The sequence below is a fragment of the Trichosurus vulpecula genome, chromosome 1, assembly GCF_011100635.1.
Source record: "Trichosurus vulpecula isolate mTriVul1 chromosome 1, mTriVul1.pri, whole genome shotgun sequence".
Classification (NCBI taxonomy): Eukaryota; Metazoa; Chordata; class Mammalia; order Diprotodontia; family Phalangeridae; genus Trichosurus; species Trichosurus vulpecula.
This window is the reverse complement of record NC_050573.1, coordinates 4,642,926-4,750,173: the sequence shown is the minus strand read 5'-3', so window position 1 is coordinate 4,750,173 and position 107,248 is coordinate 4,642,926. Positions and strand designations below refer to the sequence as shown.

At 39.0% G+C, this 107,248-nt stretch overlaps 2 protein-coding genes across 2 annotated transcripts; both read left to right on the top strand.

The window, feature by feature from the left end:
- Positions 1-21,039: 21,039 nt before the first annotated feature.
- On the top strand, positions 21,040-45,146 carry LOC118828571 (vomeronasal type-2 receptor 26-like). Its single transcript, XM_036735280.1, has 6 exons — positions 21,040-21,119; positions 24,716-25,007; positions 31,047-31,850; positions 38,975-39,202; positions 40,635-40,758; positions 44,305-45,146. Exons 1-6 carry the CDS (start codon positions 21,040-21,042, stop codon positions 45,144-45,146), a joined length of 2,370 nt encoding a protein of 789 aa, XP_036591175.1.
- Positions 45,147-52,972: 7,826 nt separating this feature from the next.
- LOC118844262 (vomeronasal type-2 receptor 26-like) lies at positions 52,973-90,425 on the top strand. Its single transcript, XM_036752148.1, has 7 exons — positions 52,973-53,141; positions 61,430-61,727; positions 64,587-64,878; positions 70,710-71,513; positions 79,419-79,646; positions 80,630-80,753; positions 89,461-90,425. Exons 1-7 carry the CDS (start codon positions 52,973-52,975, stop codon positions 90,423-90,425), a joined length of 2,880 nt encoding a protein of 959 aa, XP_036608043.1.
- The last annotated feature ends 16,823 nt before the right edge of the window (positions 90,426-107,248 follow it).

Genomic DNA, 107,248 nt, shown 5'->3' with positions numbered 1-107,248 from the left:
TATACTTTCTGCCATACCTCCCACCCCCATTACTTAATTCATTTGTTGGAGTGAGAGTTTCAGAATATATTTTGCTCCACCTTGCTGTTCCTTGGCTTTCTTTCAACATTCATCATTCAGCATCCCCGCTTTCTTTGATGTTCATATTATCCAAAATCAGTCGCCAATGTCTATTTCCCTGGCTATTATATGACATCATCCCCCCCCTTGAACATTTTTCCTTCTTCATTACTGAATCTAGTGCTGGACTCCCAGTTTTTTTCTGCCCCTCAATTCCTGATATTATTCCATTTGATTTCAAAAGGCCTGTTGATGTTTCCTCTAATGCTGCAACTTACCAGTTCCTCAGTTTACATAATTGATTCCTCAACTCCACCTCAACTATAAAAAGAGACAGTAATTACTTTGGTCTTGCTGACACCCATGAGATTTACACTCATATTCATGAACTGCAATTCCTTTATCTGAATGTAATTTTTTTCTGTATCAGCAAGTTTAATTTTTGTATCTTTAATCTTATTTTATTTTCAGTTCAAAATTCACTTCTTTCCTCCATCTTTCTCCCACAGAAGGCAAACAATATCATACCAATTATATCTATGAAGTCATGAAAATATATTTTCACTTAGATTTGTTTCAAAAAAAATGATAAAAAATAAATAAAAACCATGCTTCAATCTATATTATTTTCTCCATCTTTTCTCTGTCTGGAGGTAGATAACCTTTTTATTTTTAAGTCCTTTGGAACTGTGGTGAATTATTGCATCAATCAGAACTTTTATGTTTTTTTTAGTTTATTGTCTTTACCATTGTTCTCCTGGTTCTTTTCACTTCATTTCACATCAGTGCAAATAAATCTTTCCAGGTTTTTCTGAAAGTATCCCCTTTATGATTTCTTACAGCACAAAGTATTCCTTCAGAGACTTCTGATGCCAAGATGGAGGAGTGAGAAAGGAACCCAATGAAGCCTCCCCAACTTCCCCTTCAAACAACTAGAAAACCTCCTCAGAACTGATGTAGAGTAAGGAAACAGCTGACCAGCCCAGCAGGAAAGACCCGTCTCACTGAGGTGTGAGGGGAATGAGGTTAAAGAGCAGCATCAGCAGCCAGCCTCACAGCAGAGGTCCTGAAGCAGGGCTCCAAGCATAAGGCAATCCACCAATAAGGCCTCACTCTCCTGCAAACCAACAGCCCCAAAGCAAGGGAGCAGTCTGTGCAGGAGAGCAAATCTCCACCCCAGCAGAAGCCACCAGGGAGGCCTTGCCTCCATGGCTGACCAGTAGTGAAACCGTACCCTGGGGCTGGCAATTATCAAGACCTCATCCCTGGGGTTTCTCAGCAGAGAGACCTGGTTTACATAGTAACCAGAAGCACTGCTCCACCCCTGGATCAGACCAGCAACAAGATCTCTCCTCCAGGATCGGAAACCAGAAAGACTGTAATAGTAGCAACCCATCTGCAAAGTTCCACGCCTGGAGCAGACCCGCAGCTAAATTCTGCACCCCGGGGAGGCCAAAGGGGAGGCCTCATGCTCATATACAAACAAAAAGAGAAGTCTCTGTAGAGAAAGCAAGGATCCAAGCCCTGAGGCCCAAGAAAACCAGCAGTAAGACCCAGAGCTCCAGCAAAAACAAAGCTTGGGACAGTGCAGGACCAGAGCCCAACTCCCCCATAAAAACAAGGCACAAAAAGGAAGAAAAAATGAGCAAGCCCCCCTTCCCCCAAAAAAGGAGCTTGATTATAGAAAGTTACTCTGGTGATAGGGAGGATCAAGGCATAAACTTAAAAGAGGACAATAGTGTCAAAATCACTACAAAGAAAATGAAAAAAAAATGTAATTTGGTCTCAGGCCCAAAAATAATTCCTGGAAGAGTTGTAAAAGGAGTTTTTTTTATTATTTACTTATTTAATATTTTTCAGTATTGATTTCCACAAGAGTTTGATATACAAATTTTCTCCTCATTTCTACCCTCCACCCACTCCAAGATGGCATTTATTCTGAATGCCCCATCCCCCAGTCAGCCCTCCCTTCAGTCACCCCACTCCCCTCCATCTCTTTTTCCCTTACTTTCTTGTAGGGCAACTTAGATTTCCATGCCCCATTGCCTGTATATCTTATTTCCTAGTTGCATGTAAATAGTTTGTTTGAACATCAGCTTTTAATACTTTGAGTTCCAAATTCTCTTCCCTCTTCCCTCCCCACTTACCCTCCCTAAGAAGTCAAGAAATTCAACATAGGCCACATGTGTATCATTATGCAAAACCCCTCCACAATATTCATATTGTGAAAGACTAACTATATTTTGCTCCTTCCTATCCTATCCCCCTTTATTCAGTTTTCTCCCTTGACCATGTCCCTTTTCGAAAGTGTTTCCTTTGATTACGTCCTCCCCCATCTGTCCTCCCTTCTATCGTGCCCCCTTTTCTATCTCCTTCCTCCTTCTTTCCTGTGGGGTAAGATACCCAATTGAGTGTGTATGTTATTCCCTCCTCAGGTCAAATCCAATGAGAGCAAGATTCACTCATTCCCCCTCACCTGCCCCCTCTTCCCTTCCAACAAACTGCTTTTTTTGCCACTTTTATGTGAGATAATATATCCCATTCTATCTCTCCCTTTCTCCCTCTCTCAATATATTCCTCTCTCATCTCTTAACTTGATTTTATTTTTTAGATTTCATCCCTTCATATTCAACTCACCCTGTGCCATATATATATATATATATATATATATATATATATATATATATATATATATATATATACACACACACACATAATATGTATGTGTGTATGTATGTATGTATATTCCCTTCAGCTACCCTAATACTGAAGTTTCATGAATTATACACATCATCTTTCCATGTAGGAATGTAAACAAAACAGTTCAACTTTAGTAAGTCCCTTATGATTTCTCTTTCTTGTTTACCTTTTCATGCTTCTCTTGATTCTTGTGTTTGAAAGTCAAATTTTCTATTCAGCTCTAGTATTTTCACTGAGAAAGCTTGAAAGTCCTCTATTTTATTGAAAATCCATATTTTGCCTTAGAGCGTTATATTCAGTTTTGCTGGGTAGGTGATTCTTGGTTTTAATCCTAGCTCCACTGACCCCCAGAATATCATATTCCAAGCCCTTCAGTCCCTTCATGTAGAAGGTGCTAGATCTTGTGTTATGCTGATTGTGTTTCCACAATATTCAAATGGTTTCTTTCTGGCTGCTTGCAGTATTTCCTCCTTCATCTGGGAGCTCTGGAATTTGGCAACAATGTTCCTAGGAGTTTTCTTTTTGGGATCTTTTTCAGGAGGTGATCAGTGGATTCTTTCAATTTCTATTTTACCTTCTCTCTCTATAAAATCAGGGCAGTTTCCTCGATAATTTCTTGAAAGATTATATCTAGGTCCTTTTTTGATCATGGCTTTCAGGTAGTCCAATAATTTTTAAATTATCTCTCCTGGATCTATTTTCCAGCTCAGTGGTTTTTTCAATGAGATATTTCACATTGTCTTCCTTTTTTTCATTCCTTTGGTTCTGTTTTATAATATCTTGATTTCTCGTAAAGTCACTAGCTTCCACTTGCTCCAGTCTAATTTTCGGTAGTCTTTTGGACCTCCTCTTCTGTTTGGCTGAATCTGACTTTCAAGGCAGTCTTCTCCTCATTGGCTTTTTGGAGCTCTTTTGAGCTTGTTTGAGTTAATCTATTTTTTAAGGTGTTATTTTCTTCAGTATTTTTGGGTCTCCTTTAGCAAGTCATTGTCTTGTTTTTCATGGTTTTCTCATATCACTCTCATTTCTCTTCCCAATTTTTCCTCACTTCTCTAACTTGCTTTTCAAAATCCTTTCTGAGCTCTTCATGGCCTGAGACCAGTTTATGTTTTTCTTGGAGGATTTTGATGTAGGCTCTTTGACTTTGTTGACTTCTTCTGACTGTATGTTTTGGTCTTCTTTGTCACCAAAGAAAGATTCCAAAGTTTGAATCTGAATCTGAGTCCATTTTCGCTGCCTGTTCATGTTCCCAGCCAACTGCTTGACCCTTGAGCTCTTTGTCGGGGTATGACTGCTTATAGAGTAGAGAGTACTTTGTTCCAAGCTTGAGGGGATGCGCTGTTGTTTTCAGAGCTATTTCTACACAGCAAGATCTATCACACCAGTGTTCCTCCTCCCAGAAGAACCACTGTTTCAACAATCCGGCTAGCAGCTTCTGTGGGAGTGCAAGATCCACCAACAACCAGCACCCAGAAAGCTGCCAACACACTGCAAAAGCACAGGTTCTTTTGATCTGCTTTAGTGAGGAAAGCAAAGTTAAGGGGTTGACAAGCTTACTTTAATTCAGCACACAAATATCATTCACTTAGTTCAGGGGAAAAAAGTCAGCACCCTGAATTTCAGTACAAAATACAAACAAAGTACAAACATCAACAGGCAGACCTTGTCTGATTCATTCCCAATGCATAGTTACCAGAGTTTAACAAAGTCCCAACAGCCGGGTTTACAAGCTGGAGGGCTTATTAGCTACAGGTGCCTGGGAGTCTCCAAACACCACCAAGAGTGAGAGCTCTTCTCTTCTCATAAGGTTTCAGACATCATCAAATGTCATCTGAATGACCAGAACTTAGGCTGCTATGATTGACTCTTGAGTTAGCACCACCCCTTGATACCCTGGGAGCTTCACGCCCACATAGGCTTAGCACCTAATAGGGGTTTGGGCCTGGGGCTTAGCACCTAGTAAGACTCAATAAAATACACTGAATTCCTCAAAGGAAACAAAAGCCAAACTCTTCAAGGGCACTTGGTCGAACTAAGTGTTAAGAGGCTGTTTTGCTTACCAACACAACCAGCAACCCAGACCATGACTCAGATCTAAGAAAGCTCTGCACTCCTGCTCTGATCCACCACTTAATTCCTCCCATCAGGTGGGCCTGGGCCTGGAAGCAACTGCAGTGGTAGCTTTTTAAGCAGCCTCAGAATTGCCCCATCTCTGCTGTCCCTGGGGTGGTGGCCGACATCGAACCGCTTTCACTCAGTCCCTGCGTTTTTTCCCCACTAATGTTCTCTGTTGCCTTTGGTGTTTGTGGGTTGAGAAGTTTGATGACTGCCCCAGCTCACTGATTCAGGGCCCTAAGGCCTTCTCTGCCCGGCTCCAGTGTGGTTGGCCCAGGCACAGCCCACACTGGGCTCTGCTTTGCTTCGCGCCCAGCACAGTGCAATAGATCTTATCCAACGACCATCCAGGCTGTCCTGGGATGGAGCCCTGCTTCCCTCTGCTATTTCGTGGGTTCTTCAGTTCTAGAATTTGTTCAGAGCCATTTTTTATAGGTATTTGGAGGGTCCTGGGGGAGAGCTTTAGGCAAGTCCCTGCTTTCCAGCTGCCATCTTGGCTGGCCCCCTCTGAAAGGATTTTTAAAAAGCAAATTAGTAAAGTAGAAGAAAAATTTGGAAAAGAAATGATAATAATGGAATAGAATCAAGTACAAAGAGTCAATAGCATCAGAAAAGATTTATTAAAAGTCACTTAGGACAATAACTCCCTAAAAAATAGAATTAGCTAAATGGAGGAAGTATAAAGCTCACTGAAGAAAACAATTCCTTAAAAATTAGAACCAAACAAGTGGAAACTCATGGGACATCAAGATAAAACAAAATCAGAAAAGTAAAAAAATAGAAGACAATATGAATTTTCTCATTGGAAAACAACTGACTTAGAAAATAGATCCATTGGAGATAATATAAGAAAGATAATATAAGAAAGCCTGAAAGCCATGGGGAAAAAAAGTGGACAACATATTTGAAGAAATTATCAAAGAAAAAAACTCTGATATTTTAGAACCAGAGGGAAAAATAGAAATTTAAAGAATCCACCAATGACTGACTGAAAAAGATCCTAAAATCAAAACTCCCACCGAAATTCCAGAGGTCACAGATCAAGGAAAAAGTATTGCAAGCTGCCAAAAAGAAAGAATTCAAATATCATGGAGCTACAGTCAGGGTTTGGCAGCTTACACATTAAAGAATTGGAGCAGTTGGAATATCATACACCGAAAGGCAAAGGAGTTGGGATTACAATCAAGAAACACTCACACAGCAAAATTGAATATAATCTGTGAGAGATGGGTAAAATTTAGGGAAAGTTAGGTTTCCACAGAAGAGTTGAGTTCCACAGAATAATTAATTAAGTATCAGTTGAAACAAAAAGAGTAAAGATTAACCAGGATGAGAGTCCTCAGCCAATGGGAATAGATTTTGTGGTTTTGCAGAAACCACAGTTTCAGAATCTAGGCAAAACTGGTCTAAACTGGCAAGATAATGGTAAGGGTTGAAGAGAAAACTGGGTCAAATGGCTACCATGCATGCTTAATTGGCTAATTAAATATTACCTCACACACCAACAGAGAGGAGTTTTCCACCATTTTTGAACATGGGATGTATGTTGAGGAGTGGGGAACATGCCAAGGAGTTGCATTTTGGGGGCATATAGGGAAGATTGTGACCTAGAAGGGAGCAGACAAATTCACTCTCTGAGGGGAGGTACTGAGCTGATGGTGAATCAATCTATGTCAGTCTAACAGCATAAAGTTGGTCTCACTCCTGTGCTCTCCACTCCTTCTTCCTAAAGAAGGGTGGAGTCCTCCCCTGGCCGGGAAGGTTTACCAATTCCTTTGAATTCCTCAATAATAATAAATTGCCCTTGATACCTGAATTTCAGTGTCAAGCATATTTCTAACATAATCTTTCAGGGGAAATATTGGGATTTTTTAAAAAAATTTTTTATTTAATTTATTTAATATATTTAGTTTTCAGCATTGATTTTCACAAGAGTTGGAATTATGAATTGTCTCCCCATTTCTACCCTCCCCCCACTCCAAGATGGCGTATATTCTGGTTGCCCCATTCCCCAGTCAGCCCTCCCTTGTGTCACCCCACTCCTCTCCCAACCCCATTTCCCTTCTTCTCTTGTAGGGCAAGATAAATTTCTATGCCCCATTGCCTGTATATCTTATTTCCTAGTTGCATGCAAAGACCCTTTTTTGGTTTGTTTTTGAACGTCTGTTTTTAAAACTTTGAGTTCCAAATTCTCTCCCCTCTTCCCTCCCCACCCACCCTCCCTAAGAAGGAAAGCAATTCAACATAGGCCACATGCATATCATTATGTAAAACCCTTCCACAATACTAATGTTGTGAAAGACTAACTATGTTTTGCTCCTTCCTAACCTATCCTCCTTTATTGAATTTTCTCCCTTGACCCTGTCCCTTTTCGAAATGTTTGTTTTTGATTACCTCCTCCCCCATCTGCCCTCCCTTCTATTGTCCCCCCCTTTTATCGCCTTCCTCCTTCTTTCCTGTGGAGTAAGATACCCAATTGAGTGTGTATGTTATTCCCTCCTCAGGTCAAATCCGATGAGAGCAAGATTTACTCATTCCTCCTCACCTGCCCCCTCTTCCATTCCTACAGAACCGCTTTTTCTTTCCACTTTTATGTGAGATAATTTACCCCATTCTATCTCTCCCTTTCTCCCTCTCTCAATATATTCCTCTCTTATCCCTTAATTTGATTTTTTTAGATATCCCTTCATATTCAACTCACCCCGTGCCCTGTGTCTATATATATAGATATATGTATATATATGTATATATGCATATATACACACACATATACCTATATATACACACCTACATATATACATACATACACACATATGTATACATACATACATACATACATACATACATACATACATACATATATGTATGCATATTCCTTTCAGCTACTCTACTACTGAGGTCTCATGAATCATACATATCATCTTTCTATGTAAGAATGTAAACAAAACAGTTCAACTTTAGTAAGTCCCTTATGATTTCTCTTTCTTGTTTACCTTTTCATGCTTCTCTTTATTCTTGTGTTTGAAAGTCAAATTTTCTATTCAGCTCTGGTCTTTTCACTGAGAAAGCTTGAAAGTCCTCTATTTTATTGAAAATCCATATTTTGTCTTGGAGCATGATACTCAGTTTTGCTGGGTAGGTGATTCATCTTTAAAGAAATTATCAAGGAGAACTGCCCTGATTATAGAGCCAGAGGGTAAAATAGAAATTGAAAGAATCCACAGATTGCCTCCTCAAAAAGATCCCAAAAGGAAAACTCCTAGGAATATTGTCACCAAATTCCACAGCTCCCAGGTCAAGGAGAAAATACTGCAAGCAGCCAGAAAGAAACAATTTGAGTGTTGTGGAAAAACAATCAGGATAACACAGGATCTAGCACCTTCTACATTAAGGGATCGGAGGGCTTGGAATACATTATTCTAGAGGTCAATGGAAATATTGACATTTAACAAAATAGAGGAGTTTCAAACATTTCTAATTAAAAGACCAGAGCTGAATAAAAATTCGACCTCCAAATACAAGACTCAAGGGTAACATAAAAAGATTAAATAAAGAAACAAGATAGGGAAACATAAGAGATTCAATAAGGTTAAATTATTTGTATTTCTATATGGCAAGGTAATATTTGTAACTCTTAACAACTTTATTATGCAGAGCAATTAGAATAAATATATGTAGACAGAAGGTATGGGAATAAAGTAACTTTGATGGGATGATATTCCAAAAATGAAATAAAAGGATGAGAAATAAAATCGCTGTTAGAAAGAGGAGAGGGCCAAGTGAATAAGGTAAATTATCCCATATAAAAGAGGTGTGAAGGAACTATTATAATTGAGAGGAAGATGGGGGTGTGGTAGCATATAAACCTTAAACCTTACGCTGATCAAAATTATTTCAATGATGGAATAACACACACTCAGTTGGATATAGAAATCTATCTTACCCTATAAGGAAGTAAAAAAGATGGGATAATAGAGGGGAGAGGGGGAACTGATAAAAGGAAGGGTATATTGGGGAAGGTGGTGATCAGAAGTTAAGCACTTGTGAAGAGGGAAGGGTGGAGAGTAAAAGAGAGGGGTGGGGATAAACAAGGGAATAATAGCTTAGAGGGAAATAGTTATAACCATAAATGTGAATGGGATGAACTCACCTGTAAAATGGAAGTTGATAATAGAATGGATTAAACACCAGAATCCTACAATATTTTATTTACAAGAAAGACAGTTGAAGCAGAGAGCGACATAACTGTAAAGGTTGGGGGCTGGAGCAGAATCTATTATGTTTTAGCTGAAGACAAGAAAGCACTGGTAGTAATCATGATCTCAGAGAAAGCAAAAGCAAAAAAAAAAAATAGAAACTACATCTTGCTGAAAGGTAGTATAGACAATAAAGTCATATCAATACTAAACATGTATGCATCAAATGGTATAGCATCTAAATTTTTGAAGGAGAAGTTGAATGAGTTAAAGTAAGAAACAGACAATATGACTATCCTAGTGGGGGACCTCAACTTTCCTCCTCTCAGAACTAGATTGATCTAACCAAAAAATAAAGAAGAAAAAAGTTAAGGTGAATAAAATTCTGGAAAAGTTAGATATGATCTCTGGAGAAAATTAAATGGGAATAGAAAAGAATATACCTTTTTCTCAGCAGTGGCAGTTACACAAAAATTGACACATAAAAACCTTACAACCAAATGTAGAAAAGCAGAACTAGTAAATACATACTGTTCAGATCATAACACAATAAAAATTACATTCAATAATGGACAATGGAAAGAGGGATTAAAAATTAACTGGAAATTGAATATTCTAATCCTAAAAATAGTTGGGTCAAAGGGCAAATCACAGAACAACTTCATCAAAGAAAATGACAACAATGAGACAACATACAAAAATGTATGGCTTGTAGCCAAAATAGTACTTAGGGGAAAATTTATATCTCTAATTGCTTACATTCATAAAATGGAAAAAAAGCAGATAAATGAATTGGGTATGCAACTGAAAAAGAAACTAGAGAAAGAAGAAAATTAAAATCCTCAATTAGACACCAAATTGGAAATCCTGAAAATCAAAGGAGAGATTAATAAAGTTGAAAGTAAGAAAACCATCGAACTAATAAATAAGAAGTTGGTTTTATAAATAAAAACGCTATAAAACAGGTAAATCATTGGTTAATTTGATTACAAAAAGGAAGGAAAAAACCAAATTACTAGCATCAAAAATGAAAGGGGTGAATTCACCACCAATGAAGAGGAAATTAAGACAGTTCTTAGGAGCTATTTTGCCCAATTATCTGCCAATAAATTTGACAATCTAAATGAAATTGATGACTATCTACAAAAATATAAATTATCCAGATTAAGAGAAGAAATAAAATACTTCAATAACCCAATAATAGAAAAAGGAAATTAAGAAGTCAGTAATAAACTTCCTAAGAAAAATCCCCAGGACTTGATGCATTCACAAGTGAATTCTATTAAGCACTTAATGAACAACTAATCCCAATACTATTTAACTATTTGGAAAAACAGGAAAAGAAGGGATCTTATCAAATTCCTTTTGTGACAGAAGTATGATGTTTATACACAAATTATGAAGAGTCAAAACATAGAAAAAATAAGCAAATTTCCCTAATAAATATTGATGCAAAAATTTTAAATAAAGTACTAGCAATGAGATTGCAGCAATATATCACAGGGATCACACACTATGACCAGATGGGATTTATATCAGGAATGCAAAGTTGGTTCAATATTAGGAAAACTATCAGCATAATTGACCATATCAGTAACAAAACCAACAGAAATCATATGATTAACTCAATAGATGCAAAAAAGCCTTTGACAAAATACAGCCCCATTCCTATTAAAAACACTAGAGAACATAGGAATAAATGGAGCCTACCTTAAACCATAAACCCTTAAACCATCAGTAAGCATTATTTGTAATGGAGATAATCAGGGGAGAAGGAAGTATGCCTATTATCAACCTTATAGTTCAATATAATGCTAGAAATCTTAGCTATAGCAATAAGAGAAGAAAAAGAAATTAAATTAATTAGAAAATGCAATGAGGAAACATAACTCTCACTTTTTGCAGATGATATGATGTTATACTTAGAAAATCCTAGAGAATCAACTAAAAAACCACTTGAAATTATTAACAACTTTAGCAAAGTTGCAGGATATACAATAAACCCATGTAAATCATCAGCACTTTCATATATTACCTACAATATCCCAGCAGAAAGAGATAGAGAAATTCCATTTAAAATAACTTTGAACAATATAATATACTTAGGCATTTGCCTGCCAAGACAAACAAAAGGGACTAGAAAAACACAATTACAAAACACTTTTTACCCAAATAAAATCAGATCTAAACAATTGGAAAAATATTAATTGCTCATGTGGAGTCTGAGCCAATATAAGAAAAATAACAATTCTAGATAAATTAATTTACTTATTCAGTGTCATATCAATCAAGCTACCAAAAATATTTTGTCAAGCTTGAAAAAAATAACAAATTTCATCTGGAAGTACAAAAGGTCAAGAATATCAAGAGACTCATAAAACAGAATTGGATAGCAGAGTGGATCAAAAACCAAAATCCTCCAATCTCAAATATATAGAGAACTGAGTGATATTTATAAGAATACAAGCCATCCTCAATTGATAAATGGGCAAAGGATATGAATAGGCAGTTTTCAGATGAAGAGATCAAAGCTATTCATATAGGCATATAAAGAAGGGCTATAAATAATTTTCGATTAGAGAATACAAATTAAAACAAACCCCTCATACCTTTCAGATTGCCTAATATGACAAAAACAGAAAATGATAAATGCTGGAGAGGATGTGGGAAAATTGGGATACTGATGCATTGCTAATAGAGTTGTGAACTGATCCAGTCATTCTGGAAAGCAATTTGGAAGTATGCCCAGAAGACAATAAAACTGTGCTTACCCTTTGATCCATAATACCATTATTAGTTTGTATCTAAAAGAGATCACAAAATAGGAAAAGGACTTACATGTGCAAAAATATTTATAGCAACCCTTTTATGGGTGGCAAAATATTGTAACTTGAGAGGATGCCCATCAACTGGGGAATGGCTGAACAATCTGTGGTATATGAATATAATGTAATACTGTTGTGCAATCAGAAAGGATGAACAGGCAGATTTCAGAAAATCCTGGAAAGACTTGTACAAACTGATGCAAAGAGAAATAAGCAGAACCAGGAAAACAATGTACACAGTATCAGCCACATTGTGTGATCAACTATGAACGACTGCTTTTCTCAGCAACATGATGATCCAAGACAAGTACAAAGGACTCACAAAGGAAAATGCTATCTATATCTAAAGAACTGATAAACTTTGAATGCAGATTGAAGCATAGTTTTTCACTTACTTTATTCTTTCTCATTTTTTCCTTTTGATTTGTTATTTCTTTCACAACTGTGACTAATTTGGAATTTTTTTTCCACAATTGCACATGTATAAACTATTTCAAATTGCCTCCCATTTCCAGAAGAGGGAAGGGTATGGAGAAAAGGAGAAAATTTGGAACTCAAAATCTTGTAAAATGAATGCTAAAAATTTTTATGACATGTAATTGTGGGGGGATATTATTAAACATAAAAAAGAAAAATAATATCAAGGTATATGGGAATAAAACTTGTGGGGGATTATATGGGAATAAAACTTGTGAAGGCCCTCAGTGGCCTTGGGAAAATGGGCCCTGGGCTTTTTGGACAAAAAAGCTAGCTGACCTGGAGAAAACATGCTTTGCAGCTGCACCAGACCCTACTAAATCTCTGTTGACTCTTTGACCCTCCATGTAGCTGGGTGGCTTGGGATCCTTCTAAACATCTTCTCCCACTTTCATAATTTTCTCTCATATTGCTACCAGATCCAAGAGACAGCATCCAATCTCACTACAAATAATGTGACCAACCAGCAAGTGCCATTTTAAAACCTAATCCTCAGCCTGATGACATTTATGGAGTCCTTATGAGCACTGTTATGTGATGTTATGTTATATTGTAACAACAAAGTTTCTAGCAGCTGTTGTGGGGGTGAAAGACCAACAAAAAGAGCACACAGAAGGGCTGCTAACACATATTCTTTGATCTGCTTTTCTAAGGAAAGAAACTTTAAGGCGTTAACAATTTAACTTTAATTGAACATACACACATCATTCACTTAGTTCAGGGTAAAAAGTAAGCACCCTGAACTTCAGAGCAAGTACAAACAGAAGTTACAAAGAGAAAATATAAACAGATCAACAAACAGGCTTTTGTCTAATCATAGAAATACATGTATAGTTACCAGAGGGAAAAGCACCACCATCTGGATTTTCAAAGCTGGGGGGGTGGGGGACTCTTTCAATGGCTGCCCCAAGTCTCATCACACTCTTTCAATGGGTTTGCCCTCAAAGGCAAAACACTAACCTCTGAGTTTATGTACACTTCTTCAGGGTCTAAGGGGGTCACAACCATGCCACTCAAACCCACGTGAACTAGGCATTCCCTTGAAGTAAGCAGGTCATCAAAGACTCCTGATTCAATCAAAAATTCCTTAGTGCTGAGAAGCAATCAAACAAAAAAACAGCAAAAAGTCCTACTTTTCTTGCCATTACATTTGAAAGGCAAGATTCATCAAAGGTAGTTGATTACTTCATCATTCCAAAAGTGAAAACGGTAAAAAAGTCCCACTCTAATTACCATAACATATGTTCATGATAGACTTCCTGGAACTATAATTTCAATCGACCCCATGACATATACATACACACATACCCACATACCCACATATATGTATGTTATTATATATACATATACTATACATATATATTATACATTATATATAAGCTATGTATTTATCTATATATAAAATATATATCTTATTGACACATGTGGATGTTTCAACAATTCGGCTAGCAGCTATTGTGGGGGGGGGTGGTGAAAGGCGAACACAAGCCCAACAACAAGCATGCTGCCAAAGCCCAGGTTCTTTTGATCTGTTTCACTAAGGAAAGCAACGTTAAGGGGTTGACAAGCTTACTTTAATCCAGCATACAAATACCATTCACTTAGTTCAGGGGAAAAAGCCAGCACGCTGAACTTCAGAGCAAAATACAAACAAAGTACAATCATCAACAGACAGACCATGTCTGATTCAAATCCCAATACATAGGGTTTACAAGCTGCAGGGCTCTTAGCTACAGCTGCCCAGTCTCTGCATCAGCGCACCACCAAGAGTGAGAGCCCTGAGCAAATAGCTCTGGCTTCTCTTCTTGTACCATTTCAGACGTCATCAACCGTCATCTGAATGACCAGAACTTAGGCTGCTCTGATTGGCTCTGGAGTTAGCACCTCCCCTTAGGACCCTGGAAGTTTCACACCCACATAGGTTTAGCACCTAGACTCAATGAAATACACTGAATTAATCAAAGGAAACAAAAGCTAAACTCTTCAAGGGCACTTGGTTTAACTGAGAGCTAAGAGCCCACCTTGTTTACCAACAGGGTGGAGACTGTGATTTTATCTGAAACAGGCACCCTGAGTCAGGAAGAGAGGGAGGTTGCTCTGAGGGGATAAAAGTCTCCATCATCTTGCTTTTCTTTGAGCTAAGAATTATTTTTTGACTCCAATGCATGCATGATGTTTTCTGCTAGCTCAAAGAGAATTATATATGTGTGTATACACATACACACACACACACACATATATATATACATATATAATGTGTATATATATATATATGTACATATACATATACATATTGGCACCCAATTTGCCTTCTTTTAATCAAATTCTGAAGGTTGACATTGTATAATTTTTATTTTATTTAATTTTTTTAAAATTTTTTAAATTTAATATATTTAGTTTTCGGCATTGATTTTCAGAAGAGTTTGAATTACAAATTTTCTCCCCATTTCTACCCTCCCCCCTACTCCAAGATGGCATATATTCTGGTTGCCCTGTTCCCCAGGCAGCCCTCCCTTCTGTCACCCCATTCCCCTCCCATCCCCTTTACCCTTCCTTTCTTGTAGGGCAAGATAAATTTCTATGCCCCATTGCCTGTGTATCTTATTTTCTAGTTGCATGCAGAATTTTTTTGTTGTTTTTGAACATCTGTTTTTAAAACTTTGAGTTCCAAATTCTCTCCCCTCTTCCCTTCCCACCCACCCTCCCTAAGAAGTCAATCAATTCAACATAGGCCACATGTGTATCATTATGTATAACCCTTCCACAATACTCATGTTGTGAAAGACTCACTATATTTTGCTCCTTCCTAACCTATCCCCCTTTATTGAATTTTCTCCCTTGACCCTGTCCCCTTTTGAAAGTGTTTGTTTCTGATTACCTCCACCCCCATCTGCCCTCCCTTCTATCATCCCCCTCTTTTTTATCTTCTTCCTCCTTTTTTCCTGTGGGGTAAGATACCCAGTTGAGTATGTATGGTATTCCCTCCTCAGGTCAAATCTGATGAGAGCAAGATTCACTCATTCCCCCTCACCTGACTTCTCTTCTCTTTCTACAGAACTGCTTTTTCTTGCCACTTTTATTTGAGATAATTTGCCCCATTCTATCTTTCCCTATCTTCCTCTCTCAATATATTCCTCTCTCATCCCTTAATTTTATTTTATTTCTTTATATATCTTCCCTTCATCTTCAACTCACCCCGTACCCGCTCTCTCTCTCTCTCTTTCTCTCTCTCTCTCTCTCTCTATATATATATATATATATATATATACACATACATATATACACACATACACACTCACATATACATGTATATACATAAACATATATATATATGTATATTCCCTTCAGCTACTCTAATACTGAGGTCTCATGAATCATACATATCATCTTTCTATGTAGGAATGTAAACAAAACAGTTCAACTTTAGTAAGTCCCTTGCAATTTCTTTTTCTTGTTCTTTTTCTTGATTACCTTTTCATGCTTCTCTTGATTCTTGTGTTTGAAAGTCAAATTTTCTATTCAGTTCTGGTCTTTTCACTGAGAAAGCTTGAAAGTCCTCTATTTTATTGAAAGTCCATATTTTGCCTTGGAGCATGATACTCAGTTTTTCTGGGTAGGTGATTCTTGGTTTTAATCCTAGCTCCTTTGACCTCCGGACTATTGTATTCCAAGCCCTTCGATCTCTTAATATAGAAGCTGTTAGATCTAGGGTTATTCTGATTGTGTTTCCACAATACTCAAATTGTTTCTTTCTGGCTGCTTGCAGTATTTTCTCCTTGATTTGGGAACTCTGGAATTTGGTGACAATCTTCCTAGGAGATTTCTTTTTGGGATCTATTTGAGGAGGCAATCAGTGGATTCTTTCAATTTCTATTTTGTCCTGTGGCTCTAGAATATCAGGGCAGTTCTCCTTGATAATTTCTTGAAAGATGGCATCTAGGCTCTTTTTTTGATCATGGCTTTCAGGTAGTCCAATAATTTTTAAATTATCTCTCCTGGATCTATTTTCCAGGTCAGTGGTTTTTCCAATGAGATATTTGACATTGTCTTCCATTTTTTCATTCCTTTGGTTCTGTTTTATAATATCTCGATTTCTCATCAAGTCACTAGCTTCCACTTGCTCCAGTCTAATTTTTAAGGTAGTATTTTCTTCATTGGTCTTTTGGACCTCCTTTTCCATTTGGCTAATTCTGCCTTTCAAGGCATTCTTCTCCTCATTGGCTTTTTGGAGCTCTTTTGCCATTTGTGTTAGTCTAGTTTTTAAGGTGTTGTTTTCTTCAGTGTATTTTTCAGTATTTTTTGGGTCTCCTTTAGCAAGTCATTGATTTGTTTTTCATGGTTTTTTCGCATCCTTCTCATTTCTTTTCCCAATTTTTCCTCTACTTCTCTAACTTGCTTTTCCAACTCCTTTTTGAGATCTTCCATGGCCTGAGACCAGTTCATTTTTTTCTTGGAGGCTTTTGTTGTAGGCTCTTTGACTTTGTTGACTTCTTCTGGCTGTATATTTTGGTCTTCTTTGTCACCAAATAAAGATTCCAGAGTCCGAGACTGAATCTCGGTGCATTTTCGCTGCCTGGCCATGTTCCCAGCCAACTAACTTGACCCTTGAGTTTTTCAGTGTGATATGACTGCTTGTAGAGTTAAGAGAACTATGTTCCAAGCTTGGGGGGATGCGCCAGGTCTACCACACCGGAACTCCTCCTTCCCCAAGAACCCCCAACCCGGACTGGACTTAGATCTTCAGCAGGCTCTTCACTCCTGCTCTGATCTGCCACTTAATTCTTCCCACCAGGTGGGCCTGGGGCCAGAAGCAACTGTAGCTGTATTTCTGTTGCTGCCCCACCTCCGCTGCCCCTGGGTGGTAGCCAAACTGAGAACTCCTTCCACTTCCAGGGCTTTTCCCACTAACCTTCTCTGTTGTCTTTGGTGTTTGTGGGTTAAGAAGTCTGGTAACTGCTGCAGCTCATTGATTCAGGGCGCTAGGGCCCGCTCCACCCGGCTCCTGCTCTGGTTGGTCCTCACCACCCACTCTGGGCTCTGCTCCCCTCCGCTCCAAGCTCCGTGTGGGATAGACCTCACCCAGAGACCATCCAGGCTGTCCTGGGCTGCAGCCCTGCTTCCCTCTGCTGTTTTGTGGGTTCTGCCATTCTAGAATTGGTTCAGAGCCATTTTTATAGGTTTTTGGAGGGACTTGGTCGGGGGCTCATGCTAGTCCCTGCTTTCCAGCTGCCATCTTGGCTCCGCCCCCCTCGACATTCTATAATTTTGCCACATTCACAATTATTGTTTTGTGTTGTTTCTTGACATTTTCTTAATTTGTTTATAGTCTTCGATGCAGAAGTTCCCAAAGTGGGCAATACCTCCCCTGGGGGTACTGGAATGATCCAAAGGGTTGGTAGTAGTCTTGTGTGTAGTTGGGGGACATTTAATAAAAATAAGAAGGTGTTGGTAGCATAAGGAAAGAAGATAAAAAAATTTGAAAAACTATTCATATGTTTCATCTATTGCATAACAGAGTTAAAGTCATAGTGATTACATTATTTTCTGAATAAATGCACAAAATGCAAGTTATAACTGACCAGGGGTCAAGTCCACCAACAGGTATTAACAAGCAAGTCTTGGCAGGTGAATGTGTCATGTTATTGTTGGGAAGTCAAGCATGCATCAGCAGGACTATGTGCATGTAATGACTTGTTTACAATATGATACCATATGGTTACATGATACAATATTGTGTCACCAAAATTTCAATGCAGGAAAAAAACCCACAAATTTGCAATGAATTATTAAATTTGAGATGTCATTTAAAATATTTTATATCTTTTTGAAATGATTCATATTTCACAAAATACCATTAAAGGGTTCAAGGTTTTCAGGGGGCTGCTGAAAAGGGGGCAGTATGCCAAATAAGTTTAGGAACTTATGTCTTAAGCCTTCCAGTATTTTAAGGGGTAGGAACCAAATTTGTCTTGGTTGGTCCTAAACAGCAGACTTTGGAGCAATGGCTTCAAGGTGCAGAGGTATATGCCTGCATGACACAAAGATAAAATTCCTAATACTTGGTGCTGTACAAAGAGTAAAATGGACTACTGTGAGATTCAGTTTGATTAGTGGAAAACTTTCAGTGATGTTTTAATGGATATTTGTTCAAGATGCCCTATTCAATTTGACTTCCTATATGCTTTATATGTGTTTTGTAGAGAACTATAGACATGTCTTTCCTTTTAGGATGTATGTTCCATAAGAAGAAAAAAAATGTTCCACATTTTATTTCTGTATGCTAAACACAGTGCTTGGCAGATAGTAGTCATGAAGCACTTATTGACATACATTTATGTTAAAGGGGAAGGGGGCAGTTAACATATATTAAATGCTTATCATATGCCAGGAATTTTGCTAAGGGCTTTACAAATATAATACTATTTGATCCTTAAACAACTCTGAGAGAAAAGTGCTAACTCTAAATTTTTCAGTTGAGGAAACTGAGGTAGACAGAAGTTAAGTGACTTGCCTATGGTCACACAACTGATGTCTGTGAGGAAGGATTTAAACTGATGTCTTCCTGACTCTGAGGAGCTAGTTCACACAGTGGATAGAGGGTCAAGCCTGGAATCAGAAAGACTCATTTACATCAGTTCAAATCTGGCCTTAGGTACTTACAAGTTGTGTGACCCAGTGCAAGGCACTTATGCTTATCTACTTCAATTTCCTCATGTCTAAAATGAGTTGTATAATGGGGAACTCCTCCAACACTGTTGCCAAGAAAACCCCAAATGGGGTCACAGAGAGCTGGACACGACTGTAAATGCCTGAACAATAACAATAACTTTCTGATTCCTGGTCCAATGATCTATCCATTGTACCACCTAGCTATTAAAGGGGTGTGTGTGTGTGTGTGTGTGTGTGTGTGTGTGTGTGTGTGTATACATGTGTCTCATTGAATTTTTCACAGGTCTTAATGATGGTATGGTGTCCTGAACCTTCTAGGGCTCCAACAACTAGGGAGGGCATGCTTCTTTTTGTTGGTTTTTTTGGCCTCCAGGTTCAGTTTTCACTTCCTGATCCTGGCCAACAAGCTTTCAAGGTCACCTTAGTCATTACACCCTGTCCAAGGCCCTCTCATTCTTGATTTCTCTTGCCTGAAAGCCAAGAACAGCTTTTCATTGACTTTTCTATAAGTTTTAAACCCTGAATTTTCCTGCTTCTGTACTTACTGATAGGGATATAGGTTTGAAGAAGAACCATTGTGAGTGGTGAAATATACTTACGGTTTTCTCCAGATGCATCAAAAATGTATTGGATAATGTCGAATTTAAAATAAGTCAGAACTGCATTTGAATCTTTTTTTCGGATACATATAGACTATGAGATCCTAGCCAAAGCCTTGGACTTTTCTCTAACCTATTTCCTCATTGGCAAAATGTTGATAAAAATAATACCTATCTCACAGGGCAGTTGTGAAAATCAAATTTGATAATATATGTAAAATGCTTTATAAACCGTAAGGCATTATATAAATGCAAGCTAATGATACTAGAGGATTAAGCTACTTATTAATAACATGGTCTTAGGCAAGCTATTTGACTTTAGATTTCTTATCTTCAAAAAGCACATTGTATTAACTTGATTTTTAGGCTTCTTTTCGGTTGCTGTTCTAAATATCATGAACCTAGGACTCTGGAGAAAACTACGCATTCCCAGAGCATGTCAGTATGGCAAGATATCAGGTTATGGGGGTCAGCAAAGCTGGGAATTGTAGATAGTGTTTGTTTTCAGGCACTATTTGGACTCCGATATGCCATTGTTCTTTCCTGAATCTCTGTGATTCTATGATACTGAACATCAAGGGAACCTGGACTTGTGAGTTCATCTGAGGACAAGATGGATCCTGGCTCAGATCAGTGGACATAGATATGAGTCCTATAGACTCTCAGACCAGCTACCCTCTCTTTGTTCTCATAAAAGTCTCCTTGATGTAACATCAGCTAGTTCCAGGATTCTGCAGCCCCCTGAGTGACACAGGGACACACAAACTCCTCCATGAGGGCTCCTTTCTAGTATGTCTGCTGGTAACAGGGACAGAGATTCGAAAACATGTTTTCACATTGGATGCAAGGACACAGCTGGGGTGCCTGAGGCAGGAATGTTCCCAAGAAGTCCTCGTGGAAATACATGTCTCAGTGGAGACTATTGTCAGTGGCTAACCACAAGATCACTGAGGGACAGAATATAGTTGAGGGGCCAGGAAAGCATTATAATTACCTCTTTAGTCTTACATCACTGTGCTTGTCCTTGAAATGGGCACAGGTAATGTCCCTTTGTGTTTCCTCGGATGCGGAGGAAGGACTTAACCTGGCTATCTGCCCCAGAACAAAACATTACAACTCCAGAGGTTTTCTCAGCTGGCCAAGCCTAGAATGTTTGACTTTGCCCTTATTCTTGCAACTCTTTGGCTCCTGCCAGGCTTGGGGCTTTATCTAATGTCTGAGGATATGTGGCCTCTTGTTCAGAGAAAGATTTCTCTGTTTCTTTCTCTCCTGCTCTTGTCACTGCTTCTGAAAGTTCCAGCCTGTGAGAACAAGACAGAGGAGGAGCCGCCCTGCTTCCCCCAAATAAACCCCAGCCTTGTCAGAAATGGGGATCTTGTGATTGGGACATTTCTCCCCATGTATTCAGTTGAAGTGAGCAGTGTCACAGGAGCAGGACTCTTTGGAAGTAAACCTGACAAGGATTGTCGAGATTATAGGTAAGTGCTTGCCTGCCTGAGGTTCTTGAGCAGGCTGATGATTACAGAGGTCTTTATGGAAGGGGCAGGCAGGAACGTGGGCTCTTGTCTGCTGATTCTGCAGTCTCTTCTATCCTCTCTGACTTTTGTTGGCTATGCGTGGCCATTTTCCATTTATATCATTTTCTTTCAGAGCTAAAGAGTGAAGGGATTCTCCCTGTCTGTCTTCTGTCTCCTTTCAGTGATGTTGAGGCAGCAGAGATAGTTGGAGCTTTGTCTTGGCTCCGCTCATGTGAAAAACTCCAGTAAGCATAAGAGCTCAGTATGTAGCAATGAAACCTAAAATATAAATATAAACAATGAATATCTTTACTATAGAAATTGGATTTAAACCTAAACACACACACATATTCCTTTCAGTGACGTCTCTGCCCAATTTCACTGTGAGGCCCCTGCAAGTCATAGATCTGTCAAGAGATTTGCGGCAATGGTTTTGGGAAATGAAGAATGACAATTGTGACCTCTTCTTTGTGTCTCTGTCTGTGCATTTCTTTTGCTTTTGAGTTCTTTCTGCATTTTATATTGCCTTTGTGCCTTTCTATTCCCTCCTCCTTATTTTTATCTCCATTGGTCTAAAATAAGGAAATAATTTAATGTTCACTTCTATTTCTTGAACATTTTGAGATATTCCCAATTCTTTTCTATTCTGCGATTGTTCACTGTCTAGGCTGAGTGGATGACAGTTTTCAAGAGGCAGGTAAACATGCTCTCACTCTAAGTGTAGCACTGAACAAAAAGGCCATTGGGACCCAAATTTCTTTATTGGTTTCTGTGCAGCATTTGCCAAACTTTACCCGGAGAACTGTGTTTGTTCATGTGGTTGGGAGAATTGGGTTCTTTTCTCCCTTCTTCTAATTGTAACAAGTGTGAATGAAGAGAGAATAGAAAAAAGGGTTTCAAATTCTCAGGAAATGGGCAGTTAATAGAGGAAAAGTCCATTTGGCTGTTAATGGTAGAGTAAATGAGAAGGCCTGAAGATTCCCATGTATTTGCCTGCCACCTTCTGGAATCCAGGTCTGAATTACCTTCAAAATGTGAGTTGCTGGAAAATATTTTTGGATTGCAAACATTTTGGAGCATATTGACTGTGTCGGTAAGCAAAAATGGCCTTTGTTTTCTTTGAGTAACTCAGTTTATTTCATTAAGCCTTACTAGGTGCTGGGCCCTTGGGGCCCAAGGTAGGGCTAACTCCAGGGAGGGCCTAGTTTACATGTCTGGGACAGCAGAGGCTTTTAGACCACATGGGTTTAAGTCTGCCTCTTTGTGATGATTTGTGGGGCTGGCTAAAGGGAGGTGTTAACTCCAGAACCATGCCCTATTGGGTGTTAACCTAATCTACATGGATGTGAACCTCCCAGGGTCCTAAGGGGAGGGACCAACTCAAGAACCAATCGGCTCTGGTCATTCAGATGACACTTGATGATGTCAAAAACCCTATAAGAGGAGAGAAGACAGCTTGAAGATCCCTTTTCCATTGGAGCAGCAGGGGTGGCGAGTGTGACTCTGGGCCAGCCCTTGTTCCGAGCTCTCGGGCTGAACCTGGATGTTGGTAACTATGAATTATATTGGGTCTGTCTGTTGATGTTTGTAATTTGTTTGTATTTGTTCTGAAGTTCAGGGTGCTGGCTTTTTCCCCTGAACTAAATGAATGTTCTGAAGTTCAGGGTGCTGGTCTCTTCCCCTGAAGTAAGTGAATGAATCTGTATTTGGTCTGTCTGTTGATGCTTGTAATTTGTTTGTATTTGTTCTGAAGTTCAGGATGCTGGCTTTTTCCCCTGAACTAACTGAATGCTGTCTGTATGCTGGATTAAAGTAAGCTTGTCAACCCCTTCACCTTGCTTTCCTTGGTTAAGCAGATCAAAAGAACCTGTACTTTCCCAGTGTGCCAGCAGCTTTCTGGGTGCTGGCTGTGGGTGGATCTTACACCCCCACAGAAGCTGCTAGCTGGATTGTTAAAACATTGACATGAATATGAGATTTGTTTAGCTATGAGTTTGGGACTGGTTGATTAAATTCTTGATAGTAATTTAGTCTTTTTTAAAAGTTTTGGCCTTTTTCAGTGCCTATCAGAAAAGGAAAAGATGAGGAGAGAAGATGATTGGGCAGAGTGAATCCTCCAGATCTTGACCCTGTGTTATTTAGACAGCAGTTGCTAGCAGATTCTGTGGGCACAAATTTGGAATGCTTCCTATCCCTCAAATATGTTTCTGTGTCCTTGTTCACTGAATTCTATGTCCTGCAGCCCATCCTTTGAGGGCTATGATGTACTTCATGAAGTCTTCCTGTATTGGGAAAGGGCTGCCCCATGCTCAGCTTTACTGACTTTCTCTGTACTAGTCACTGGTCAAATATTCCCCACTGAATTGTCTTATAGGTTGGTGGGGTTATCATGCTCTCCTTGACAGTACCCTAGGCATTCTGGGGACAGGAGATGTTTGAATAAGCTATTGGAACATACCATTGTAAGGTATTATCCTAACACAGAGTCAGGTACATTCAGAATATCACCCAGGAAAGACAACAATTTTCCTTATCTCTCACTTTTATTGGTATAGAAAATATATGCTATTCTGGATAAAGCCCCCAGGCATGCACATGGTTCCAAGGAAAACAAGGGGGTCAGTGGTACTGAGGCACGAGGTCCAAATTAATCCTTGTTCCTTATATTCCATGAGTGAGAAAACTTGTGGAAAAGGTGCACATATTGAGTTATTAATCACATATGTTTCTAAGGAAAGAACTCTACAAGAACTGGCATGTCTGGAAGGTACGGCAGCATTTGACAGAACTAAAAGGAAGCAGAAATAGAGAAACTGTAGGAAGGAAAATTTCATGGGGGATCAGTGAGATGCTTACAAAGGTACAGAGTAGAAAGAGAGGGCACCCTTCAGTCTTTTGGTGTCATGGATAGAATTAATTTTATGAGGAGGCTAAGAAGGTATAGAGTTATATAGGGTTATTATATGGGACAAGCAGAATCAATATTTGGGAGCAGAGACCGGAGAAGTTGATACCTGGGTGTAGGCCAATGTTCAGGACTGGTGTGGGTTAAAACTTAGTGAGGGCAGGAGGAAATTGTGAGAAATTGATATTCGAACACAGATTCCAGAAGAGAACATGCCTTTGGACAGTTACTTCTGGTCTTACTTTAGAAGGATGATTAAGGATTTTGTTTATTTTTTTGAACTTCCCAGGTCCTCTTCATTTATTTCTTATGAGAACATGTTAGATTAGATGACTTCTGGGTTGTTTTCAAAATCTCAGACTCTGTGATTCTGAAATGGTAGGTGTTCATTATATCTTTGCTACATGAGTGAATGAATTAGTGAGTGAGTGAATGGCTCACAACCAGAGCTGTACTAGGAACTCAATGAAAATAGTACTCAATATTCCAATCACAAGAAGGAAGCAGTATAGGAACAAAGGAGGCTGTTTTTAATACACCCCAAATGAGCTACAGCCTTTAAGTCTAACCCTCATGTGGGTAGAATATTCTCCTTCCTTAAGCTAATTTTTTTACACGTTTTAAAAATTGTTTCTGATTATCTCCTCCTTAGATGGCTATATAAAAATTACCAACAAGTCCTGATGCTAATGTTTGCTGTAGAGGAGATTAACAAGGACCCTAACCTATTGCCCAATCTCACCCTGGGATTCCGCCTCTACAACACCTACCACAGTGATGAGAGGACCTTGGAGAGCTCCCTGCGGTGGCTGTCTGGGCAGGACCAGCTCATCCCTAACTACAGCTGCTGGGAGCAGGACAAGTCTGTAGCTGTTATTGGAGGAGCCACATCATCTTTGTCTGTCCAGATGGGGACCGTGCTGGACCTCTACAAGTATCCTCAGGTGGGTAATATTGACCCTGTCTCCTTCTGAGGTTTCGTCAGACCCCTGAGGGAAGCAGAGTCAGGAGGGCCAAGTTAAGAAAGCTGCCTCTGCTGTATAGTGACTCCATGACACTGGTCAAGTTCCTTAACCTCTAAGTACTTCAAGCCACTCTCAGAGACTTTACATTTCAGAGAAGATGAGAACCTGAATTGGTAGGTGTATCTTGCCTGGAAATTCCTACACCAATGACATCATCAGCACAATTTTGAAAGCTTACTCAATTTTGAACACTGCCCTTGGGCACTGCACTCCCTTTATTATCGAAGACATAGTCAGTGTCACCTAATTTCTATCAATGAAGGAATTTGAGAGATTTTGCAGGCCTAATTTCTAATTATCCAGAGAAAATTCCTAAGTGTCAGGGAGATGAAACAACTTACCAAAAGTCTCAAATGCAATAAATGGGTGAGCTGGAACTATAATCCATATGTTTTTATAGTAGTTCATTGCTCTATGTGTGACTACATCACATTATCTCTGTTTCATCCTCATGTGATGTATTGCCTATGAATATTACTATCGGTTTTCCTTTCCCAAAGAACACTTCTTTCAATAAAGGGAATAATGAACATTGGTGTGGAAAGTGCAGGTTCTGGGCAGCAATGATGAGGGTGTCTTTGAATTGTTGGAAAGATGAAAGGAAGAGCACCTTAATGAGGTGATCTACTCACTAAAAAAGTAGAGCTTACTGATACAAATTTCTATTCTTCCTCACACTATTAAATGCGTGGCAATAGAAATGCATGAAGTCATAGAGGCGATTATTCTTCTTAAATTCTACTTTGGCTTTCTCTTCAAAGGTCAATCACTGCAACATTTCCTCTGGGCTACAGAGAAAGAATATGATTTGACCTTAACTCTCACAGCAAAATCAAAGTTTTCCAATGTATATTCTCAAATGTTGCCTGGACTGAGAGTCAGAGATTTAGTCAGAGATAGGGAGAGAGATGAAAGCTTTTTATTTCTACTTTGAAAGTCTGATGGGTATTAAAGACTGAAGAACTGTTAGTGTTAAATTTGAAAATTAACTTAAAAAGCATAATATAGGGAATTTTCAAAAGTACACAAATATCCCAGTGGAGTTATTGAAGTTCATGTTGCCATGACAGTCATGGATTACTTTCCAAAATGTTATCATCATTCTCTGCAACCATAGTTGGCCATTGTTAACTATTAGAGGTCCTATGGCTTTCAAAGTTGTTTTTTTTTATTTACAGTGTTTGTTTTGTACGGATTTTTCTCTGTGCTCTGTTCACTTCATTTGCTGTTAGTGCATACAAATTTTTCCGGGTGTCTCCAAATCTGACTTTTATTTGTTACTAAGCAATGATATTCCAATGCATTTCTATACAACAGTATACTCACAGCAATTTGCTAATTGATTATAATTCTCCTATATTCAGTAACTAGCATATGACTAAAAAGCTTCTCTAAGTACTTAAAAACACATGGGACTTTGTCACTCTTTCCTTCTTTTTTTAGCTGAAGTGGAGCTGTTTGAATTTTCTTTTTTTCCCCACTGCCACTTCCGGACTCTCCCTCTTGTTCCATTTCTCAGCAAATTTCCTTCCTTTGGAGAGTTCGAAAGTTCCTTTGGAAGTTCATTTAATCAATATTTACCTCCAGTCCAGATTCTAATATATGTTATCTACTGACCTCCAGGACACATTCCTTCCTCAATGAGTTCAGTGCCCGATTCAGTCTTTCTTTCCTACACAGCTCCTATTATAGGTGACATCAGCAAACATATTGATATTCCATCAAAAATCCAACTTTGTAATTTCCAGTCATCTATTCCTTCATCTCACCTCAGCTACACACAGAGAGGGTCATAACACTCACCTTTCCATCCCTCCAAACTGTTCCATTTCCATGTTCATAAACTTAGAAATTCCATTATTGGGTAACAAGCTATTGTGATTCTACAACTCCTTCTACAAAACTTCTTCATTTTATCACGATCTAAAATCCCTTCAGCCTCAGTTCATTCCAAGGTCATTACCCCTACATGATGTACAATTCTACCCTTCCCCATGTGGACCTCATCATGAACCAGTTCAACTCTATTCTAGCCTCTTTGAGTTTCTTGCTCCCTATCAATAATTTTTCCTGGTATGCACCAGCCCTATATTTCTCTCACCATCGCCTGCCTTCACACTTAACCCCACACTGCTGAAAGAAGCTGGAGCAAATCATGAAAACATGTTGACTGCATCCACTACAATTTTCATTACATAATTTCAACAGGACCCTCACTGCAGCAAGGCAATTTTGATTTTATTTTCTGTCCTTTTTACATGGGTTGTTGTGTTTGTTGTTGTTGCATGTTATTGTTTTTGTCCTTCATTCTGGAAGAGGACCATGACATCAGGGAGATGATGACATGACTTGCAGTTGACTTTGAGTGAAGGACACTATGGAAGGTCACTAGCCTCACTTTCTTCTCCAAAGCCATCTAGATTCAGTGTTCAGATATGCACCAGGATGACTGGAGTTGGCCCAGGATACAATTGGAGACCCTAGCTCTTTTAAGCTAAAGTCTTTTCAGATTCTCACTTTGAGTGAGTAAATGCTCAGTCAGTGAATAGATCTCTTTAAGAAGTGAGTCAAGGGTTGGCCCTTTAATAAAAAAAAATCAAACTGGGAGGGGAAGACCCTCAGGGTTGCTGGCCAAAAGAGAAGAAATCACTGTTTTTATTTATTCTGAACTAGGAAGGCAGAAACCTATTGTCCAATCTCTGAGCTCCAGAGTGAATTGGGTTTAAGGCTTGGTCTTTGAGAAAGAAATGTAGCCACTTATCCCCAAGTTAATGAGTCAGCTTTCTGCTATCATAACATACCTAGCAGCCTGTAAATTTTCAGTTCCTCCAAGGTGATATTATCAAAGGAGAGGTGTTTATTATTCTCCTGGCCTGTGCTCTGATTTGTGAGTGACCACAAGCGGTCTCTTCTGTCTTGCAACTGTAAGGAGGATTCCCTCTCCACTTCTGCCATAAGCTCTGCCACAGGCTCCTCCTTGCCCAAGGATGCACCCAGGATTGCCATCCAAATTGAAGCATGGCAAAGCAAGAGAATTCTGTCTCAGCACCAGCAAAGAGATCCTTGCCATTCCCCTCTGATCACGCTCTTGATCCCACCACTGTCTGTGGTGGTCAAGACCTCTGGAAGCAGCCTCTGCTGCTGCCTCTGCCTCCACCTCTGCCACCCTTTGGCTGGGGTCTAAACAGAACTCCTCTCTCACCCAGGTCTGACTGATCTTTCCTTCTGGCATTCTAAGTTGTCTCTGGCATTTGTGGGTTGGGAAGTCTGGCAACTGCCACAGCTGCCAGTGATTCAGGCCTCTGAGGCCTGCTGCAGCCCTGTCTGTGCCAGCATGGCCCATGCTGGACTTCACTCTTCTCTCAGACTGTAGCAACGGACCTGTGCTGTCAAACTTCCAGGTTGCATTGGGTTGGAAATTAGTTTCACTCTGTTATTTTTTGTGGATTCTACTGCTCTAGAATTTGTTTACAATCATTTTTACATGTATTTGGAATGTATTTGGAGGTGTTTGAGGGAGAGGTCAAGTGAGTCTCTCCTTTTACTGTGCCATCTTGGCTCCAATTCCCCTCAAAGACACATCATGATCTTAGCCTCATGAAAACGTACACACATCATAGTTTGTTTTAATGTTTACATATAAACATAATTACCCTTAGCAATAAAATATAAACATGCTAGTCTGACAATCAACACTTCCCTAGGAACTAATAGAAGTAGCAGCATATCCATGTGTCTTTGGGAAGTAGGATGGAAATACCTTCATAGAAGCCAAAATAATAGAAGAATTAAAAACTTTTTCTCTAAAATAAGTTTCCTGATCTGTCTCAGAAAATGAGATAAATTTGGAATTTTGGAGAAATTAAACTTTTTCTTGTAAAAGAGAATATGTCATGAAATCTACAGTCTTTCTTGTAACCAAAAGAGGATGATGGTGGGAGTTTGTTGTTTTCTAAAATTCATTTATAAAATTTTTTTTCCCGCTAATTGGCATCTTTAAGCCTCCAAGGCAATATCAGGTACAGTACAATCCACATGATTCCTTCTTATTAAGCTTTAAAGAGTTTATTTAGATAAAACATTATGACTTCCAACAAAATTGCATCATGCCCAAAGTTAGGAAAATTCCAGGAGAAAGTGCGTAAATTTACATTTGTATCTATCTCTAGTTAACTTGAGTTCTCTTTGCTTGATGCCAAAAATCTAGTATTTCAAATTCAATGAGCATGAAACACTTTGTGAATCAATTGTGGGGATTGAGGAACTTTTGAAATGAATGTGAAATTTGACCCTTGCCCAGTTAGTCATGGCTTTCTAAATAAGCTGGCTTAATATTTTGGTTTTCGCCATACCAGCTCTGAACGTGAACGCATAAGCTAACATTTTCAGCATCACAGTGATGGTATTTGCATGCATCTCAGATCTTAAGGTGTAGACTTTTTTCTAAATGTCTTAATAAGGAAAAATCCATGTTCTGTTTTCAAGGAGAAAACCATTAGATCAGCCAATTCTGAGCACAACACTTTGTTTTCAATTCATTTCATTCGTGACTGACTCTTCATGACATTATTTAGGGTTTTCTTCTTAAATATACTGGAATGGTTTGCCATTTTCTTCTCCAGCTCATTTTATAGATGTAGAACTGTGGCAAAAAAGGTTAGATGACTTGCCCAGGGTCATACAGCTAGTAGGTGTCTGAGGCCAGATTTGGATGGAGGTCTTCCTGACTCCTGGCCTGGCACTCTATGCACAGTGCCACCTAGCTGGCCCAGCAAATTCACTTTGATGTTAATTACACTCTTTGTCTCATCAACACACACATATGCAAACACAAACACGTGTGCACTTGGTATTCAATTTTGTTTTACTTTTTTGCATACATGTGTCATACTCACTATAAATGCAGTATGGCAATTTTAGCCTGGGAATCTACCATAACAATAGGACCAACAGAAGTAGGACTACATTCTCAGTGCCATTTGGGATGGAGATGTAAGACATACCTTATAAAGCAGATAAAATAGAAAAATCAGATTCTTTCTTTATCAAACAGTTGTTTTAGACAGCTCAGAGAAATGAAAAGATGCAAAGATTTGGGGAAAACGAAACGAATATGGTAACACAGCGTGTTCTGAATCCACAGTTTTTCTCCTAACAAGGATAGATGACATGGGGAGAATGGGTACTTTTACACAGTTGATTTGTACACCATTAAACTAATTGCCCTGTTTAAATGTCCCTGTGGTTCCTTCCTTTTTATTTTTTGGCAACTTTTGTTGACAACTATGATAAGTCTAGTTTCAATAATGAGGAGTCCCCAGTTCCAAAAATATCTTAATATTTAAAAGTAAGTTGCTTAACATTACATTTATATTTACCTCTAGTTAACTTCTGGCCTCTTTATTGTCAAAGAAAAATTGAGCTTACCGGAAATGTTTGGGTAATGAAATAAGAGATCACATTACAAGTCTCTAGATAGACAGGCACCTAAAGGGGAAGCAGGTGGAAGTCAGTGTTGTCTTGGCATTTCCCCCAGCCTGATTCTTCTACTCTGAGATTTCTGTAGAGCCTATGACTCTCCTTGATTTCCATCCTTTTTCCTATGGCACATTCTTCTTGGCTTTGCGTTTCAGAGGTGTGTTGAAAAGTCATCCATTTCAGTTGGTGGAATTATTGTATGCTTTCAGATCCATTACTAACTTACAGATGATCTCTAAAGGCATGAACATTTCCCAGGCTTTTGAAAGAGATTTCCTGTTTGTGTCATTTCATTTCTTTGAATAACTGCAACGATGCCTTAAACTTAGTCTAAGGTTTTGATCCAGAAATAGTATCACCTAATTAAAATATCAAATCTGAAATTGAGTTGATTGCTTTCAAAACCACATTTACACTTACATCATGATCATATTCATAGATCTTATTTTTCTATTTTCCTATTTTTTCTTTCACATCTAGATCACCTTTGGGCCATTTGATCCCATCCTCAGTGACAAGGTGCAGTTTCCTTCACTTTACCAAATGGCTCCCAGGGACTCTTCCCTACATAAAGGTTTGGTCAGATTGATGAGTCACTTTAAATGGACATGGGTAGGTCTAGTGACAATTGATGATCTGAGAGATGAGGAATTCCTTAGGGAACTAACATTGGAGATGGCAAATAATGGTGTCTGTGTGTCCTTCACAGAGAAGATCCCTGTCAGTGAGAGAAGACACACAGAATCACACATGACATTCATGCCCAGGATCATGGCATCATCAAGCAGAGTGATTTTCATTCATGGTGACACAGATTCATTAATGATCTTGAGATATTCACAATTTCCTTTTCTTGCAAATTACAAGGTGTGGGTCACCAATTCTCACTGGGACATTACCATGAGACCCAAATACATTGATGGTTATAATTTCCATGGGGCACTTACATTTTCACACCTAACAAGTGAAGTTCCTGGTTTTAAGGCTTTTATCAGAACAGTGAACACTGGTAAATACTTAGAGGACATTGTATTGAAAGAATTCTGGCACTCAGCATTTGGATGTACAGAAGAACCTGAAAAACCGAAACAAGAAGAATGTTCACCAAATGCCTCCTTGGAGACTTTGCCTTTACTTTACTTTGACATGACAATGTCTGAATTGAGTTATACCATTTATAATGGTGTTTATGCTGTGGCTTGGACCCTCCATGAAATGTTACTGAAGAAATTAGAAAAAGAGTCGATGGTAGAGGGAGAAAGTTGTGTGCCTCATCCATGGCAGGTAATATTCCTTTAAAATTGTGTGTTTCCCATTAAGCAACATGAGTTATTCAGGATAATTATGAAAATAAAATTATCAGCTTAGTGAAAGAGGCAGAAAAATACTGAAGAAATAACACCTTAAAAACAGAATTGAGGGGAAGTTAGGTGTACAGGGGTTAGAGCAGCAGCCCTGAGGCCAGGAGGACCTGAGTTCAAATCTGGCCTCAGACACTTGAAACTTACTAGCTGTGTCACGTTGGTCAAGTCACTTAATCCTGGCTGCCTCACCAAAAACAAACAAAAAAAGCAATTGGCTCAATGGTAAAAGAGATACAAAAATTCACTGTGGAAAACAATTCCTGAAAAATTAGAATTGGGGAAGTAAAAACAAACAATTCTTTGAGACGTCAAGGAACAACACAACATAGTTAAATGAATGAAATAAATAGAAGAAAATGTCAAATATCTCATTGGGAAAACAACTGGCCTAGAAAATGGATTATTAAGAGATAATTTTAGAATTATTGGACTGCCTGAAAGCCATGATAAACCAAAGTACCTTGAAATTATATTTGAAGAAATTGCTAGGGATTGGTCTCTGATTATTTTTTATTCAGAGGGTAAAAATGAAATTGGAAAAAAAATCCACTGGTCTCTTTCTAAAGAGATTCCAAAATGAAATCTCCCAGGAATAATATAATAAAATAACAGAGCTCCTATTTCAAGGAGAAAATATTGCAAGCAGCTAGAAAGAGATAGTTTAAATATCATGGAGCTGCAGTCAAGATCACAAGAGCTTCCACAGTAAAGAAGCAGAAAACTTAGAATATGACACTCTGGAAGGTGAGCTAGGATCACAACCAAGAACTACCTGTCCAGAAAACCTCAGTATAATCTCTCAGCAGAAAATGGTTATTTAATGAAATGGAGGCCTTTCAAATATTCTTGATAAAAGGCTAGAACTAAATAGAAAATTTGAAATTTAAACAAAAGATTCAAGAGAAACATAAAAATGTAAAAATGAAAGAACAATCATGGGACACTCAATAAAGTTAAATTCTTTACATTTCTAAATGTGAAAAATACACGTAACTCCCAAGGATTTTATCATTACTAGAGCAGTTAGAAGGAGTTTATGTAGATAGAAAACATGAGTGTGAGTTGATTATGTTGGGATCATGTCAAAAAGTGAAGGGGTGAGTAAGGATACACTGGTAGAAGGAGAAAAGGAGGGGTAGAATGGGGGGAATTAACTCATATAAAAGAGGGATGCAAAGAAGAGCTTTTATAGTGGAGAGGGAAAATGTGCGGTAGTTTGTGGATAATTCTTGAACTTCACTCTCATCAGAATTCAGTCAAAGAGGGAAGAATATATATATATATATATATATATATATATATATATATATATATACATATATATATATACATATGTGTGTTTGTGTGTTTATCTCTCTTACCCAAAAGGGCAATAGGAGGAGAAAGGGATATGAAAAATTGAGGTAGGGGGAAAGATACAATGGAAGAAGGTTTAGAGGAGGCAGTGGTCAGCAAGAAAACAGAATTTTGAGAAGGGATAGTTTAAAGTGAAGGATCCATAAATAGAAGAATATAGAATGGAGGAAAATACACGGTGATCATAATGGCATATGTATGTGAATGGGATGACCTCACCCATAAATCAGAAATGGACAGTAGAATGGATTAGAAACCAGAATCCAAAAATACATTTTTTTTACTAGAGACACAATTGAAACTGAAAGATATATACAGTTTTAATATAAGAGACCATTACACAATCTATTATACTGCATCTGAAGCAAAAATAAAGGCATGATGTCAAACAAAGCAAATATAAGAACAGACCTAATTAAAAAGAGATAATCAGGAAAACACCTTTTTTTTCCTAAAATTACCATAGATAATGAAGTAATGTGAAAAAGTTTTACAGCAAGTTTCTCTGATAAAGGCCTCATTTCTCAAATATATATGGATATGAGTCAAATCTACAAAAGGTAGAGCCATTCATTAATATATAAATGAAAAAAGGTCAAATAAAGAATTTTCAGTAGAGAAAGTAAAGCTATCTGTAGTCACATAAAATGCTTTAAGTCACCATGGATTAGAAAAATTCAAATTAAAAGCAGTCCAAGGAAATATCTCTCACTTATCAGAAGTGACAAATGCTGAAGGGTCTGAAGGAAAATAGATACATTAATAAACTATTGATAGGGTTGTGAAATGGTGCAACTATTCAGGAGAGCAATTTGGTACTATGCCCCCAAAGCTACAAATCTTTGCACACTCTTTTACACAGCATATATATCATAGCATCTCTTTTTCTTTGGTAGTAAAGAATTCGAAATTGAGGGGATGCTCATCAATTAGAAGATGGCTGAAAAAGTTGTTAATATGATTATTGTGGAGCAATATTGTGATATAAGAAATGATAAGGGGATGGTTTCAGAAGAAAATGTGGACAGACCTATATGAACTACAGCAAAGTGAAGTGAGAAAAACTGGGCCATCATTATGAACAGTGACAGTAATTTTGTCATGTTGACCAACTGCAAACGACGTAACTACTCTAAAAAAGTCAACAATCAAAGGGAATTCCCACGGACGCATGAAAAAGTAATATCCATCTCTAGAGAGAGAATTGAAGAAGTATTAGTGGAAATCAAAGTATAATTTTACACTATTTCCCTCTTGTTTTTGTATGGAAATATGTTTTGAATGATTTCATAGGTATGATTGATATTCTTTTGCTTGTCTTCCCCCTGGGTAGAGGGAGGGATTGGAGGGAGGAAGAGAATTTGGAACTCAAAATTTAAAAAGAAAAGTATATTAAAAATAAACAAATTTTAAAATAAATAAAATTAAATAAGTTATTTTATTTTATTGTTTTTCCATAAAATCAGTTCTTAGTTTTATTTATTAGTTCATTTTTTAAAATTTGAATTTTATTAATTTCTCCTACATTTTCAGGATTTCTAACATGCTGTTAAATTGGGGAATTTATAATTTGCCCTTTTTCTAGTTTTTTTTAAGTTGGATGTCCAGTACATGGATCTGTTTTTTCCTCTACTTACATAACCATTTAGAGATGTAATATTTCTCCTAAATATTATTTTGGCTGCATTCTGGAAATTTTCACATGTTGTTGCATTATTCTCATTATCTTTAAGGAAAGTTTTTATTTTTACTGTGATTTGTTCCTTAACCCTCTCATTTTTAAAGTTTCTATTATTTTATTGTTTAGATTTTTGTAATGAAAGATTGCAACTTTTCTTATTTATCCAAATCGGAATTTAATTTGAGTCATTTCTTTTCTTTTTAAAACTAAATTTATTAAATTATTTTTAGTTTTCAACGTTCACTTCCGTAAGATTTTGAGTTCCAAATTTTCTCCCTATCTCTCCACTCCCTGACCCCAAGATGGCACATAAATTGATATAGTCTTGACACATACATTCATATTAAACCTATTTTCACATTACTCATGTTTTAAAAAGAATTAAAACCAATGGGAGAAACCACACGAAAGAAGAAATAAACAAAAAGAGAGAGAGCAAATAATATGCTTTGATCTGCATTCAGACTCCACAATTCCTTTTCTGAATGTGGAATACATTTTCCATCATGAATCCTTTGGAGTTGCCTTAGACAATTTCAATGCTAAGAAGAGATATCTATCAAACTTAGAACCATATAATGTGACTGTTTCTGTGTACCATGTTCTCCTGGTTCTGCTCACTTCGTTCAATATCAGTTCATATACGTCTTTCCAGATTTTCTGAAGTCCACCTGCTTATCATTTCTAATAACACGATAGTATTCCATTACATTCATATGCCACAACTTTTTCAGCCATTTCCCAACTGGTGGGCATCCCCTCAATTTCCAGTTCTTTGCCACCACAAAAAGAGATGCTATATATATTTTTATACATGTAGGTCTTTCTCCCATTTGTATGATCTCTTTGGGATACAGACCTAGAAGTGGTATTTCTGGGTCAATAGGTATGCACAGTATTATAGCCCTTTGGGTATAGTTCCAAATTTCTCTCCAGAATGGTTGGATCAGTTCACAACTCCATCAACAATGCATTAGTGTTCCAATTTTCCCACATCTTCTCCAGAATTTATCAGTTTCCTTTTTTGTCATGTTAGCTAATCTGATAGGTATGATGTGGTAACTCAGAGTTGTTTTGATTTGCATTTCTCTAATCAATAGTAATTTAGAGTATTTTTCGTATGACTATAGATAACTTTAATTTCTTCATCTGAAAACCACCTGTTCATACATATCCTTTGACCATTTCTAAATAGTTTTATCAATGTCAATTTTATTAATCTTTCTTTTGGTTTTCAGAATTTCTTATTTGGTATTTAATTGGGGATTTTTAATTTGTTCTTTTTCTAGTTTCTTTTTAGTTCCATGCCCAATTCATTCATCTTGTCTTTCTCTATTGTATTCATGTAATCATTGAGAGATATAAAATTTCCCCTAAGAGCTGCTTTGGCTGCATCCCATCCCATAAAGTTTGGTATATTGTCTCATTATTTTCATTCTCTTGGATGAAGTTATTGGTTGTTTCTATAATTGGTTGTCTGACCCACTCATTCTTTAAGATTAGATTATTTAATTTCCAATTAATTTTTAGTGTATCTTTCCATGGCCTTTTATTACATGTAATTTTTATTGCATCATGATCTGAAAAGGATGCATTGACTATTTCTGTCTTTCTGCACTGGATTGTAAGGTTTCTATGCCCTAGTACATGGTCACTTTTTGAGTATGTGCCAAGAACCACTGAGAAAAAGGTATATAGCTCTCTGTCCCCATTCAGTTTTATCCAGAGGTTTACCATATCTAACTTTTCTGAAATTCTATTCACCTCCTTAACTTCATTGGCCTACTTTGCTCTTTTCTCAGACTGGTGCAACAGACCTTTTCTGTTGACCTTCCAGGGATGGTAATTTGTTCACTGTCATTTTGTGGGTTTTGATGCTCTAGAATTTGTTTAGAGTCATTGTTACAGGCATTTGAGGGGTTTGGAGGAGAGCTTAAGCAAGTCCTTGCTTTTACTCTGTCATCTTGGCTCTACTCCTCCTTCATGATTTCTTGAAAGACGCTATCCAGGCTTTTAATTTTTGATCATGATGTCCAAATAGACAAAATAAGTCTTAAATTTTCTCTCCTGTATCTATTTTCCAGGTCAATTGTTTTTCCAGTGAGGTATTTTATGTTTCCTTCTGTTTTTTCATTCTTTTGATTTTGTTTGACTGATTCTTGATGTCTCGTAGAGTCATTAGCTTCCATTTGCTTTTGTATCTTTTTTTCCATTTGGTCAATTCTACTTTTTAAGGAGTTGTTTTCTTCAGTTTATTCCCCCCCCAATTTTGTCAATTTTATGCTTAAAGGAATTGTTAAATTTTTCTTCTATCTCTCTTATTTGACTTTTTAAATCCTTCTTGAGCTCTTCCAAGAAGGTTTTTTCAGCTAGAGAATAGTTCTTACTCTTTTTTGTGGTTTTGGATGGGGGTATATTGACAATGCTGACCTCTCCTTAATTTGTGTTTTGATCTTCCCCATCACCAAGATACTTCTCTATGGTCATTATTTTTCTTTGTTGCTTTTTGTTCATGTTGTTTGTCTTTTTTCTGGCTTTTAAAGTTGATCTCTGCTTCCTAGGCACAGGGGCTACTATCCCATGCTTTTTGTGCTTGGGGGTGGGGTCCTGGTTACTGGTTTTGTGCGCTGAAGTCTCAGGTGCTGGCAGCTGGAGGCTGTAGTGGTCTGGTAGTTTAACTGGTACAAAGCTGGAATTGGTGTTGGTGGCTTGTATGTGCCTATTGTTGGTGTTTGCCTGCTTGACCACCCTGGGGCTCAGGATCTCCTGCTGGTTTGTCGAAATGGGGCTTCCTGCTGGCTTTCTGGGACACTTCTAATCTGTACTGGTCCCTCTCAGCCTCAGAAAGACAGACCTTTCCTGTTAATCCTCGTAGCCTCCTGAGCTAAAAGACTGTTATGCCTTGTCTTTCTGGTGGCTCCATTGTTCCAGAATTTTTCCTGGGGCAATATTCTCTGGTTTTTGTTAAGGTCAATATGGGAGGGTGAGAGTGACTTACTACTTAATCCACTATCTTGGCTCCTGAAAGTCAAAATAAGTGACTTTCAAACATTCCCACAGAAGGGAACCAACTTGATAATATGGGGCAATAAAATGGGAAGGGCAATGAGAGCAGGGTGGACTGAAGAGGCAAGTAGGACCTGGTGGATTCATGCAAAAAATCAGTGAATTCTGGGGCCTTTTTTCAGAAATTACAGGAGCAGTGTGTGGAGCAATAGGGTAGGTAGTACATTGACTAGACCTTTGCAGGGTCAGTAATAGTGATGATTTGATTGAATTTTTCAGAGCAAAGAATGGAACATGGAGAGGGCGTTGGGTTTCCAAAGCAACAGGACAGAACAATGCCAGCGTAAACAGGAGGCAAATGCTATATGAATGAATTCACTCTTCCTGAGGATTGATGTGATAAATGGGAAAATGTAACCCCACAACTATTTCAGGAATAATGCTTTGTAACAGCTATTGCTATCAAAACTGTGAAGTAGGTTTTTTTTGGTAAAAGTTAACTAATTTTAAAAACTTAATACTATTACTAATTTGTAAACGTTAATTAATACTAATAAATTAAGTGAAATGGGACATTAATCACTTTTTGTTACCTTTGGGGTGGGCATAATAGGATGGGGGCAGGGCTTAAACTGATGGCAGAGGAGAGAGAAACCAACAGCTCTCCAGCAACCTGTATGAAAGCTTGAGGGGAAGATTTAGCCTTCTTCAGGAACTTGACACACATATAAGTATGGGAATTTGGACAAAGCTTATAGGGACTACATCGATTTTTACTAATATGCATCTTCTGTAATTGAAATATAAGCCCTTTGAGAACATAAATTGATGTTATATTCCTTTGTATCTCAATTTCTCCACATAATGAGTGACATATAATAGGCACATAATTAAATTTTGTTAAATATGGACTGATTTCCTGAACAACCCACAGCTCTTTGTTCTGGGGGATTACTCACCTTGGGCACCAGGCAATGATTGCAATTTCTTTTCTCTTGTAGCTCCACTCATTTCTAAAGAAGATCCAGTTTAACAACAGCAGGGGTGATCAGGTATTTATGGAAGAGAATAGAAACCCAGAGGCTCAGTATAAAATCCTCAACTATGTAACCTTCAATAAAGATGCTGAAGCTCTGAAGAAAGTTGGACAGTTTAACCCCAAGGCTCAGCCTGGTGAAGATTTTGCCATTAATGAGGAGGCAATAGTGTGGGGCTGGACATATGCAGAGGTCAGAAACAGTTGTAATATCAACCTCATTATCTGATCATGGGAACACATTCTACCCTGCTTAGCTCACTCCCCATTTTTTTAGGGGTAGATAATTTTCCTGCATACTGACTTCTTTTCCTGTTGTAGAAAACTTCTGAGTGAAAAAAAAAGTCAAATAGACAATCCATCCAATGCTTTTAAACTCAGGAGCTATAGCACCATTGGAGATAGAGGTGGAATGGACTTTAAAGCTCATCTCACTGAGCCATGTCATTTCACATAAATAAGAAACCGAGACATATAAAGATAGCGATTAACCCCAAATTCTCTGATCCTAAGGCCAGTGTTTTGGTCAAATATCTAGTATTTTTGTGGATTATGACACCCAACTGTTCATTTTAATTCCATAAAAATAAAGTTATATTTAATCATGCAAGGACTATTCATTTCTGGAGATGATCAATGAGTTTGACATCTAATTTCTGGAACTCATTGGATTTCTGAACCCACGTAATAGTAATTAAGGTGGGACTTTTCACTGTTGACCTTTAATGATTCTGGCCTTTGTTTGAATGGGGCAGATAAAGTGAGATGTTTTTGTATTTCTCAGCACTGAGACAATTGGGAGCCATTGGTTTGTATCTGATGTGATATTTGGGGTGGGGAACTTCTCCGTGCTCAGCCTGGGTGAGGTCAGGGCCCTCCGGCCCTGAACAGGCTATATAAGCGCAAAGGTTAGCATTCTCCCAGATGTTGATAACTACGAATTGTATTTGGTCTGTAATTCAGGCTGCTGGCTTTTTCCCCTGAACTAGGTGTATGTTATTTGTATATACCCCTTAAAACTGTTTTCCTTAATAAAGCAGATGAAAAGGACCTGTTCTGTGTTCTGTGAGCTGGTTGTTGTTGGCTTTACATCCTCACAGAAGCTGCTAGCCAGACTGTTGAAACAATCCAACAAATTGTTTCTCTACAGGATATGGAATTTACCTTTTTAATTATAATGAAGTCAAATTAGTCTTATCTTTGAGTTCTATGTCATGCAACCCACATGTAGAAAGCTTAAGTCCATTTTAGATGGGTCTTACATTTCCTTCAGTAATTTGGATCATAACTATTAAAGATATATCTGATATTGAGAATTGCAAAATGCTAGATAAATAAGGACTGTAAGATAAAAATGTGTTCAAATTCCTCTGCTGACAGAAGACTAATGCCCACAAAGTTTAAAAGGTTCAGTAAGTTTTCCACAGCTAGTGGCAGAAATGGGACTAGCATCCAGGTCTCTGTTTTCTACCCAGTGCTCATTCTAGCTCATATTCCATTGATGTGTGAACAATTCTCACATTTCTCCTATAGAATAAGCTCTCTTTCTCCCATTTGATAATTAGATACCATCCTCTTTCCTGTTTATTTCCAGAGCCATCATACATTTTACTCTCTTGCACTAGATTCCTTGTGCCACATGCAGCGAGAGCTGTGGTGCTGGATTCAGGCAAACCTCTCTGGAGGGACAGCCCATCTGCTGTTTCAACTGTTCTCTGTGTCCTGAGGGAGAGATCTCCAATCAGATGAGTAAGTGTCTTCGGGTAATTTTCCTTCTATACCCACTGGACAGAACAAACTAGTGTTTTGCTCTGGGGTTAGAAACAAACTTGTTATTGTCTGAGTAACTGGATATTCAGGAGCAAGGTGAATCAGGAAAAAGTTCTTGCCAAGGACAAGTGGCTTGAATTAATGATATATAACTAAAACATGATGTCCGACTTTACTGTTCTCTTCAAAATGAAACCTATAAAATAAAAAAATGTATCTATCTTGCTCTATCTCTTTATAGAATATACTTGTATAGTCTTTTTAGGGTTTCTCATGAAATAGGGTAGAATTTGCTAGAGTGTGGAGGAGTACGTACTCTGAGAAATATTTGTGATAAGGTGAAGCTGAGTTTATGTGTATCTTGGGTACAACATTGATTAGAAACTTTAGACTAGTGTAGGTTTGGGAGAATTATTCCCAAAGGAAATGGGTATCCACAATATATACTGGATGTTTTGTCTTATCTACTGCTCACCACATTTTAATGTTATACTTTGATAAATCATCTGGAAAGGGAAGTGTATCATGAATGTGAACAGTCCCCTATTCTCTCTAAGACTTCTGTAATAGGAGACCTTGCCCTTCTGTTCAGGTTCGGTGCAAACTGCATTACTTGGGTCATTAATTATGCAACCACACTAGTGTAATACTATATTCTATTTATAGAGTATGTAACAGTCACACTCCAATAGTAAAAACATTTCAAACTTAAAACAATGCAACCAACAAGTGAAAGATAACATATTAGAATCCTTCTTTGCCACTGTACTTCATGATTTCATAGTACTAAATCCCCAGAGGATTTTCAAGATTGCAGAATCAGAAATTTTTTGAACAGTAAGGGTCTTCCATGGTGGATGGTGAATAATCCACCTGTGGATGATTAATAGACAAATGGGAAAATTTTTCATAAATACTTGAGAAAGTTGTAGTAAGGAAACTGAATAATTCCACTGGCATGGTCTCAGCGGTTGCCATTGAGATCTAGTACATTTCATGGGGCTAAATGTACTGAATGAATTGTCCGCTCCCTTCATGTGGGTTTGAATTCTTGCTTTATTCTTCTCATGAGTTGCATCTGTTTTTCTTGTCTTAGATTTTTCCACAAAGGAGGCAGATAGTCCATGGAATGCTAAAAGCAATTGCAAATTTCTTTTCTTTCTCATGAAGCAATCCAGGATAAGTGTCTTGCCTAGAGTCACACAGCTAAAAAAGTGTTGAAGGCCAGCTTTGAACTCAGGTCTTCCTTATTCTGGGGACAGGGCTATATCCACCATACAACCTACCTGTCCCTTGCTATTTTCTACATTTTAACTTAACCACAGGAAGGCATAAGTTCTACCTTGTTGTTAGTACTTAGGGACGAGAGGAGAATGTTGTCACAGTACAAAATGGAACAAGGGAAGGTACTGATCATCCCAGAAGGAAAGATACAGTTGGTTCTTGGGTGCCGGGATAGCAGTTATCTATTCTTCCATTTGAAAGGTACTGTTGGGCTTTGAATAAGATGCTTTTCAGGACATGGAAGTGAATGAAAGGACATTGAGGATTCTTTGTAAGATAGTTTCTTGATATACCAATCTGTGAGATGACAAACATTCATTCAGGGGTTACTACGTTCCAGACGCTGCATTACTTCCTGAAGATATAAAGAAAGGAAAAAACAGTTCCTATATTCAAAGATGTCATATTATAAAGAGAAGACAACATTAAAATAAGTAGCAAATAGAAACTATATGCAGCATAGATGAAGGTAGTCTCAGAGAAAAAGTCAAAAGCAGCTGGCTGGACTACAGAAGGCTTCCCAGAAGATAGGAATTAAGCTATGTTTTGAAAAAGGCTAGAGGATCCAAGAGACAAAGGTGAAAAAAAGAGAAAGCATTCATGACATAAGGTACAGGCTCCTATATAGAACATTAAGAGAAATGGATGAATAGGAAAATATTTGTATCAGATTTATTTCTTACAAAAAAGTTTAGTATACATCAGAGATGTCAAACCTATGTCCTGTGGGACGCATGCTGCTTGCCAAACTTCCTGGCGTACCCAGAACAAGATTAAATTGTTATTAGCATGTGTTGAAGAAAATTAATAATGGTACAGCATTTCATAATTAATATTAACTTGTTATTTTCTAACTCACTATGTGGCCTGCAGGGATCAAGTTCCCTTTGGCTTTTCAAGCATCAAATCCATCAGGCCACTCCCAATTTACATCTCCATTCATAGACTGTCTCTTCACCTGTAAGAGAATTTATTGGTGGAATCTCTTCTCATTGACCAAATGAGGCCCCATGTGTATATAGACAGTACAAGAGGAAAAGTGTTCAAACTTTGAGAATTAATGAAACAATGATGGGTAATTCAAAGTTACTGCAAATCCTTTCGCTATTCTTAAAGATCTCACTGTAGGCCTGACGTAGTCTTTTGTTCTAGGCTCTTTGTGGAGCCTTCAATCTCCTTTCCTCACTACATCTCTTCTGTCCTTTGCTTCAAATGCACACCCTGTCACTAGCCATTTTGCAGGTAATACAAGCATGCCAGAGAAAAGGGCTAAGTCCTCTTGTTCCTTCATAGTTTTCAAGATTCCCTGGGCCAAAGGAGGGAGAACTAGTCTGACTAAGCCAAAGATTTAGCACTCTACTCTTGTGAAACCAATCCTTGGCATCTAAGGGGCTTATCTGCAACAGTCTCTCCTCTCTCCACTACCAAGAGCTAGTCTTTCTGATCCCACCTATCTCCCTGGAATTGTACAGGCTCCTGAAAATGAGGATAATCCCTTCAACTATCCCAATCAAATTTCCTTTCTTGTGCAGGGATGTTTCCATTCATCACTCACACCTAGTAAATAGTTGAGCTGTATTGCCAACAGATGAAGCAATTGGGGAAGAACCTATCGTTTAATTTAGGAAGACTGGTTGATATTTACTCATTTGACTTCCACTTACACATGAAGTATGGAAATGCATAAATTTGCTGGACATTACCATAAAGACCATTAAAAAAAGATGAGATATTTTACTATTATCTATATCCTATTAGAATGTAAGGCCCTTATGAGTAGGTATTCCTCAATTCTTTTAGTTTGCCACTCAAGTACCAGGCCCACAGTAGACAGTTAATAGTGGATTTATAGCTTAGTATCTAGCAAACTTATCTTACCATTTCAATCTAGAGTTATTGTTACATTATAATGGATTCAGAAAGGATTGAGAGAACAGTATGAAAGGGCTCCAGTTCCTATGTCACTGTACTAGAACAATAGCCTCACAAGAAAAGTTTGTATTCAGAAAATCTGAATACTAGAAGAATAAAATCACAATTTAACAGTAATAATTATAGATAGAATGATCCTGGATTGGGCATTAAGTTAATTTTCAATGACCATATCCCAGCACAGAAAGAACTATTATGCCTTCTGAGGCAAGAAATAATTTCTTGGGGCAATTTTACCTATTTTTGGCACATGGAAATGAGAATAACTTGTTGAATTTAAAATCTTAAGAACTTATTTGTCTCTGGCAGATATGAAGCATTGTACGAAGTGCCCAGAAGACGAGTATCCCAATAAGGAAGGAAATCAATGCCTCCCCAAGGTTATGACTTTCCTGGATGTTTCAGAACCTTTGGGGATAACTTTGATCTGTGTTGCTCTTTCCTTTTCTCTAATGACATCTTTAATTCTCTGGGTATTTGTGAAGTTTCGAGACACCCCCATAGTGAAAGCCAACGACCAGGCTCTCAGCTTTACTCTCCTCATCTCCCTCAACTTCTGTTTCCTTTGCTCCTTGCTCTTCATTGGTCGACCTACTTCAACCACCTGCCTCCTCAGGCAAACAACATTTGGAATTGTGTTTACTGTAGCTGTGTCTTCTATTTTGGCCAAAACCATTATGGTGGTCCTGGCTTTCAGGGTCACAATACCAGGGAGCAGGAGCAGGATATGGGTACAATCCAAGGTGGCTAACTCTGTTGTCCCTATATCTTCTGGGATTCAAGTGGTTCTCTGTGGCATCTGGCTGGGAACCTCTCCCCCCTTTCCTGAAATGGACCCATATTTTGAACCTGGCCACATCATCATTAAGTGCAATGAGGGCTCTGACTATGCCTTCTATGCTGTCATGGGCTACATGGGATTCCTATCACTGTGCAGCTTTATAGTAGCTTTCCTGGCCAGGAGCTTGCCTGACACCTTCAATGAAGCCAAGTTCATCACATTCAGCATGTTGGTGTTCTGCAGTGTCTGGGTCTCTTTTCTCCCAACATACCAGAGTACCAAGGGGAAGGCCATGGTTACTGTGGAAATCTTCTCCATCCTGGCATCCAGTGCTGGGTTACTTTGCTGCATCTTTATTCCCAAGTTTTAAATCATCCTGCTGAGGTCTGACAAAAACACCCAGGAAAGTATAAAGGGTAAAGGAAGTTCCAGGGGCAGGAAACATTCTGGATCATTGTCCGCTAATTCCTCCCAGAGACATGATCAATTTTAAGGATAAGTATACCAATATGGCAGCCCTGGAACATTTCACCTCTTGCTTGCTGTCTAAGATCTCAGAATTACACAGCACAGCTTCATCTGTTTGTGCTTGCCCTCAAAAGTGTTTTCTAACCCTTCCTAAGACTTGTAAACCAGGGGCAAAGCCAAGATGGCAGCTGGAAAGCAGGGACTTGCGTGAGCTCCCTGCCAGGTCCCTCCAAAAACTTATAAAAAATGGCTCTGAACAAATTGTAGAACTGCAGAACCCACAAAATAGCAGAGGGAAGCAGGGGTCCAGCCCAGGACAGCCTGGAGGGTCGCTGGGTGAGGTCTATCGTGCACAGAGCGGAGGGGAGTGGAGCCCAGCGTGAGCGGCGGCAGGACCAACCAGACCAGGAGCCAGGAAGAACAGGCCCTAGCACCCTGAATCAGTGAGCTGTGGCAGTTACCAGACTTCTCAACCCACAAACACCAAAGACAACAAAGAAGGTTAGTGAGAAAAGCTGCGGGGGGGAGGGGGGGGGACAGAAGGGAGGAGTTTGTGGTTCAGCCACCGCCCCGGGGCAGAGGAGGTGGGGCAGCTACAGAACTATAGCTTCAGTTACCTCCAGCCTTCCCACCTGGTGGGAGGAATTAAGTGGCAGATAAGAGTAGGAGTGCAGAGCCTGCTTAAGATTTACGTCAAGTCCAGGCTGGGGGTTCTTGGCGAAGGAGGAGTGCTGGTGTGGCAGAGCTGGCTGTATAGAAATAGCTCTGAAAACAACAATGCATCCCCTCAAGCTTGGAAAAAAGTACTTTTTGTTTTACAAGCAGTCATACCCTGCTGAAAAACTCAAGGGTCAAGTAAGTTGGCTGGGAACATGGCCAGGCAGCGAAAACGGACTCAGATTCAGTCTCAGACTTTGGAATCTTTCTTTGGTGACAAAGAAGACCAAAACATGCAGCCAGAAGAAGTCAACAAAGTCAAAGAGCGTACATCAAAAGCCTACAAGAAAAACATGAACTGGTCTCAGGCCATGGTAGAGCTCAAAAAGAATGTGGAAAAGCAAGTTAGAGAAGTAGAGGAAAAGTTGGGAAGAGAAATGAGAGTGACGCAAGAAAACCACGAAAAACAAGTCAATGACTTGCTAAAGGAGACCCAAAAAAATACTGAAAAAATATTTAAGAAAACAACACCTTAAAAAATAGACTAACTCAAATGGCAAAAGAGCTCCAAAAATCCAATGAGGTCTATCATATCTACCTTTTCTAAAATTCTATTCACCTCCTTAGCTTCTTTCTTGTTTATTTTGAGGTTAGCTTTATCAAGTTCAGAGAGGGGAAGGTTGAGGCCTTCCACTAGTACACTTTTGTTGTCTCTTTCTTCCTGTAATTCCCTTAATTTCTCCTCTAAGGATTTGTGTGCTATACCACTTGGTGGGTATATGTTAAATAATCATATTGCCTCATTGTCTATGATGCCTTTTAGTAGGATATAGTGTCATTCCTTATCTCTTTTAATTAGATCTATCATTGCTTTTGCTTTGTCTGATATTAGGATTGCTACCCCTGCTTTCTTTCACTTTAGCTGAAGCACAAAATATTCTACTCCAGCCTTTTACCTTTACTCTGTGGGTATCCTCCTGTTTCAATTGTGTTTCTTGTAAGCAACATATTGTAGGATTATGGTTTTTAATCCATTCTGCTATCTGCCTCCATTTTATGGGTTTGTTCATCCCATTCCCATTTATATTTATGATTACTGTCTGTGTCTTTTTCTCCATCCTATTCACCCCAGTTTATGCTTTTATTTCTCCCTTCTCCCTTCCACTCCTCCAAAGAGTCTTGCTTTTGACCACTATCTTCCTCAAGGTTCCCTCCTTAACAACTCCTTATCTTACCCTTTTCCCCTTGCTACTTCTTCCCTCCCTTCTATCCACCCCTCCCTTTTCTTTCCCCTTTCCCCTCCTACTGCCTGTAGGACAAATTTGATTTCTATACTTATCAGAATATGTTATTCCCTCCTTGAACCAAATCCTATGAGATTAAGTTCAAACATTGCTTTTCACCCTCCCTCTGTGTTTTTATGCTTTTTCATTTGGTGTAATTTACCCTTTTCTACCTCCTCCTTCCCTCTTCTCCCAGAACAATCCCTTTGCACCCCTTAATTCTGTTTTTTATCATTACATCAGTTACTTTATACAGACATATATAAATCAAACTAATCCTATATAAAGGAGCAAACATTTTTCCTTATTGAGTAGCAGTTCTCTCCCTGCCCCATTTACCTTTTTATGTCTCCGTTGAATTTTGTATTTGAAGATCAAATTTTCTATGGAGCTCTGGCCTTTTCATCAGGAAGGTTTGGAATTCCTTTATTTCATTGAATGTCCATCTCCTTGCATGAAAAATTATGTTCGGTTTTGCTGGGTAGTTGATGACTGGTTGTAGTCCAAGTTCCTTTGCATTTCAGAATATCATATTTCAATTCCTCCTGTCTTTTATGGTAAAACTTGTAAGATCCTGCATGATCCTGACTATAGTTCCGTGATATTGGAATTGTTTCTTTCTGACTGCTTGTAGTATTTTATCCTTGACCTGATAATTATGGAATTTGGCTACATTATTCCTTAGAATTTTCAATTTTGGATCTCTTTCAGGGAGTTATTGGTGGATTCTTTCGATGACTATTTTACCCTCTGGTTCTAGGACCTCAGAGCAATTTTCCTAGTTGATTTCTTGGAAGATACTGTCCAGGCTCTTTTTTTTCATCATTGCTTGATTCTGTGATGACTAACCTTGATAGACTTGGCTCTTCTCAGTGATACCAGGTTCAAAGACAACTCCAAAGGTCTCATGGTGGAAAGAGCTACATACCTAAAGAAAGAATTATGGAGCCTGAATGTAGACTAAGGAAAACTATTTGGTCTCCTTTTTTCTCTTTTTTTTGGTTTCATTTCTTCTTTCTCATTATTCATTCCATTGGCCATAATTCTTCTTTACAACTTGACTGTTGTGTAAATAAGTTTAATGCGAAGTTATATGTAGAGGACATGTCAGATTCCATGCCGTTTTGGGGGGAAGAGGTGAGGGGAGGCAGGGGAAGAAAATATGGAATTCAAAAACATGAGGAACTTAGTGCTGTAAATTAAAATTTAAAAATCTCAATAAAAATATTACCTTGTAATTGGGGGAAAAAGTTCACCCTAAAAGTTGGCTTGTCAGCTTAAATCCTAGTAACATCTTGTATTTAGTATATTTAAATCTAAATTGAAATAAAAAGCTGCCTGGAATTTTCCAGGTTATATGGCAATGGAGGTTATCCCCCAGGAGTTCAAGGATGCCTCCAATGTCCATCTCTGTAAAGCTAACGGAAATAAATAAATTGTCCTGTGACAATCAGGGTCAGGGTCATGGCTGGCAAAGTTCTTACCAGAGTCCTCCTTAATAGGTTGATCCTTCACCTGGACAATAGTCAGTGTGCCTTCAGAAAGGGCCAAGGAACAATCACTATGGCATTTGCTGCCTGACAACTCCAAAAGCAATGCCAGGAGCAGAAGTTCTGCACATAACATTTATAGATCTGACCAAGTCCTTTAATGCTGTTAGTCATGACAGCTTATGGAAAATTATGTCAAAATTTGGTTGCCTAGACTTCATCAGCACTGTATATCAATTTCTTATGGCATGCTTCTCCAGGTTCTGGATAATGGATGATGTTCTTGTGCTTTTTGAGTCACTAGTGGAATGAAATAAGGCTGTTTGCTTGCTCCTGTGCTTTTCAGCATGATGCTTTCAGCCATGTTGTCAAACACCTTGGCATCAAGGTCAGTAGCTGCAAGCCAAGGCCAAAGTGAAAGGAATGTTGATGTGTGATTTTTTGTTTGCACATGATTGTGCACCCAGTGCAGCCTCTGAAGCTGAGATGGAAAAAAAAAGTATGGATCAATTCTCTGCTGCTTTTGCTAATTTTGGCCTAACAATGAACACCAAGACAACAAAGGCGCTCCAACAGCCAGCCCATCACCATCCATATTTGAAACCATTGGTTACAACAAAGGGAGAAGTTTGCAATACTGTCGCTAAGTTCACTTACCTTGGTAATATACTTTCCATGGATGGACACATAGATAATGAAGTTGGCAAAGGCATTGCCAGAGCTAGCTCAGTGTTTGAAAGTCTCCAAAGGAAAATGTGGAAGAGAAGCTGTATTAGACTGGCCAACAAATTGAAGGTTTACAGATCCATTGTGCTGACCTTATTATTGTATGGCTGAAACCTGGGCAGCATACCAGCGCCATGTCACAAAACTCAACAGTTTCCATTTACATTTTCTTAGAAAGATTCTGAAGATCACATGACAGGGTAAGATACCAGATGCTGAGATCTTCTCTCAAACTAACCTGCCAAGCATTCAAATTTTAATGCAGAGACTGCAACTCCAGTGGACCATTTGAATGCCAGATGTACGCTTGCCAAAAAGACTATTTTATGGAGAATGCACAAAAGGCAAGTGTTCACATGATACTCAGAAAAAGCTATACGAGGACACTGTCAGTTTGTAATTGATTGTATGACCTCAAAGAAACTGGGGACTACCCATTATGGTGTTCCCTTATCAGAGAAGGTGCTGTGCTCTGAGAAAAGCATCACTGACATAGCTAAAAAGACACACAAGATGCCTAAATTTAGAGAATACACCAAAATGTTTATATGGACTATGCATGCCTGACCTGTGGTAGAGCATTCTAAGCTTGTATTGATCTGATCAGTAACAGCTGGACACACTGTAATTTGACTCTAGCACAGTGATATCATTTTGGTTCTCTTCAAGAATGAAGGACAACAGCAGGTAACCAGCCAACCAATAGTCATTTACTACTGGGTGTTATTTATCTAATCCATTTTACTGTTACACCACTTTGTTTCTTAGACAGTGACACATTATTTTATTGAGTACTACTTCATAATAAAGTATGAAATCTGAAATGACTAGTCTGCCTTTCTTCATATTTTCTTTCATTAATTCTCTTGATATTCTTTACCTTTTGTTCTTCCCAATATATTTTTTTTACTGTTGTAGGTTTACACTGGGTGGATGGTTATCTTTCTCTGCAGAATTTGCTACTTCCCTTTATATGCTCAGGCCCTGATATTACCTTCACCTCCTAGGAAAAGAAAGGAAAAGAAATTAAAAAATTAAGGGAAGTAATACAAAGCAATGCAGTAAGGATCAGATAGGATCTAGCAGAGGATGAAACGTGGCTGGAAAGGAAGTGAGAATAAGGCTGACAGGAGAGATGACCTATTGGTTTACCTTAATGACTGACTAATTTACTGAAACAGCAAGTCCAAGAAAAACATGGTGTGCTTCTGTTTGAACAATCTGGCTAGCAGCTGTTGTGGGGGTGAAAGACCAACACAGGCCCAACAACAAGCACGCTACCAACATGCTGCAAAAGCCCAGGTTCTTTTGATCTGCTTTAGTAAGGAAAGCAACATTAAGGGGTTGATAAGTTTACTTTAATTCAGCATACAAATACCATTCATTTAGTTCAGGGGGAAAAGCCAGCACCCTGAACATTGGAGCAAATACAAACAAATTACAAACATCGACAGACAGACCAAATACAATTCATAGTTACCAATATCTAGGTTCAGCCTGGCAGCTCATAACAAGGGCTGGCCCAGAGTCACTCGCGCCATCATGGCTGTGGGTAAGAGCTCCAAAAAATAGAAAGCCAACCCCTGGTTTTATATATTTTTCAGGTCAAGGGTGAGTCACACATGTGACTCATCCACGTGACCTAAAATTGTCACAAAGAGGTAACTTAAACCCACCTGGTCTAAAAGCCTCTGATGTCCCAAACATGTGTAAAGTAGGCCCTCCCATGAGGCAAGGAGGTCACCAAGGACTCCCAAATCTAATCAAGGAAACAAAGGCCAAAGTCTTCAAGGGCACTTAGTTGAACTGAGTGCTAAGAGCCCATTTTGTTTACCAACACAACTTCAGACAGCCCCAGAGAAAGAAGGAGAAGGCCCGAGGAAAGAGTCTGTCTCCCTAGGGTTGTACAAAGATAAAGGTTTGGGAAAGGGTAGGTGGAGGAGAAGAAAGGGACAAGATGGTATCCTTTCCCCAAAAATGTGAAACTTCCTTCAAACATGGTACAAGATCCTGGCATCCTATCCAGGAGGCCTGCTGATTTACCATGGTCACATCAGATGGAGGCATGGGCCTGGGCTACTCTCTGAACAGCTGGCATGCCATGATGCCCAAATGCCAGCAGAAGTCAAGGTCATGAAGGCAATGTTGGGCAACAAGCAGAAGTCATTGGCTGGAGGCAATGGAGCATGACTGGAAAAGAGGGAGGCACCACTCCCTTTTGAATCTTAATGCTACATGGGCCTGCACCTCTACAGCATCTGCTTCCATGTGCAGAGGACAAGATGCAATGAAACTCTGTGCTTGGAGACAGAATCCATTTCTAAGATAAGGCTGTTAGTTGACACATTTGCTTATAGCAATGCAGTTGAGAGTCTTTGGAAAGATCTATCTTTAGACGCTGCTTACACTTGTCAGAAGGACAGGAAGCAAGCATCTTCCCATCTGGAGGAACCTGGGATCTCTAAACCACAGAATAATTTCCTGGGATGAACATTTCCCCCCCTATAATCCAGTCCCAGAAGGCCTTTTCCCAAGCTGGGCCCACACCTCAGACTTGTCTCAGGACTTCATAGACATTCCCACTCCCCCTGCTCACTCCTAACGTGCCCTTCTTCTGTTCAAACACTCTGAAAACAGGAATGTACATGCATAGTGCAGTTCCAGGTAGAGCAAATTGTGGAACCCTTTGGAAAGTGCTCAGGAAAATAATTGTCACTAATTAAATTAATTCATATTAGTTTATCATAAAGACAATACTGTGATAATGGTAGGCAGCAGAGAAGGAACCAGCAGCCAAAAATGCTTGCAGATTAAGGTGGGAATGACAGTGAGGCGTAATATTCAAGAAGACAGGATTGAACAGGATGACTGGCACAAGGAGAGTGGGTTGCCTTGATAAGCAGTTGGGCTTCATTGTCCTGTGAGATGGGGGTGAAAGAAGAGACAGTGGTGTGTGAGTGAAACGAAATGAGGAAGAAGAGAGAAGATGGAGCTCCAGGAGAATGGGCTCTGTCCTTTCTGGCTTTTAACCCGTACACAGGCACACATGTAGGCCCTCAGTGCCTGGCCTTTCCTTGATAGTGGTCATCCAGGCCCTCCCCTTAGAAGGAATTCAGAGTACACAGGAAGGTTTTAAGGAGACTGGCCTTTTGACATTTGATTGCCATATAGGATATGAGCCAGAAGGTCAGCCTGACCTCTGAGACTAGGAGCCCCAGTCAGTGTGCTGAATGAAGGACTTCGGAGCTGTTATCAGAGCAATTTTCTTATTTTCATCACTGCTCTCCTGAGGGGTTGAAGAATAGGTTTGGAGACCTTCCTACTCCAAACTGGCTGTATGGAAGGAGTCAGAGCTGTGTGGGGACATCCAGTTGGGGTGTTTGGAGACGACATCTTGCTGGTGTGGGAGGCTACTGACACTCATCAAGATAGCCCTGGAATTGCAGGGCATTGGGCAGTGGTCTTCCTGACCAGTGAGAAAAAAGCAACTGGTGAAATATGGCAAAAAGGAAAGAAACAGGGGGCACCAGCTGGTTCCTCTGGGTGCCTCCTCTCCCTCTACTGTGGACCTCATGCACACCCCGCACCCACCCACAGATTCCCCGGCTTCTTTCTCTCCTCCGCCAGTGCAGGGAGGGCCAGAAAAGGGAGAATCTCTCAATGCCATGTGGCTAGACCATGTTTGCAAGAATGACCTATCCCTCGTCTCCCATACTTTGAGCTGTCACCCTCTTTCGGGAGGTGAGGAAACCAAGAGGCAAAGTAGAAATATCCCTATCTACTTCTTCCTACTGTGGTATCTAGCTCTCCAACAAAAACATGGCACTCACTGGACTGAGTCATAGTGAAGCTATAGTTGCTTGACTGTGAAAGGGGCTACACCCTTCCATTCTTCTGGGAGGATCAGCTGCTATTACCTCAGAGATCCCTTTTATGTGTAAGGTTATTTATATAAAAACTCTCTGAGGGAAGAGGAGCCAATGGTCCTGTAATATCAATTAAGTTGGGACTTTCTTACTGTTTTAAAATGGTTAATTAAGTGTCTTTGATTGAGTCTTACTAGGTGCTAAGCCCCAGGCCCAAACCCCTATTAGGTGCTAAGCCTATGTAGGTGTGAATTGATACCTAAGGTGGCGCTCCAGGTGGGGCCAGTGAAGGGAGGTGCTAACACCAGAGCCAATCGAAGGAGCCTAAATTCTGGTTGCTCAGATGATGTTTGAAGACGTCTGAAACTGCATAAAAAGGGAAGACAGAGCTATTTGCTTAAGGCTTTCACTCTTGGTGGCATGCTGATGGGGAGACTCCGGGCAGCTGTAGCTAAGAGAGCTCCAGCTTGTAACCCGAATGTTGGGACTTCGTTAAACTCTGGTAACTCTGTTCTGGGATTTGAATCAGGCAAGGCCTGTTTGTTGATGTTTGTAATTTGTTTGTATTTGCTCTGAAGTTCAGGGTGCTGGCTTTTTCCCCTGGACTAAGTGAATGATATTTGTATGCTGGATTAAAGTAAACTTGTCAACTCCTTAATGTTGCTTTCCTTACTAAAGCAGATCAAATGAACCTGGGCTTGGAGTGTTCTGTGAGCTGGTTGTTGGTGGCTTTTCAGCCCCCCCCCGCCCCCAGCAGCTGCTAGCCTAATTGTTCAAACAGGTCCCCAAAGAGAAAGGATGCATGAGCCCAGGGTCATGTGTGAGAGGACTTGGGTGTGTGGGAAAGGTTATATGCTTTGTTTCCTTCATGCAGGAGTAACACACACTGGATGTTGCTCCCTGAAAGGCTCACTTGCTCTTCAACCTATGGATCACTGAGGCTTTATTGAGCACCCCCAAACTCCAGCTCAGGGCACAGGGAGGAAGGACAAGTCAGTCAAATGCCTCCTCTGAACCTCAGTTTCCTGCTGAGGGCACTGATTGCTAGTGACAATGTGACTCCGGTCCACCTCCCCCATGCTGAATATAGACTTATCCTGATGTAGCAAGCATTGCCATCAAAGTCCATCTGGACCCACTTTCTCTTCTGAGTGGTGACTTCTCATCTTAATTAATTCCAGTCCTCTCTTGAGATCACTGTGTTGGTAAGCAAAATGGCCTTTGTTTTCTTTGAGTAACTCAGTGTATTTCATTGAGCCTTGCTAGGTGCTGGGCCCCAGGCCCAGAGCCCTATTAGGTGTGGAACCTATGTGGGTGAGGATTGGTGACTGGGGTGGGGCCCAAGATGGGGCTGGCTAAGGGGAGGTGTTAACTCCAGAGCCATGCCCTATTGGGTGTTAACCTAATCTATGTGGATGTGAACCTCCCAGGGTCCTAAGGGGAGGGGTCAACTCAAGAACCAATCACCAGAGCCTGGGCTGTGGTCATTCAAACAATGCTTGATGATGTCAAAAAGTCTATAAGAGGAGAGAAGACAGCTTGAAGATCCCTCTTTTTTCTGTTGGAGCTCTTTTTGACAGCAGTGGTGGCACGTGACTCTGGGCCAGCCCTTGTTCTGAGCTCCTGGGCTGAACCTAGATGTTGGTAGCTATGAATTGTATTGGGTCTGTCTGTTGATATTTGTAATTTGTTTGTATTTTGTTCTGAAATTCAGGGTGCTGGCTTTTCCCCTGAACTAATGAATGTCTGAAATTCAGGGAGCTGGTCTCTTCCCCTGAAGTAAGTGAATGAATCTGTATTTGGTCTGTCTGTTGGTGCTTGTAATTTGTTTGTATTTGTTCTGAAGTTCAGGGTGCTGGATTTTTCCTCTGAACTAACTGAATGCTGTCTGTATGCCGGATTAAAGTAAACTTGTCAGCTCCTTTAACCTTGCTTTCCTTATTAAGGCAGATCAAAAGATCCTGTGCTTTCCCGGCATGCCGACAGCTTTCTGGGTGCTGGCTGTGGGTGGATCTTACACCCCCACAGAAGCTGCTAGCTGGATTGTGGAAACAATCACTTTGATGCTAGAAAAGAAATAGACATCTGATATCCTGAATGAACTTTGTCTCATCCACATCTTGCTTCAAACATGTACCAGCTCTCCATTCTGTCATTGATACCACATCTTTCCAAAATAAGATCAAAAGTGCCCCTCCACCCCATGCTGACCCCACCTTACTCCAGGCACACACATTCACACCCACAAGCAATTTTTTAAACTAGTGGTCATCCAGTAGACCAGAGATTTGTCTTAGGTCCAGAATTGTGAGTATTCTGAGATATTTCCTCTTCCCTGTGTCAGTCCACATGGCCTTAAGTAGCTGATCAAGAAGGACACATTTGTCATTTGAAAGTTCTGTTCTAATGGCTCTCTCAGTTATCTATCTTCTGCAGGTCCTACATGCATATATACTGAGAGATTCACAATTTCCCTTTATTCCAAAGCGAAAGTTGCTTATCACCATATCCCATTCTGACATTAAAATGAGCTTATAGTACATTGTGTTGTTAGATAACCCCCTGGATAGAGTGCTGGGCCTGAAGTCAGGGAGACTCATTTCCTTGGTCAAGTCTTCTAAATACCAAGAGGTTATTTTTCTAAAGTTGTTCTGTGATTAAGCATTTATATATCTGTATGAACCTAAAAAGCTGGAGAAAGAAGTCTTCACTGAATGGCTTTGGGGAGAATCTCAGGCTATATTCTTTTGACTTGACCGTGTCTATCCTGAGTTATAAGATATATAATATTATGTATGCTCTAGTATGGACTGTCCATGAAATGCTCCTGATGAAATAAGGATGATCAATTAGAGAAGAAGACAGCTGGATGCTTCACCCATAGCAGATAAAATTTCCCTAAAATTAGGTGTTGTCCATTCATGATTGATGAGACCCTGCCTGTATAGTCTGGGCTTCTTTAATAAAATCCCTAACTGGCGAATGACCTCGTACCCCATTTAGTCGGTCCTATATTTGGACAGATAGCCGTTCTGAAGAACCTTGACAAGTACTCAAAGAAGGCAGTGATGCAAGCCCTCTGTGCGGGAGTGGGGGCTAGGGTTATATGGGGGACTCAATAACTCATAATGCAGCCCATTCCATTTATGGAGTGCTCTAATGTTTAGCAATATTTTGTGCACTTCAAATCTCACTCTGATTCATCATATATTATATACATTGTTCCTACGTATGCTGCCACTCACAATAAATCCAAAACCTACAATTCCTATTTCATATCAATAACAATCAAGTCCTGGAAAATACAATTATGCTACCCTTAAACCTTCTTTTATTTTATTTTATTTTACTTTTCGGAGCGGGGAAGGTGAGACAATTGGGGTTAAGTGACTTGTCTAAGGTCACACAGCTAGTAAGTGTGCCATGTGTCTGAGGCCACATTTGAACTCATGTCCTTCTGATTCCAGGGCTGGTGCTCTATTCATTGCACCACCTAGCTTCCTCCCTTTTTCAGACTAAATATCTGAAGGTTCTATGAAAAAACTATCATTGGACTTTATAGCCTAAATGGCTCTCAACATCACGGTTGTCCTCTGTACTATCTCTAGGTTTTTTATGCACTTGGTAAACTGTGTGACTTAGAATAATGCTCATTTTAAGTAGCACTTTAAGATCTGCAAAGCACTTTTATAAGTTGTCTCGCTGACAAGAAGTTTATTCTGTTATTTTCCCCATATTACACATGAGGTCACTGAGGCTGAGAGAGGTTGAGGGGGTTGCCCAGGATGTTACACCATTATGTTCCTGAGGCAAGACAATCCCAGTGCTTCCTGATTTGGGGCAGGAGATTGTCTAGAAAATCACCCCCCCCCTCAGAAGTAACCACAATGCTCTAAGTAGTGTCAAGAGGGCAGAACTCATCACGACTATAACCTATGAAGATCCTGAAACCAACAGTAAAGTCTTACCAGTAAAGTACATTCCAGTAGATTCCCAAATTAATGAGGGCAATAAAAACACCTGCAGCCAATTGAATCAGAAGATTTGGCATTGATGCAGGTCTGTGTAAATATCAGAGAAATGAGTATGTGTCTGATATGGCCAATGTGCTAATTTGTGTTGCTTGACTATCAATGTGTATAATGAGTTTTGTTTTTTCTTTTGTTTCCTATTTTATTATTTAACATTTTTAGTTTTCACCTTTGATGTACACAAGATTTGGAGTTACAAATTTTCACCCCATTTCTATCCCCCCACACTCCAAGATGACATATATTCTGATTGCCTCATTCCCCAGTCACCCCTCCCTTCTGTCAACCCGCTCCAGCCGCCCTTATCCCCTTTTCTCTTACTTTCTTGTAGGGCAAGACAGATTTCTATACCACATTGACTGTATATCTTATTTCCCAGTTGCATGCAAAAACAACTTTTTTGAGCATTCACTTTTAGAACTTTTGAGTTCCATATTCTCTCCCCTCTTCTCTCTCCACTCACCCTCCCTAAGAAGGGAAGTAATTCAACATTGGCCACACATGTATCATTATGCAAAACACTTCCACAATATTCATGTTGTGAAAGACTGTATTTCCCTCCATCCTATATTGTCCCCCTTTATTCAATTTTCTCCCTTGACCCTGTCCCTTTTCAAAAATGTTTGCTTTATATTAACTCCTTCCTTATCTGCCCTCCATTCTATCATTCACCCTTTCTTATCCTCTTCCTCCTACCCCCTACTTTCCTGCAGGGTAAGATACACAATTGAGTGTGTATGTTATTTCCTCCTCAAGCCAAATCAGAGGAGATCAAGATTCACTAGTTCTCCCTCACCTGCCCCCTCTTCCATTCCAGTACAACTTCTTTCTCTTGCCACTTTTAAGTGAGATGGTTTACCCCATTGCCATTGCCTGTTTATGTTCCCAGCCAACTACTTGACCATTGAGCTTTTCAACACGGTATGACTGCTTGTAGAGTAGAGATTACTTTGTCCCAAGCTTTAGGGGCTATGCCGTTTTCAGAGCTATTCCTACTCCACCATCACTGCAAGCTTTGCCACAGCAGTACTCCTCCTCACCCAATAACTGCCAACCAGGACCGTGACCCAGTTCCAAGCAGGGCAAAGCAAAAGAACCCTGCCTCTGTGCCAGCAAAGCACTCACTGCACTCTCACTGCGATCCCCTGCTAGATTCCTCCCACCATGTGGGCCAAGGACTTGGGAAGCAGCTGACACAGGAGCTCTGGAAGTAGTTGCAGGAGATTCCTGCTGCTCCAGCTGCAGCCACCACCCTCAGAGTTGGGGTCAGACTGGCCACTTCTCTCACCTATATCCAGCAGTTTTCCCACTAACGTCTGTTGTCTTTGGTGTTTATGGGTTGAGAAGTCTGTTAATTGCCACAGCTCAGTGATTCATGCCCCTAAGGCTTGCTCCACCCATGGTCTCAGTGGTCCTAGCGGCCCATGCTGGGCTGCAATCTGATGCCAGTGTGGTGGGATAGACCCTTCCCAGTGACCATCCAGGTACTCCTCGGCTGGAGGCCTGCTTCCCTTTGCTATTTCAGGAGTTCTTCAGCTATATAATTTGTTCAGAGCCATTTTTTACAGGCGTTTGGAGGAATTTGGGGGAGAGCTTAATTGAGTCCCTTTTCAGCTGCTATCTTGGCTCCCTTCTTGTTTTTCCTTAATGAGGCAAAAGGAAAGGGGTAGTAAAGAAGAGAATTCACAGTTGAAAATAAAATAAAATAAAATTTTACTAAGTACTATATGTTCCTACAGCATTAAGACCATACTATTATGAACACCCACTGATATGTTACCTTTAATGGGCACCAAATACATTAAATCAATGAAAAGCATAAGCTTAAAATTTCCCCCCATAAACCTAGAGTTGACATGTTCTGTTGCATTTCACTCAGAGTCTAATGATCAATCCAGTCCCTATACACACACCCTACACATATATACACATTGCTTCTTAGAGATGCTCTTAAAGTAAGAACTTGTTTCGCTTTCATATTTGTATTCTAAGCACTTAGTAGGGCCCAAGCACAGTAGAGAATTGTGAATAAATGCTTGATGATTGATTATGTGATTGCTGGTGCTTAAAGGTTTGCTGGGATATAATGTGTCCAAAAGAAGGAATCCAGGAAGATGAAACTGCAATCCCTGCAGGTCATTTGGTTGAATTGAGGTTGTATAGCAAAAAAGAGCAGGAAAATTGGGGGTAGGGGCAAAATAAGAGTCCTAAAGAGTACAAATTGGAGCAATGGCTTCAAGGTGCAGGGGGAGATTCCTGCATGACAGAAAGATAAATTTCCTGGCAGTTGGAGCTGTACAGTGAGTACAATGGACTGCTTTGGGACTCAGTTTGATTACTGGAAAACTTTCATTGGGGGTTAAATAGCCATTTGTTCAAGATGCCATATCTAAGTTTACCACTTAAATTCTTTATTGGCATTTTGTAAATAACTAAACACATTGTCCTGTTAGAATCTAGGTCTTCTAAGAGCAAGGAATGTTTCACTTTTGTTTTGTATCCCAAACAGTGCATTGGCAAATACTAAGTACTTAATTAAGCACTTGTTGACTTATAGATTTATGTTAAAGGGGAAGGGTAAACAAGCATTTATTAGGTGCCTGCTGTATGCCTTGCACCGTGCTAAGGGCTATAAAAATATTGTACTGTTAGATCTTCAAACAACCCTGAGAGATAGGTGCTATTTATACCCCCATTTTCAGCTGAAAAACCTGAGGTAGACAGAAGCCTAATGACTTGTCTGTAGTCCTACAGCTAGTGTCTGTGAGGTAGGATTTGAACTGAGGTCTTCCTGATTCCAGGTCCAGTGCTCTACCCACTGTATCATCTAGCTACTAAAGTTGTGTGTGCATGTGTTTCATTAAACTTTGTAGAGCTCTGATGACAGTGAAGCAACCTGAGCTTTCTAGGACTCCAACAACCAGGGAGGGCATACCTCTCTCTTCTAACCCCTTTTGCCTACCTGCTCAGTCTCCACTCCCCTGGCCCTGAACCACCAATCTTTCAAAGCCACTTTAGTCATTATGCCCCTGCCCAAGGCCTCTTTTCTTCACTAGATTTCCCTGGTGTGTAAGCAAACAGTAGTTTTTCACTGATTTTGCTATAAGTTTTAAATTATGAATTTCCCCTCCTCTACAGAAGACAGAAATGGGTATAGGCCCAAAGCAGAACCATTTTGAGAGGTAAAATATGCCTATTTATTAACTACTACAAAATAGCTGTTTATTAAGAACATGACCTTAGTCAAGTAAACTGGCTTTAGATTTCTTATCTGTAAAAGGCACACATTAGATTAACTTTATCTTTAAGATTCCTTTTAGTATCAATCCAATAATCCCAGGATTTGGAGAAAAAAAATATGTATTCCCAGGGCAAGTCAGTTTGGCAAGCTATCAGGTTATGAAGGCGAGTAGACCTGGGAATTGTAGAAGGTGATTCTTTTGAGGCATCAGTTGGACTAGGTAGTCTCTGATGTCCCATTTTTTTTCTCAGGTTCTGTGATTCTATGAAGCTACAAAGGGGGAGAGCATTGACTTGTGAGTTCATCAAAGGCACAAAATAGATTCTAGCCATTTGTAAAAGACTCTCAACCCAGTTGCCCTCTCTGAAAGTTTTTTACCTTGTTTGTTCACATCAAGCTCAACCAGAAGCAACATCTGCCAGTTCTAGAATTGTGCACCCCTCTGGGTGACACAGTGACACAAACCCTCCCATGACGGCTGATGTCCGCTGGTCTCTGTTGATAGCAGGGACAGAGATTTCCTAATATGTTTTCCACTTGTGTTTTTTTCCTTGGATGAGGAACACAGCTTGAGAGGCCCGAGGCAGGCATGGTCCCCAGAACTCCTCATGGACTTTCATGTCTCTGGGGATTCCACTGTCAGAGACTAAGCATAAGATCACTGAGAGACAGAATATGTTTTAGAGGCCAATGGAGCCTTATAATAAACCCCTTGGTCTTATATCACTGTCCTTGTCCTTGATGTGGGGACAGCTAATGTCCTTTTGTGTTTCCATAGGTGTTGATGGAGGAATAGACTTTACCATCTGCCCCAGAACAAAACATTGCAGCTCCAGAATTATTTTTCAGCAGCCCAAGCCTACGATATTGACTGTGCTGTTATTCTTACAGCTCTTTGCCTCTTGGCAGGCTTGGGGATATATGACATGTTCAGGGATATGTGGCTTCTTGTACAGAGAAAGATTTGTCTGTTGTTTTCTCTCCTGCTCCTGCCGCTGCTGCCGAAGCTTCCAGTCTCTGAGAACAGGACAGAAGAGCCATGCTGCTTCTATCAAGTCAGCCCCAGCCTTGTCAGAAATGGGGATCTAGTGATTGGGACTTTTCTCTCCATGTATTCAGTTGAAGTAAACAATGACATAGGAGCAGCACTTTTTGCGAATAAACCTGACAAGGACTGTCGGGATTATAAGTAATTGCCTGCTTGCCTGTGCCTCTGAATTGGCTGATGATTACAGAGGTGTTTAGGGAAGACACAGGGCTGCTGATCCAAGGGTCTCTTCTACCCTCTTTTCTCTCACTTTTGTTGCTCGTGGCAGGTTCTATCCATGTGACTTTCTTTTGGAGCAAAGGAGTGAAAGGATTCTCTGTCTGTCACCCTGCCTGATTTTTTCTGTCTCTTCCTGTCTCTGTGTCTGTGTCTGTATTTACATCTCTGTTCATATCTCTCTCTGTTCTTTCACTTATCTTGAGCCAGTGGAGAGAACTGGAGCTTTGTCTTGGCTCTGCTCATGTTCTGAATAACTCTAGTAAATAGAAGAACCTAGCGTCTAGCAATGAAAGTTCAAATATAAATAATAAATATCTTTAATATAGAAATTTGGTTTAGACCTAAACATGGACATACACCTGTGTGAGTGCACACACACACACACACACACACACACACACACATTCCTTCCATTGGTATCCCTTCCAAATTTCACTATGAGGTCCCCGCAGGCCATAAGGGATTTGCAGCAGTGGTTTAAGGAGATGAAGAATGGGACACAGAAGATGACAACTGTGACCTCTTCTGTATATCTCTGTGTCTGTGCAGCTCTATTGCTTCTGAGTCCTTTCTGTGTTTTACATTGCATTTGTACCTTTCTTTTCTCTCCTCCACATTTTCATCTTCAGTGGTTTAAATAAGGAAGTAATTTAATGTTTGCTTTTATTTCTTGAATATTTTAAGATATTCCCACTTCTTTTCCCCTCTGTAATTGTTCACCACCGAGTCTCAGGGAATGATAGTAGACAAGAGGCTGGTAAACATGCTCTCACTCTATGTATAGCAATGGGTGAAAAGGCCATTGTGAACCAAATTTCCTTTTTGCTTTCTATGTAGAAATTGACAGGCGTTTCTTTTAAAACAGTTTATTCAAATGGACAAGAAAATTGGGTTTTTTTCCTCCCTTATTCTAATTCTAGGAATTGTGAATGAAGAAAGAATGGAGAAAGGATTTCAAATTCTCAGAAAATAAGCAGGTAATAGAGGGAAAGTCAGTTTGGCTGTTAACGACAGAGTGAATGGGAAGGCCTGAAGATTCCCTTATATTTGCCTTCCACCTTCTGGAACATAGGTCTGAATTACCTAAAAGATGTGAGTTGCTAGAGAAATATTTCTGGATTTAAAACATTTTGGAGAATATTAACATGAATGTGGGATATGTTTGGCTATGAGTTTGGGGCTGGTTGATTAATTTCTTGATAGTAACTTACTTTTTTTCTCAGTCTGTACCATAAAAGCAAAAAGGTAAGGAGAGATGATAGGGGAGAGTGAACACCCTCCAGATCTTGGCCTTAATACCCTTAGCACCTGCTAGCAGATTCTGTGGATACAATCTTCGAGTGTTTCCTATTCTTCAAATACATTTCTTGGCCACTCGTTTCTTTCTCCTGGAGATCCTCATTTTGCCCCTTGAAAATCCCCATCCTTCCAGGGCTAAGAATGTACTTCATGAAGCCTTCCTTTATTGGGAAGGTGCCTCTCCCTGCACAGCATTCCTAATTCTCTCTAACTACTCTGCACTGCCTTTTGTTGCAGGTTTATTGACCTGATATGTTTCCATTGATTGTAATCCTAGGCTTTCTGGGGACTGGAGATGTTTGGATAAGTAATGGGAACATACCAATGTCAGGTATTATCCTAACAGAGTTGGGAACATCCATAATGCCACCCAGTAAAGACAGCAATAGTCCTTATCTGCTATTTTTGTTTCTGGAGAAAAGTTGTGCTGTTCTGGATAAGACCCCTAGACACAGGCATGATGTCAAAGAAAAGGAGGAGGCCTGTGGCACTGAGGTCCTGGGTTCTCAATACACATGTAATTCTACTTCCCTGAAGTCATAAAACTTGGGAAAGAGGGGCAGACACTAAATTGTTAGTCACACATCCTTCTAATAAGAGATCTCAACAAGAACTCAAATGCCTAGAAGGTACAGCAGCACTGGCCAGAAACAAAAAGAAGCAGATATAAAGAAACTATGGGAAGGAAGATTTTTTGGAGGGGATTACAGGGATACTCACAAAGGTACAGTGTGAGAAAGGAGGCAGGGGACATTTCAGACTTCTGGTGTCTTGGATAGAGTTAGTACTCTTATGAGAGTAAGTAGAGGGTTATATAGAGTTATTAATTACAAGCAGAATCACTCTTTGGGAATAGGGACCATGGTAGCTCATACCTGGATGTGGCCCAGGGTTCAAGACCAGTACTGGCTAAAGCTTAGTGATGTCAGGGGAAATTGTGAGTGAGGTGATATTGAAACACAGTCTCCAGAAGAGAACGTGACTTTTTGTAGTCACTTCTGGTCTTACTCTTGAAGGATGACAGGATATTTTTTTTAACTTCCCAGGACGTCTTCATTTCTCTCTTACAGGATGCTACTATATTCATTATATGAAATGCTATAGGTGAGATTCCTTAATAGAAAATGTTAGATTAGATGACTTCTGGGATGCTTGCAAAATCTCAAACTATGTGATTCTGAAATGGTAGGTGTTCATTATATCTTTGTTATATGAATGAATGAATAAGGGAGTGAGTGATTCTGTGAGTAAATAAGTGAGTAATTCTGGCATTCAGAGCCTTTCTAAGAACTTAAAGAAAATAGTCCTCAATATTCTAATCACAAGAAGGAAGCAGTATAGGAACAAACAGGACTGTTATTAATACACTCAAAATCAGCTACAGTTCTTACCTACCACCCTCACATGGCTGGAGCAGGCCCCTTCCTTAAATTAATTTCTTTTACAGGCTTTGCTAATGATTTCTACTTCTCTCCCTTTCAGGTGGCTATACAAAAATTATCAACAAGCCCTGACACTAATATTTGCTATAGAGGAGATCAACAAGAACCCTAATCTGTTGCCCAACCTTACCCTGGGATTCCACCTCTACAACACCTACCACAGTGATGAGAAAACCTTGGAGAGCTCCCTGCGCTGGCTGTCTGGGCAGGGCCAGTTCATCCCTAACTACAGCTGCTGGGAGCAGGACAAGTCTGTGGCTGTCATTGGCGGAGTCACTTCAGCTCTGTCTGTCCAGATGGGGACCCTGCTTGACCTCTACAAGTATCCTCAGGTGAGTAATATTGATCTTGCTGCCTTCTGAGGCTTGATCAGACCCTTGAGAGGCAGCAGAGTCAGGAGGCCCAAGTTGAAATAGCTACCTCTGCTTCGTACTGGCTATGTGACCCTGGTCAAGTCCCTCAATCTCTCAGTATTCTAAGCAGCAATCAGAGACCATAAATTTTGGAGAAGGTGATAACCTTCATTGGTAAATGTTAAATCTTGCCAAGAAACTCTCAAATCAATGACATCAACAGTACAATTTTGAAAACTCACACATGGAAGAGAGTAGTTCCGCCATTTACCACAACACTCCCTTTATTATCAAAGATATAGTCATTGTCATTGTCATCTAACTTCTTTCAATGAAAGAATCCTAGAGATTTTACAGGCCTAAATTCCCATTTTCTAGAGAAAGTTCCTGAGCATATGGGGGATTTAATGCCTTCTCCATAGTCTCAAATATAATTTGCAGGAAATCGGGACCATAACACATATGTTTTTATACTAGTCCATTGCTCTAAGCACTATATCCCACTATCTGTGTTTCATCCTCGTGTGTTATATTGTCTAGGAATATAACTATCAGTTTTCTGTTCCCAAAGAATATTTTTTTCAAAAAGGAATACAGTGCATTGGTGTGGAAAGTGCAGGTTCTGGGCAGCGATAATGAGAGTGACTTTTAATTGTGGTAGAGAAGAAAGGAAGGACACATTGATGAGATGACCTATTTAGTAAAAAAAATAGAGAAGAGCTTACTAATACAAATCCCCACTCTCCCTCACACTACTAAATGCATGACAATATAAAAGTGTGAACTGATAGAGATGATCATTCTTCTTAAAGTCTGTTTTGGCTTTCAAAGATCAAATATCATCTTTCACTTCAAAGATCAATCGCTGTAACATTTCCTCTCGGCTACAGTGAAAGAATATGACTCAACCTTAACTCTTGCAGCAAAAACAAAGCTTTTCTATGCATACTATCAAATGTTTCCCTGACTCAGAGAAAGTTAGTCATAGTTAGGGAGAGAGATGACAGAAGCTTTATTATTTATACCTTGAATGCTTAAGGAAAAACTGAAGAACTGTTAGTGTTAAATTTGAAAATTTTAAAAGCCAACTTAACGAATGATAATGTACAGAAACTTCAGAAGTGCCCAAATATCAACGGGGTTATTGAGTTGTGTGTGGCCATGACCCAGGTTGAAATGGATTCCTTTTGAAAACCTTATCATCATCCTCTGCAATAGTAGTTGGCCACTGCCGGGTGTTAGAGGTCTTATCACTTTCAATTTTTTTATTTAAAATGTTCATTTTGTGTGAATATTTCTCCTGTCTGTGTTCACTTCATTTGCCATTAGTTCTTACAAATATTTCCAGGTGTCTCTGAATGCAACTCTTTTATCATTTGTTACTGAGCAATGATATGTCAATGTATTTAAATGTATCTCAATGTTTTTAAATGTAATAGGGTGCTCACAGCAATTTACTAATTGATTATAATTCTCCTATATTCAATAACTTCAATATGACAAATAAAGGTGCAATAAATACAAACACATGGGAACTTTTACTCTTTCCTTGGTTTATTTAGCTGAAGTGGGGCAGTTGGAACGGTCATTTCCTCCCATTGACACGTCCCGACTTTCAATCTCCTTCCGTCACTCAGTAAACTCTTTTCCTTTGGAGAGTTTGAAAGTTCTTTTGAAAATTCATTTAATCCAAAAAAAGAAAAATAAAGAATAACAAAGAAAATTCACTTAAACCATATTTTTCTCCAATCAAGATTCTAATATGTATTATCTAATGATCTGTCTGACTCTGTCTTTTCTACTCAACTCCTATGCTATGTGACATCAGCAAACATATTCATATTCACTTATTTCCAGTGACCTTTTCCTTCATCTCATCTCACCTACACATAGAGAAGGTCACACCATTCACCATACCACCACTCAAAAATATTCTATTTCTCTGTTCATAAATTTAGAAATTCCATTATTGGGTGACAATCTATTGTTTTTCTACCTCTCCCACTTCTCTGCAACTCTAAATCCTGTTCTTCATCTTTATTATGTTCTAAAATCCCTCCAGCCTCAGTTCATTCCAAGGTCATTACCACTACATGAGTTATTCTTCACTCTTCTCCATCTTGATTCCCAACATGACCCTATCCAACTCTATACTATTCCTTTGAGTCCTTTGCTAACTATCAATAATATTGTCCTAATATGCACTAGTTCTATATAACTCCCAGCATCTACTGCCTTCACTTTCATTCCTACATTGCTGAAAGAAATTGGAGAAAATCATGAAATCATGCTGACTGGATCCACTACAATTTTACATTACATAATCAGAACAGGGCCTTCATTGCAGCAAGGCAAATTTGATTCTATTCTCTGTTCTTTTTACACACACTCCAATTGATTTACAAAGTCACTCACCATAGTGATGTTTCAAAGCATTTAGTACCTCAAACTTTCCTTGGCTCATCTTCCTGCCAGCTCTTTCAGCTGAGAAGTTTACTTCATATCAATTGATTGAGACACTTTGCTGAGATCTCTCTCTTATCCTCAGCTCTAATGATGTATAACAGAAATAAGGATACATGCTAATGTTGAAAGATATAGCTAAAGGCATACTCCTTAGAGGAAAAATGTATACCCCTGAATTGTTTTTTTTTTTCATCAAAAGAGAGAAAGCAAAGGTGTGTGTGTGTGTGTGTGTGTGTGTGTGTGTGTGTGTGTGTGTGTGAGAGAGAGAGAGAGAGAGAGAGAGAGAGAGAGAGAGCACAAATCATAGAAAAGCAGATTACAAAATAGAAAGTATTTCAATGAATTAGGCACACACACACACACATACACACACACACAGCTAGGCTAAAAGTCAGTAAGACTCATCTTCTGGAATTCATATCTGCCCTTAGATACTTACTAGTTGTATGATGCTGGGCGTGCCACTAAACTCTTTTTGCCACAGATCCTCATCTATGAAATGAACTGGAGAAGGAAGAGGCAAACTATTCTAATGTCTTTGCCAGAAAACCCTAAATGGGGTCACAAAAGTTGAATATGACTGAAAGAACCAATCAACAAATATATATATATATATATATATATATATATATATATATATATATATATATATATATATATATATATATATATATATATATATGGTTTTCTCATTTATCTGAATGCCCAGTTGGTCGATCTGTTTTCTCTCATTTTTTCTGTGCTTTGCTCCCATCACTGTGCAATAGACCCTTCCCAGTGACCATCCAGACTCTCCTGGGGTGGAGACCTGTTTCCCTCTGCTATTTGTTGGGTTCCACAACTCTAGGATTTGTTCAGAGCCATTTTTACAGGTGTTTGGAGGGATTTGGGGGAGAGTTTAAGCAAGTCCCTGCTTTCCAGCTGCCATCTTGGCTCCGCCCCCAATGACTTGTATTCTTATAAATTTGACTCTGTTCTCTACATATTTGAGAAATGAAGCAATTGTCAGAGATACTTCCTGTAAATTCTTTTTTTGCAGTTTCCTGCTTCCCTGCAAGTGGCAACTACATTGTTATGAGCTTCCTTTTGGAAGGCATATAAGTTCATTGAGTAGATTAGTTTGGATTTCAAAGCCTATGCTAGATTCCTGGCACTCCCCATCACTGAGGCCAGTCCAGAAAAATTTGTATGTGACTCGATTGTGGGCTGATATTCCCATGAGTAGCTGCTGCTGCTGCCACAGGCCCCGTGCTTCAGTCTCATCCAGTTCTGAGAGATCCCCATCCTGTGCAGAGATGTTTTGGGATTGCTCTGCTATGGGTGATTGAGTTCACCAGGGCTAGGCCTGCTTCTGCTCTGCTATAGCTGAGTCTGGGCTGGTATAGCCTGAACACTCTGTGATCCCCAGCTGGATGCAATAGATCCTTCCCTTGGACCTTCCCTTCCTGTCCTGAGCTGGAAATCTGCCAAACTCTATCTCCCAGTGGATTCTGCTTCATCAAAATTTGTTCAAATTCACTTCTTAGACAGACCCGACAGAATCTGTGGGAGAGCTCTAGTAAGTCACTGCTTTCACTCTTCTATCTTTGCTCTGAACCCCCAGGAGAGATAATTTAAAAAATTTTTTAAATTTATTTATTTAACATATTTTGTTTTCAGCTCTGATTTTCACAAGAGTTTGAATTACAAATTTTCTCCCCATTTCTACCCTCCCCTCCACTCCAAGATGGTGTACATTCTGGTTGCCCTGTTCCCCGGTCACGTTCTTTTTACTTCGTTGGCTCATTTTTATTTTTAATTCATCTTATTTCATTTATTATTATTAATATCGTTATTAATTACATTTTTTAGTTTTCAATATTCACTTTCATAAGATTTTGAGTTCCAAATTTTCTCCCCATCTCCCCTGCCTTCCTTCCCAATTATGTATGTAATTTGTGTATGTGTGTATGCATGTGTGTGTGTGATTGTATATAGGCTCTACATATATATTCACGTTAAACCTATTTTCATATTAATCATATTCTAAAAAAGAATTAGAACCAATGGGAGAAATAACCTGAAAGAAGAAACAAACAAATGAAGAAAGAGAGCAAAGTTGCAGGATATAACATAAACCCACATAAATCATTGGCATTCCTATATATTACTAAGGAAGCCGAACAGCAAGAAATAGAAAGAATTCCATTTAAAATTACTGTAGACATTACAAAATATTTGGGAGTTTATCTGCCTAGAATAAAATAAATGGGGGGGCAGGATAGGAGGGAGGGAGATATAGTTTTCTTTAACAACATGACTATTATGAAAGTGTTTTGCATAACTACACATGTACAACCTACACTGAATTGCTTGCCTTCTCAATGAAGGTGGGTGGGGAGGGAAGAAGGGAGAGAATTTGAAACTCGAAGTTTTAAAAATGAATGTTAAAAATTGTTTGCACATGCAACTGGGAGATATGCAGGCAATGAGATATAAAAATTTTTCTTACCCAACAAGAAACTGCAGGGGAGGGGATAAGAGAGGTGGGGTGAATAATAGAAGGGAGGGAAGACTGGGGGAAGGGGTAATCAGAATTCATGCTATCTTGGAGTGTGGGGAAGGGAGACATTGAGTGAAAAATTGGAACTGAAAATCTTGTGGAAATAAATGTTGAAACCTAAAAATAAATTAATTAAAATGAGACAAAAATAAGAAGTCTGCAGATCCAAAAAAAATTCTGATATTTAAAACTAATTATCCAACAATATATTTATATTTATCTTTAGGTAACTCCTGCCTTCTTTGTGTTTGAGGAAAATTGAACTTACTGGATCCAGTAAGTTTGCATAATGAAACAGTAGATCATTTTATAGGTCTCTGAATAGACAGGCACCTATAGGGGAAGCAAGGGGAAGAACCATTATTGTCTTGGCTTTTGCCACAGACTGAGTCTTCTGCTCTGAGATACATATAGAATCTATGACCCCTCACCCCCTTAATTCCATTATTTTTTTTCTATGACTCATTCTTGGCATTGCATCACAGAAATGTGTTGACAGTCATCAATTACAAATCCTGGAGTTATTTCATCTTCTCAAATTCATTGATAACTTACAGATGATCTGTCAAGAAATGAACCCATTTCTGAAGCTGTCAAAAAAGATTTCCTGTTCATCCTCATTTTATTTCAGCCAATAACTTCAAAGATGCCTCATGCTTAGTCCCAGGTTTTGATTCACTGAGATGTAGTCTCACCTAATTAAAGTATCAAATTTAAAATCAAGTTGATTGGTTTCACCCCCACCTTATATTATGGTCATGTTCTTAAATCTCAGGTTTTCTTTTATTTCTTTCACATCCAGATCACCTTTGGGCCATTTGATCCCATCCTCAGTAACAAGGTGCAGTTTCCTTCTCTTTACCAATTGGCCCCCAGGGACTCTTCCCTACATAAAGGTTTGGTCAGACTGATGACCCACTTTGAATGGACGTGGATAGCTTTGGTGACAGTAGATGATCTGAGAGGTGAGGAATTCCTTCAGGAACTGACACTGGAGATGGCAAAATATGATGTCTGTGTGTCCTTCACAGAGAAGATCCCTGTCAGTGAGAGAAGACACACAGAATCATACATGACATTCATGCCCAGGATCCTGTCATCACCCATCAGAGTGATTTTCATTCATGGTGACACAGACTCATTAATGATCTTGAGATATTCACAATTTCCTTTTCTCGTGAATTACAAGGTGTGGGTAACCACTTCTCACTGGGACATTACCACAAGACCCAAATATGTTGATGGTTATAATTTCCATGGGGCACTTATATTTTCACACCTAACAAGTGATGTTCCTGGTTTTAAGGATTTTCTCAGGACAGTGAACCCTGCTAAATACTCAGAGGACATTGTACTGAAAGAATTCTGGCACTCAACATTCAGATGTATAGATGAACCTGAAAAACTGAAACAAGAACAATGTTCACTAAATGCCTCTTTGGAGACTTTGCCTTTGATTTACTTTGACATGACAATGTCAGACTCGAGTTACACCATCTACAATGGTATTTATGCTGTGGCCTGGACTCTCCATGAAATGTTCCTGATGATATTAGAAAAAGAATCTATGGCAGAGGGAGAAAGCTGGGTGCCTCATCCATGGCAGGTAATATTCATTTAAAATTGTCTTTCCTATTTGTAGGCAATGGCAGCCTGACCAGGGATTGCATAGCGTGGGCTGCTCACAAAGAATATTTGAGTTGGGAATCATTCAGCCAACAAATATTTATTGCCTTCTATGAGGCAGGTACAGCATTAAGGGCTCAGGATACAAAGAAAGGTAAAAGAGTATCTGATCTTATGTAGTTTTGTCCTATTGGGAACAAAACTTACAAACAATTACGTACAAATAAGATGTACAAGGCTTATATTTAAAATAATCAACATAGGGAATGCATTAAATTAAGGTGCATTATCAGGGTTATCCTACAGAAAGTGGTGTTTTAGGTTAGGCTTGAAAGAACACCGAAAATTGAGGATGCATAGATGAGGAACAAGAGCATTCCAGACAGAGTGGATAGAGAGAATGTCTAATGCTAAGAGATTGCATGCCCTTTTTTTGTGAAACATCAATGATGCCAGTGTCACTGCATTCAAGAAATTTTTTTGCAAAAGTAGAAGGCAGGTTTTGGAGGACTTTGGAGTAAAAAAAGGATTTTATACTTCATGATGGAGTTCATAATCACTGAAATAAATGTAATAGGGGGTTATAAGGTTAGACTTGAATTTTAGAAAAAATTACTGTGACAACTGAATGGAGAAAGAACTATAGTCAGAATTAATTATGGTGGGGGCAAATTGTGGAAGGCAGACCACCCATCACGCTATTGCAAAAATCCAGGATAGAGGTGATGAGGGAATGAAGCAGAGTGGTGGCAATGTTTGAGGACAGAATATGGCAAATATGAGAAATGTTGTGGTGCAGAAACAGCTTTTGACAAAATACACCACCCATTCCTATTAAAACACTAGAAAGCGTAAGAAAAAATGGAGTTTTTTTTAATTATAAGTAGCCTCTACCTAAAACCATCAGCAAGCATTATATGTAATGGGGACAAGCTAGAAGCATTTCCACTAAGATTGGGGGTGAAACAAGGATTTCCATTATCACCGGCGTCATTCAATATGCTATTAGAACCATGGGCTTTAGCAATAAGAGGAGAAAAAGAAATTGGAGGAAATAGAATAGACAAAGAAGAAACAAAGGTATCACTCTTTGTATACAATATGATGACATACTTAGAGAATTCTAGAGGATCAAGCAAAAACTACGTGAAGTAAATAACAAACAACTTCAGCAAATTTGCAGATATAAAATAAACCCACATAAATCAGCAGCATTTCTATAAATTACTAACAAATCCTGACAACAAAAGATAGAAAGAGAAATTTCATTTAAAGTTGCTGTAGATATTCTAAAATATCTGGGAGTCTGCCTGCCAAAACGACCTGGAAACTATACGTTGACAGTTATAAAACACTGTTAAAGTGAATAAAGTCAGATCCAAATAAGTGGAGAAAAAAAACATCAGTTGCTCATATAGGCCAAACTAATATAATAAAAATGACAATTGTACCTAAATTTATTTACTTATTCAGTGCTATACCAATCAAGTTATGAAAAAATTTTATTTTATAGAGCCAGAAAAAAATAATGAAATTAATGTGGAAAAACAAAAGGTCCAGAATAAGAAGGGAATTAACAAAAAAGAAATGGTAGGGAAGGTGGCCTAAACATACTAGATGTTATATTGAATATTAAAACAGCAATCATCAAAACTACTTGGTACTGGCTAAGTGAGTGGCGGATCCATGGAATAGGTTAAATACACAAGACACGGTAGTCAATGACTACAGTAATCTACTATTTGATAAAGCGAAGGACCCCAGGTTCTGAGATGAGAACTCAATATTTAATTAAAAAACTGCTGAGAAAACATAATATTATGGCAGAAACTAGGTATATACCAATATACCAAAATAAAGTCAGAATAGGTACACAATTTAGATATAGAGGCTGATACTATAAGCAAACTTTGAGAGCAAAGAATAGTTTACTTGTCAGATTCATGGAGAACAGAAAAATTTTTGACCACAGATAGAGAACGTTGCAAGATGCAAAATGGATGATTTTGATTATCTCACATTGAAATGTTTTTGCACAAACAAAACCAATGCAACCAAGATTAGGAAAGAAGCAGAAAGCTGGGAAAGAATTTTTATGACCAATGTCTCTGATAAAGGCCTCATTTTTAAACTTTATAGAGAATTAAAACAATTGTATAAGAATGCATGCAATTCCCCAATTAATAAATGGTTAAAGGTTGTGAACAGGCAGTTTTAAGGTGAAGAAAATGCTACCTGTAGTCATATGAAAAAATGCTATAAATCACTATTGACTAGAGAAATGCAAATCAAAGCAACTCTGAGGTACCACATCATGCCTATCACACTGGTGAAGATGACAAAACAAGAAAATGATAAATACTGAAGAAGATGTGTGAAAATTGAACACGAATTCATTCTTGGTGGAGTTATGAACTGGTCCAACCATTCTGGAGAGCAATTTGGACCAAAGGGTTATAAAATTGTGCATACCCTTTGACCCAGCAATACCACTTCTAAAGCCACATACCAAAGAGATCATAAAAATGCAGAAATGTCTCACACGTACAAAAAAATATTTATAGCGGCTCTTTTTGTGGTGGCCAAGAACTGGAATATGAGGGGATGCCCATCTATTGGGGAATGGCTGAACAAGTTGTTGTATATGAATGTAATGGAATAGTGTTTTTCTGTAAGAAATAATGAGTAGCCAGACTTAAGAAAAACCTGTAAAAATTTATATGAACTGATGCTGAATGAAGTGAGCATAATCAAGAAAACATTGTCCACACTAAGCCACATTATGTGATAACTGACTTTGACAGATGTCTCTTCTTAGCAATGCAAAGATTTAAAACATCTTCAAATGTCTCTTGACGGAAAATTCTGTCCACGTCCAGAAAAAAAGAACTGTGGAGTCTGAATACAGTTTGAAGGATATCATTTCCTCTCTCTCTCTATGTCTCTCTGTCTCTGTCTCTGTGGCTCTCTCTCTCTCTCTCTCTCTCTCTCTCTCTCTCTCTCTCTCTCTCATTTCTTCTTGGTTCCTCCCACTGGTTCTAATTGTTCTTTACAGCATGATTGATGTGAAAATTGGTTTATTATAAATGTATATGTTGAGTCTATATCAAATTAGATGACATCTTGGGGTGGGTGGAGAGGAGAGATGGGAAGATAATATGGAACCCAAAATCTTGTGGAAGAGAATATTGACAACTGAAAATAAACAAATAAATTTTAATTTTAAAAATGTATTATGGCAGCTCCAGCTTTTATATGTTCACTTGATGGAAAGTAATTTTTACTTCCTCCTACTTTTATTTTGTCTATGTCTTTGCTTTTTTAAATATGTTTCTTGTAAGTTATCACATTTAGGGTTTTGTTTTCTTATTCAATTTATCAGTCTTTTTTCATTTTCTGGAATGTTTAATCCATTCACATTTAAATTTAGGAATTAGATTTACATTTTTTCATTTATCTCTATTTTTTTCAAGTTAAGATAAACTTTTTTTTCTACTCTAAGTACAGTACTATTTTCATTCAGTTTTATTGTATGTGTTGAGTTATTTCAATCATGTTGATTATTCCTGACCCCATTTGTGTTTTCATGGCAAACATACTAGAGTAGTTTGCCATTTCTTTCTGTTGATCATTTTACAGATGAGGAAACTGAGGCTAATTGGGTAAATCAACTCAGCTAGGGTCACAAGGCTCGTAATTGTCTGAGTGTCCTATTCACCATGTCACCTAGCTGCTGTTCATTCAGCTATTTTCTTTTAATCTTTATTTAGGCAACTCTGTTTCCTGTGCCACTCTTCCTCTCAACTCTAGCACACTCTTCTTACTTGTTGCCCCTTCTTATTTTATTTTTTTTATTTATTAATGGCTGTTCTCTCCTGCTTTTGTTTGGTTGGTTGTTACTTACCCTTCTTTTTCCTCTTCTTTAGGGAAATAGAATTCCTTTTCCAAGTCTCCATACCTTTAGCTAGCCCTCTTCATTAAAAACATCATTTTTAAGAGAAGAAAAACAAATACCAAGACTCAGAATTGTGTAATAAAACTATCTTTTTTTGCAGACAGTATGATGAAATAGTTGGAAAATTCCAAGGAATCAACTAAAAAAAGTTATTTAAAACAGCAAATAATTTTAGCAATTTAGCAGAACATAAAGTAAATCCACATGAACTGTCAGCATCCCTATATTTCAAAAACAAAAATCTGCATGAAAAGTTAGCGAAATATACCACATTTAAAATAACTCTAGACACTACAAAATACCAGGGAGTGCATCTGCTTAAACAAGTCCTGGAATTATATAAAACTATTTTTAAAAAAGCTTTTTATACAAATAAAATCATATTTAAATAGAGAAATAAAAATTCTTCATGCACAGAGAGGTCAGTATAGTAAAAATGACAATTTTATTTAAACAATGTATTCAAGGTCATCACAATTACATTACAAAACATAATGAATTAGGAAAATCATAAAATTCATTTCGATGTGAAAAAGTCAAGAATATCCATGGAAATAATGGAAAAAAATAAAGAAACATGGTTTAGAAGTAGCAGACCTTAAACTACATTTGAAGGATTTAATTATCAAAACTGTGTGGTAGTGGCTCACAAATGAAAAAGGAGATCAATGAAATAAAGTAGACATATGATTTATAGCAGCAAATATGCATAATAACCCTATATTTGATACATACAAAGACTTAAGATTTTGGGCTAAGAATTCATTATTTGCCAAAAATTGTTTTGGAAAACTGGAAAGAAGTATAGAAGACACCGGGCACAGACCAATATCTTACACCATTCATCAAGACAAAGTCTAAATGGATACTTGACCTAGATACAAAGAGAGATATTACAAGAAAATTAGAAGACCACGGAACATATTACATATGGCTAGCCAAACAATTTCTGAATAAACAAGACATTGAGAACAAAGTTAGATGGAAAACTGATCCTTTTGATTACATTAAATTAAAAAGTTTTGGTACACATAAGCAAATGTAACCTAGATCAGAAGGAAAGGAAAAAATGGGGGGAGGAAAGTTTTATAGACATTTGATGAGATGAAGGTCTCATATCAAAAATATTTAAAGAATTTTATCAAATCTATAAGACTACAAGTCATTTTATGCCCCCTTTCAAAAAAGGATTTCTTATTCTTCATATCTTTCTATTAGATCTAGACCCTCCTTCTCTGATTTATGACGCCAATGATTGTCTTTAGTTCAGTATTCTTCATATTGTCAAATTTCTAATGTATCTGTCCTCTAGGTACTTTCTGCCACTGCCTCATAAGGCTTACCCTCATGTATTACCCTATTCCTCTGTACCTTGCTCAAAGAACAACACCACTTACTGAAGGTGCCAAAGAGGATACTGCTCCATCACAGGGCACCTTCCCCACCACTAATCTATACTCTATTTTTTTGAACTTCTATCTATTCTTTCCTAGAAATTTCTTTTCTGTATGCATGTTCTCCTATTCCTCCAGCATGGTCAGATAGTCAGAAAGTAATGTCATGAAACCTTACAGAGAAGAATAGAGTATCAAGGAGAAGATGTTGATTGACAATGTCAAAGGCTAAAGAGAGGTCAAGAAAGGAAAGATAGTCAAGCATTATTGAAACCAGTAAGAATGGGAACAGGAACCTCTTCTGGAACAAGATCAACAACATTTCCTTTTGATATTGCCCCTAAGGGATCTAGGGTAGCCACCTCTGCCTCTCAAAGCAGTCTATTCCTTTATGAAGATTTCTAGTTGCTAGGACTTTGTTCTTGGCATCAGATCTAACCTCTCTTTATGTTCCATTCATTGTCCCAACTATGTCCTCTGGAATCAGATGGAAATTCAATTGTTGTTCCACCTGAAAGTCTTTAAAATACTTGAAAAGACAATCATCATGATTCCTCTAAACATTCTTTTCATAGAAAAAAACATGTTCAGTTCTCTCAAAATCACTCTCTCATTCAAAGTTTACAATCATTGCTGTCCTTATCTGGACAATCTCTAGCTTGTATATTAGCTTATTAAATTTTATGACTAAAAATTATAAGGACCAAAATTTGTTCAGCACATCAAGGGAGTGCAAAGCCCTTCTGAGGCATTATTTCATCTCATCCACACAAGAACCATGAGAGTCAGTGGCTATTATTGTTATGATGATCTACAGGAAGCAACTAAGGCTGAGAAAAGTTGAAAAGTTCATCCAGGGTGACAGAGTTACAGAGTTAGTGTCTGAGACAGGACAACAACTCAGGGCTTCCTGATTTGGTACTCAACACTCTCTCCCATACATCGCACCACCTCAGACCAAAGGACCAAACTCAGATCTTCTCCAAGCAGGGAAGAATTCAATGAGACTGTTCCCCATCATATTCTAGAAATGAACTATGGGATCTAATTGGAAAATCTCTCATTCCAAGAAAATCCCAAAATCAATTATCAGCAAAATAAACTGGAGCAAATTATATCTAGATACCTGAGGATGGGCGATGTCTGCATAAACATCCTAAAAATGTACAAGTTGAAGGTATTTGCTCCAACTCCAACAATATCACCTGGGTATAGCTTAGAAGGGTGACAATGAAATATGGCTTTCATCTGGAATTTTCAGGAAAAGGTAAATAAATTTTGAAATTTGAATTGACCTTATTAATTTGAAAGAAATCAACATTGGGCTCAAAATATCCACAGGGTGTTATGATATTTTACTTGAATTTGTGTTTAAATGAAGGCAATCTGTCCTTAGTGCAAAGAGATGAAGATGACTTTGGAGAGTGATCCAAATAGTATGACAAGGTTTTCCCTCCCTCACATCATCCCAGTGAATGACATTCCTGAATTAGAGTCACTGTTTAAGGCTGAGAAATATCTTTTTGTAAGAAACATATATGTGTGCAAATATCCATAGGATCCAACTGATTTTCATAATAGTTAAGTAAGACCTGAAGTTTTTCAAGTTTAAAGCAAGGGTTTGTTCTGACAGAAGTGATCTAAGTTATATGGGACAGTGCCATTGGAAGGCCAATGGGAGCAGGCTGGACTGAGGAGGCAAGTAAGACATGGATGCTTGATACAAAAACTCGGTGAAGTCTGGCCCTTTTGTTCTGGGAAATCACAGGAGTGGTGCGTGGAGGAATAGGGTGGTACGTTGACTAGACTTTTCCAGAGTCAATAAAAGTGGTGATTTGATTGTTGTTTCCAGAGCAAAACATGGAAAATGGAGGGAGGGTTGGGTTTCTAAGGCAGCAAGACAAAACAGGGCCAGTGCAAACATTAGGCAGATGCTTTAAGAAGGAACTTACTCTTCCTAAGGATTGATTTGATCAATGGAAAAATACAACCCCACAACTATTTCAGGGGATAATGTTTTGTAACATCTAATCCTACCAGAACTGTGAAGCAAATTCCATTTTGTAAAAGTTAACTGATATGAACAAGTTAAATGAAATGGGATGTTAATTACTGGTAGCTACCTTTGGGGAGGGCAATATAAAATGGGGGGAGGTGCTTAAACTGATGGTAGTGGAGAGGGAAACCAACAACTCCTCAGCAACCTGTATGGAAGCTTAAGTGGAAGATTTAGCCTTCCTCAAGAACTTAACACACATGTAAGTATGGGAATTTTGACAAAGCATATAGGAACTACATCTGTTTTTATTTATTTTTATTTTCTCTCTCTAATTGGAATATGAGGCCCTTGAAAATAAAAAATTATTTTATGGTCCTTTGTATTTAAATTTCTTCACATAATATGCAACATATAATAGGTACTTAGTTCAATCTTAATGACCATGAACTGACTTCCTGAACAACTCAGAGGTCTACATTGTGGGAGATTACTGACCTTGGGCACCATGCAATAATGGAGATTTCTCTTCTTTAATAGCTCCACTCATTTCTAAAGAAGATCCAATTCAACAACAGTGCATGTGATCAGGTGTTTATGGATGAGAATAGAAACCCAGAGGCTCAGTATAAAATCCTCAACTATGTAAACTTCAATAAGGAAGCAGAAGCTCTGGTGAAAGTTGGACAGTTTAACCCCAAGGCTCAGCCCAGTGAAGATTTTACTATTAATGAAGAGGCCATAGTGTGGGGCTGGTCACATACCAAGGTCAGAAACAATTGTAATATCAACCTTTTATCTGATCATGCGAACTCATTTTTCCCTGCTCACTTTACATTCATTTTTAAGGGTTTGGGATAGATAATCCTCTTGCACGCTGATTTCGTTTTCTTTGTAGGAAACTTCTGGAGGACACTAAAGTTAATTAAGCCAGACATCATATGATTTTAAACTTATAGCAGCATTGGAGATAAACCTGTAAAGGACATTAAAGCTTATCTTGCTCAGCCATGTCATTTCACATGAATAAGAAACTGAGGCTCATAAATGCAGTGATTGGCCCAACATCCACAGATCCCACAGCCAGTGTTTATGTCAAATATCTAGAATTTTTGTCAATGATGACACCCAACCATTCATTTTAATTCAATAAAAATGAAATATTTCATCATCCAAGGAGTATACATTTAAGGAGCTGAATAATGAATTTGACATATAATTTCTAAAATTCACAGGATTTCCGAATGTAACAAATTGTTTCTCTATAAGATGTGGAATTTACCTTTTTAATTACAATCAACAGTCCAATAGTCTCATCTTTGAGTTATCTATGTCATATATCCTAGATATTAGGATGAGTCACTTCCATTACCTTCACTAGTTTGAATTATAAGTATTAAAAAGACCTAACTGAGATTGAGAAATATAAAATGCTAGATAAATAAAGACTGTAATTTAGCATTGTGTTCAAATTCCTCTGCTTACAAATGACTAAAATCCACCAAGTTTAAAAGATTCAACATGTTTTCCACAGCTAGTGGCAGAAACAGGACTAGCATCCTGGTCTCTGTGTTCTACCCAGTGCTCCTTTCAGCACATATTCCATTGATGTATGAACATTTCTCCTATTTCTCCTCCAAAATAAGCTCACTTTGTCCCCAATCAATATCACGCACTCTTCAATAATGACATACCATGCTCTGTCCAGTTTATTCCCAGAACCATCATGCATTTTACTCCCTTGTCACTAGGTTCCCTGTGCCACATGCAGTGAGAGCTGTGGTCCTGGATTCAGGCAAACATCACTGGAGGGACAGCCCATCTGCTGTTTCAATTGTTCTCTGTGCCCTAAGGGGGAGATCTCCAATCAGATGAGTAAGTGTCTGCAGGTTATTTTCTTCCTATACCCTTGGACAGAATAAATTGGTGTTTCACACTAGGTCATAAAAAACTCTGTTATTGCCTGAGCAACAGGGTATTTAAGAGCAAGGTGAGTCAGCAAAATGTTCTGGTCAAAGACAAGTGGCTTGAATTAGTGATACATGGCTGAAAAAAAGTGTTCAAATTTACTGTACTATTCAAAATGAAACATACCAAATTAAAAAGAAAAATATCTATCTTGCCCTATCTCTTTGTGGAACTTATCTATATGGTCTTTTAAGAGTTTCACATGTAATGGGATAGAGTTAGCTATAGTGTGGTGGAGTATGTCCTCTCCAAAATATTTGTGAAAAGGTGAAGCTGAGTTTATGTGCATATTGGACATAGCAACCATTAGAAACTTTAGACTTACATAGGTTTGGGAGAATTATTCCCTGAGGAAATGAGTACCCGTGCTATATGCTGGATGTCCTGTCATCCTTACCCCTTCTAACATTTTAAAGTTATGATTTCATAAATCATCTTGAAAGGGAAGTCTGTCATGAAATCTGTGTAAGAGACTCTGTATTCCCTCTAAGACTTCTTTTCAGAGTCAGCGTGAGCTTGTTTACCCGTGTAATTGATAATGCAACCCCACTAGTATAACACCCTTTCATATTTATAAACTGTACAAGAGGTATACTCCAATAGTAAAAATAAAACCATGTAAACAAGAAGTGTAAAAAAACACATTAAGTCAGTATTTGCCTCTGTACGTAAATGAGTTCATATTACTAAACCTCTTAAAGTGATTACAACATTATAGAAAAAATTTTGAGTAGGAAGGGTCCTTTACAATGGAGGGGGAATAAACCGTCTGGGGATGCTTAATAGAAAAATAGGGAAAGTTTGACTGATTATTTGAGAAGTTTGGAGTAAAGAATCTTTCAGTAATTCTCCATTATTCTCTATGTACGAATTCTGTGATCAGCATTAATATCTAACACATATCACAGGGCTAGATGTACTGACCTAGGGGTCAGATCCCTTTATGAGGGTTCAAATTCTTGCATTATTTCCCCCCTCTATTGCATCTGTTTTTCCTGACTTAGGTTTTTCTGCATAGGAGCCAGTCAGTCCATGGAATGCTAAAATCAGTTGTCATTTTCTTTTCTTTTTCTTGAGGCAACTGAGGTAATGTGACTTGCCCAGAGTCACACAGGTAATGTGTTTGAGGTCAGATTTGAACTCAAGTTTTCCTGATTGCAGGGGCTTGTGTGACTTCATATTCCTTATACGACCTACCTACCCTGTGCATGTCTTTTCTTCATTTTAACTTAATCATCAGAAAGTATAAGATTTACTTTGATGTTAGTAATCGGACACATGAGAAGAAGGTGCTGTCACAAGACAAAATGGAACAAGAGATGACATGAGTCATCCCGAAGAGAAGGACACAATTAGTTGTTGGGTGCAGGGATAGCAGTTATATCTTCTTCTGTGACAGAGGTGCTTTCAGGCCTTGAATAAGTTGTTTTTCAGAACATGAAAGTTAATGAAAGGAGATTAGGGATTCTTTGAAAGACATTATCTTGACATCCAATTGGTGAGACATTCATTCTGGGGTTGGTTGATTCATTCATTGGTTGTTGTCCTTCATTCTCATAGAGGACCAAAATGAAATCACTATGCTAGAGTCTAGTTTCAATGTGTCCAACAATTGCTGATCAGACCAACATCATGGAGCTTGGAAAGCTCTACCACAGGTCAAACACAAATAGTCCTGCAAACATTTGGGGTGGACACTACAAATTTGTGCATCCTGCATTTCCTTTGAGCTGTCTCAATTCTGCTTTACTCATAGAGCGCAGCACTTTCTCTGATGTGGGCACTCCATGCTGAGTGGCCCTGTGTAAGTGTCTCCCATGTCACACAATCAATTCCAAAGTTCTTAAGAGAGACTTTGAGAGTGTCCTTATATTGCTTCTTCTGACCACCGTATGAATGCTTGCCCTGTGTGAGTTCTCCATAAAATAGTCTTTTTGGTTTTGTATTCAAAAAACATAGCCAGCCCATGTGCATGGAAAAGATAGCTTGGAAAAGATAAATCTATGATCAGTCCAACACTCTGCACCACACATTGCCTTCATCACTCTCACATCCTGTTTGTCTCTTCTCCTTACAATCACATAATCCATTAAATGCCAGTGTTTGCTGCAAGGATACATCTATGAAGTTCTATTGCTTTTAGGTAAACAGAAGACAGTGTTGGTGATGGGAAGGTCATGAGATACACAAGTCTTCAGCAGTAAGTGATCATTGTTGTTGTTGTTTCCATCTCCGTTCCTCCCTAGGACTCCCTGCCAAGTCTGGTAATCTGAGCCTACTGTAGCATTAAAGTGACCCACAATTATAGGCTTGTCCTCCTTTGGCACATTGATGATAAGGGTCTCCAGGTCTTCATAAGATTTTTTCTTTGACCTCCTCAGGGTTCGGCATAGTGGGGGCATAGGCACTGATGATGGTGGTGTGACGTATTCCTGCAAGAGGCAGTTGCATTGTTACGAGCCTGTCGTTCATTCCTTTTGGCAGGCATACAAGCTTGTTGCCTAGATTAGTTTTGATTGCAAAACCTACACCAACTTCTCAGTGCTTCCCTTCACTGAGGCCACTACAGAAAAATGCATATCCAGCTCCAACTTCAGTAAGCTGGCCTTCGTTTGCCAGCCTTGTTTCACTCAGGGCTTCTATTTGGAAGCCATACCCGCTGAGTCCTGTTGCAACAAGAGATGTTCATTTTTCAGGTCTACTGGATATTGTGTTGTCTATAAGTGTGCACACATTCCATGTGCCAATAGTGAGTGAAATGTCTTTGCATACGTTTTTGAACATTTCTTTGTGTTTCAACTGTAGAGCAAGATTCCCCAACTGCTGCAGTTATCAAGCCAGTGTTGGGTAAGCAGATACTTGTTAGGACACCTTTTCTAGCCTCTTCCTCACACCAGGAGGTGAGCACTGTGATCCTTAAAAGGCTACTCAGGCACCCAGGTGGCTGTTGAATCCCACTGCTGCTTCCACTGAGAAGCTACCCTATGGCCCGGCCAGCTTCTGTTCAGGATTGTGACTAAAGCTACCAGTGTATGCACACATGCTACTTCATCACTTGCTTGTTGCCGTGGGACTTTGAGATAGGTATAATGGTAAAATGGTATGATGATGTCTTTTGATTCATGTATAAATTGCATTTAAGTGAAACAGAGTTGCATGAAGTAGTGGGCCTCTCTCTCTCCTCCAGAGTCATCACAGTGCAGTGGCAGGAGAGAGTCAAGAACTCTTTACCCAGGTGTGACCACTGTGTAGGCTACAGCTTCTTGGTTGCTCAGCTGAGAGTTGGGTAGAAGAGGTGGACATCAAAGGTGGAAAGCAGCCCTTAAAAGGGCTCAGCAGCCATAACACCAGAGGTACTAGTTTTCCCTGAATGCACCCTACACCCCTGTTCTGGGATTACTCTGTTCCAGACACTGAATTACTTTCTGAAGATGGAAAGAAAAGGAAAAAAATCCCTATATTCAAGGGAATCATATTATGAGGGGAACATAATGTATAAATAAGTAGTAAATAGAAAATATATGCAGAGTAGATGAAAGTAATCTCAGATAAAAGGTAAAAGCAGCTGGCTAAACTACAAAAGGTTTCCCAGGAGATAGGAATTAACTTGTGTTTTGAAAAAGCCTAGAGGATCTAAGAGATAAATGGAGAGAGAGAGAGAGAGAGAGAGAGAGAGAGAGAGAGAGAGAGAGAGAACATTCACACCATGAGGTATAGCCTCCTATCTAGAATATTAAAGAAAATTGATGAATAGGAAAAAAATATTTGTATCAGATTTATCTGTTAGAAAAAGATTTGGAATACTTCAAAGATATCAAACCAAAGGCCTATGGCCCACATGCTGCCTTTCAATCTCCCCAGTGTGGCCAGAACCAGGTTAAACATTACTGGGAAATGTTTAAGAAAATTAGTACAAACACAGTACTTTATAAATGAATATTATTTATTTTTTTCTAAATGGTTTTCTAAGTCACTAAGTGGCCTGCAGGGATCAAGTTCTATATGACTTTTCAAGCACCTTTTCAAGAACCTCAGGACACATCCAATTTAAGTCTTCATTCCTAGACTGTCTCTCACCTATAAGAGAATTCATTTGTGGAATCCCTTCTCACTGACCATGTATATATAGACAGTACAAGAGGAAATGTGCTCAAACTTTGAGAATTACTGAAACAAAGAAGTATAAGTCAAAGGTATTCCAAATCCTTTTACCAGTCTTAAAGATCTCTCCTTAGGCATGACATAGTTTTCTTTTTTTTTTCTTCTAGGCTCTTTGAAGAGCCTTGAATCTCCTTTCCTCAATGCATCTTGTCTGTTCTTTGCTTCAAATGCATACTCTGTAGTTAACCATTATGCAGGTGATACTAGCATGCCAGAAGAAAAAAAATCTAAGTCTTGCTAATTCTTTGTAGCTAATAAAATATTCCATGCCATTCAAAGGAGGGAGAACTAGTCTGTGACCAAAGCTAAGGCTTAGTACTCTACTCTTGTTCAACCAATCCATGATATCTAAAAAGCTTATCTTGAACAGTCTCTCCTATCTCCACTACCAAAAACTAGTCTTTCTGATCCCAACTATCTCCCTGGAATTCTATAGGCTTCTGAAGACAAGGATAACCCCTCAGTTATCCCAATTCAATTTCCTGTTGCATCTAAAGATAGTTCGATATGTCACTCAAAGCTAGTGAACAGTTGGGGTGTATCGTCACCAGATGAAGGAATCAAGGAATACCCATCGTCACTTCATTTAGTAAGATTGGATGATTTGAGTGGTTTACTAATTTGCTTCTCACTTAAACATGAAGTATGGAAATATATAAATTTTCTGGACATCATCATAAGGACTATTAAAAAAAGATGAGATATTGGACCATTACCTTTATCCAGTTAGAAGGTAAGGCCCTAAATAGTAGGCCTGATTACTGTTGTAGGCAGGGAATCCCACTCTGTGGTCAAAACACAACAAAAATGTACAAAATGTCAGGAAAGATGATTCCATTCATCATCAGCACATGGAATGTGTGCACATTTACAGACAACATAAAATACAGAAGTCCTGAAAAATGAACAGCTTTTGCTGCAAGAGAACTCAGCAGGTGTTGCATCCAAATAACAGTCTTGAGTGAAACAAGCCTGGCAAATGAAGGCCAGCTTACTAAAGTTGGAGCTTAATGTATGTTTTTCTGGAGTGACTGCAGTGAAGGGGAGTGCCTTGAAGCTAGTGTATGTTTTGCAATCAAAATTAATCCAGTCAACAAGCTTGCATGCCTACAAAAGGAGTGAAAGACATGATCATGGTAATGGGATTGCCACTTGAAGGAAAATGTCACACCACTATCATCAATACCTATGCTTCCACCGTGATGAACCCTGATGAAGTCAAAGAAAAAATCTGTGAATGCCTGTAGACCATTATCACCAATGTGCCCAAAGAGGAAAAGCTTATAATTCTGGGTGACTTTAATGGTAGAGTTGGCTCAGACTACTAGACGTATAGGGAGTCCTAGGGAGGAATGGAGATGGAAACGGTACCAGCAATGGTCACTTACTACTGAAGACTGCGCATCTCATGCCCTTCTCATCACCAACACTATCTTCCCTTTACCTAAATGTAATAGAACTTTGTGGATGCACCCTCACACCAAACATTGGCATTTGTAGACTATGTGATTGTAAGGAGAAGAGACAGACTGGATGTGAGAGTGATGCAGGGTGCTGCACTGATCATAAACTTATCCTTTCCAAGCTAAATATTCACATTAAAAAAGTGCATCCCTGAGGCAAAATGATTACCAGAAGAATTAATGTCAACAGATTAGAGCTCTTCTGTGATCTGGAGAAGTCTGATGCTAACTTAGAGGGAAAGGTGAGCCAATATACAGTTGGCAACAGTGAAGCATAAAAGGAGTAGGCAGCTTTCAGAGATTTGGTGCATAGCACTGCATTTGCTCATCTGGGTCAGAACAGTCACAAATACCAAGACCATCTGGATGAAAATGGTGGGGAATTTCAGAAGCTGCTAAAATAAAAATGAGAACTTCACAGGGTTTACCAGGAATGTAGTTCATCCATCTCTAAGAAGGCAGCATTTCATGCCCTCAAAAGTAAAGTACAAGCAAAGCTTAGAGAGATGCAGTATTCTTCTCTCAGTAAGAAGGCAGATGAAATTTAGTTTTATGCTGATAGTAACAAACAAAAATGCCCTGAAAGCTATTTACAGACCAAAGACCTATGGTGAATCTCAACTACTCAGTGCTGATGGAGCCACATTGATTAGGGAAAAGGATAGGATCCTAGAGAGATGAGCTGTACTCCTCCGTAGTGTTCTCAACAGGCTGTTATCAAGAAGTCCTGAGGCCACTGACTGTTTAGCTCATGTTGAAGTCAATCCCTTCCTAGCTGAAATTCCAACTGAAGAAGAGACTTTAATGCTGTTAGGTTCCTTTTGTGTGGCAAGGGTGTCCATTGATCATAGAAAAGGTGATTGAAATTTTCCAGGTCATATGGCAAGAGGAGGTTATCCCCCAGGAGCTCAAGGAAGCCTCCATTGTCCATCTCTATAAATGTAAAGGAAATAGATTGTCTTGTGACAATCACAGGGGGGTCTCTCTGTTAATCACTGCTGGAAAGATTCTTGCCAGAGTCCTCCTTAATAGGCTGATCCTTCACCTAGAAGATGATCATCTACCTGAGAGCCAGTGTGGCTTCAGAATGGGCCAAGGACTGTTGGAGATGGTGTTAGTGGCAGGACAACTTTAGGAGAAATGCCAGGAGCAGAACAGAGGTCTGTACATAGGATTTGTAAATCTTACCAAATCCTTTGATTCTGTCAGTCATGGGATCTTATGGAAAATTATATCAAAATTTGACCAGAGAAGTTCATCAGCATTGTATGTCAATTTCATGATGGCATACCTGCCCAGGTTCTGGACTATGGACAATGCTCTCGTGCTTTCCCAATCCTGTGCCAGTGTCTCCCATGTCAAATGATCAATTTCAAAGTTCTTAGGAGAGACATGATGATGTCCTTATATTACTTCTTCTGACCACCATGAGAATGCTTGCCCTGTGTGAGTTCTCCTTAAAATGGTCTTTTTGGCAAACATAAGTATTGCATTCAAAAAAAGAAAAAAAAAGCCTGGCCATTGGAGTTGCACTCCCTGAAGCAGAATTTGAATGCTTGGCAGTTTAGTTTGAGAAAGGACCTCAGTGTCTGGTAACTTATGATACCAGGTGATCTTCAGAATCTTCCTAAGACAATTTACACAGGTGCTCCATTAACCTCCACCACACCATCCATATGTAGAACCATTGTTTACAGCAAATGGAGAAGTTTGGAATGCTGTGGATAAGTTCACTTACCTCAGTAGTGTACTTTCCAAGGATGTACACATTTATAATGAGGTTGACCCACACATTGCCAGAGCTAGCTCAGTGTTTGGGAGACTCCAAAGGAAAGTATGGGAGAGAAGAGATATTAGATTGACTACCAAACTGAAGGTCTACAGAGCCATTGTGTTGGCCTCATCATTGTATGCCTGTGAAACCTGCACAGTATACCAGTGCCATGACAGAAACTGAATTACTTCCATTTGAATTATCTGAGGAAGATTCTGAAGATCATCTCGTAGCATAAAATACCTGACACTGAGATACTTTCTCGAACTAAATTGCCAAGCATTCAAGCTTTGCTTCAGAGAGTGCAGCTCCGGTGGGCTGGCCATGTTTTGTGAGTTCAAAGTATATGCTTGCCAAAAATACTATTTTAAAGAGAACTTAGACAGGGCAATCATTCACATGGTGGTCAGAAGAAGCAATATAAGGACACTCTCATGGTCTGTCTTAAAAACTTTGGAAGTCATTGTTTGACATGGGAGGCACTGGCACAGGACTGCTCAGCATGGCATGCCCACATCAGAGAAGGTGCTGTGCTCTACGGACAAAGCAGAATTGAAATGACTCAAAGGAAATTCAGTATGCACATATTTGGATAATCCACCCCAATTTTCACATGGACTATTTGTGCCTAATCTTTGGTAGAGCATTCTGAGCTCCTGTTGGTCTCATCAGCCATAGTCGGAGACACTGAAAGTTGACTCTAGCATAGTGATATCATTTTGGTCCTCTTTAAGAATGAAGGACAACTACTAGGTATTGCTTAATTCTTTGGATATACAATTCAACAACCTAGCCCACATTGGACACTTAATTGTTGCTCTATAGCTTAGTATCTACCAAACTTATCAGACCATCTCAACCTAGAATTATTGTTACAACATAAAGGATTCAGAAAGCATAGAGGAAACAGAATTAAAGGGCTATAGTTTCTATGTCACTGTACTATAACAATAGACCCATAGGAAAAGTGTGTATTCAATTAGAAATCTGAATACTTGAAAAATAAAATCAAAAATTTAAAATAATAATTACAGATAAAATGAGGCCATATTGGGCTTTGGGTTAATTTTCAATGACCATTTCCCAACACAGAAAGAGCTATTGTGCCTTGTGACATAAGAAACACTACTTTGAGCAATTTTACCTATTTTCTCTGAATAGAGATGGGAACACTTTGTTGAATGTAAAATCCTAAGAACTTGTTTATCTCTGGCAGATATGAAGCATTGTACGAAGTGCCCAGAAGACGAGTATCCCAATAAGGAAGCAAATCAATGCCTCCCCAAGGTTATGACTTTCTTGGATGTTTCAGAACCCTTGGGGATGACTCTGATTTGTGTGGCTCTTTCCTTTTCTTTAATGACATCTCTAATTCTCTTTGTATTTGTGAAATTTAAAGATACCCCCATAGTGAAAGCCAACAACAGAGCTCTCAGCTACACTCTCCTCATTTTCCTCAACTTCTGCTTCCTCTGCTCCTTACTTTTCATTGGTCGTCCTAATTCAGTTACCTGCCTACTCAGACAAACAACATTTGGGGTTGTATTTACTGTAGCTGTGTCCTCCATTTTAGCCAAAACCATCACGGTGGTTCTAGCTTTTAGAGTTACAACACCAAGGAGCAGGAGCAGGATATGGGTAAAATCCAGGGTGTCTAACTCTGTTGTTCTTATCTTTTCTGGGATTCAAGTAGTTCTCTGTGGCATCTGGCTAAGAACCTCGCCTCCATTTCCTGACATGGACCCACACTCTGAACCTGGCCACATTATCATTAAGTGCAATGAGGGCTCTGACTTTGCCTTCTACTCTGTCCTGGGCTACATAGGATTCCTATCACTCGGCAGCCTTATAGTAGCTTTCCTGGCCAGAAGCCTTCCTGACACTTTCAATGAAGCCAAGTTCATCACATTCAGCATGTTGGTGTTCTGCAGTGTCTGGGTCTCTTTCCTTCCAACCTACCAGAGCACCAAGGGGAAGGCCATGGTTACTGTGGAAATCTTCTCCATCCTGGCATCTAGTGCTGGCTTACTTTGCTGCATCTTTATTCCCAAGTTTTACATCATCCTGCTGAGGCCCGACAAAAATACTCAGGGAAGTATAAAGACTAAAGTTAGTTTCAGGGGCAGGAAACATTCTGGATCATTGTCTGTTAATTTTTCCCAGAGACATAATCAATTTTAAGGATAAGCATGCCAATATGGTGCATGCCCTGAGTCAGTCTGCCTCTTGCCTGCTATCTAGGATTTCACAATTCCATACCATCACCTCTGATGAGGGGCTATAAATATTTTTGTATATGTGGGTCCTTTTCCAAATATTATCTCTTTGGGATGCAGACCTAGAAGTGGTATTGCTATTTCAAAAGGTATGAACTGTCTTATAGCCCTTTGAACACAGTTCCAAATTGCTCTTCAAAATGGTTGGATCAGTTGACAACTTCCCCAACATCACATTAGTATTCCAATTTTCCTACATCTTCTCCAACATTCATGATTTTCCTTTTCTTTGTCATGCTAGCAAATCTGATAGGTATGATGTGATAACTCAGAGTTCTCTTAATTTGCATTTCTCTAATCTATAGTGATTTAGAGCATTTCTGTATAGCTATAGATAACTTTATTTCTTCATCTGAAAAGTACCTATTCATAAGCTTTGACCATTTCTCATGTGGTGAATGACTTTTATTCTTATAAATCTTACTCAGTTCTATTTTTATTTTAGAAATGGGTCCTTTGTCAAAGAAACTGTCTGTAAAAATTGCTTCTAAGCTTTCTGTTGGTTACATTGGCTTTGTTCATCTAAAACCTTTTTAATTTAATGTAATCAAAATTGTCCATTTTGTATTTCATAATGTTCTCTATCTCTTGTTGGACATACTTTCTTCTGATGGCTATTTTTTGTCTGTAACTTCAGTTTTCACTCCCCTGGCCCTGGGCCATCAAGCTTTCAAGGTCACCTTAATCATTAAACCTTTGTCCAAGGTCCTCTTACTTCACATTAATTTACCTTGTCTGTAAGCCAATAATAGCTTTTCACTGAGTTTTCCTATAAGTTTTAAACCCTGAATTTCCCTGTCTCTACACAATGTACAAGTGGAAATATGTGTGTAAAGGAACCATTGTAGGGCTGGAGCCAAGATGGCAGAGTAAAGTCAGGGACTTGCCAGAACTCTCCCCCAAACCCACCAAATAACTGTAAAAATGACTAAAAATTCTACTGCAGCTGAACCTAGAACAACACAGAGTGACACAAATTTCTAGCCTAAGGCAACCTATATGGCCTACAGGAAAGTCTGGTGCACCAGGCTGAGAGAGGAGCACTGTCCAGTGGTGGTGGTGGCAGTTACAGCTCAGCCCACAGACAGTAAGGGGATAAGAAAGAAAGAAAACTGATAAGAAAGAAATAAAAGGGGTCTCTTTTTGGGCACTGAAGCAGGACTGTAGCTTCGCCCATACTCGGATCTGAGTCACAGTCCTGAGTGGCATTCCTGGGGCAAGGAGGAGCACTCGAAAAGCTGAACTTGTGGCAGCAACACAGAGGGAACCCTCCTCACAGTTCCAGGGCAGAAAAGAGTGCTTGTGGTTACACACAGACTGGAGCACAGGGCAGAAAAGAAATATGCTCTTCTCCTTAGATCATACCACCTTGAAAGAATTAAAGACTCACACATCCCTAGAAATATCTCTGAAAACAGCTGCACAAAGCTCCTTAACTTAGGAAAGTATTCCTTCTGCACTGGAAGCAGAGTTCTCCCTTAACAAAGGGTAAAAAGTCAAGTAATAGGCTGGGAAAATTATCAAACAGTGAGAAAAAACTCAGTCTATGGAATCTTACTATGGCGACAAGGAAAATCAAAGCATACAACCAGAAGACAACAAAGTCAAAACTCCTACATCCAAAGCCTCCAAGGAAAATATCAATTGGTCTCATGCCCTGGAAAAGCTCCAAAAAGGATTTTGGAATTCAAGTAGGAAAAGAAGAGCAAAAATTGGGAAGAGATACGACAGTAACGCAGGAAAATCAAGAAAAATTAGTCAATAGCTTGTTAAAGGTGACCCAAAAAATAGCGAAGAAAATATCACTTCAAAAATGACTAGGGGGGCGGAGCCAAGATGGCCACATGAAGGCAGTGTCTTACTGGAGCTCTCTCACAAGGTCTGTCAGATTCCTATAAAAAAGTGAATTTGAGCAGATTTGAGTCAGAAACCGCGAGCAGTCTGCCTGCGGCAAATTTCCGAGCCGGGAGAGTCTGAAAGGCCGGAGGAACGAACCTGTAGGCTTGGAGAGTGCTCGGCTTGCGGAGCTTCTCCAGACCAAGGCGGAAGCGGCTGGCCCAGGAAATCCACGTGGGAGACGGGCTGGGAGAAAGCTGGGCGCCCGAAACCGGCGGAGATCCCCAGGCCTCCCAACACAGGACGGCAGTCTGTGGGAGCGATGAGAGGCAGCGCAACGCCACCAGCCGTGAAAAAACAACTCCTGAGGCTTGCAGCCCGGAAACTTGGATTCTTGAACTTCCGGGAGACATAATGGCCAGGTAAACAGCTCTAATCCCTCCACTCCCCACCCAGAGAATTCCTCAGGGAAAAAAAAAAGAACGCTGGAACTGAGCAGAAAGTAGTGGGGCTTCAGTGGTCAAATAGTAGAAGTTCATCAGTCCCAGAGGGGCAGAGTCGGCAGGGGTCAACGCCAGGAGCCCAGACATAATCTTGCTCCCCCAGAGGAAGTGCCAGACATCAGCTCAAACAACAAACAGCTGAGACCATTGCTGATAAGCAAGTGCTGGAGAGCACCCATAGGGAGTGAGAAGTCAGAGAGCCAGACACCTCCCCCACACCTCAGGAAACTGAAGGTTATAATTCTAGACTCACAACCCCCAGAATAAGAAAGCTGGGACAGAAATCCCTCAGGCCCACAGATAGAAATTCATTGTAAAGCCAGCAAAAGGCAAACCAACATGAAGAAGAACACAAAAAAACCAAGGACAATAGATTCTTTTTATGGAGACAGGCAGGATCAAAATACCAACATAGAAGAGAACAGCAATGACACTGTAGATACATCGGATACCTCAAAAGGTAATATGAACTGGTCTCCAGCCCAAAAAGCACTGCTGGAAGAGCTAAAGGAGGATTTTAAAAACCAAATTAGGGAGGTAAAAGAAAACATGGAAAAAATGGAAAAGTCCCTAAAGAATAAGATTGGCAAAATGGCTATGGAGATGCAGAATCTAGAGAGAGAAAATCACACCCTGAGAGGCAAAATCAACCAATTGGAAAAGGAGACTCAAAAGCAAAATGAAAACACTAACTCATTAAAAATTAGAGTTGAGCAAGTGGAAGCTAATGAATCTATGAGGCACCAAGAAGTAGTAAAACAAAATGTAAAGAATGAAAAAATAGAAAATAATGTGAAATATCTGATTGGCAAAACAACTGACCTGGAAAATAGATCCAGGAGAGACAATTTAAGAGTTATTGTTCTACCGGAAATCCACGATGAAAAAAAGAGCCTTGACAGTATCTTCAAAGAAATTATCAAAGACAACTGCCCAGAGGTCCTAGAACCAGAGGGCAAAATAGTCATTGAAAGAATTCACCGATCACCCCCTGAAAGAGATCCCAAACTGAAAACACCAAGAAATATTATAGCCAAATTTCAGAACTATAAACTCAAAGAGAAAATACTGCAAGCAGCCAAAAAGAAGCAATTCAAATATCGTGGAACTACAATCAGGATCACGCAGGATCTCTCAGCTTCCACATTAAAAGACGGGAGAAATTGGAATATGATATTCCGAAGGGCAAAGGAGCAGGGACTACAACCAAGGATCAACTACCCAGCAAAACTAAGCATAATTTTTCAGGCAAGGTGATGGACATTCAATGAAATAAGGGAATTCCAGACCTTCCTGACGAAAAGGCCAGAACTCAATGGAAAATTTGATCTCCAAATACAAAACTCAAGAGAGACATAAAAAGGTAACCAGGGGGAAAAACCCCACAAACCTTATTAACCAATAAGGGCAGGTTGTTTACATCTTTATGTGGGATTATATCATCTTAGGTATGTTTTATGTATATATACATATATGTCAGTCTTGAGAATGGTACAGCTATTATGACAATTGAAAGGGATATACATAGGTTGTGAATGCCTGTATAAAATAACTTATGTAAAGATATAAAATATAAGTAAGAGATATAAAGGGAGGGCTATGAGAGAAGCAGTAAGGAAGTAGTAGAAAAGGGTAAATTACACCAAATGAAGTGGCACAAAAACATATTATAGTAGAGGGCAAGAAGGGAGGGAGAAGAACAGTATTTGAGCTTTACTGTCATCTGATCTAGTTCAAGAAGGGAATAACGTACCCTGAAAAGCTTAGAAATCTAACTTGTCCTACGGGAAGTAGGAGGGGAAGGGGGGAAAAAGGGAGGGGGGTGGTCAGAAGGGAGAGGAGAAGTAGCAAGTGGGAAACGGTAAGATAAGGGAGGGGAATAAAGAGGGAGGGTAAACTGAGGAAGGTGGCGGTCAAAAGCAAAACTTTGTCGAGGAGGAGAAGGGGAAAGGGAGAAATAAAAGCATAAACAGAGGGAATTAAGATGGAGAAAAACACACAGATAGAAATCATAACTCTGAACGTGCAGGGGATGAACATTCTCATAAAACAGAAGCAGATAGCAGAATGGATTAAAAACCATAATCCTACAATATGCTGTTTACAAGAAACGCATTTGAAACAGGGGGATACACATAGGGTAAAGGTAAAGGGCTGCAGTAAAATATATTGGGCGTCAGATAAAGTAAAAAAAGCAGGTGTAGCAATCCTAATCTCAGACAAAGCAAAAGTAAAGATAGATTTAATTAAAAGAGATAAGGAAGGACATTATATCCTGCTAAAAGGCACCATAAACAATGAAGCAATATCATTGTTTAACATATATGCACCAAGTGGTAAGGCATACACATTCTTAGAGGAGAGGTTAAGGGAGTTACAGGAAGAAATAGACAGCAAAACTATAATATTGGGAGACCTCAACCTCCCCCTTTCTGAACTTGATAAATCTAACCTCAAAAGAAATAAGAAAAAAAGTTAAGGAGGTAAACAGAATTTTAGAAAAGGCACATGTGATAGACCTCTGGAGAAAACTGAATGAGGATAAAAAGTAATATACTTTCTTCTCAAAAGTACATGGCACATACTCAAAAATTGACCATGTACTAGGGCATAAAAACCTCACAATCCAGTGCAGAAGGGCAGAAGTAGTCGAAGCATCCTTTTCAGATCATGATGCAATAAGAATCATTTTCAATTAAGAGCCATGGAAAAATAAGCTAAAAACTAATTGGAAACTAAATAATTTAATTCTAAAGAATGAGTGGGCCAAAGAACAAATCAGAGAAACAATTAATAACTTCATTCAAGAGAATGACAATAATGAAACAACATACCCAAACTTATGGGATGCAGCAAAAGCAGTTCTTAGGGGAAGTTTTATATCCCTAAATGCCTACATGAATAAAATAGGGAAAAAGGAGATCAATGATCTGGGCATACAGCTGAAAAATCTAGAAAAAGAGCAAATTGAAAACCCCCAATTAAATACCAAATAAGAAATACTAAAAATCAAAGGAGAGATTAATAAAATTGAAACCAAGAAAACTATTGAATTAATAAATAAAACAAAGGGCCATATCAATCGAACTACCAAAAAATTTTTTTACTGAGCTGGACAAAATAATAATAACAAAATTCATTTGGAAAAACAAGAGGTCTAGAGTATCTAGGATATCAATGAAAAGACATGCTAGAGATGGTGGCTTAGCCACACCAGATATTAAACTGTACTGCACAGCAGCAGTCATCAAAACTGCCTGGTACTGGTTAAGAAACAGGGGTGTGGATCAGTGGAATAGGATAGGTACACAAATAGGTGAAATCAACAAGTTTAGCAATCTACTCTTTGATAAACCCAAAGAGGCCAGTTTCTGGGCTAATAATTCACTATTTCACAAAAACTGTTGGGAAAATTGGAAAATGGTAGGGCAAAAACTGGGCATAGACCAATATCTTACACCATATACCAAAATAAAGTCAAAATGGGTTCATGATTTAGGAGTAAAAGTTGATACTCTAAGTAATTTGGGAAAGCAAGGAATAGTTTACTTATCAGATTTGTGGAAAAGTAAAGAATTCATGACCCAACAAGAGATAGAGAGCATTACAAAATGCAAAATGGATAATTTTGATTATGTCAAATTGAAATGTTTTTGTACAGAAAAAGCCAATGCAACAAGAATTAGGAGGGAAGCAGAAAATTGGGAGAAAATCTTTGCAACTAGTATCTCTGATAAAGGCCTCATCTCTAAAATATACAGGGAGCTGAGCCAAATATATAGGAATACAAGCCATTCCCCAATTGAGAAATGGTCAAAGGATATGAACAGGCAGTTTTCAGAGGAAGAAATTAAAGCTATCCACAGGCATATGGAAAAATGCTCTGGATCGCTGCTGATTAGAGAAATGCAAATCAAAACAACTCTTAGATACCACATCTCTCCTGTCAGATTGGCTAAAATAACAAATCAGGAGAATGATAAATGCTGGAAAGGATGTGGGGAAATTGGAACATTGTTACATTGCTGGTGGAGTTGTGAGCTGATCCAGCCATTTTGGAGGGCGGTTTGGAACTATGCCCAAAGGGCTATAGAAATGTTCATACCCTTTGACCCAGTAATACCACTTCTAGGGTTGTATCCCAAAGAAATCACGCAAGCGGGAAAAGGACCCATATGTACAAGAATATTTATAGCGGCTCTCTTTGTGGTAGCCAAGAATTGGAAATCAAAGGGATGCCCATCAATTGGGGAATGGCTGAACAAACTGTGGTACATGAACGTAATGGAATACTATTGTGCCATAAGAAATGGGGATGATGCAGACTTCATAACAACCTGGAAAAACCTACATGACATAATGCTGAGTGAGCAGAGCAGAGCCAGGAGAACGTTGTGCACAGCCACAGATATATGGATTCCGTGAGGACCAACCCTGACAAACTGCGCTTTTCTCAGCAACCTAAGGGGCAAGGACAACTCCAGGGGACTCACGATGGAGAATGCTATCTTCATCGAGACAAAGAACTGCGAAGTTTGAATATAGATCGAGGCGCACTAAATGCTCGCCTTTTCTGCTTCTCTTTTGTTTTGTTTTTGGGGTTTTTTTTTTGGTTCTGTTTCTTCTTTCTCATGATTCATTCCATTGGTCAAAATTCTTCTCCACGACTTGACTAGTGCATAAATTAATTCAATGCGAAGTTATACATGACAGTTATATGAGACTTCATGCTGTCTTGGGGAGGAAGGGGGGGGGGAGGGGAGAAAAACTGGAACTCAAAACTATGTAGAACCGTGCGTGGTAAACTAAAAATAAATAAAGAAATTTATAAAAAATAAATAAATAAACAAATAAATAAATAAATAAAACAAAGAGCTGGTTTTATGAAAAAACCAATAAAATTCATAAACCTTTGGCCAATTTGATTAAAAGAAAGAAAGAAGAAAATCAAATTGCCAGTATCAAAAATGAAAAGGGTGAGGTCACCTCTAATGAAGAGGAAATCAAAACAATAATTGGGAATTATTTTGCCTAACTGTATGCCCATAAATTTGACAACCTTAGAGATATGGATGAATATCTACAAAAACATAAACTGCCCAGGCTAACAGAAAAGGAAGTGAAATTTCTTAATAACCCCATCTCAGAAAAAGAAATTGAGCATGCCATCAATGAACTCCCTAGGAAAAAATCTCCAGGGCCAGATGGTTTTACATGTGAATTCTATCAAACATTTAAAGAACAACTAATTCCAATACTTCGTAGACTATTTGGGAAAATAGGTGAAGAAGGAGTCCTACCAAATTCTTTTTATGACACAAATATGGTACTAATACCCAAACCAGGTGGAGTTAAAACAGAGAAAGAAAATTATAGACCAATTTCTCTAATGAATATTGATGCAAAAATTTTAAATAAAATATTAGCAAAAAGATTGCAGCAACTCATCACAAGAATAATACACTATGACCAGGTAGGATTTATTCCAGGAATGCAAGGCTGGTTCAATATTAGGAAAACTATTAGCATAATTGACCATATCAACAACAAAATCAGCAGAAACCATATGATCATCTCAATAGACACAGAAAAAGCCTTTGACAAAGTACAACACCCATTCCTATTAAAAACTCTAGAAAGCATAGGAATAAGTGGAACCTTCCTTAAAATTATAAATAGCATCTACCTAAAACCATCAACAAGCATTATTTGTAACGGGGATAAGCTAGATGCATTCCCAATAAGATCAGGGGTGAAACAAGGATGTCCATTATCACCCCTATTATTCAATTTGGTACTAGAAACATTAGCTGTAGCAATAAGAGAAGAAAAAGAAATTGAAGGAATTAGAATAGGAAAAGAAGAAAATAAATTATCACTTTTTGCAGATGATATGATGATTTATTTAGAGAATCCTAGAGAATCAAGTAAAAAACTATTTGAAATAATAAACAACTTTAGCAAAGTTGCAGGATATAAAATAAACCCACATAAATCCTCAGCATTCCTATACATTACTGACAAAGCCCAACAGCAAGAGATAGAAAGAGAAATTCCATTTAAAGTTACTGTAGACACTATAAAATATTTGGGAGTCTATTTTCCAAGACAAACCCAGTGCCTATATGAACATAACTATGACACACTTTTCATGCGAATAAAATCAGATCTAAATAAATGGAAAAATATCAGTTGCTCATGGTTAGGCTGAGCTAATATAATAAAAATGACAATTTTACCTAAATTAATCTATCTATTCAGTGCCATACCAATCGAACTACCAAAAACTTATTTTACTGAGCTGGACAAAATAATAACAAAATTCATCTGGAAAAACAAGAGGTCTAGAATATCTAGAGTATTAATGAAAAGAAATGCTAGAGAAGGTGGCCTAGCAATACCAGATATTGAATTGTACTACAGAGCAACAGTCATCAAAATTGCCTGGTACTGGTTAAGAAACAGGGGTGTGGATCAGTAGAACAGGATAGGTACACAAGTAGGAGAAATCAACAAGTTTAGCAATCTACTCTTTGATAAACCCAAAGAGGCCAGCTTCTGGGCTAATAATTCATTATTTCACAAAAACTGATGGGAAAATTGGAAAATGGTAGGGCAGAAACTGGGCATAGACCAATATCTTACACCATATACCAAAATAAGGTCAAAATGGGTTCATGATTTAGGAGTAAAGGCTGATACTATAAGTAATTTGGGAGAGCAAGGAATAGTCTATTTATCAGATTTAAGAATTCATGACCCCACAAGAGGTAGAGAACATTACAAAATGCAAAATGGATAATTTTGATTATGTCAAATTGAAATGTTTTTGTACAAAAAAAGCCAATTCAACAAAAATTAGGAGAGAAGCAGAAAATTGGGAGAAAATCTTTGCAACTAGTATCTCTGATAAAGGCCTCATTTCTAAAATATACAGGGAGCTGAGCCAAATATATAGGAACACAAGCTATTCCCCAATTGAGAAATGGTCAAAGGATATGAACAGGCAGTTTTCAGAGGAAGAAATTAAAGCTATCTATAGGCATATGAAAAAATGCTCTGGATCACTACTGATTAGAGAAATGCAAATCAAAACAACTCTTAGATACCACATCCCTCCTGTCAGATTGGCTAAAATAACAAAACAGGAAAATGATAAATGCTGGAAAGGATGTGGGGAAATTGGAACATTGTTACATTGCTGATGGAGTTGTGAGCTGATCCAGCCATTTTGGAGAGCAATTTGGAACTATGCCCAAAGGGCTATAAAAATGTTCATACCCTTTGACCCAGCATTACCACTTCTAGGGTTGTATCCCAAAGAAATCACACAAGCGGGAAAAGGACCCATATGTACAAGGATATTTATAGCGGCTCTTTTTGTGGTAGCCAAGAATTGGAAATCAAAGGGATGCCCATCAATTGGGGAATGGCTGAACAAGCTGTGGTATATGAAGGTAATGGAATGCTATTGTGCCATAAGAAATGGGGATGATACGGACTTCGTAACAACCTGGAAAAACCTACACGACATAATGCTGAGTGAGTGGAGCAGAGCCGGAGAACATTGTACACAACCACAGATATATGGACTCTGTGAGGACCAACCCTGACATGCTTCGCTCTTCTCAGCAGCTTAAGGTGCAAGGACAACTCCAGGGGACTCACGATGGAGAATGCTATCTTCATCCAGAGAAAGAACTGTGAAGTTTGAATACAGATTGAGGCGCACTACATGCTCGCCTTTTTTGCTTCTCTTTTGTTTTTGTTTGTTTTTTTTTGTTTGTTTGTTTGGTTTTTTTTGGTTATGTCTCTTCTTTCTCATGATTCATTCCATTGGTCATAATTCTTCTCCACAACTTGACTAGTGTATAAATTAAGTCAATGCGAAGTTATACATCGTAGTTATATGAGATTCCAGGCCGTCTTGGGGAGGGAGGGGGGAGGAAGGGGAGAAAATCTGGAACTCAAAATTATGTAGAACCGTGTGTGGTAAACTAAAAATAAATAAATAATTTTTAAAAAAAATGACTAACCCAGGGGGCAGAGCCAAGATGGCAGCTGGAAAGCAGGGCCTTGATTGAGATCCCCACCAAGTCCCTCCAAAAATGTATAAAAAATGGCTCTGAACCAATTCTAGAACTGCAGAACTCACAAAATAGCAGAGGAAAGCAGGGCTCCAGCCCAGGACAGCTTGGATGGTTGCTGGGTGAGCTCTTTCGTGCACGGAGCTGGGAGTGGAGCAGAGCAGAGCCCAGCGTTGCCCAAGTGGACCAACCAGACCAGAAGACGGGTGGGACAGGCCCTACTGCCCTGAATCAGTGAGCTGTGGCAGTTGCCAGACTTCTCAAACCACAAACACGAAAGACAACAGAGAAGAACTGCAGAACCCACAAAATAGTGGAGGGAAGCAGGGCTCTAGCCCAGGATAGCCTGGATGGTCTCTGGGTAAGGTCTATCCTGCATGGAGCTGGGAGTGGAGCAGAGAGGAGCAGAGCAGAGCCCAGTATGGGCAGCGCAGAACAACCAGACCAGGAGCAGGGCAGAGCATTCCCTAGAGCCCTGAATCAGTGAGCTACAGCAGACTTCTCAACCCACAAACACCAAAGACAACAGAGAAGGTTAGTGGGAAAAGCTGCTGGGGGCAGGAGGATAGGGTTCCCGGTTCAGCCACCACCCTGGGGGTAGCGGATGTGGGGCAGCTACAGAACTACAGCTGCAGTGGCTTCCAGCCCCAGGCCCACCTGGTGGGAGGAATTAAGTGGCTGATCAGAGCAGGAGTGAAGAGCCTGCTGAAGATCGAAGTCCAGTCCGTGTTGGAGGTTCTTGGGGAAGGAGGAGTGCTGGTGTGACAGAGCTGGCACATCCCCCCAAACGTGGAACACAGAACTCTTTAGTCTACAAGCAGTCATACCCCACTGAAAAACTCAAGGGTCAAGTTAGTTGGTTGGGAATATGCCCAGGCAGCAAAAACGCACCCAGATTCAGTCTCAGACTTTGTATTCTTTCTTTGGTGACAAAGAAGACCAAAACATACAGACAGAAGAAGTCAACAAAGTCAAAGAGCCTACAACAGAAACCTCCAAGAAAAACATGAACTGGTCCCAGGCCATGGAAGAGCTCAAAAAGGATTTGGAAAAGCAATTTAGAGAAGTAGAGGAAAAATTGGGAAGAGAAATGAGAAGGATGTGAGAAAACCATGAAAAACAAGTCATTGACTTGCTAAAGGAGACCCAAAAAATACTGAAAAATACACTGAAGAAAACAACACCTTAAAAATAGACTAACTCAAATGGCAAAAGAGCTCCAAAAAGCCAATGAGGAGAAGAATGCCTCAAAAGGCAGAATTAGCCAAATGGAAAAGGAGGTCCAAAAGACCAATGAAGAAAATACTACCTTAAAAATTAGACTGGAGTAAGTGGAAGCTAGTGACTTGATGAGAAATCAAGATATTATACAACAGAACCAAAGGAATGAAAAAATGGAAGACAATGTCAAATATCTCATTGGAAAAACCACTGAACTGGAAAATAGATCCAGGAGAGATAATTTAAAAATTATTGGACTACCTGAAAGCCATGATCAAAAAAGCCTAGATACCATCTTTCAGGAAATTATCAAGGAGAACTGCCCTGATATTCTAGAGCCACAGGGCAAAATAGAAATTGAAAGAATCCATCGATCACCTCCTCAAATATATCCCCAAAATAAATCTCCCAGGAATATTGTTGCTAAATTCCAGAGCTCCCAGATCAAGGAGAAAATACTGCAAGCAGCCAGAAAGAAACAATTTGAGTATTGTGGAAACCCAATCAGAATAATCCTAGATCTGGCAGTTTCTACATTAAGAGATCGAAGGGCTTGGAATACGATATTCCAGAGGTCAATGGAGCTAGGATTAAAACCAAGAATCACCTACCCAGCAAAACTGAATATCATGCTCCAAGGCAAAATATGGATTTTCAATAAAATAGAGGACTTTCAAGCTTTCTCAGTGAAAAGACCAGAGCTGAATAGAAAATTTGACTTTCAAACACAAGAATCAAGAGGAACATGAAAAGGTAATCAAGAAACAGAAATTGCAAGGGACTTACTAAAGTTGAACTGTTTTGTTTACATTCCTACATGGAAAGATGATGTGTATGATTTATGAGACCTCAGTATTAGGGTAGCTGAAGGGAATATGCATATATATATGTTTATGTATATATATATAAGTGAATGTGTATGTATGTATGTATATATCTATGAGTATATATACATATATATATATATATATAAAAAGAGAGAGAGCAGACACAGGGTGAGTTGAAGATGAAGGGAAGATATCTAAAAGAAATAAAATCAAATTAAGGGATGAGAAAGGAACATACTGAGAGAGGGAGATAGGGAGAGATAGAATGGGGTGGATTATCTCGAATAAAGGTGGCAAGAGGAAGCAGTTCTGTGGGAGGAGGGGAGAGGGCAGGTGAGGGGGGAATGAGTGAACCTTGCTCCCATCAGATTTGGCCTGAGGAGGGAATACTATACATACCCAATTGGGTATCTTACCCCACAGGAAAGAAGAGGGAGGAAGATAAAAAGGGGGAGGATGATGGAGGGGAGGGCTGATGGGGGTGGAGGTAATCCAGAACAAACACTTTCGAAAGGGGACAGGGTCAAGGGAGAAAATTCAATAAAGGGGGATGGGTTGGGAAGGAGCAAAATACAGTTAGTCTTTCACAACATGAGTATTGTGGAAGGGTTATACATAATGTTACACATGTGGCCTATGTTAAATTGCTTGACTACTTAGGGAGGGTGGGTGAGAAAGGAAGAGGGGAGAGAATTTGGAACTCAAAGTTTTAAAAACAGATGTTCAAAAAGAAAAGTTTTTGCATGCAACTAGAAAATAAGATACACAGGCAATGGGGCGTAGAAATTTATCTTGCCCTACAAGAAAGGAAGGGAAAAGGGGATGGGAGGGAAGTGAGATAATAGAGGGGAGAGCTGACTGGGGAACAGGGCAACCAGAATATATGCCATTTTGGAGTGGGGGGGAGGGTAGAAATGGGGAGAAAATTTGTAATTCAAACTCTTGTGAAAATCAATGCTGACAACTAAATATGTTAAATAAATTTTAATTTTAAAAAAAAGGGTTTTGCATGCAACTAGGAAATAAGATACACAGGCAATGGGGCATAGAAATTTATCTTGCCCTACAAGAGAAGGGAAAGGGGGATGGGAGAGAAGTGGGGTGGCAGAAGGAAGGGCTGACTGGGGAACGGGGCAACCAGAATATACAGCATCTTGGAGTGGGCGGGAAGGTGAAATGGGAAGAAAATTCATAATTAAAGTCTTTTGAAAATCAATGCTGACAACTAAATAAATTAAATAAAATAAAAGAAATGAGGAAGAAGAGAGAAGAAGGCACTCCAGGAGAATGGCCTCTCTCCTTTCTTGGCTTTTAACCCCTACACAGGCATACACGTAGGGCCTCAGTGCCTGGCCTTGCCTTGACAGGGTTTATCCAGGCCCTCCCCTTACAAGGAATTCAGAGCAATTTTCTTATTTGCATCCCTGCTCTCCCGAGTGGCTGGAGAATATGTTTGGAGACTCTTACTCCACAATGGCTGTATGGGAGGAGTCAGAGCTGTGTGTGGGGGCACCTAGCTTAAGTGTTTGGAGATGACATCCTTCTGGCATGGGAGGCTACTGACACTCCTCAAGACAGCCTTAATTTATTCTGTGATTTAGCATTTATATATCTGTATGAACCTTATAAGCTGTAGAAAGCAGTCTTCACTGAATAGCTTTGGGGAGAATCAGCCTATATTTTTGACTTTGTCCTGTCTACCCTGAGTAATACCATTTATAATGGAATGTATGATCTAGTATTTACCATCCATGGAATGCTTCTGATGAAATAGGGAGAATCACTGAAAGAAGAAGACAGCTGGATGCTTCACCCATAGCAGATAAAATTTCCCTAAAACTAGATGTTGTCTATGTGATTTTTGAGAGCCTGCCTATGTAGTCTAGCCTTCTTTAACAAAATCCCTAACTGGGGAATGACCTCAGACCCCAACTAGTCAATCACCTATTTGGACATAGATCCTTTCTGAAAGAACTTTGACAAGGGTTCACAGAAGGCAATGATCCAAGCCCTCTGGTGTGGGAGTCGGGGCAGAGGTTATGTGGGACACTCAATAACTCACAGTGCAGCACATTCCATTTTTGGAGTGCTCTCATTTTTAGCAATATTTTCTGTACTTCAAATCTCACTCTCACTCACCATATGTTTTCTCTGTTGTTCCCAGTTATCCTGCCCCTCACAATAAATCCAAAAAACACAATTCTGGTTCCATATCAATACCACTTGAGTCCTGGAAAATATAATTATACTGCCCTTAAATCTTTTTTTTAATTTGTTTTTCATTTGTAGAGGGGGGAAGGCAAGGCAATTGGGTTTAAGTGACTTGCCCAAGGTCACACAGCTAGTAAGTGTGTCAAGTGTCTGAGGCCCCATTTGAACTCAGGTTGTCCTGACTCCAGGGCTGCTGTTCTACTCACTGCGCCACCTAGCTGCCCCTTTTTTTAGACTAAACATGTGAAGGTTCTATAAAAAAAATTATCGTTAGACTTCATAGTCTAAATAGCCTTCATCATCATGGTTGTTCTCTGGACTGTCTCTAGGTTTTTAATTAGTTAGTCTTTCACAACATGAGTATTGTGGAAGGGTTATACATAATGATACACATGTGGCCTATGTTGAATTGCTTGACTTCTTAGGGAAGGTGGGTGGGAAGGGAAGAGGGGAGAGAATTTGGAGGTCAAAGTTTTAAAAACAGATGTTCAAAAACAAAAAAGAAAAGTTTTTGCATGCAACTAGAAAATAAGATACACAGGCAATGGGGCATAGAAATTGATCTTGCCCTACAAGAAAGGAAGGGAAAAGAGGATGGGAGGGGAGTAGGATGATAGAGGGGAGGGCTGACTGGGGACCCAGGGCAACCAGAATATATGCCATCTTGGAGTGGGGGGGAGGGTAGAAATGGGGAGAAAATTTATAATTCAAACTCTTGAGAAAATCAATGCTGAAAACTAAATATGTTAAATAAATAAATTTAAATTTAAAAAAATTTTTAAAAAGAAATAGATTATTTAAATAACAACAACAACAAAAAAGAAAACAGGATTAAGTGACTTGCCCAGGGTCACAGAGCTAGTAAGCATCTGAGGTTGGATTTGAACTCGGGTTGTCCTGACTCCAGGACCATGCTCTATCCACTGTGCCACCTAGCTGCCTTGTATGTATATTTATGTATATGTGAATATATATGTGTATGGAGCATATAAATGCAGAGAGAGAAAAAGAAAATAAATAAAGAAAGAAATGTTAGTATTAGTAATAAGAGAAGAAAAAGAAATTGAAAGAATTAGAATAGGCAAAGAAAATCTAAGTTATTACTCTTTACAGATGATATGATGATATACTTAGAAAATCCAAGAGACTCAAGCAAAACAAAAACGACTTGAAATAATAAATACTTTAGCAAAGTTTCAGAACATAAAATAAACCAACACCAATCCTCAGCATTTCTGTATATCACTACAAAGCCCACCAGCAAGGGACAGAAAAAGGAATTCCATTTAAAGTTAATATAGACAACTATCAAATATTAGGGGCTCTACCTGCCAAAATAAACCCAGGACTTATATGAACAAAATTACAAAACAATTTTCACACAATTAAAGTCAGACCTAAATAATTGGAAAATCATCAGTTGCTCATGTTTAGGCCAAGTTAATATAATAAAACAATGACAATTTTACCTAAATTATATTACTTTTTTTCCTGCTTTATGTTTTTTTGGTTTAAATCATTATTTATTTATTTAATATTTTGGTTGTCAGCATTAACTTTCACAAGAGTTTGAATTACAAATTTTCTCCCCACTTCTACCGTCACCCCCACTACAAGATGGCATATATTCTGAGTGCCCCATTCCCTAGTCAACCCTCCATTCTGTCCATCCCCTTTTCCCTTACTTTCTTGTAGGGCGAAATAGATGTTTATGCCCCATTGCTTGTATATCTTATTTCTTAGTTGCATGCAAAAACTTTTTTTTAGCATCTTCTTTTAAAACTTTGAGTTCCAAATTCTCTCCACTTTTCCCTCCCCACCTACCCTCCCTAAGAAGGCAAGCAATTCAACACAGGCCACATGTGAATCATTATTCAAAACCCTTCCACAATACTCATGTTGTGAAAGACTAATGATATTTTGCTACTTACTATCCTATCCCCATTTATCCAGTTTCCTCCCTTGACCCTGTCCCTTTTCAAAAGTGTTTGCTTTTGATTACCTCCTCCCCCTATCTGCCTTCCCTTCTATCATAGCCCCTTT

Coding starts and splice junctions, on each gene's coding strand:
- LOC118828571 (XM_036735280.1), top strand. CDS start 21,040: ATGTATTCAGTTGAAGTGAGCAGTGTCACAGGAGCAGGACTCTTTGGA. Junction 21,120..24,715: donor AAGGATTGTCGAGATTATAG/GTAAGTGCTTGC, acceptor TCTCCTCCTTAG/ATGGCTATATAAAAATTACC. Junction 25,008..31,046: donor ACCTCTACAAGTATCCTCAG/GTGGGTAATATT, acceptor TTTCACATCTAG/ATCACCTTTGGGCCATTTGA.
- LOC118844262 (XM_036752148.1), top strand. CDS start 52,973: ATGCACACCCCGCACCCACCCACAGATTCCCCGGCTTCTTTCTCTCCT. Junction 53,142..61,429: donor CTGTCACCCTCTTTCGGGAG/GTGAGGAAACCA, acceptor TTATTCTTACAG/CTCTTTGCCTCTTGGCAGGC. Junction 71,514..79,418: donor GGGTGCCTCATCCATGGCAG/GTAATATTCATT, acceptor CTTCTTTAATAG/CTCCACTCATTTCTAAAGAA.